Source organism: Nelumbo nucifera, chromosome 6, assembly GCF_055504915.1.
Source record: "Nelumbo nucifera cultivar China Antique chromosome 6, China Antique-T2T, whole genome shotgun sequence".
Taxonomy (NCBI): domain Eukaryota; kingdom Viridiplantae; phylum Streptophyta; class Magnoliopsida; order Proteales; family Nelumbonaceae; genus Nelumbo; species Nelumbo nucifera.
The window spans coordinates 10,204,774-10,348,952 of NC_142654.1; the positions used below are offsets into that span (position 1 = coordinate 10,204,774).

The 144,179-nt window shown below is 37.3% G+C and overlaps 6 protein-coding genes across 14 annotated transcripts in view; 3 read left to right on the top strand and 3 right to left on the bottom strand.

The window, feature by feature from the left end:
• The first annotated feature begins 8,189 nt into the window (after positions 1-8,189).
• On the top strand, positions 8,190-48,894 carry LOC104587454 (AP-2 complex subunit alpha-1-like). The gene is made up of 27 exons (XM_010245072.3): positions 8,190-8,634; positions 17,858-17,989; positions 29,716-29,841; positions 30,294-30,356; positions 30,434-30,531; positions 30,627-30,834; positions 36,953-37,024; positions 37,158-37,250; positions 38,536-38,637; positions 38,759-38,856; positions 39,982-40,063; positions 40,153-40,241; positions 41,076-41,181; positions 41,286-41,351; positions 44,152-44,258; positions 44,397-44,501; positions 44,632-44,752; positions 45,009-45,197; positions 45,295-45,543; positions 46,353-46,433; positions 46,561-46,725; positions 46,812-46,898; positions 47,007-47,132; positions 47,269-47,349; positions 47,434-47,505; positions 48,157-48,236; positions 48,326-48,894. Exons 1-27 carry the CDS (start codon positions 8,503-8,505, stop codon positions 48,465-48,467), a joined length of 3,072 nt encoding a protein of 1,023 aa, XP_010243374.1. The 5' UTR covers positions 8,190-8,502; the 3' UTR covers positions 48,468-48,894.
• A 584-nt stretch (positions 48,895-49,478) lies between these two features.
• On the bottom strand, positions 49,479-60,520 carry KDTA (KDO transferase A). 2 transcript variants are annotated; one of them, XM_010245081.3, is made up of 12 exons: positions 60,245-60,519; positions 60,023-60,116; positions 59,691-59,733; positions 58,924-59,046; positions 58,302-58,421; positions 58,150-58,228; positions 56,126-56,242; positions 53,756-53,853; positions 52,755-52,845; positions 51,433-51,552; positions 51,258-51,328; positions 49,479-50,200 (listed from the first exon to the last, which is right to left on the bottom strand). In XM_010245081.3, exons 1-12 carry the CDS (start codon positions 60,441-60,443, stop codon positions 50,015-50,017), a joined length of 1,341 nt encoding a protein of 446 aa, XP_010243383.1. In that variant the 5' UTR covers positions 60,444-60,519; the 3' UTR covers positions 49,479-50,014. The 2 variants fall into 2 exon arrangements, with proteins under 2 accessions (XP_010243383.1, XP_010243392.1); XM_010245090.3 differs by lacking the exon at positions 53,756-53,853 and having other exon boundaries at positions 56,115-56,242; positions 60,245-60,520.
• Positions 60,521-65,952: 5,432 nt separating this feature from the next.
• LOC104587471 (DDT domain-containing protein PTM) lies at positions 65,953-89,992 on the bottom strand. Of its 2 annotated transcripts, XM_010245109.3 has the most exons (10): positions 89,492-89,630; positions 88,318-89,339; positions 87,333-88,043; positions 85,875-87,105; positions 71,668-71,959; positions 71,454-71,578; positions 70,800-71,257; positions 70,652-70,680; positions 67,505-67,993; positions 65,953-67,404 (listed from the first exon to the last, which is right to left on the bottom strand). In XM_010245109.3, exons 2-10 carry the CDS (start codon positions 89,148-89,150, stop codon positions 66,461-66,463), a joined length of 5,112 nt encoding a protein of 1,703 aa, XP_010243411.1. In that variant the 5' UTR covers positions 89,151-89,339; positions 89,492-89,630; the 3' UTR covers positions 65,953-66,460. The 2 variants fall into 2 exon arrangements, with proteins under 2 accessions (XP_010243411.1, XP_088746650.1); XM_088890524.1 differs by having other exon boundaries at positions 88,318-89,992.
• A 5,605-nt stretch (positions 89,993-95,597) lies between these two features.
• LOC104587487 (type-1 restriction enzyme mjaxp r protein (DUF668)) lies at positions 95,598-101,694 on the bottom strand. Of its 4 annotated transcripts, none has more exons than XR_016077733.1 (4): positions 101,351-101,694; positions 101,211-101,262; positions 98,688-100,700; positions 95,598-95,949 (listed from the first exon to the last, which is right to left on the bottom strand). XR_016077733.1 is itself a non-coding variant. In XM_010245128.3 (3 exons), the coding sequence occupies exon 3, from the start codon at positions 100,623-100,625 to the stop codon at positions 98,934-98,936; it is 1,692 nt and encodes a 563-aa protein (XP_010243430.1). In that variant the 5' UTR covers positions 100,626-100,700; positions 101,211-101,265; positions 101,351-101,544; the 3' UTR covers positions 98,458-98,933. The 4 variants fall into 4 exon arrangements, 2 of the variants coding, with proteins under 2 accessions (XP_010243430.1, XP_010243438.1); XR_016077732.1 differs by having other exon boundaries at positions 101,211-101,265; positions 101,351-101,503; XM_010245128.3 differs by lacking the exon at positions 95,598-95,949 and having other exon boundaries at positions 98,458-100,700; positions 101,211-101,265; positions 101,351-101,544.
• Positions 101,695-107,209: 5,515 nt separating this feature from the next.
• Positions 107,210-134,968, top strand: RAD5 (DNA/RNA helicase protein). Of its 4 annotated transcripts, XM_010245146.3 has the most exons (20): positions 107,210-108,176; positions 108,262-108,395; positions 108,526-108,661; positions 108,776-108,829; positions 108,916-109,065; positions 109,145-109,296; positions 109,375-109,459; positions 109,558-109,830; positions 110,093-110,239; positions 110,509-110,664; positions 113,060-113,127; positions 116,364-116,486; positions 116,792-116,891; positions 116,978-117,090; positions 128,761-129,039; positions 129,186-129,386; positions 130,301-130,394; positions 130,495-130,566; positions 132,189-132,287; positions 134,327-134,968. In XM_010245146.3, the coding sequence occupies exons 1-20, from the start codon at positions 107,601-107,603 to the stop codon at positions 134,447-134,449; spliced, it is 3,135 nt and encodes a 1,044-aa protein (XP_010243448.1). In that variant the 5' UTR covers positions 107,210-107,600; the 3' UTR covers positions 134,450-134,968. The 4 variants fall into 4 exon arrangements, 3 of the variants coding, with proteins under 3 accessions (XP_010243448.1, XP_010243463.1, XP_019051594.1); XR_016077731.1 differs by lacking the exons at positions 132,189-132,287; positions 134,327-134,968 and adding an exon at positions 129,480-129,570 and having other exon boundaries at positions 130,495-130,526; XM_010245161.3 differs by lacking the exon at positions 109,558-109,830.
• A 2,502-nt stretch (positions 134,969-137,470) lies between these two features.
• The window catches only part of LOC104587525 (uncharacterized), an 8,859-nt gene continuing 2,150 nt past the window's right edge, over positions 137,471-144,179 (top strand). The window contains exons 1-2 of the mRNA XM_010245176.3: positions 137,471-137,785; positions 139,743-139,861. Coding sequence (XP_010243478.1) covers positions 137,611-137,785; positions 139,743-139,861 — 294 coding nt within the window. The 5' untranslated portion in view covers positions 137,471-137,610. The remainder of the gene's footprint in view (positions 137,786-139,742; positions 139,862-144,179) is intronic.

A 144,179-nucleotide genomic window follows, 5' to 3' on the forward strand; every position in this document is an offset into this window, starting at 1 on the left:
ATGGGATTGTTTTCTCTCTTTGTTTAGGTGCAAGTGGAATATGCCAACGGAGATAAAAATGTTGACCCATCTACCTTTGAGTTATCGAAGAAGAGGGGAAGAGTAATGTAGAGGCACACTAAAACACCAGTGGTGTGGACCTTGTGGGAAGAAAGAAATGCCAGAATTTTCCAAGAGAAAGAAAGGAGCAAACAACAAATTATGAGTTTAAACTTCAATGGGAGTAGTCAAGGCAGCCTAGGCTCAGCTGGAATAGGAGGAGTCGTCAGAGACAAGGAAGGAAATTTAAGAGCACTCTTTTCAGGACAAGTGGGGAACGGAGACTCCTTAAAGGCAGAATTGTGTGCGGCCCTACAAGGTGTACAGTTTGCAAGAGAGTTAGGATTGGAAAATTTGGTGATAGAAGGGGACTCCAAGGTGGTGATGAGTTGGCTAAAAACCCAAATTCAGTGATCTGGGCTTACAGAAATGAATTGAAGAAATTCAAATGGTTAACTCAGCAGATGGAGGTAACTATATAGTGGGTGGGAGGGAGGCAAATGCTTTTGTTGATTCTCTAGCTAAACAAGGGGTAACTAGGGAACAGTTATACTGGGCCCAATTGTAAATTTATGATGTTTCTGTATCAATGAGAGAATCAGGGAGGTGTTAAGATGGGCGGTGCAAGAACCCGAAAGTTAGTAAGCCTGTTGGTCATTTTACAATTACAGATAGAGGTGTAAATCGGACCGGCCCGGCGCGGCCCAACATGATGGCACATGGGCTGTGCCGGGCCTGGCACAATGGTCCGTGCGTCCGCGGTCTGCATGTCGGCACGGCCCAAGCCACGTCCCATATATACTATTTATATATAATATATTATATATTATATGAATTATAATAATATAATAATATATAGTATATAATATAATAATAAAATAAATAACTGTTTCCAATTTTATTATACTAACTTATTTAATTATTGTATATATAAGCAATTATATACATCAAATTTCATATAAAATTAAAATTTTAAGTTTTTTTTCATTTTTTTAAATAAATAGGCAATAATAGATTTTGGCCCGATCCATGGCCTGACTTGGGCAAAGGCTTGGCCCATGGGCCAACACGGCACGGGCTTGGGCTGTGGGCCAGGCCAGACCACTTTGCACCTCTAGGGAGGTTATGCAAGGGTGCTAGCCTTTCAAATAATCACTCCCAATTCCCAAACTTGGTCTAAGCATTAAAGCACAATTTTTTTTCTTTTTTTTGGTAAGAAACTAAAGCACAAAGATTGAGTGTGTTTGGGAGTGCTGAAACATAGCATGTTGGCCTTTTAATGTGAGCACTGTACTCACATGGAAAGATATGTTTAATGAAAACATAGAGAAACCAGTCGTCATTTAGGTGGTGCAAATAAGTGAACCCTTATAAATTACAATGTATAATTATTTAATTTCTTTTATGTTAGAAGTTTTTATCTTTATATTAAGTTTAAAGTTTCTTACAAGTTACTATAGTCTCCACGATAATAAGTGAAAAAAAGTACAATTGTTTAATTTTGGAATTGAAATACAATAATTAGGCTTGGAATCTTGGCCCAACCTAGCTTATATTTTTAGGCCCATATTGTGGATCGGGCTAGGTCCTGGCCTAGCCTAAGCCCGTTGTTATGAAGGCAAAGCCCGGCCCAGCCCGACTCATGATGGTTAATGAATCAACACATGAGTTCAACACCATTAACCAACATTATGGTAAATGATAAAATTACCAAATTGCCCATTTAAATTCATTTTTAAGCAATGTTGATAATGAATTTGTTGAGCTGGTCTTGGAGAATGATCGATTTTGATGCAAGGTTATTTTGGTAGAACTTGAAATTGCCATCGCAATATGGTTTCATAAAATATGTGAATGCCATCGCAGGTGACATCACATGTCACATGATGCACACAATTGGTAGAATGCTAACTATTGGATTTGAGTGTTGATTTTTTAAAATTGTGGGTATTTGGTCGCACTTTAAAGTTAAGACCCGGTCATTACCCTAAAAGTATAAGATACCTATATGTAATTTTCCTTCAAATTTATTATGTTCAAACATGTATCCATGTTTGTATGAAAATAATATTTATCTTTTAGTAAAGTTAGTTTGAATGTTGTATATATTTGCTGATGAATTTGGTAAGTTGAATGAAGGCCTGTAAACGGATCGAATCAGGCTAGATTCGAATTCGAAACCGATTATAGATATTGATATTCGATTTCGATTTGATATCCGACGGATATCAAATACATAAATTTGAATTAGATTTTGATTATTAAATCGAATATTCGATTCGATTCGAATCGAATTCGACCGATTGGCTTTTCGAATATATTCAAATCCGATTTTGCAACGGACAGATTTTGCAAGTTAGGGATTAGATTAATTCAGATCTGATTAGATTAGTTCCAGTTTTACAATCAATACCCCACCTACACCCGGTATTGCTTCATCTACTGGACTTGATGCACTACATTTGTAGCCTTCAACTGTTATTTATCACCTTACGAGGCATTTTGTGTTTACTTTCAGCTCTTTCCAAATTGATAAAGAAGTACCAACATGATGCATCATTCTAACCAACAGAAACAATTTCAAAGAAGCCATCATATGAATCGATTATTAATCTAGTGAACTTCTGATAGTTACCATTACCAATAAGAATAACATGAATATGAAAACTTTAAAAAGATTATACACTTGAGCTTAGTAACCACATATGGCATTAAGTTCCAAGGTGGTGAACAAGGATAGAATAAAGGGACAGAGTATGCTTACATAACCAGGAAAACCATAATACATAGAAGACAGGTTGCCAGCAATATCCGAATTCCAAACCAAAGGATAAAGTTTTTTTTCCAATCAAAAGTGAGACACTAAGATCTTCATTTTCAGATGGAATTATGAGGAAATTAAAGTTTTTAGACTTCATAAGGCTTCAATCGTTGACACCAACAACCATTAACCATAGTTCCCCTAAAGAAGAAGAAGAAGAAGAGATAGAAAAATAAAATAACACAGAAACATAAAAAACCCACGAGTATATGTGTGAACCTGCAAAGAAAGGAGGGAGAGCGATGGATGTAGTAGAACTTCAAAGGGTGCAGAAGGGTAGTTGTTGGCGCACATTACTTTTCTTCATGGTATGAACTTTGGAACAATGTTAAACACTAACAAAAACTTGTGATCTGAATATTTTAGCATAGGAAAAGAGCCGAAAAAATCTAAATCACTATCTCATTAGAAAAAGAGATGAAAATCTTAAAGATTTAGCATATGAACCAATTCGTAACTGTAAGACTGTAATCACCTTGAGAAAAGAGGCAGGGGACGGCAACAAGCGTGGATTCCCGGCGGTGGGCAGATGTAAGTGTGTGACGGCGTGGGTTCCCAGTGGTGCGAATGCGATGGGTTCCCAACGGTAGTTGTGGGTTGCAGCACAAAGCTGGTGATGTTGGACGGTTGAGGCTTGAGCAGCGGCGAACGGGCGATTGGGAGAAAGAGACAACGTTGATCTTGAGCTTTGAGCTTGAGCTATGGCCAGTGACCGGTGCTTGACCACTGTCACTAACACTACCATCGGTTCTGGTGGTTGCTTGGGCGACGAGTCACTGACTAAGAGAAGAGAGGTAGAGGTAAGAGCCTAAGAGGAAAGATGAGATGAGCAACGATGGCGTTCAAACTCCGACGAAAGGCTAGTGGTTGGTCGGATGATGAGGGGCGGTGACCGGTGATGGACCGATGGTGGTTTCTTGGGCGGCAACCGGCGACGACGAAGGGAGTGACAAAGGATTAGGGTTTTGAGAGATAAAACTGAAAGAGTTCGAATGTAATGTTCAATTGTGAGATTTTCAAACTAATGCTATTTTTCATTTTCTTTTTTTTTTTTTTACTTTTGTAATATATATATATATATATAATCGGTTCAAATATTTATCAGATCAGATCAATGTATATCCGAATTCAACCAAATATTTGATTCGAATCATCCGAATTCGATTCGATTAAAACGAATCTCATATTCGAATTCGGATTTTCAAATACCCTTAGTCCATTGTGTGGGTTCACTTGATTCACATCCGGAATTGGAATCGAATGATCTATTCTCATAATTTGTTTGGTTCAGACAAAAATTAGAATGGGAATTGAAATTAATTAAAATGAGATTTCATTCCCAATGAAGGGAGAGGGAATGGGCCATTTCCTTAAATGGACAAATGTCATTCCACTAGGAGCGAGAGGAATTAGATTCTAATTACACTCAGCCAAACAATTGGGCCCATTCCAAATCCATACCCTATTCTGCAAACCAATCAGGCCCTAATATATTTAACAAAAGCGCCCCCTTGTCAAGAAGATATACACTTTAACAGTAGATTGGCAATGTGGTCGTTGTGACTATTGATAGTGATGGTGTCTCATTCTAGGCAATAATGGGGAATAATGAATAACATTAGAGTGTTTGGTTACAAAATTATTGCCAACAACCACATTATTTTCATTCAGCCCCATAGCACAAAAAATGTATAGCGGCATGAAAAATAATCATGCCCCATCTTGCTCATTTCATTATTTGAGAAAACTCTACTTATAAAGCTCGTCATATATGTTTACTTTTGCGAAAGCACTTTTACAAAAGTACTTTTATAAAACTACTTTTACGAAAGTACTTTTATAAAACTACTTTTACGAAAGTACTTTTATAAAACTACTTTTACATGAAAGCACTTTTATGAAATCACTTTTACGAAAGCACTTTTATGAAAGTACTTTTACATGAAAGCACTTTTATGAAAGTACTTTTATAAAAGCACTTTTACGAAAGTACTTTTATGAAAGCACTTTTATGGAAGTACTTTTACGAAAGTACTTTTATAAAAATACTTTTATATAAGTACTTTTAACAGAAGAACTTTTATAAAAGCACTTTTACGAAAGTACTTTTATGAAAGCATTTTTATAAAATCACTTTTATGAAAGTACTTTATAAAAGCACTTTTATGGAAGTACTTTTACGAAAGCACTTTTACAAAAATATTTTTATAAAAGCACTTTTATGAAAGTACTTTTACAAAAACACTTTTATGGAAGTACTTTTATAAAAACACTTATGAAAGTACTTTTATAAAAACACTTTTACGAAGTACTTTTACAAAATAATTTTTATGAAAGTACTTTTATAAAACATCTATGCCAATTGGTAAACATTGACTATTTGATACCTAGGCTGGTGGTTTGTGAATAACGACGCTTTTTTTTTTTTAATAATGAAAATGAGTAACATATGTCACTTGTTAGTCTGAATTAAAAGAATTCATTTTTAGGAAAAAAAGTGTTTGGTTCATTGCAATATTTTCTCATTCTGCATATTTTTACCCATTATTTTCCATTTTAGAATTTCATCTTGGGTAAGAATGAGAAGGAATGAGAATTGAACCAAACATGGCCCAAGTAACCAAGACAGAGATGAGTCTCACTTCAAGTGGGAGGTCCATGTATAATCATACATTTGGAAGCAAAAATGGATTTTTTTCTTACAAAAAATATATTAAATTGGAAAAAAGGAATATGTTTTTTATATAAATTCGTGCTCTTTAAATTCACTCCAAATGGTACTAGAATAAACAAAACTATGAAATCTTAAATTCGCTCCAAGACAAGAAAGTTTCTTAAGGTGAATTGGGCATACCAACTTCACATGCACATCCCATAATGTATTGCAAACATCTCCCGTGAATAATAACATACAAGTACAGAAAAATGTTCCCGATATGTGGTTGAGACATGCTGTGAGACTGATGGAAGTAACATAGAAGAAAATTCGAATTTGTGAGGCTCCACGATGTGTGCACTAGATCAAGAATGTATGAAGGTTTATGATCAGAGTGAAGTACGCATACAAAACAAATTTGATTAACAATTAATACCACGTTAGAGTCCCCAACTGATAATGATCACTCCCTTATTTATTGGTGGACTAGGTTAGGAAATAGAAAGGGAAAGTAATAGGCATATAGTGAGAGATAAATTTGCCTTTATTTTGTGGGCTGTTTGGAGGAATCGAAACCTCAAGATGTTCAACAATGTAACGGTCCCCCCACCGATGCTTTTGAAAAAGGCACTTAACATGTTATTGGAACATTTTGAAGGGTCAAAGAACCCAGTAGTGGACTTTAATGAGAAGACTTGGAAGCCTATCATATGGAAATGTCCAAAATTTGGTTTCATTAAGATCAATTACGACGTATCTTGCAATAGTGAAGGAAAGTGTTCAGTTGCAAGCATAGCACTTGATCATTTGGCTCAGTTTGGAATGAGTACAAATACAAATACATAGAAAATAATACAAAATATAAAGTTTTGTAATTTACAAATTTATATTTAATGTACTCCTTCCAAATTGAGCCTTTAGGTCAAATTCTAGACACTAAAATTTATAAGATTGGCTTATGCACTATTAATTAAACAGAAACTTAGGCTGCTTGGAAAGCCCATACCATGGCTTTGAATATCAGGAATCATCCAAACATCATTGAAGGCGATTCGAAATTGGTCAATTTATGTCACAAGCACAAAATGTGGATGTGAGATTTGTTCAAGCAAGGGCTAGCGTTATGTGGTGTACCATCATTTAGAGAGGCAAATCAAGCAGCTGATCGATTTTCTCATAAGGCTCATTCTCCTTCTTCGACTGTCATAGCTTTAAATTCATTGTCTCTTCCTCATTCACTTCTCTCCTTTGTTGACTTTTGGAGACGCACCATTCCTGGTTTTGTACGGTGCCGTTCTGATTTATTAAAAAAAAAAAAAATAAATAAAGAGTGAAGTAGGCATTGGAGGGAAATAGACTGAATTGTACCAAACAGCAACCGCCATGCGAGGTTATGCAAGTGTTCTAGATAAGGGTGATCATTTCAGCCCGGCCCGGTGTAGGTTTTGTGTTCAGGCCCGTTCCAGGCCCAGGCCTATATTAGGCTCGCAAATTTTAGGGCCGGGCTTGGGCTTAATACTTCAAGCCTGACCTGTGCCTGATTCGACCTGCATATATATTTATATATATATATATATATTTAAACTTACACATTTTGTGTATAATGTATGTATATGTATACATGTTGTTTTACATTATATTATATATTTATATATAAATATTATAACATAACATATATAATTTATATTATATGTAATATTTTATATAATATAATGTATAAAATAAGTTTATATGCATGTTATGCCATTTAATATATAGATATAGATATGTAATATTTTAGACATTGGCTCGGAATCAGGCCCGGTCCAGCTCGGACCCGTATAGACCTGGACTAGGGTTTATGTTTTAGGCCCAAAATCTCAGGTCGGGTCAGGCCCGAGCCTAAACTATAGCCCTTATCATAAGTGCAAAGCCCGGCCCGACCCGACCCATGATCACCCCTAGTGCTAGCCTTTCAAATAATCACTTCCAATTCCTAAACTTGGTCTAAGCATTAAAGCACAAAGATTTTTTTTTTCTTTTTACGGTAAGAACTAAAGCACAAAGATTGAGTGTGCTTAGGAGTGCTGAAACATAGCAGCGTTGGCCTTTTGATGGGAGCACCGTGCCCACATGGAAAGAGATGTTTAATGAAAACCTAGAGAAACCAGTCGTCATTTAGGTGGTGTTTGTTTCCACTGTCAACAGTACCATGTATTGCCGTTTTCTAGAAAAATAATATACTATTACATTGCTGTTTTTCTAAAAAATGTAATAGGACCAAACACTACCCTAGTTATTTAAAGAACTGTATTTTACCGCCTCTTTAAATAACTTATCCGAAACAGATGAATCTTCCTGGACTTTTGGTAAAAGCAGTTGAACCAGCTGACTTCTCCCAAACATCCCTCAAAATTGGCGCTTTGTTTTTCCGCCTCTGAAATCATAAATTTTGGAGACTATCCAAACGTAACCCTAATTATTAAAAATTTTAAACGATTATGTAAAAAAAGGGGCATTCGCTGAATAATGAATACACATAGACAAAAACAACTGGCAACCGGTAAATAGTTAGTAAGTAGTCAAATTACCGTCGCCAGCCAGTAATTTTAAAGAAGAGAACTGAGAAAAGTACAACGGCAACAGAAAATTAATAAACAAACAAAATAGAAATTAGAAATAGACGAAGAAAAGTGGAGCGTTGGTGGAAATGATGTGTCTTGGTAAAAGTCGTCTTCTCAAGGGGCCGACGGCTTTTCCAAATTTCCGAGTCCAGCTCTCTTCCTCTCGCCAAGGGGTTCTTCGCACCAGTGATTAATCTTCTGACTCTTCTCTTCGGCTCTTCGCGTCGTCTCCCCGACTGTACACACTTGCAGGGCATCTCGTCGGCGGTTGGTGGCCACCCACTCGCAAGATCTCGTTTTTCTGCAGTCGGATCTGGCCGGGAAGTTGAGAGGATCGAAAGGAGAATCGAGGACTTGGGTTCCTTTACTGGATCTGGGAGGAGATGGCCTTGTCTGGAATGAGAGGTCTCTCCGTCTTCATTAGCGACGTGAGGAACTGCCAGAACAAAGAGCAGGAGCGACTCAGAGTTGATAAGGAACTTGGCAACATCAGGACTCGTTTCAAAAATGAAAAGGTTAGGGTTTCTGTCCCCTCTATCCGGTTCTCTCACTCTCTACGTGGTTCCATCATATCTCTGACTGTTGATCAATCACCTCTGTAAGAGGTAGTCGAAGATAAATTTAGTGCTCTGAGTCCTTGGTTTATGGGGTTTAAGCTACCGTTGATTGTATTAACTATTACGTTAGTTGAAGGCCTCGAGGCAACGGGCAATGTTTTTATTTATTTTTTGTTCCGTTTTGATTTTTTATAGTCTTCAATGAGATTGTCGGTCATCCAACAGAGTGATACCGGCCTTTTGCTTTTTAAATGTCTCTGGGAGTGCACCATAAGAAGCCATTTGGGGTAAGAATTTGTTGTTAAGAGGCATTTAAACATAATATTTACTTCGTAGTTAGTAGGCCTTTCCAATTCGTGAACAGGAAAAGTTGCAGTTTTGATGGTATTAGGTCCATTATTGGCTAATCTAACTGGCATTTGTTTTATTGATAGCATGAGGATAAAGTTTGAAAAACATGAATTTTGAGTAGAATTGGCGCGAGACTTTTTTTTTTTTCCTGGTAACAGTACAAGTTACTATAAGTAGAAAATGGGAACGGGCTAAGTTGGGAAGTCTATGAGCTGTTGCCAAGAGCATGGGTTCGAAGTATCGTCTTTTTGAACCAACTCCTTAACACGCAAGTGAACTATTGCATCGAAAAACAGCATTTATGTATTTATTTTTGGCCGGCCATGGGCTACCCCACTTGGCAGCACCAAAAGAGCCACAGAGGAGAAGTTGCCTTCAGCCTTGTGGAATGGATATCTGTTAATTGTCTCACGTAGTAATGATAAGATTTCCTCCATCATACTGCGGGATAAATTAAAAGTGGTGGACACAAAAACCTTGTAACTAAATTGATGGTCATGCGAAAACCCATCTTAAGAACTTAATATTTGGTTGCATAGCTTTCTATGTAAATACAGATATTCAAATCACCAAAGCCGTTATAAGTCTTGTATTTACCCTTCTTAGTTTTTTTTTTTTTTTTTTTTTTTTTAATTTTTAATTTTTGACAAGCACCAGCAATCAAAGAGTTTACTAAATATACTGAAATGGAGAAAAAGTACCAGAGATATTCCCCTACTTTTTGAGTTACTCTGAAAGGGGAAAATGGTATTATCATTGTCATACATAGAAATTCATACAGAGAAGACAAAAACCTCCACTGGGCAACACTGTCCCAATACATATCACGGTCATGGGTAAGGTTTAAAATGTGGATTTTGGTGAAAATGTCAAATAATTAAAAAATAAGAAACATGCCAGCAATATTGAAAATTTTGTGTTGAATTGTTGTAAAATTTTAGAACTATATAAATACTGCTACATTATTTTATCAATCAAATAATGTATAATTAATTTTATTTATATTATATGTATATGTAAGTATTATTTTATATTTTTAATTTGGTTTTTAATTTTTTATTTGTAAAAATGCCAAAAAAAGGAAAAGAAGGATCAAAGGGTAAATTGGGATTTGGTCTCTAAAAGTAGGGATGATGGAGGATTAGGAATAGGCAATATTCGGAAGAAAAATGAGGCTTTGTTGGGGAAATGGATGTGGAGGTTGTAAGGTGAGAGGGGAAAGCTGTGGACGAGAGTTATTTCCAGTATTTATGGTCAAACAGAGGATGGCTAGGATACAAGGTCTTTGGCAAGGTCAACGGGTGGCTCCCCTTGGAAATCCATTCATGCCATTCTACCTTCATTTCTACAGCACATCAGGTATGACCTTTGTTGTGGGAATCAGGTAAAATTTTGGGAGCACATTTGGGTAGGCGATTTACCTTTGAAAGACCAATTTCCCTCCCTTTTCTCACTTTCCCGATACAAGGGCAAGTTTGTGTCTAGCTCTGGTTCCTTCTCAGTCCAATTTTGGGTTTGATTGGGACTTGGGATTTAGGAGAGGCGTAAGGGCAGAAGCGGAAAATGTAATGAAGTTGATTCAAATCCTGAATGGGGTGGTGTTGGATCCCTTTGAGAGGGATAAGAGACTATGGACCCTAACTCCATCCGGGACATTCTCTTGTGCTTCCTTCTTTTATTCCCTTTTGCATTCTACCGGCAATTTTGCACAAATTTTCCTAGTTAAGGAAATTTGGGGTGAGCTGATTCCTCCAAGGGTTGGAGCTTTCTGTTGGGAAGTCTTCTTGGAAAAACGCAATACATGTGATGTACTCCAAAGGAAAAGGCCTTATTGGTGCTTATCTCCCAGTTTGTGCTGGTTTATTAATTTCTTGCCCTCTTGCTTCTGTTATTTGGAAATGGTTTCTTTCTCTTTTTGGTTGTAGGTGGACCCCTCCCCCCCGTCAAACATCCAAAGCTTGTTTATCTCCCTGTTCCATAGATGGCCAAAGAGAAAGGGAAGGGTTATGTGGAGATGTGTGAGGGTGACTACTTGCTGGACTCTATGGGAGGAAAGGAATTCCAGAATTTTTTTTTTAAAGGAAAGAAGTAAAGAAGGTATTATTGAGGCCATAACAGTTAGGGTGATGCATTGGATAAAATCTATAAAGCTATTTGATGATGCTTCTACGGATATGTTGTTGAACAACTGGATGGAAGTGGCTAGTTCTGCATTGATTCGTTTTTCTACTGCTCTTGTGTGGACACCACCTGGCAATGGATTTATAAAGTTAAATTTTGATGGGTGAAAAGAACAACAAATGCATTTGTAGATGCTTTGGCAAAGCAGGGGGTGGGAAAGGATCAATTGTATTGTGCTGTATTGCGAGATGTTGTTTTGCTCTCTTGTAGAGATTTAAGCCTTTTTAACTCTCTCTGGATTGCTATACCTGTTTCTTATAATTCTAATGAAAATCTGTTATTGATAAAAAAAAAGTTACCCTAAATCGATATAAAGATCACCCAAATCGGACAATCAAGCATAATGGCCTATGGAATTTTTCACATACATTGAGTGTGCAACCCATGGCCCAATGACTGGGTTGAATGGGTCAACAGTTTAACTGTTCGGGTTGGACAGGTTTTGACCAGGTTAACATTTTTTGACCAAAGTCCAGGTTTTAGGAGAACCGGACCCAGAATCATGGCAGGGTGACAGTTCGAATGGTTCAACTGTCTAGGTCAACGATGGGTTGAAAATACTGCTTTATAATGATAATTTGACATCATCATTCAAAGGACTATATCATTTAATGATTACATAATATTCAACATGACCTCGTACTGCTACTCGAATAAAGTTTAATGTTTAAAGAATTATTATATTGCCATGATATTGTTATATGATATACAAGGGCTGGAAATAATGACGTGTAGCTAGATTGGATATTATAGAGGATTTTCAAGTTGTAATTGGGTGGATTGGAGAACTATTTGTTGTTATCTAAGCAGTGCAACACACAAGAGACATGAATTTGAACAATGTGATCATTGAAGGGGACTCAAAAATAGTGATTAGATGGTTGAAGAGTAGTGATAGGATAAGGTGGATTTATGAAAATGAGATGAAAATGTTTAAATGGCTGGAAAGGAATATGCACATGTGTATACAATGGGTGGAAAGGCCAGAAAATAGTATGGCAGATGCTTTGGCTTAACAAGGAGTTACTAGGGGTTGATTGTATTGGGCTTCTTTGTAATATATAAATGATTCATGGGGGGAGGAATCCTCCCAATCGGGAGACCATAATTGTATATGTAATCTCAGTTTTCTTAATAAAATTCATTGTTACTGATCAAAATAAAAAAAAGTAGAGATTGGGTGGCACTACAGAGATTGGGATTAATTCTAGCAAGGGGCTTGTCGGAGGTGAATGAAAAGAATGTAGAGGGGTCGAGGAGGAGCTGAATGACAGAGTGCAGGAAAAAGAGGAAATGTTTTAGTTGGGAGATGAGGTAGTGGGGTCTTCTGTGCTGGAAGAGTGTGCAAAAGCCATGGGTTGTTTGGTGGGAGCATTCCCTTTTACTTATTTGGGACTTCCCATTGGTGCAAAAGCTTCTGAGCTTTCAACATGGCAGCTGGTGATAGATAGGATTGATCAAAAGCTAGCAGGGTGGAGGGGGAGGTATTTATCATTGGGAGGAAGGATCACACTTAAAAGTGTGATGTCCATTTTACCTGTGTATTACCTTTCCGTTATTAAGATTCCAGCTGCGGTGGCTGATGAGTTAGAGAGGATTCAGAGGGAGTTTAATTCCTCTGAATTCTGAAGTCAAGAAGTTTCCTTTGGTGAAATGGGATTGGGTGTGTAGGACCAAAAAGGAGGTTATTGGAGAAGGCGTTGCTGGGTAAGTGGAAGAATATAGTAATTTCACAGCGTTATGAATTAAACCAGGGTTCAGTGGTCCAGAAATCGGACCCCAAAGTTTAAAAGGCCTTTGTTGGATAGAGAGGTGGGGGGATTTATTCAGCTGCTGTCCAAATTACATGAAGCAGAAATTGATGTGAATAGGCCGGATGGAAGATGGTGGAAAGAGTGCAGAAATGGTAGATAATCTTTCTACAAGGCTCTATCAGAAATCAGGTGGTTGGTCCCGGATTGAAAGGAGATTGGCTATGTAGAGGCATTGAGATACAATACAGCTGGGTGAAAAGGACTGTTAATTCTTTTGCAGATGGGTTGGCCAAGCAAGGGGTGAATAGGAAGGCTATTTTTTGGGTTAATTTTTAATCTTCTTTCATTGTAATTTTCTGATGGGGAGATAAGACTCTTTATCTCCCCCTTTTTGTACCTAAAGCTTCATAATTCTTAATAACGTTTCTGTTATTGATTAAAAAAATAAAAAAACCCCAGTTCCCCCAAGGGTGGAGGCCTTTGTATAGCTGGTCTCGCTTGACAGTATTCTTGCACAAAATAATATCAAGAGTAGAGGATTCCCTTTTGCTAAAAGATGTGTTCTTTGCGAGGCAATGGAAGAAGATATTCTTGATCTTTGTGCTGGTTTATTCTAAATGGAAGCAAAAAAGCTAAAATTTTTGGAGCTGCATTCTGTTTGTGGTATGTTGGCAAGTTTCGTAAGAAATGAATAGAGGGATCTTTGAAGGAAAAACATGTAACAAAATGAAGATGTGCTCGAGGATTGGATACTTATCTTACCAAATTTCAGAGATGTTTCAAGAGATCCTCTTGAAGAAAAGTTTTGGGAAACAGCAGATAGTTTGGTTCTGATGTAAAAGCTTGAAATAGTTGTCTTTTGCTTTTTTTCTGTTTTAGGGTGATTTCTCATCATCTGTTGTACTCTCGATGTAATCCTTTTTTCTGCTTAATAAATTTTCTTTTTATTTACTACCAAAAAAATGTGGTACTGTGGTTTGAAGGAGGGGGGCTGACATAGAAGAGCATGCAGGCCTATAGAAGAAAGAGAAGATATAGACTAGACCACTAGAAGATAATGATGATGATGACAAAGAGGAGGATGATAGAAATGATCAAATAGAAGAAATTAAAATGGATGAAACCCACACAATAGAGAGATCTATTGATGTTGAGGAAGTAGTGAACATAGAGGTTGAGGTGAGTGGAACATTGGCTTTATACTTTTTCGGTGGGGAAGAGTTTGCAAGGAGGGCTTTTCAAGAGTTGGAACAAGGTTCAAAGTATCAATATGATACGCCCCGTATTGGGCATATCGTATCGTATCTTTTGGTCCCCGATACACCTGTTTACAGGTGTTTTCGGGAACCCATTTTTTAAAATAATATATGTCAAAATATTTGACACTGAAACTTGAAAGAAACTAAAAAAATAAAATGAGTATTGTTCCAAGTACCGATACACCTCTGCCGAAACACAGAGGTGTATCGATACTTTGAACCTTGAGTTGGAAAACAAAAACTTTGAGAATGGACAAGGAGTATTTTCTTCTGGAGAAGGCAATGACTAAGAGAACTCCTTTTACAGGGTTTGTTCAAGTTCTTCTGAGGAAAGAAAGAAGAGAGGTTGGAGAGTTATTTACAACTTTGATGGGATAACTTAAGAAGGGTCCCTGACCTTTTTCCAGCTGCAATTGGGGGAGTCATTTACAACTCTGATGGGAACATTGCTTTATTTTTGGGGCAAAATCGTAATCTGATGTATTTTGGGCTGCTGGGAACTTATTAGCCTTTTTGTGATTTCTTTGTAACTGTAACTGGAAAAGCACTTGGGGATGACATCCCTGTCATCACATTGTACTGCTACAGTTTAATTCTAATAAAATGATTTCTTCTGCTGATAAAAAAAATTGCTTTGGTTTTTAGTGGCCTCATTTCTGCTCAAGATGCCTCAGAGGCAGAGGTTCATGCTTTGTTGGTGGGCCTATGGTCAGCTAAATCATACCAGGTTGACTCTTTGTTAGTTGAGGGTGACTCTAGAATCGCTGTTGGATGGGGAAATAAGAGAAGTGCAGGTCCTGAGAGGCTTGCTCATTTCTTGCAAGAAATTTTTGACATCTTAGATCTGATCCATCGCAGCTTTAGATGGATTCCCAGAAATTTAAATGTTCTGGCAGATGCTTTAGCAAAGAATGGGGTGGGAAGGGATACATTATATAGTGCAAATTCTTAGTCCTACTCTTGAGTGGGCTTTTGGTTTTTATTTTATTTTATTTTTTGTTTGGAAGCCCTGTTTGTACATTTTCTCATGTAGATCCTCTCCTATGTATATATATTGATCAGAAACTCAAGAAAATTTTATTAAGATTAATGAACAAAAAGGTACAACAAGAAGTTGTTAGGCCAAAGATCCTGTACAGCAAAAAATCCCCCACACATTTAACATTGAGCCCAAAACAAATGCTGTCTGCGAGTTCCTTGCTTAGCCAAACCATTTGTCATTTGCAGACCTCCTAACCATCTTACTTGGATTTGCATATATCCTCCCCTATATTTTTGAATGACAGTTAACCTTTTATAAAAAAAAAGGAAAAGCGAGATAAATCTAAGGATAAAATCCAGGGGGAGGTTGAGACTGAGAACTGGCCTGTGCTAGTTCTTCCTTTATTTAGTGCAGATACATTCCATCGGAGGCGTCTTTCTTCATTTGGACTGCTTACCTGAATAAGATTCCTACAAGAGATAACTTGGTTTGTAGGGGTTTGTTGATTGACTCTAAGATGTGTCTTGTGCAACAGTGCCAATGAGTCTGTTGACCACCTGTTACTGCACTGTGACTTCACTCACAAAATCTGGGTAAGGATTCTCAGAATTTTTGCAGTCAGAAGTAGCTACCCAGAATCAATGGCTGCTTTCATCAACAGCTGGAGAGTTCAAGGCCTAAGCAAGAAAGAGAAAATTCTTTGGCATCTGATTCCAGGTGCTGTGTTATGGTTGATATGGCAAGAAAGAAACTCAAGGATATTTCAAAACAAAAGCTGTCAAGAAGATGAAGTGTGGCAGAGGATCGTGGGGAAGCTGTTTTCTTGGTCTTCGACTCAGTTTAAAGTTGACAGTTCTTATTATAGTTCTCTTTTGGACTTTGAAAATCTGTTTGTATCTCCCAATGGGATAGTGGTTTGAGTGTTGTTTTGTATCTCAATTGTACCGCCTCTGGTTATACCTTCATTTTAATGAATTGATACTTCTTCTCGAAAAAAATAAAGATGCCCAATGCAGTCAGACACTTTAAATGTGAAAAAAATCAAAGGCCCATCAAGGTTTCAAAAGTTTTTGCTTGATTGAAGGGGGGCTTATTTGGGATAGGTCCTCTAAAGAAGGTGAAGAAGACTGAGAAGGTTAAGAAGAGAAGAATAGTGATGGAATCTAATCAAACCAAGGAATACACACATTTAATGGATAAAGTTTTGAGTGACTTTTAGGTAGAGTCCATGATTTGTATTTAGAGACTCTTGTCTGCATGTGACGTCATAGGCTATTATTATCCTTGCTAACAATCCTGTGGTTGAGTTGGTCTTGTAGCTTCCTGTATAATGAGGAGGTGCAGGTTAAAACCTTGTGGATGGGCAGGCTCTCTGTATTATTGCCAGTGGGTTCTGTGTGCACCCTTTCTAATACCACTAACCTTGTAACTAGGTCTAGTTTATAGCATCTCACTTGTCTAGGGGCCAAATCAGCATTGGAACACAAAAAAGGCTATATTTCCTTATTTTTCTCTGAAAATGTCTTGGCAAGATGTTTCTGTTCTATTTTTCTCTGATTTGATTTACCATCTTGGGGGGATCTTGGAATACTAAGTCATAGGGCAAATCTATATACCTGATGTTACCAATGGCACGATCATGTGCTTCTCTCCTTTTTTAGGAGTTTGATTAATTAAATTTCAGTTGATAATCAATTTATCAGCTTGAACTGGCCCTTAGTCGTGTCATCACTAAAATAAAGTATATGTAGGATCTCATTACATGGGCTATCTATAGCAAAATAGGCTAAGATTGTATACATGTGTGGGAACCTATATTACCCAGATGCAGCTAATACATGATTGGATATGGAATTTGCACTAAAAATTGAAGTATCCGACATGATAGGGCACTGTTGTAGGCTTGTACAGATATCTGGGTATCATAGGTGGGAGCTAGAATCATTTTTTTAGCTGGTTAAATTTTCATCTATGTTCAAGCTCTGATTGTGATGGATATGGCACTAAACAGAATGGAATGGTGAAACAGTATTCATGTAGCTGAATCCATATAGTTGGGACAAGGCTTAGATGATGATGATGAATTGATTCTGATTGGTATTTGGTCTCTGAAATGTGTCGCTTGTCATAGATCTAGCAAATGATTAGTTGGTGTAATTTTCAGGTGCCATATTTTAATTGGTTAAACATTTGTCTATAATTCTGAGTGCCCTTTAGTTTATAACATATGCGGTATGCCTCTTGTGATAGACTTCGTAAATAATTTGTCGGTATCATTTTCGTGTTTCTAAATGAGGTGGTTACAATCAATTGTATCCTAAAACTTGAAATTTTGAATAATTTCCATGTAAATAGAACCTGCCATTAGTTCCTTGTTTGTATAAGAGTGGCAGAGTTTGCTTGAACTTCATCTGGAAAATCTAGATTTCATTATTTGCTTTTTTATCCAGGTTTACTTTTGTTAAATGTTAATTCCTGGCCCTGGGGGATAAAAGAAAATTAACAACTCCAACTTTTAATGGACATACAACTTTGAAATTCCTACTATCTGGCTTCCAGCATATTCATATTCTCCATTCTACAAATCTATGTGAGACTTCATTTGGATTCTGACGGGATTCCTAATGATTTGTGGCTTTGTATTCTTTTTACAGGGTTTATCACCGTATGAGAAGAAGAAATATGTTTGGAAGATGCTTTACATATACATGCTTGGATATGATGTAGACTTTGGTCACATGGAAGCTGTCTCTTTAATATCTGCACCAAAGTATCCTGAAAAGCAGGTATAAATTTGATCCCTCATTCATTGCATTTTAGCCATAATAATAGTCTTCGTTTCAAATTGTTCACATGATCATTTTGTTACTTAAAGATAATGAAAAAGTATTGATTAAGGAAATAAAAATAATAAGAGTAGCTTGAGTTTTTGTTGTGACTTTACCTAATTGTTTTTTGCTCTGAATGATAGTGCTGCATTTTAGGGGGTCCAAAAATATGATTTGGAAGGTGGAAACAAGGTTCAAAGTATCGATATACCTGATATGCATGAACCTGCTTATTGGGTATTTCAACTGACCATAATTTTGTTTTGTTTTTTTTTTTTGTAAGTTTTCCCCTTAAAATTGATCAAGGGGTCGGTCTTAGGCCTGCATAATAATAATTCTGTATTTTACTGGTTGATGAACCATTCTAGAGCTCTGAGGGAGAGCACTTGGCCTCTGGGTAGAGAAAGTTTCATGTTTGATCAGTGTCGGGAAAATAAGAAAGATAGGATTTGATTGATTGAGAGATTTGAATAAATTTAGGAAGGATTAGATTTGAATAATTTTAGGAAAGTCATATCCTAGGATTAAGGGAAAGATTTAGTCAATCCCTGATTGCGAGAGATTCTAGGGGTCTGCCTTTCCTATCTTTTCTTATTTAAGTTGTATGCTCAACATGTTTTTATTATCAATAAAGAAAATTCTCTTTTCTCTCTCCCTCTATATTTCGCCACATGGTATCAGAGCTTTAGGGTTCGATCATGAATTTTAAGGCCGCCATGGTTGGCTCTGGTTCAGCCTCTTCGGATGCTACCAGCGGTGTGACGTCTTCGGAGGGAGGTATTCAGTCAATGGCTATTTCTCTTTCTGAGAATTCTCTTCAAATTACCATTCACAAATTGAATGGAAAAAATTATCTTGAGTGATCTCAGTCCGTGCGGTTGGTGATCAACGACAAAGGGAAACTCGGCTATTTGAACGACGAAGTGAAACCGCCAGCCACTAATGATCCAAAGTACAAGCAATGGTGTTTTGAAAATTCGATGGTTACCGCCTGGTTGATCAACTCCATGGATCCGGTGGTTGGAAAACCATTCATGTTTCTGCCGACGGCTCGCGATGTGTGGGAAGCTGTTAGGGAAACCTATTCAGATTTGGACAATCATTCACAACTGTTCGAACTGAATACCCGAACGTGGAAGATGTAACAAGGTGAACGTGAAGTAACAACTTATTATAATGAGGCTGTTTGGAAGGAGTTGGATTTATTTGAAGAAGAATGGGAAAGTCCGAGTGACGGTGCTCGGTACAAAAAGAAGAAAGAAAGAGGCCGAGTATTTGTTTTCTTGGTTGGTTTGAATAAAGAACTCGATGAGGTTCGGGGACGTATCGTAGGGCGAAAGCCCTTGCTTTTTCAGAAGTGCGTAGAGAAGAAGCACGGCGGCAAGTGATGTTGAAGAGTGTTAGTGAAACAAAAATAGAGAATGAAGGGTCCGCTCTTGTGGCCCGAGGTGCAAACTTAGTAGGAGACAGACGAGGAGGAAAGCAGAGGCCTTGGTGTGATCATTGTAGTAAGCCATGGCATACTCGGGAAACCTGCTGGAAGCTGCACGAGAAACCGGCGGGTTGGAAGAAAAAATCAGGTAGTAACAAGAAGTTAGGGGGAGATGTCCACGCGTTTCAAGTAAGCAATTTGGATCCAGGGCAGCAAACATCCTTAGAGTCTCTTCTTTTCACAAAGGAACAAATAGAACACTTATATAAAATGTTTCAATCTCAATCGTTAGGAAATTCTAACCCATCTTGTTCTCTAGCTCAGTCAAGTAATTTTTTCACTGCATCCATTGTTTGTACCAAATCTAATGGCTCCTGGATATTAGATTCAGGTGCCACTGATCATATGACCGGCACTTCGCAATTCTTTTCTTCATATACACCCTGTGCAGGGAATCAAAAGGTTAAAATTGCAGATGGTTCCTTTGCTACTGTTGCTGGTAAAGGAACAATGCCTATTTCTCCTTCTCTAAACCTTAAAGATGTTCTGCATGTTCCTAACCTATCATACAATCTCTTGTCTGTCAGTAAACTAACCCTTGATCATAATTGTCGAGTTAATTTTTGGTCTTCTCATTGTGAATTTCAGGATTTAACCTCGGGGGAGATGATTGGGGGTGCTAAACAGGATGGTGGCTTCTACCTCTTTAATAAAGGATCAACCTTTGGAAGGCAAGACTGACAGACTTGTTTCAGTTCTATCTCTGTTTCTAGTGACAGTGAAATTTTGTTATGGCATTATCGATTAGGACATCCTAGCTTTCAATATTTAAAGCATCTATTTCCCAAGTTATTCATGAATAAAAATCATTCAGTTTTTCAGTGTGAATCTTGTGATTTAGCAAAACATCATCGTGCTGTTTTTCCGTCTCAACCATATAAAAAATCAAAACCATTTACCATGATTCATAGTGATGTTTGGGGTCTTTCTAGAGTGACAACTCTTTTTGGAAAACGTTGGTTCATTACTTCTATTGATGATCATACTAGGGTCACTTGGGTTTTCTTTTTAAAAGAGAAATCTGATGCTGAAACTGCGTTTCAAAATTTCTACAACATGGTTCAAACACAATTTCAGACTTAGATTAAAAATTTTCGAAGTGATAATGGAAAGGAGTTTTTTAACAATGTGTTAGGGAATTTTTTTGCTGAGAAAGGAATTATACACCAAAGTTCGTGTAATAATACACCTCAACAAAATGGGGTGGCTAAAAGGAAAAACAAACATCTCCTTGAAGTTGTTAGAGCTCTAAGTTTTAAAACAAAGGTTCCTAAGTATCTTTGGGGAGAAGCCGTTTTAACATCCACTTATTTGATTAACTAACTTCCTTCACGAATTTTGGATTTTAAAACACACATACAGGTTTTCACTGACTGTTTTCCAAATTCTCGGCTAGTGACAAACATTCCCTTAAAAATTTTTGGAAGTGTGGCCTTTGTTCATAACCATGACCCCAAACGTTCAAAACTTGATCCAAAAGCACATAAATGTATTTTTGTAGCCTATCCCACTAATCAGAGAGGTTACAAATGCTTTGATCTAGTTTTGAAAAAGATGTTTGTGTCTATGGATGTCAACTTCTTTGAGGGAACCTCATACTACAACAACTCTCATTTTCAGGGGAGAGCAACACTAGTAAAAATGGTTTTTAAGATAGTTCTGATTTAATGTTTGAATTTGTCCATAATGATGATCCTCACAACTGGTCACTGAAAGAAAGTGAAGCAGAAAATACAAATTAGTGGAAACAAATGAATTAAATATTGAAACAGTTGAGTCTACCAATGAACAACCTTTGGTAATGCCATCTCAAAATGAAAAAGCTGAAACAACAGAGATGCGTGCGAAACAGTATAAAGGCCTTGTATATTCAAGGGAATATCTAGCACAGAAAAGGAGAGGCACTATTCCGCAGTATCAACAAAAATCTGATCAGAGGTTGGATCATGGAATTCATGATAATTCTTCAAAGATTCCTGAAAATATTCCTCCAGGTAATTCTGATTCTTCTAGTCAGCTTGATCTTTCCATTGCTCTTAGGAAAGGTGTTAGGTTTTGTACAAAACATCCTCTGTCAAATTTTGTATCTTACAAAAATATTTCACCTTCATATTGCGCCTTTATTTCACAAGTGTCTAGTGTATCCATTCCTAACAGTATTCAGGAGGCTCTAAATGTTCCTGAGTGGAAAGAAGCTATTTTTGAGGAGATTAGAGCTTTGGAAAAGAATGCTACTTGGGAGAAGGTGGATCTGCCGGTTGGAAAGACAGTTGTTGGTTGTAAATGGGTGTTTACTCTGAAGTACAAATCAGATGGATCATTGGAGAGATACAAGGCTCGCCTAGTAGCTAAAGGCTTTACTCAGACATATGGAGTGGACTACTCTGAGACCTTTTCTCCAGTGGCGAAGCTAAATACAATTCGAGTACTCTTATCTGTTGCAACTAATCTTGACTGGCCACTGAATCAGCTAGATGTGAAGAATGCCTTTTTGAATGGAGACTTGGAGGAAGAAGTATATATGGAGCCTCCACCTGGTTTCACTGAGAAGTTTGGAACTAAGGTATGCAAGCTAAAAAAGTCTCTATATGGACTTAAACAGTCTCCCAGAGCCTGATTTGAAAGATTCACAAGGTTCGTTAAAAGTCGAGGATATAGTCAAGGACAATTTGATCATATTCTTTTCACAAAGAGATCCACCAAAGACAAGGTTTCAGTTCTGATTGTCTACGTTGATGACATAATCTTGATTGGAGATGATATTGAAGAGATGAGCAGACTGAAGCAGAGCTTAGCCAAGGAATTCGAAATTAAAAACTTAGGCCAGCTAAGGTACTTTCTTGGAATGAAAGTGGCAAGATCAAAGAAGGGAATTGTGGTTTCGCAACGAAAGTATATTCTAGATCTCTTGAAAGAAACTGGAATGAGTGGTTGCAAACCTTCAGACACTCCGATAGAAGTTAATGCTAAGCTTGGAGAAGTTAAAGATGGGGTTCCAGTAGATACGAGTAGATACCAAAGGCTGGTTGTAAGATTGATTTACTTGTCACATACACGTCCTGATATTGCCTTCGCTGTGAGCATGGTGAGTCAATTTATGCACTCCTCGTACGAAGAACATCTTGAAGCTGTGTATCAGATACTTAAGTATCTAAAAGGCACACCAGGAAAGGAAAATGACTCTTCTTCAAGAAAAATGAGAAGAGAGGGGTTGAGGTGTATATAGATGCGGATTGGGCAGGTTCGATTACTGATAAAAGGTTAACTTCGAGGTACTGCACATTTCTTTGGGGCAATTTAGTTACTTGGAGAAGCAAGAAGCAAAGTGTAGTTGCTAGAAGTAGTGCTGAGGCTGAATTCAGATCAATGGCTCAAGGAGTGTGTGAGGTTCTTTGGCTAAAGAGGGTTCTAGTGGATCTTAAGAGACCAATGAGTTTTTCTATGAAATTGTATTGTGATAACAAGGCAACTATCAACATGCTCATAATCCAATTCTACATGACAGGACTAAACATGTTGAGATTGACAAACACTTTATAAAGGATAAGCTTGAAGAAGGAATAATTTGCACTCTGTTTGTGCCAACCACGCAACAAGTTGCAGATGTCTTGACTAAGGGCTTGTTGAGGCAGCCATTTGAGCTTCAAGTTAGCAAGTTGGTAATGATAGATATCTTTGCACCAACTTGAGGGGGAGTGTCGGGAAAGTAAGAAAGATAGGATTTGATTGATTAAGAGATTTGAATAAATTTAGGGAGGATTAGATTTGAATAATTTTAGGAAAGTCATATCCTAGGATTAAGGGAAAGATTTAGTCAATCCCTAATTGCGAGAGATTCTAGGGGTCTGCCTTTCCTATATTTTCTTATTTAAGTTGTATGTATGCTCAACATGTTTTTATTATCAATGAAGAAAATTCTCTTTTCTCTCTCCCTCTATATTTCACATTTCGCCACAATCAGGTATTCGTTTCATATGATTTTGAGGATAAAGGGTAAATTTCTTCCATACTATTTGGGTGGAAGAAAGTTAATAACCCAAGAATTATATTATTAGAGAAGAGCATGATGTCCAGAGCCAATGGCCCTGTATTACCAGTGCCTGATCAAGCATTTGATAGAAGATACATAGTATTAAATCTTTGGGTAAATTACAGATAGGTATCCTGTACTTTGGGGGTAGTGATAGATAGGTACCCTGAACTTTCAATTGCAACACTTGAGTACTCTGAACTCTCCAAAATAGAACACTTGGGTCCATCCGTTAGTATTCTCTCAGTTAAATGTTATATAATGTCAAAAATACCCTTCTCGTGTATTTTTGAGATCATTCTATGGAGTATTCAGGGTACTCAAGTGTTGCAATTTTGAATCTGTTATTTGCTGTCTATGTGAGAATGTCATTGTGGGGAGATGTTCAGTTATCTGAGAATGATCTCGGAAATACACGAGAAGGGTATTTTTGGCATTATATAATGTTTAACTGACGGAATACTAACGGATGGACCCAAGTGTCTATTTTTGAGTGTTCAGGGTACTCAAGTGTTGCAATTGAAAGTTTAGGGTACCTATTTGTTGTTACCCCCAAAGTACAGGGTACCTATCTGTAATTTACCTAAATCTTTCATGTGAGGAAACATAAACCATCAGGAGAGCCATAACTGAAATACCAGTTTCTGTGCTTGATCATTCAATTGATTACTATTAGGTGATGATATCAACAAACAGCACTGCATCAAATACTTGATGGCCACTAGTAGTTTATTTTAGGGTAAATTACATATAGGTGCCCTGTACTTGGGGGTAGTGACAGATAGGTACCCTGAACTTTCAATTGCAACAATTGAGTACCTTGAACTCTCAAAAATAGACACTTGGGTCCATCTGTTAGTATTCTGTCAGTTAAACATTACACAATGTCAAAAATACCCTTCTTGTTTATTATTGAGATCATTATACAGAGTAAAATCATCACCAGAGAATGCCATCATCGGAAAATTTGAATATGTAATTTACTGTCCATGTGAGAACGTCATCATGGGGAGACATTTGGTTACCTGAGAATGATCTCAGATATCTACGGGAAGGGCATTTTTGGTATTATGTAATGTTTAACTGACGGAATACTAACGGATGGACCTAAGTGCCTATTTTTGAAAGTTCAGGATAGTCAAGTGTTGCAATTGAAAGTTCAGGGTACCTATCTGTCTCTACCCCAAAGTACAGGGTACCTATCTGTAATTTACTCTTTATTTTATTGGTTGAAGTAGGTAGGTTGTTCCTAGCCTTTTTTACTTGGATGTAGGCTGTGTGTGTGTGTGTGTGTAGAGCAAATAGTTGAGTGAGAATTTAGTTTCCATAGATAATGGTCCTATACAAAAGAAGGATCAGTTTTGTGCAAATGTCTTTTTGGATGGGTAATTTGGTATATGCTGGAGGATTCTTGTGTTGCATTTCTTTGGCAGATGACATAGTTTTGGTTGACAAGTTTGTATTATTTATTTATTTTTATTTCATTCTAAACACTAAATATTTCTGTACTAACATGTGACCAAAGAGACAAAAATGATGTACAAGATGGACACCAGCAAGGAGCCTATCTCATAACCTGTACATCTGTTGCTTTTAAACAGTAAATATTTCTTTTATTCTTTTTTCCTTGCTTAGGTTGCAATACTCTGTATGAATCGAGTACATCTATTGCTTTTAATATAATTTTTCTTTACTATGGTAAAAGCTTTGCACATAATCAGGTTTTACCCTTGAAATAGGGTCTCAGTATACTATATGCATTACCATCTTGGTTTTTCAGCTGAATTTTTTTTTTTGGATTGGATGCATGTTAAATTTGAAGACAGAAGTAAGGCGGGAATCTAATCTCCGTAGCATTTTTATTTTAAACTTTTCTCTTTTTTGCATCTTTTCTGTTTTTTATTAAAAAAATTTCTAGTTACATCTGATGGTGGGAAGGAACTTTTAATTGCCCCAACCCATTTCTTTCACTGCAGCTGATGATATTAGCTTAATAGAAGCACTAGGGAGATTGACCTTCTTGCTAAGAGTAATTTGGGTGGGTTAAAAGAACAGTAAAGGGATTGGCAGATACCCTAGCAAAACAGGGTGTTGATAGGCCTATTCTATTTTGGGCAAGACTATAGCTGGTTGTAGCAAAACAGAGAGATGACGATCCTTGTAATCTGGGACAAATTGTATATTGATATACTGTGGACAGCAGAGTAGCTAAGCACTTGTTGTCTGTTTTTAAATTAACAAATAAAATCTTTTTGCTGATAAAAAAACAGAGAGGCAGTATTTGTGGAGAAGATTTTTTTTTTTTTGAGAAAAGGTAATGTAATCTTTATTGATAGGAAATGCTAGTACAAAGGCCCTCCCAACTAAACACCTTAGATGGGGAAACAGCCCAAACATAGCAAAATTACAGATGCCATAGGCTCCTAGAATTTAGCCTAGCCCCCAACTGAGCAGCCTGAATTCCCTTCGAAGCTGAGACCCATGAAGTCAGCTTTCCAAAAGAAATAGATATCAGGTCTTCCGGATCCTTATAGATATTCTGAAATAGTCTTTTGTTCCATTCTGCCCAAATGGTACTGATGACCGCAGCCGGAATGGACATCCACACAGCTGAAGCAAGCTTTGACAATCCTTGTAATCCCCAGCTCCACAACATCTCCTTCACCAAAGCCGGCATTGACCAGGCAAGACCCACTGAACCAAGAAAATGATTCCAAATTCTAGCAGATATTGAGCAGTGCAGAAACAGATGACTGTTATCTTCCACTCCTTGACCGCATAGCACACAATTCTGATCATGAATATGAACTCCTCTCTTACAAAGGTGGGCTTTAGTTAAACACCTGTCTAGAACTGCAGCCCACACTAGAGCATTGATTTTTGAGGGAGAGGTTGGATTCCAGATTCTGGAAGCAGGCATGTCTTCTGAAGCACTCATTGTCAGGTGAGTGGCAAATGAGTTAACTGAGAAGAGGCCATCTGTACTCCAAGTCCAGGACCAGCTGTCTTCTTTGAGCAGATTTAGGGGTTGAAGGGAGAGCAGATCAAGTAGATCAGCCAGGGCAGGAATTTCCCAATCCTGAAAGTTCCTTCTGAAAGAAGGGCACCAGGCTACTGAGTTCCCCACCACCCCAAAACATTCAGCAATCATTGCATCTTGATGATCTGCTAACTAAAATAGATGTGGGAATAACTCTGAAAGAGGAGTGTTCCACACCAGGGATCTTTCCAGAAGGACAGCCTGTCACCCTTCCCAAGGTTGGGGCTTAAACCTCTGAAAATATGGTGTGGTAAGTCTTGGGTGGGAGTCAGAGGAGGTGAGGTCATCTTATGGGGTTTGTGTGTGAAGGGAATTATGAGTTTTCGTTTAGCATTCTTAAATTATGTGATTTTTCAGGTTGGGGATGGTGCAAGGATAAAATTTTGGGAGGATGTCTGTATAGAGATTGGGAGGCTATGTAATATTTGCCTAAGGTTGTATAGGTTGAGTGAGAAGAATACTTCAATTTCCCAAAGTTTTGAAGTTAATCAAGGTGCTGTCGTTTGGTGTCCTATTTTTAGAAGACCACCGTTAGATAGGGAGGTGGATGAATGCTTAAGGCAGTTGTCTAAGTTACAAGCTGTTGTCATGCAGGTTGACAGAACTGATTCAAGATGGTGGAAAGAGTGCAGGAATGGAATTTTTATGGTAAAATTCTTTTATAGTCTTGGCAAGAAACCAGGTGGGAAGAACCCAAACTGAAGGTGTGTGGGGAAATCTGGTTTGGGATTGAGTACTTTGCTTGGCTTGTTTCGCTGGACAGTATTCTTACCCAACCATGGTCATTTGAAAAGCAGAGGATTTCAATTGGTTAGCAGCAGAAGATACTTTTGTGGAAGTGCAGAGGAAGATGTGCTTCATTTTCTTGTTGGCTGTGGCTTCTCAACTTGCTAGAGCGTCTTCTGTACTGTTTGCTGCTCTTGCAATTAACCTGAATGAGTAGTTTGATATTTCAGTGAAAACCTTTATCTCTTTAACTAAGATTCTGAAGGGACACGTTTCTCCACTTGAAGACAAATAGCTCTTTTTTTTTTTTTTGAATAAATGAAGACAATTAGACAAATAACTCTTCACTACTTGAAAATCCCCTTAACAACATTCAAGCTGGTTTCAACTTTAATAAAAAGCTAGTTTTACTTCTTGAAACAGTGTGAGCTGTGAAGCTCTTGGAACACAACATGAGTTTACCTTCCTAAGGCAACAGGAGAAAAGGGGTAGATGCATGTGGAAGACAGTACGTGCTACTGTGGTTTGGTCTATTTGGGAAGAGAGAAATCAGAAGATCTTCAATTGAAAAAGCAAGTCCTTAGACGAGATGATTGAAGCCATCAGAATATAAGAGTGGACCAATTGGGTCAAAGCCTTGGAATTGTTCAAAGGTATTCCCACGGATGACTTCTTAAGAAATTGGACAGAAGTGACACTCTCAGAACCACATAGAGAAACTATAAGAGTGGAATGGGGCAAATAAACTGAAACTAAACTTCGATGGGAGTTCATTTGGCAACCCAGGAAGAGCAGGAGTAGGGGGAGTCTTTCAAGACCATCATGGAGTAGTGCTGGCCTTGTTCTGAGGACCAATTGGGTTTGCAGACTTGATTCAAGCTGAGTCAAAGGCTCTATCTATGGCAAGGACTGAAGCTTTCTGAACAGTGAGGGGCAAGAGAGCTGGAAATTGAAGGAGACTCACTTCTGATTATAACATGGGCAAAGCAAATTGAGTCAGTACCTTGGAAGCTAAGATTCACTTTTAGACAGATTGATCAACTTGCAAAGAGATTTAACTCTACTTTCAATTGGGTTAAAAGGGAAGCTAATGGGTTAGCAGATATGTTAGGCAACCAGGGAGCTAATAGACCATCCTTATTTTGAGCAGTATTGTAAACTACCTTGTTTTGGAAAGTATTGTATCTTAAATTCCGATTTAAATTAATAAATAAATTCCTTTGTTGATCAAAAAAAAGGCAAGAGGATCAAGTGAGATGAGAACAAGTCCATGATGTCCAATGGAGGATTCCAAGCAGCACCAAAGAGGGGGAAGTGGTTCCTTACCTCTCAAAGTGAAAATCAAGTGGATGAATAGGTATTTACATCTCCATTCTTCAAGCATGGGATGAAGACATGAGAGGAGAGTCACCAGCTTTGTTGTGTTATTTTTGGTGCTTGACATTTGTTCTTTTAACAGTATTAATCTCTTCTTATTTCTATTTTAAGGTACACAAATCTTGTATTCTTTATGCATCTTTAATAGAGGTTTCGTTGCTAGTGAAACCCTCTATGCAAGACTTGATTTTAGAAGTCTTGGGGGAGTTTGGTGACTTGGTTTGAAGTTCACTGCACGATTCAATAAAGGATCTGAGAAAATTTTAATTGGAGGAAGTCTCACTCCCATCTAGAAGACATCAATCCAAGATTGCCAACACTACTTGGGAAGGTTTCCAGGTCCTTTATTTTGTCTCTGAGCCTGTGTTTTAAACTTACTAGGTCTGCTTCTATCAGTACCTATTTTTTCCCTAAACAATTTTTTTGTCGTTTATTATTATTATTATTATTTATTTAACAATTTTGCAGGACTAACAAATTGACAGAATTTTTATGTAAAAGAAAGGAATGGGCATTGTTTCCAGAATGCTGGGATTATGGGGTCAGAAATCAACATTTTTTTTATGATGAGTCTATTGTTTGTGTGAATATTTCCCTTCATTTCAATAGTTATCTTTAATCTGGTTATTGAAAAGAAAAGTATTTTCATTTTAGGTCTGGGATTTAATGTTAGTGTTTACTGGGTAAGCACTTATGGGATTTTGAATTCATTCATCTCTTATTTTGGGCATCTGATTTTGTTTGGGCTTGGATGCTTGACAGTTGCTTCTTTTTTTGTAATTTATTTTAATATTTTATATATTAAAAGTACTTGAACTGAAATATGGTATCCCTTCTATAGTGAAAATTATACTAAATCTGTGATATGATATTCTTCTATATTGAAAATTATGATTTAACCACATGCAGTACTTGTGGAAGACGTGCATACCCATCTTGCTCTAATTTCTGTGTTGGGAAACAATGGCATGTGACTGCTATTACCATCTAACTAGTTTCTTTACTGCATCTGAATGCAGGTTGGATACATAGTTACATCGTGCTTGCTAAATGAGAACCATGACTTTCTAAGATTGGTGATAAATACTGTGCGCAATGATATTATTGGGCGTAATGAAACTTTCCAGTGTTTGGCCTTGACGATGGTATGCCATCCGGATAAATGCTTTAATTTTAAATTCCAATTTGTTATGCTATTTTAAACCAAATCCTATTCCTAATAGAGTTTTTGAATTTGTAATTAGATTCATAGATAGTTACCTAGAGTACAATGTTTTTTCATCTGCATATGAGTTTTCAGTAAAATTTATATTCACTATTCAATACTTTCCTATTGCATTCATGCTTAAGCAGCCTAAGTTGCATTTCCTGTATTTTAGACACTTCTGTAAGCTGGTAGGCTACTTCAAAAATAGTTGAGTATATTTAGTTTGGTGGTCTGGTTCATGATAAGAAGTGGAAGGTTGGTCTGGAACATGGTTCCACCAGTGGTATTTTGCTGCATATGGCAAGAGATAAATGTTAGGACTTGGAATCTGGTTGCTGGTTATTGCTGAAGTACATTTTCAAAGCCTTTGTTATCCTTTACTATTTACAGGTTGGCAATATTGGTGGGAGAGAGTTCGCAGAGTCATTGGCACCTGATGTCCAAAAATTACTTGTAAGAGAAAAAAAAAGCTTTTTCTTTCTTAGCATTAAGCAGAACATAGATGACATGAATTGCATTTTCTGCATCAGATTTCCAGTAGCTGTAGACCACTTGTGAGAAAGAAGGCTGCTTTATGTCTATTACGCTTGTATAGGAAAAATCCTGATGTTGTCAATGTGGATGGCTGGTAAATTTAGATTACACTTTCTATTTTATTCATTTCCTAGACTCAGTTCTAGGTGTTTTTCTGGTTAACCTTGGTTTTTCCCTATACTTTTTCAGGTCTGATCGCATGTCACAACTTCTAGATGAACGTGATTTGGGTGTTCTGACATCTGTTATGAGCCTCCTTGTTGCATTAGTATCAACTAACCATGATGCATATTGGAGTTGTCTTCCAAAATGTGTAAGGATTTTGGAGAGGCTTGCTAGGAACCAAGATGTTCCACAAGATTACACCTACTATGGCATCCCATCTCCCTGGCTACAGGTTTGTGCTTTTTTTGTTTCCCATTTTCTTTCTCTCTCATGAGCTACTGGCAACTCTCAGGGAGAAAGGAGACGAGTGTGCAACACTGATGAAAGCACTAGGTTCCTTTCTTTTCCAAGGTGTTCATTGCCACATTACTCTGCAAAAACATGGTAGATTGAAGATGTAATGTCAATGACAAGTTCTGATCTTACTATACCGAGCTTGAAAATTTCAAATGTCCATTCCTCTTTACAAATCTCGTCTTTGTGCTCCTGCATGTGTGCTCATCAAATGTTCTGAATCTTTGGGAGAAGCATAAAGACAAATAGGTTTTGTTTTTGGCTTATAGCAAGAGGATTTTTTGTTTTTGCTTTTATTTTTTAAATTGTCTCAGCGCCACATATAGGATTTACATCATTATCCACAAGAACTAGAAAATATGATATCAATTCAGTTCTGACAAAAATGAGAGAAATTGAAGCTACCGAACTTCACCAAAATGAATTACTTAAGGTAGTTCAAGTGTTCAACTGCTTCATTTTTCTGAATACAGTCAATTAGGGACATATCTTGTATCCAAAGATATGTCTTTTCCCTCCTGCCTGTTGACTTGTAGAGATGGCAAAGGGAGCCAAGTTCCAGACAGTGTGTTGTGTCCCTTCTTGTTGAACCCCTTAGCAGTCCCTTGAGGTAACTTATTTTAGCTTGCTATATATATATATAGATCAATAATAGAACATTTTATTAATGATAATATTAAGCAGGGTACAACAGTAAGTTTTGGGGAGAGGTAAACTCTCTTAACCCTCCCCAAGAAATAAAAAGCAGGTTACAACACTGCCCAGAACATTTATTCCCTTCCCACTCCTTGCTTAGCAAGAGCATCCACGAATGAGTTGGCACTTCTATTTACCCATTGAATCTCAACCTCTACTCCCTCAACAATAATCTTATGTAGATTCAATTCTTTCACCTTAACCTTCCAATGATGCTGCCATGATTTCAGCTCTAAGAGAATCCCCCCTTCCTCATCTTTGAATGTTCCTCCAATTCCTAAAGGTCTTGGATTACCATTATTGCTCCCATCAAAGTTTAGTTTAATAAATCTAGGAGCCTGTGTAGACCAGATGGGGCTGGAATTCACTTGGACTGGAGCTGAATTAGCTACTTCCTTCCAGTTTCCCATCAATACATGTGTAGATATATCTTGAAACAGCTCTGAAGATTTTACCCACTGCACCACTCTGATGGTTACAACTTCAATTATTGCCTCTTTATTTCTTTCCTTTTCAGTAAAAATCCATGAGTTCCTTTCTTCCCAGATTGTCCAACAAATGGTAACCCATACACATCTCCACATTACTCTGCCCCTTTTCTTTGACCACCTAGCAATGGAAGAAGCAAACCAACCTTGTATATTTGGCGATGGAGTCCACTTGCAACCAAACAAAGAACAGAACCAATCCCAAATAACAGAAGCAAAAGTGCAGGAGATTAATAAGTGATAACCATTGGCCTTGCAAAGTATGCACCAACTAAGGGATAAGCACCAAGTAGGTCTTTTCCTTTGAAGCAAAACACAGTTATTGCACATTAGGCTTCCCAACAAAAAGCTCCAACCCTAGGAGGAATTGGTTTACCTCATATCTCAAGAGAAGGAAAAGTTTGGCCATTACTAGCAGAGGATTGGACCAATGTTTTGAAGAAAGAGGCACAAGAGAACTCACTAGCCAAACTCAAAGTCCAAATCCTTCTATCTTCATTTGAAGGATCCAAAGCCACCTCACCCAGTATCTGAAGCATAGCCAAGACATTCTCAGCTTTAGAGTCCCTAAGACCCCTCTTGAGGCCCAAATCCCTATCAAATCCGTACCCTAATTCTGAAGGGGCCAAGAAAGTATTCACAGGCTCTTTTTTGAGTCATGAGAGAGAGTACAAGGAAGGGAATTGATCTTTCAAAAGCACATCCCCCACCTATATATGTTCCCAGAATTTCACACCTAAACTAGAGCAAAGGTCATACCTGATAAAAGGCATGGAGGAAGGAAGAAAGGCATGAATGGATTTCCATGGAGAAGCTATTTGTGGTTCTTGCCAATACTCCCACGTCCCAACCTAGTTGCTTGCTCACGAATGCTCAAAATTACCTTGGCCCACAACTTGTCCTTATCCTCTGCTAGTCTCCACAACCATTTCTTGAATAATGCCTGATTTCTCTTTTGAATGTTTCCAAAGCCTAATCCATCATTAGTCATGTGTTTAGTGACCATCTCCCAATTAACTCTATGATCTCTTTTCTTTCCCTTGGTTCCCATAAGAAATCTCTCATCAATTTCTCCAATATTCTACCCACTTTCTCTGGGATCCTAAAAATAGATAAAAAGTATACAAACAGGTTTGTCAATATAAATTTTATCAATGTGATCCTCCCAGACATGTACAGATAATTTTTCTTCCAAGAAGCTAACATGTTAGTAAACCTCTAGGTCCCAAAAATTCTTATTTCTTGGATTATCCCCTAAAGGCATCCCCAAATAATTCAAAGCCCATAGAGAAACCATGCATCCCAAAACTTCAGCCCTCTCTGTCATCTCCCTCTCATCCATATTTATCCCCATAACACAACTTTTATCAAAATTCACTTTCAAGTTAGACATCTCAAATAACTATACCGCCAACTTCAAATTCCTGACCCACCTAATATCCCCCCCCCCCCTCATAGAACAAAATAGTGTCATAGACAAACTGTGAGTAAGAGATACCCTATCCCTACAAACCCTCCAACCCCCTCACTAGACTTCTGGAATCTGCCCTCTCTATTAGTTTGCCCAACACTTTAGCAATTAGAGTGAAGAGGAAAGGGGGGGGTCCCCTTGCCTAATCCCCCTAACTACCAAGAAGTGGTTTACCGCTGTTCCATTTTATAGAATTGAGTAATGGCAAGTTTCAATACACCTGTATCCATTTACACCATCCCTCCCCAAAACCAAGTCTCCATCACTTGTATTAGGAAAGACCAATTCACCATATCTTATGCCTTTTCCAATTCAACTTATATACTCACCCCCTTGTTTCTAGTTCTCTTTAAATCCTCCACTCTCGTTTCCGACCAGGATCTGATCAACTATTTTTCTATTCATCACAAAGGCATCTTGATTATGAGACACTCGGTGCGACAATCATCAACTATTTGTTTATTCATCACAACTCTAATTCTTCGAGAGAGCACATTGGCAATGATTTTTACACTATTCACCAAACTAATATGCCTGAACTCCTTTGGATGACTTGCACCAGATTTCTTAGGGATCAATGCAACAAAAGTAGAATTCAGCCCTGGATTGGTCATCCCTCTCTCAAAAAGCTCATTAAAAACCTTTTGATGTCCAACTTAAGAAAGTCCCAACAATCTTGATAGAAGGCCATTGTAAATCCATATGGACCCAATGCCTTTTAGATCTATCCATGAAGAAGATAGTTTCCTTTATTTTCTCCATTACCAAAACTCCTTTCAAACCATACTTTCAATTCCTCAGTCAATTTGGGCCAATCTAAACCCTCTAACCACAATCTACTCTCTAATGTCTTCTGTATTTGGATTTAAAGTGTTCCACAAATGCCCTTGCAATCTCCAAATGCTGTGTGAGAGTCACACCGTCAATCTCCAATTTATGAATGAAACTCCATTTGGCTTAGGTTTTGTTGTACCAACCATAGCTAACTGGTCAATCCCAGGCTGTCTCAGCATTACATTCCTCCTACTCTCCTCTCCAAAGACAAAGGCATAGGCCTAAGAGAGTGTCACACCCTCCATAGAAAAAATATGCTGCCTAACAATGTCAAATTTAGGGTTCAGCCCTGTCAAGAACTCAAAAACCCTATTCCTCTCTACCAGTCTGTGGTAAGTTGCTGCATCATTTACACTTTCCCATACCACAGTTTCTAAGTGATCTATTTCCTGCCATAGGGTTTCCAACATGGAGAAATACACAGCAAGAGGTTTTTCTCCCTGTTTCATACTTATCACCTGATTTCTTAACTGATAGGCTCTGGCTTCATTTTGCTTATGAGAGTAGGTTTTAGTCACTCCATCCCAAATCTCCTTAGCAGTATTAGCCCATAGGAATTTTTTTGCAATATGAGGTAACATAGAATTACACAGCCAAGACATTACCATGTAATTCTCCTGAACCCATCGGGAAGAGTCTATATCAGGTTTCTCCTCCTCCCTTATGAGATACCCTAATTTTCCACGAGCACCAATAGCCATCTTAGCTGATTGTGCCCACTCCAAATAATTTGTACCATCAAGTTTTACTGCAGTAATGATCCCAGACCCAAAAATATCACTACTACCTCCAACACCTAGTCCCACAGTACCAGTAGATTTCATTTCGGTATTCCAACTCTCCATCTTACTTCAAACAGTTCAACAGTAAGAAAAAAATAGATTGGAGACCTTCAAAAAATAATTTAATATCACACACACAGAAACCAACCCTTTCGAAAGAAGAAAACCCTAACTGGAGGGAAATCTCTCTCTCCTTTCCACGCCTCCCAACAGAGAGAAAAGTGAATCGATCACTCTGGGAGGCCCATAAAATTCCAAAAACCAAACCACCCTCTTCAAAAAATCAAAAGAAAACTAACAATACCTGGGCGCCCAAGATCAGATAAAAAACAAAGAGTCCAACTTTTCTGGGACTCTTCCTCGTATTCTAGTTCTTCTTGATTTTGATGCCGAACAGTAGATCACCTTTCTGATGAGTAGATCCCACCAAAAACTCCAAGAACTGGGCAATTTATAGCAGATTGATCAGCCCTTTACTACTTCATGCAGTCGGCTGATCTAGGGCTGCATGAGAATGCTTCAAGAAACCCTAGTCGGTGCTCTGATACCAAGTAGAAATCTGCTGAATTAAAAAAATATAAAAGAAAAGTAGTTTCTTGAAGAGAGAAGGAAGAGAGAAGGGGGGGAAGAAGAGAAGATGGAAAGAAAAGAGAGCAATAATCTGGCCGCCCCCTTCACTTATTATTTATACTAAAATAATAGAATAGTACAAAGACAACTATGCCCTTATAGGGCAGCAAAACATAAAACAGCATAAATAACACTCAAAAACATAATAAAATTTGGACTCACATAACTATTGTGGTCCCCATCTCCTATCTAACAACTAACATAAAACATCTACTCAGAAAAACATCATAAAACTAATTAATTTTCAACACATCCAAATCCTCAATTTGACTAATAATCTCATGTTTCCTCTCTTCAATCCTTCCAAATTGTTGAATGTTCTAGTCTTTGACTTGGCTTTTAATTCCTTTAATTTCCAATGGAATTTCATACCCTCCCAATTTACCCTTGGATTACTATCATTCCACCAATTCTTCACCTTATCAACAAATCCAGGGTGAGACAACCACATATTCTGAAATCTAAAAGGGGCTGGACCTCTATTACTCAACTCTTCTTTATCCATAGTAATAGGCCAATGATTAGACCCTAGGCAAAGCCCTGGAGATTACATCTCCCCAATGTTCCTCTCATTTGGTAGTGAACAAAAATCTATCAAGTTTAGAACATATAGGACTTGCCTGAAGGTTAGACCAGGTATAGTTATTATTGCAAGAGAAACACTTCTTTTAACTCAAAATTATTGATAAAGTCATTGAATTTACTCATGTTTGTGTTGACGCTTTGTCTCACCTTATAGTCTCTTCTATGAATCTGATTACATTAAAGTCTCCACCTATACACCATGATCCATCCCGAAGTCCACTAGTGTTCCCCAATTCCTCCCACATCTCCCGTCTTTTTAATGAAATTCTTACTTTACCTCTTCTGAAAAAAAAAATGCATCTATCCTCTGTCTAGACTTAATGGGAACAGTAAGGTTTCTAATATAAAGGAAGAGTGAACCTTAGTGGTGAATTCACAATGGAATAATTGGTGTGACACTTGATTCTTTCCTCTTGAACTTGTTAACTGAGTGTTCCTAGTTAGCGATTGCCCTTATATTTACACATTGGTTAGTCGATCCATCCAAACAGATCATTTGGAGGTGATATCCTTGTGTACTTGTTTACTTCTTGATGTTCTAAATAAGTTGTAAAAAATTGGCTGTTGCAGGTTAAGACAATGAGGGCTCTTCAGTATTTTCCAACCATTGAAGATCCAAATACTAGAAGATCATTGTTTGAGGTATCTCTTTTCTCATATGATAATGATGAAATGCGCTACTGACTGGAAGAACATTTTGAACTTATTTATTTTGCTGATAAAAAAACTTATTCTTTTTGAAGATTCTGATTAGCTACTTCATTGGTGACTGCAGGTTTTACAACGTATTCTAATGGGAACTGATGTTGTGAAAAATGTCAACAAGAACAATGCATCACATGCTGTTCTTTTTGAGGCCCTTGCACTGGTTAGTTTGGCGCTTGGATTCCTTCTGCGTTGTGTATGGAAGTTGCAGCCAGAATTGTAGTAAATTGATTTTTAAGGATCAAGGGGGAACACAAATCTAAAAGAAATGAAAGAATATTTAAATTGATGGCCACCATCCAGAAGGATTATTTCAGAAATGCAGGTTTTCAATCAAACATGTCTCTGGAGATGCTGAAAATTGGTGACTGGATTTCCAAGTCCAAATGACCTCTGTTGTAAAAAGTAAATGGGGCTTCCTTACAATATATTTGGTCTTTTAAGGAACATTCTTCTTTTGGAAGTGGAGTTGGCAAGAAAGTGAATATATATTTTTTGAGAATAATCAAAGTGGAACTTCATTAAAATAAAATAAAAGAATATAATGCCAGGTAGGGTGATGAGATAACGCCCCAATCCACCAAAAATTACAAAATAGAACAGATACAAAACTTTCAGATAAAACCCTCTGTATATAACATGAAGCCATTTCAAGAGTATCCTAAAGCTAAAACCCAAGGATGATCTGGGCATACTGGAAAATTTTGTTGAAGTCATAATTCAGCCCATGATCATGTTTCCAATATTAGCACATATTGTCTCAATACTCCTTTTTCCCTTGAACAGTCTTCTATTTATTTCTCTATTCCCAAACAAGTATATTAAAAAATATATATGTACTTATTATAGCCTATAAATACAGAGAATACATGTTGTTAAGTGAAAGCTTTGTTTTGTGGTTTCGGGGGTTTTAGCTACATTGATGAATGATGTGGCAGATCCAGATTGTACATCCTATGACAACCCTCTGAATGTTATAAGTGTATAGTGTCCTTGTCTACATCAGCTTATATCCCACATTTCCCCCACTCTTTTCCTTGAGTAGTAGCCCTTAAATTATCTCAAAATTTTGAATAGAAAAGTTGAGTCATTTTGCCATGTAGCAGAGAGGTTTGTTCTAGCTTTAACTAGTCACATTAAATGTCATGTCGGAACATGTGACCCCATTTTGTGATGCCATCTCGGCTCCTATGTGTCAAAATTGTGTAGAAGCAAGAATCACCGCAACAGATACACATACACAAACATCTATGGACACTATATTTTCATCTTCCTACTGGACTGGATTTGAAAAGGCTTTTGAGGTTGATGGTACACCGATTAGATAATTATCTTGTATCCCACCTGTTTTCTTGTAATACAATACACTAAAATGCCTGGGATTTAAATATTGATCTTTGTAGTTTCCCTTATTCTTATGGTTGTGTGTTCTGAATGTCCTATAATAGGTCATGCATCTTGATGCTGAAAAGGAGATGATGTCTCAATGTGTTGCATTGCTTGGGAAATTTATTGCTGTTCGTGAACCAAATATTCGATATCTTGGTCTTGTAAGTGTTCTTTTGACTGCCAGATAAGTGGAAACTGGGAACTGCATGGCAAGCATACATTGTTGAATTATGTATTTCAGATACAGTTCTTGTTGTTTAATGCCCTGTTGCTCTTGTGCAGGAGAACATGACTAGGATGTTGATGGTAACAGATGTGCAGGACATTATCAAGAGACATCAAGCTCAGATCATCACCTCATTGAAGGATCCTGATATCAGGTTAAGCTCAGTTGCCTTGTGTTCTAATTTGTCACTCATAAATTTCAAATAATTTTATCCCTCCCTTAATTGCATTCTGGCTTCTCTTCATGCTTATAGTGTACTTCATCTATGATATCCCATGAGATATTAGACGCTTGGGTGCTGTGATTTTCTGTTCCTATTGGGATGTGCTCTTGGCACTTGTTTTTGATAAAGCGGTTATGTCCCTAACTAAGTAGTGAAAAGCACTTTTATGTTGAAGAGTACTTAATTATTGTTTTTCACTGGGAATGCTCCATTAATTAAAAAAATATCACACACTCAAATCCACCCTTCTGTTTCTATGTTTCTGTTTATTTTATATTTCTGCAACAGAATTTCCCATTGAGGGAGCCTTGTGCACTGGGCTGCCCTTTTTAATTTCCCATTGAGGCCTTTAGAATGGGGGAGAGGGCGTGTACCAGGAATTCTTTAATCTTTTGCACCTTTTAAGTTATCAATTAAATATTTACTCTATGCATGCAGCAAATGAGAAACAAGCAAAGCAAAGGAATATTTGCTAAGATAAGCTTATGCAGGAAGGCATATGGTAAATGTGATGCCTGAATGTGATTTCACCTAATCACAAAATGTTCATCTTGTGATATGTACCAAGGGTTTAATTGAGGCACATCTAATTTTTGATAAAGGGGGACATATCCCTAATTGCTAGTCTAACTTAGATGTTGTAAAAGACAAGAGCCCCCATGTATTTAATTTTATCCTTACAAGATGCCTTGTGTCTTTTCACTGGGGATGTTCTCCGTTTATCAAAATGTGATGTGCCCAAATGAGCACCCTATGTTCCACAGATGTAACAGGGGTAGAAATGAAAAGAAACACATTAATCTGGGAAATAAGCAACTATTTCCCTGGTTGGCTTTACTAATTAAAATGTCATTAGGTATACTGGTCTATCAATGGTTTGTCAAATATCTATTGGTAGCTGCTCATGATGGTTAATATTGCAAATTGTGATTTGGCCCTTGTTCGTGAGCTGTATAATTACATCATCTTCTATGGACTGCATGGTTTATGTTTCCAACTATATAACAATTCATATGAAAATATCCTTAATGGAGTCACTACCACTTCTTTTTGCAGCATTCGGAGACGTGCTCTTGATTTGCTATATGGTATGTGTGATGTTACAAATGCAAAGGACATAGTTGAAGAGTTGTTACAGGTAACTAGGAAATAAAAAAAAAAGAAAAAGAAAAAGAACACTCTGAGTAGTGAAATGGACATGCTACTGATATCTTTACATTTTTTCAGTATCTGAGCACAGCAGATTTCGCAATGCGTGAGGAATTGGCATTGAAAGCTGCTATTCTTGCTGAGAAATTTGCCCCTGATCTATCATGGTGAGCATAAATTCTCTTGGCGAGTGATGATTTATTTTGTTCTGGGGAATCAGAAAGTAGACATGATTCTCAATCATGTATGCTGCTTGTATCTTTATGCACTCTTCTATTGCTTTGTGTCTAAATAATTGTTGGAATCAATAATCATGCCATCATTTCCCTTTAGATTCATTTATACATTGAGAAGACACAATAAATAAATACTCTTATATGCTCATATGCCATTCCTATGTCCATTCTTAAGGTCAAGCTCCAGAATTCCTTTGGGTTCATCTATGGATTTTTTATGCTCTTTTGTGTTCCCTTCTTCCATCTTTCTCTTCATACATTGGCCATGATTACTGGATAATTCATGAATCCTAAGATGCCAATGATGAGTCTTTTGATATCTTCTGATCTGATAATGTTACTTAGATCAATCTGAGCTTCAAAATGTTGTTCACTAGCTTAGGGTTGTTTACTGGAGTAATTGGAAAGAGATGAACAGAATTGGATCTTTGTTTGAGATACCTTGCTTGCATATTTCTGTTGATGCTAGTTACATGGACCTGGGTTTGGCCTTTAAGGATTTTTCTTAGTGAAACAGATGGAGCATTGCATGTGGTTGGCTTTTTGTTTTGAGTATTGAAGGTGGGTCTACTGTAAGGGGCTTTTTGTTGGGTTGATTGCTTGTTTTGTGTATGTATCTTTGCTTCATGGCATCTTGTTTTAGTTAGCTGTGATGCATTCACATATTGATCTTCCTGTTATTAATCATGTTCATAATTTCATAGGTATAGACCTGAATCTACCCTGAATTGCTGATGAATACTTCATCCTTCTTTTGTTGCATAGGTATGTGGATGTGATTCTTCAGCTGATTGACAAGGCAGGAGATTTTGTAAGTGATGACATATGGTATCGTGTTGTTCAGTTCGTTACAAACAATGAGGATCTTCAGGTGTTTCTGATCTCCTATCATATGCTGCATTTGATCTTTTTGAAATCTGTTTTGAAAAATATCATACATTAACACGCTTGCTGACCCTTATTGTGTTATTTCAGCCTTATGCAGCTGCAAAGGCAAGAGATTATCTTGACAAGCCTGCTGTACACGAGACAATGGTTAAGGTGTGATTTTGCCTATAATTTCCATCAAACTTTTCCTTTGTTGAAAAGTATGTGTGCTATAATTGTCTTGGCACTGGTGTTCATATTGGATAGTGTGGATTCTAGGACTTGTGATATAGAACCAAAATCAAGCTGACTGTACTGCAACTGACAGAGAGATCCCAAACCTAGACTGTCTTGGATAGGTCACTTGCATGGTGGACATGAAGTTGTCAGTTTGTTGCAGGCTGCAGAGAAACTACTTTTATCTGCAACATCCTTCCCCCTCTCAGAACTCACATATACATAAAAGTAAATCCGAGCTGCTATTGTAATTAATGTTGATTTATTCTGGTAGGAAGTACAAAAGGAGAAGGCTCAAATTTAATAGCTTAAGGTTTCAAACCTTCCGAATACTGATTTGGAGATGGAGCCTACGGATTTGGTTATGGATGAGTGGGAAGCTGCAATAGTTAAGGTTGATGGTCCCATCCAGAAATAGAAATAGAAAGGGATAGGGAAAAGAAAGAAGGGGCTTGTATAAGGAAGTGGGGTCCAAGCATTTGAGGGGTCTGTCAAAAGCACAAGAGGTAGGAGTACTGGTAAGTGATAACTGAGGCAAAAGACAGGGTTTCTAATGCCTCTTGGAGTTATTGGGTTTAATCAGGAGTGTTGGGGCTGATTAGCTGTAAGCTCTTATGTTTTCTGGTTCTTGGGTGCATGTTTTATTTTTGGGGTTTGTTCTAAAGTTGTATATCCATTTGTTCGTTTTTGCTGGGGCTGCAATGCCTCTTGCAGTATTCTAACAAATAAGAAAATAATAAAAGGAAACTACTGTTTTAACTCACAAACTGATTAACTGAATAATTTCGTTTAATAATGTTTGTTCTATTATTATGATCTCAAAAGTTAAGAATATAAAAGAATATAGTAGCGTCATGTACAAAATAGCTAAGTGATTAAGTGAGGCGTTGCGTTGACAACTATGTTATGTATAACCGAAAAATTTTATCAAGGGAAATAAGAATGAAAATGTCACCTTTAATGTTAAACTTGAAGTAATATTGGGTTTAAAGGACTGCAAATGGGTTGGCTGATATATTAGCAAACAGGGGGTCTATAGGCAGCAGTTGTTTTGGGCATTATTGTAACTCTTTTGATTTTCCACTGTAATTACTTGTTTCACATTTTAATACAATTAATAAGGTTTTCTTGCTGATAAAAAAATAAAAAAACAATGGGTTTTCTCTCCACCAAAGAAGCAAGGTAAGATTCTCTTAGGGTGCATGAGCCTGCTACTTTATGGAGCATCTGGGAAGAAAGAAATGCCCATCTGTTCAGCAATAAGGGGAGGTTTGTTGAGGAATTCATTGACGATATCTCTATCAAATTTGCTCATTGGGTGAAGGTATTGGATATATTCTAGCCTTTTACAACAGAAAATATCATTAGGAATTGGAAACAGGTGGCTGACTTGTCTTCCTCTAGATCAGTCCATAGCTAGATGGGCTCTTCTAGAACAGGCTATATTATAAAGCTAAATTTTGTATGGCTGTAACCTAGGAATTCCAAGTATGGTGGGCATTTTGGGACCTATAGCTATATGGATTGGAGACTCAATTAAGGCAGAAACTTGAACAATCATCCATGGTACAGGAAGGAGAAAATCCATGAACTTCCGACATCTGTTTATTGAAGGAGATTCAAGGGTTAATTGGATATGGCTAAGTGGAACCTACATGATCTCATTGAAATACAAATATGCTATTTTGAGAAATCAAAAAGATGATGGGGGAATTGAGAGTACCAATGAGTGGATAAAACAAGGGGACATGTGGGACAGTATATTTTTAGGGCCAAGTAATGTAAATGTTTCTGTCCTAGTAATTGTTTTTGTTTTCTTGGGTAGTGTTAGCCGAGGCTAACCACATTTTTTTGAGGTCTAAGACAACCTTTGTACTTTTGACAGTTACCCATAAAAAAAGCAAGGAGAAGCTCGGTTCAGAAATGGGAAATAAGGTTTTGGAGTGGATCTTGCTATTATCTGAATTTGTGGGTTTACTAAAGAAGTTTTTATGCGGGTTTTGGATAGTTATAGAACAAGACGGATGCTGAATTGTAATTTTGTCTTTTCTTTTGGACGATCTGTCATCAGTCATCACCATAGTATATTGTAATTTTTTTTTGAATCTTTAATGATTTTTTATCTATTATCAAAAAATACTTTTTTGAGCAGTAGTATCCCAGGAGTATGGGGTTTGGGCAGACAATGAAGGAAATTCAGTCTTTAGCTAAGGATGTAGGTGCTACCTTCAACATGGTTAGGGGATCAGAAAATGGATTGGCTGATTATATGGCTAAACATGGAGTGCACAAAGATCAATTGTTTTGGGCTGAATTGTAATTTCTGTTATTGAGCTTATGGGTGCCTGAATTGACCTATCCAGTAGATCTGTGGTCTTTTTTATCATTAATCAATGAAATCAGTAGTTGCTTATAAAAAAAAATTTTTTTTTTTTTGGATAAGGAGGAAAGAGGATTTCAATTTCTTAATTCCTGGCAATGTTTTCTCTTTTATTTGTATGTTCTATGTCCCTGAGTAGCAGCATCCGGGCATATTATTTATTATAGATCCATCCCAAAACTTTGTTTGTCCAATCAAAGCATGATATATAGATGTTAAAAAAAGTTAAGAGCAGTAACAACATATACTCATCTGAAACAAAGGAGTGCTTGGGCAATTTTCTGTATGTAATTTATTATTTCTTTCAAAATTAATAAAATTCAACTGTTGCTGATCAAATTGCAAAGTGTGTGGCAGGTCAGTGCATACATCCTTGGGGAGTACAGCCATCTTTTGGCAAGACGGCCTGGTTGTAGCCCTAAAGAAATCTTTAGCATCATACATGAGAAGCTACCTACTGTATCGTAAGATTTCTTCACCTTTGAATCGCTGGCAGTAGCTTACTGATATCAGTTGTTTGTTTATTACTTTGTTTATTTATTTTTACTTTGATGGAAATATTATTCTTTTAATTCCAATACCTAAAATGGCATGCTTTCCAGGACTTCTACTGTTGCCATTCTTCTTTCGACATATGCTAAGATTTTGATGCACACTCAACCACCTGACCCAGAATTACAGGACCAAATCTGGGCAATATTCAACAAGTGAGATTTACACATTAATATGTTTATGCATGCATATATTATCTTTTTCCTTGACTTTTTAGGGTGGTATTTCTATTACATTGTTAGTAACTACTTGTGGAGTTCTTAATTTATTTTTGCATTCTTTCAGATACGAGAGTTGCATTGATGCTGAGATACAACAGCGAGCTGTTGAATATTTTTCATTAAGTAGGAAGGGTGCAGCTTTAATGGATATATTGGCTGAAATGCCCAAGTTCCCTGAGCGTCAGGTATGTATGTGTGGATTCATTAAAATCTCATTTGAAAATAATTCACTTCATCATAGGAATGTTGGATCACCTCATCAAATAAAGCTTTTCCTCTTGTTTAATCTTCAAAGAGGTTCACTCCTTCAAGGAGAAAAACAGAGGAAGAAGAAGACTCTAGTTTTATCATGTGAAAGTATTCAAAAGCTTGGGTTTCTTTTCTGAAGAAAAATTTTCTAGGTCCTTGATTGTAACCATTACTAACTTCTATCAAAATTAGTCTTCCTTGCTTAAAAAAGCTGAAGATACCGAACTTGATACTGCGGAGCAAAGTGCAATCAAGTTGCGTGCCCAGCAGCAGCAGCAGGCTTCGAATGCTTTGGTTGTTACTGACCAACGTCCTGCCAATGGATCTTTACCTGTTGGTCAACTTAGTCTTGTCAAGATGCCTAGTATGAGCATTAATGTGGTATTAAGCCCGTTTCCCCTTCTTTGTATTGCATATATTGTAGTTCGTTAGTTTACACTCACTTAGTTTATGATATGGAAATTGATTAAACATGTAGGATGCTGATGTAGCGGGCCAAGGGTTGACCAACACAAATGGAACCTTAAGCATTGCAGATCCCCAACCTGCCACACCTTCAGCAGATCTCCTTGGCGATCTTTTGGGTCCACTGGCCATTGAAGGTCCTCCCAGTGCTGTAGCCCCTTCTGAACAAAATCTTATGTCAGGATCAGGATTAGAGGGTGTTTCAAATGCAATGGATGCCTTAGCTCTTGCTCCTGTTGAAGAGCAGTCAAATTCAGTTCAGGTGCTTCTTTTTGTAATCATATTTCATGTCTATTTTTTTACTCGTATTCATGTCTATAGTGTAATTCTGTTTTTCTTCTCTTTTTTTCAGACTGCAACATAGGTAGCTATAACTATTAGGTTATATTTATCATTTTATTGATGAACTAAAACCAGGGATTGGAATATTTTGCACACATTCTCAATTTTCACTGCCTTTTGTGAGTGAATTGGGTGAATTTCATATACTTACCACAAAAATTATAGGTATCTTTGAAACTTTTCAGGGGCTGCCTAGCTGCAAATCATGGATGGAAATAATGTACTTTTTTCTTTTTTGGTAATTTACAGAAATATTACGCTTGAATCTGATGTTGATAATATGTGTATAAAAAAGAGGACAGAATAATTTTTGAAGACGGTGGATTATGGATGTTTCCGAGGATTTGTGCACATGTAGGTTCTTTCCTAGGGAATGGTGCATGCTGTTCAATGAACAGGATGTTAATTCTATAACTTTTGTGAAGAGTATGTAAAGGATGTTATCTTCTTATACTTGCAAATTTAGCTTTTTCACATCTAATATTCCATTTTGACAATAACAACTGGGAATGAGAGTAATACCACAGAATAACATAGGTCTGATTATAAGTTGCATGTCTCTCTGACATATAAATACTGATAGCCCAACATATTAGTATTGCTAGTATTTCTGGTTTTCCTTATTTAAAAGGCTAGGCTTGGCTGTCATGCTTTGGGAGAAAATGAGATGCACTTTCCTTTTTATAAAATTATGTGTTCGAGGAACTAATTCTGTTAACATGTTTGCAGCCCATAGGAAATATTGCTGAAAGGTTTCATGCTTTATGCCTGAAGGATAGTGGTGTACTATATGAAGACCCTTATATTCAGGTTTTACTTCTTCAAGGGCCTTTACATCCGTGGCAAAAATTTTCAAGCTTCTTAAGTTGATTTTATTTTACTCTCTTTCTGGGCTTTCTTACACATTCAGTGATGTGTTTGCAATTCACTTGCTTAGATTGGAATAAAAGCTGAGTGGCGGGCCCACCATGGACGTCTCGTGCTTTTCTTGGGGAATAAAAATACATCCCCTCTTGTTTCAGCTCAAGCTCTAATATTGCCACCTTCCCATTTGAAGATGGAGCTCTCATTAGTACCTGAAACTATTCCTCCAAGGGCACAGGTTGAGACTTCTATGCATTTTGTGCAAATGTTTATTCTTTGGTTTTATGATAATCTCTAGACTACTTTATTTCTGGTTGTTTATAGGTGCAATGCCCACTAGAAGTTGTGAATCTTCGCCCCAGTAGAGATGTAGCTGTTCTCGATTTCTCTTATAAGTTTGGAACTACAATGGTGTGATTCTAGATCTGCATCCCTTTTTTATCAACTTCATGATCTTTAATGGGATGTTTTCTCTATGATTCCTTGTATCATTGTTTTTTTTCTCTCTCATTTCTATAGGTCAATGTCAAGCTTCGCCTTCCTGCTGTCTTGAATAAATTTCTTCAGCCTATATCTGTGACTGCAGAAGAGTTCTTTTCCCAATGGAGATCACTTTCTGGACCCCCTTTGAAGCTTCAAGAAGTGGTAACATATCACTCGTTATATTCTTGCTGTCAGACATGTTTTTATTTAATTTTTGATAGATAACAAACTAGTTTTTATACTGAAGAGAATATCTATTTTTATTTTGATTGCCTTTTATTGTTCATGACATGAACAGGTTAGAGGAGTAAGACCATTATTTCTTCCCGAAATGGCCAACTTGTTCAAGAGCTTTCAGTTGATGGTTGCGCCAGGACTTGTAAGTTACTATTATTGCTGTGCCTTCATCTTCTCCCTATCAATCGTCCCTTTTGGGTGTTTTTATATCTCTCTTTTTTTTCAGGATCCAAATCCAAACAATCTGGTTGCAAGCACAATGTTCTACTCCGAGAGCACTCGTGCCATGCTTTGCTTGGTAAGGGATAATAAGTTTGTCATCGAGATGATCTCCCTGCTATCTCATAATATACTTATGACAGAAACATCATGCCAGTTGGCTCCGAAAACCTTGCACCACTCATAAATCTCACTTTTAAGTTTACCTGATCCGACTTCTCATCTAACCAGACTGTTCAGTTAGTTCTGGTGAACAACGAGGCTGATGATTAACAAACTCTCATTGCTTGGCCAGGTTAATCTGTCAAATTAATAACCTAAAAGACTGTGTCTCCGTTGTAGATTGATATAAACTTCAGTGGTGTTTGGAACCATGGTGCCCACTCTCATTTTGAATCCACATAAGTGCCGCATAGAAAATTTGACTTTTAACATATGAAAAACATATTTGGTGGGCAGATTTAACTTCAGATTGCTGCACCACTTCTTAGATTGGTTATGTTGATGGGAGTGTTGGGGGAACCACCATAGAGATGCTTCATTATTTGGGAGGCATATTCCCTCTTTGATTGTCTTATGCGTATTTGAAACCATAATAAACTACTCTGCAATGTTTGTGGAAAAACATCTCACTTTCTTGATTCCCTAAGTAATTATTTAAATTCAAATGTTAAGATGTAAAACACCACAGTACCAAAAAACCCACTTTGTTTGTCTTTGTGCATCTCAGATTAGGATTGAAACAGATCCATCGGACAGAACCCAACTTCGAATGACAGTTGCCTCAGGAGATCCAGTACTAACTTTTGAGTAAGTCTTTGACTTTTTTCAAGTTTATTCGTTTTAAGCTGTTATATGCCTGCCTAGCTTAAGGAGCTTCTATGACCATATCTGGACAGGTTGAAGGAGTTCATCAAGGAACTATTAGTTAGCATTCCCAAACCATCCATTGCACCTGCCCCAGCGCCGCCCCAGGTGCAGCCAGTCAGTCCAGCTGCGGGTTCTCTGGATCCTGGTGCCATGCTTGCTGGTTTGCTTTGAAAATTGGAACATATGGGATTGTGCAGATTCGCAAATTTGCTTACTTCGGTTGTACCTGATTTACAAAACCTACCCATCGGTGCCTCGAATTTTGAGGTAGGGTTAGGGGCATGGTACAATGCAAGGGCTGGCGGGAATCAGAGCTCATTGTGATTAGCTTAGTATCTGAGTGTATTTTTTTTTCCGAGTTCGGTCGGGAATTCTAGATTCTTTCAGGGCATTTTCTTGGTGCCTATTGGTGAGATGATGATATGTTGGGTGATATTTTTTTTTCCTCTTTTTCTTTTGTATGTTTCGCTGGTTTCTGTAATCTGATAATAGAAATGTATAAGCCAATGCATGAAGTCATTGTAAAAGTTTTCATTTGTGATCTATGCATATTTATATATTGAATAAGAACAGGAAAAAGTAAGAAAATGTTTTGATATTGGAGCTTCTCATATTGGAAGTTGGAACATGCACGAAAGTTTTGATAATCCATATGTTTATTTAATAATTCAATCAATAATAATAAAAGCGACAATGGAAAAGCATAGATAAGAGGAAATGTTGCCATGAGCGGTGAGCCCTTGATTGTACTCTTGGTTGCTAATTTCATTGTAGTCATGGAAGCATGGCAGTCCAAATACTCGGAGTGGTTTTGTTTTCGTTAGGGGGTTTTTACCCAAGTACATGATTTTATTTTAAAAGGAGCAACTGTCGTATCAACAAAGCATGTGTTTGGTTTTGTTGGTGTTTTGAAAAATTTCACCATGTCATTGCCAAATCAGTATTCCTATCATGTTCATTTGTTTGTATTGATATTCACAAAAACTGGTCTTAATTTACATGTGCATCTTCATTTTAACGTTTCCCTCAATGGTTGAGTGTTTATTCATTATTTTGCTGATGTGGTGTCTAGTTGTAATGAACAGTTTATCAAGCAATCAAGTACAAACGTTTATTTTATAAACAGAAGCTATACCAAACACATACAAAATCAGTATGGCAGTTTTGGTTTTGTGATTCATGTTTTGTTTGCCAAACTTTGAAAACTGAGAAACTTTATATGACAATCAAGAAGTACAGGTTACTTGTCAGTTATCACTGTGAGGCCCACTTTAAATCTTGCGTGCTGATGTAATGCCTGGACTAACTTCAAATTACAAAACGAAGGTACTTTACCTTGCAGATTGCCACCTTGTACTTTTGGGGTAATGACAGACCCCTGAAAACCCAACTATTTGGGGTTGGGATGAGGTAGCATACACCAAATGAATAAGAAAATATGTCCTATCAAATCCCTGAAATGACCCAGTTGTCTGAATCTTATAGGTAATCAAGATGCAACTATTGGCAAGATTTTACCCCTTTGGGTCTTTCAATCATGGAAGCTGGTTCGTAACTGAACCAGAGGGGTTCACCTGGTGAACAAGGGGGATGACTATGCCGGGTGAAGGGTGAGTGTAATTTAAAGGCATTACTCGTGCCGAAATGCTGTCAATTTTCTAGGACTCTGATGCGTGGGGTTTCCCGACTTGGCATTGCATTCGCTTTGGTGCACGCGTTCATCTAATTTCAGGGCAAAATGTCTTTTCAAGAACATAGGAATTTATTAGATTCCAAATATTTGTAAGAACCCTACTTGATAGAGAAAGAAATGCTTGTTTTGCAGCCATGCGATGTGCTCCCAAGACTTCAGCATCATCAAATAGTTCACTGAGGGCTTCAATGAGCTCTCCTTCTCCAGAAACCTGCAAGAGATATGGCATTAAAAGCTCCAGAAACAGGATTGAACTAGTCCTAGTTAAGGTAAATCTTAAATATGTGAAATAAAAGTTCAGAAGAAGGTTATAGTTAATAGGGAGAGTGGGATACAAGGACTTATTTGAGTGAATGTTTAGTAACCAAATACCCTATTAAGTTATTGCACTGAACCTGCTTTCTATGTTCTAAGCCAATGTTGATCTGAATCAGCTGATAAATTTCTATTAATTATCCCACAATATCAAATTCAACCAACTGAACTTCTAAAACTTTCCAAACATTACCACAACATCTGGTACTAGAGTTCCATGTCAAAGGCTCCTAAGAAAACATACTGCTGTATAAATATCACTAAAAGTCAACTTGAAATACATTTTTTTTTCTTGTAGGCCTTAATACTGTGTGGGACCAACCTGTACTGACAGTTGGACAAGTCACTTGAAATGATGTTCTAGAGTGGTGCACAATGCATTTCTAAGGCATATAATAAATTGAATCTGTATGCTTAATATTGCTTTAATATTCACTTTAACATTTTTGCAGAGGTGAGCTATGGTCCTCTACCAACAAGGGGAATAATAGACCAAATCTTGAACCAAGAGCTCAAGCAAGAAATCTTGAGAAACCTCCACTTCTTTCAGACCCAAAATAAAATAATAATAATAATAATAATAATAATAAAGGAAGACCCTATAATTGTCTAGCAATTTAACTAAGACCAATTATAATTTAAAGCCTCAGGCTCCAGGACATGGTATATATCCTACCAAAAAAAAGAGATGAAACCAAAGTGTCCAATACCAGGCTCACCATAGTTTAGAGATTAAGCATAAATTACAGGTACTAGAGGGTTTGATAGGAAAATCCATAATTACTGTTTTGTACAAGAACAAGAACCATGTGACCTTGAGAAGGTCAAGAAGGCTCAAGCACATGGCATTATAGTGTGGTGCAAACATTATGCCAGAGTGGATGAAAAAAACACCAAGAAACAGCAACAAAATAAAGCTCACCGAAAGGAATATAAAAAGAGTTTCACCTCACCTTCAAAACTGATAAAGGATTAGATTGTTGCATTTTCACTACCATGTGAGAGAAATGTCCAACATAATGACCTGAAAATTAGCCCCATGCAGCAAATGACAATCATAAATTACAAATTTAAAGAAGAAAAAGGTAGACCACATGAAGTGAGCAAGCAGATATAGCAAATAATTACCAGTCAAAACAGCACAACCAGCTGCAGCAGCCTCTGAAATATTATGTCCAGCTAAACCAGGCAGGAAAGAACCTCCTATAACAGCTATTGGAGTCAACTTATACAAACTCCTTAGTTCACCTATAAGAGGGTTGAGAGATAGTCAATGATGACAGATATATTTCCACAAAAGCAGGAATAGTGTGCATGCTAATTCCATCTTCAAAGGTGGGTCTATTTCATTTCCTTCATTAACTCTAATATATGAGGAGATAAGTTCCGTAAACAAGTCCATGCTTTCTATAATCTTTCTCTTGCCATGCTCGAATAAATAAAGCTACGTCATCCGGAAATACCCACTTTCTTTCACCATCATTGAAGTACCACCATTTATGATTGAAAAGAGTATCAGAAATCCATCATAAAGAGAGAGCTTTGAGTGATCCTTACCCATGATAATAGGTGATTCACCAGCAAGGACTTATCCAAACTATAGCCCAAATAAAGAATAAGATCATTAAGGGTATATATAAGGTCAGATCCATTCCCACAAGGTTGGGGCATTATCCCCATCAATAGGACTAAAACAAAAAATTGACTGAAAAGAAATACCTCTAAGATCCGGCTCCTGTACAATTGTCAACTGGTATTTTTGATTTACAACTTTGTAAACAAGTCTACCATAATATATTCCTCATAATATTTTTTATTGTTAAGTTTTAAAATAAATGTTTTAAAAAACCTATTATCTAACATTAAAATAAATAAAAATAACACATAAAGCGTATTCAAATTAAATTTAAAAATAAAATCAAACATATAAAACATTTTCAAGCATGTAAAACCCACAATCTTTTTTTTTCTTCAATTGCATTACTTCAAATAGCTAATGTGATGTAAAACATCTTGCATTCCTGATTCTACGAGCCGCCTTTGTACCAAGCCCCTTGAGGCAAACCCAAAGAAATCCATGTTAGGGTCTTAAATTCTTAATCCTTACGCAAAAAAAAATGATTTATAATTTTAATTGCCTTTTAAGAAGATATTTTATTAGGATTAAGGAATGAACAACATTGGCAAATAGGGGGTTCTCACCTAGGCACACCAAGTGCTCCCTTTTGAAAGTGTTGCACCTAGGGCCTAAACGAAATGCATACCTTAAAATGCACCTCGCCTGAGCGCCTAGGCATGCCTTTTAAATCACTGGCTACTATATATGTCATTGATGTATGTTGCATGAATTTGGATGCATAGGAAAGAAGTGTCACTAATAATCCTCAAATCTAAAGATGCCAGTAGTTCAAAGCCAGAAACTACAATGTGCACTTCAAGAAAATATGGACCTAATGTATCAACCACATAGATATTTGTCCTTTGACATATCCTTTCATCACGAGACCTCAAGGAAACATTTAATCCTTCTTTCTGCACTTCCTGCACAAATAGGAAAATATTAAATTTCAAAAGCTAATAAGATATAAAGCTACCCATGAAATGTGGTCAGCAAGGAACCAGACATGCCATGCAGTTTATGTATGACGAATGATTCTAATAGTATTAGGCAAGCGTACTGATTTTGCACAAGTATTAATGAAGTTGGATGCAAGATGTGATGCCATGTCTCCATGGGTAGATCATACACCAACTAACAAAATCTATAATATTAAATATAAGGTAAATAGGAAAAAGGTTTTCTAATTGGGTCATGTAGGGACTAGGGAGATTCTCTTCGCAATTTACCCCAATTCTTCCACTGACCACATGTTTAATCCTCCATTCCGCATCAACCTATACCCCAACTTGAATTGGTGTTTTCCCTCCATTTACAAGAAAATTTCAACCCAAAATCCCTCACTATAGCCTACATGTCCAAAATAGGCATTTTTGAGTGGTCAAATTTTGTAATAAATAATAAAACTTTGAATGGTTAATATTAGTTGGGAAAAACACCAATACAAGGTAGGATATAGGGTGGACATGAACAGAAAAAATGAACATGTGACAATCCATACTCCAAAGGACCCTGTACCTTGTGGATGGTTTTGATTAGCCACATCATCCCTCTATGTGGCAGAAAGAGGATAAGTCATGTAGGGAACTTCCCTTCTTGACCAGATTAAGAGTCCTTTTTCCATATACTTTCCCCCACTGAAAGAAGCTTGACAAATTCACATGGCACGTGTCCATGCCCTTAGCAGGTAGGTTGGCATTGACATGATAGGAGAAATCAGATAATCATTTTATACACATCAAAATGATAGAAATACAAGAGACAAATTAAATACTGGAAGCAGAAAAATATAATCATACTGGAAGATCACAATGAAAAGGATAAGAACCATACAATGGCAATTTGTTGTCCTTGTTGTGGATGTCTAGGTACAATAATTGTTAACATGTTAGGGTACATCTGCATTAGTACTTTATGAACCCCTAGCATGACTGCAATTGAAATATATTGGAACCTCATTAACAGAAGAAAGCAGTTGCCATAGAAAAAGAGAGAAAAAGAAAAAAAAAATGATGTATCATATGACAGTGCAACAGATTTTAACCATCTAACTAATAGTAAACGAATGCCAAAATCCAACAAAAGCCTCAAGACACGGTGATAACAAAGCTTTCTACCGAAAGTTTAGATTGAAGGCTCTCATATTGTACTTGTTGAATAAGCTGGTCTTACTTTAGTTTAGTGCTGCAAGGGCACATATGTAATTTTACATTGTTTTATTATTTGAATGGTCACCCTAATATAAATATAAAAAAGGCTGGCGCCGCCAGCTGATGTTTTTCTCTCCAAAACCTTTTTTCTCTTTTCACTCTTCTCTCTTCTCCCTCCTCTTCTCTCACTATTCTGAGATCCTGCTGCGTGTTTACCAAGAAAACAGTACTAATAACCACTGTGAACACCCCTGTACAATGAGATTCTGTGCATCATAACAAAGGGTATTACGAAGGCCCAAAAAAAAGTCTATAGACAAAAAAAAGAATGACAAAACTCTGCTGTAAATATTGCTAGTGGAGAGACAGTCCCCAGTCATGCCAAAAATTGAACTAATTACAGATTCCACTGAGTTCTTGTTGTCAAAAAGCCGAGAATTTCTTTCCTTCCATATTATGGCCAAAGGGATTACTGCCCAAGCTGATCTGCCTTTCTTACTCATGTTCTGGACATGTCATCCTCTTAAAAGATCTGCCACAGAATTAGGATGACACCCTTTCCAATGAACTGCATTCTGAAAGTGAGCCCACAATCTGCTCATGAATTTGCAGTGAATGAACAAATGGCTAGAGGATTCCATGTGCTCGTCACACAGGCTACATGCAAAGTTGTCCAGACCCATGCCTTTCCTCCTCAAATAATCTTTAGTCTGATAGTTATCCAGCACCACCAACAAGCAGAGAACTTAATTTTAGAAGGAACCACATTATCCCAAACCTCTTTAAAATGAAAAGCCCTCAGCTCTGCTTCAGCATGATTTTTTTTTTTTTATTGATAACAGAACTTCACTAAAATAGAGGAAAGTTATACAACAGAGGAGAGGTAATCTTTCTTACCTCTCCTCACCAGAATTATAAGCATAGTACAGATTACAATTGTGCCCAAAACATTTAATTTCTTCCCACCCCTTGCTTTGCTAGTACATCAGCAAAAGCATTAGCAGTCCTTTTAACCCAGCTTAATTCCACTTCCATATTTTGTGTCATCCACTTGAATTTATTCCTCTTGCTATTGAATATCCAGAAGCCATTTCCTGCCTTTTTCAACCAATACATTACTAGTTTTGAGTCATCTTCTATAATCAGCTTCTCACATTCATATCTTTTGCCTTTTGCACACCTTCTATAACAGCCAGAATCTCAGCTCTTAGTGAGCCTCCCACACCAATTGGACCTGATAATAACCCGATAACCTTTCCATCCTTATTCCTAAATGCCCCACCAATACCAGGATCTGGGTTACTTACACTACTCCCATCGAAATTTAACTTGATAAAAGCATTATCTGGTAGTCTAAAGAGGTTGTACATCAGTCTTATGACAATCTGAACTAGCCACTTCCTTCAGTTATTCAAATATCACCTGAAGAGAAGTCAGCAAACAGCTCCAAAGCCTTCACCCAGTGAACCACTCTAATCAGAATGGTTTCAATAATTCCCTCTTTGCTTCTTTCCTTGTTTGAGAAAATTCTGGAATTTCTTTTTTCCCAGATGGTCCAGCTCACCACAGCTCTTATACATCTCCAAAACACTCTTCCCCTATTCTTAGGCCACCTAAAGAAAGAAGAGGTAAACAGGCTTTGAACATTAGGTGGGGGAGTCCACCTACACCCAAACAAAGACAAAAAACACTCTTAAACAGATTTAACATAGGGGCAGGAGACTAATAAGTGGAAACAAATTTCTCCATTAGCCGCACATAAAACACACCAGTGTTCAAATAAACCTCCTCATTAAGGAAATTCTCCTCATTCATACAATACTAAACCAAGAAATAATTAAGAGAAAGCTTAATATTCATTATTCCTTAAATGCAGATGATGCAGAAAAGCAACTGGCATCAGAAGTTTAAGGTGGTTCAATGCAAGGTATTAAGAAAAAGATGCAACTTATAAACAAACCAAATAGGAATAACAATACTCGAAAGCAGAGGCAATGCCATATCTATAAAGAACAACTTAACATTAACAAGCTGTAAAGTACCAAGTGGCAACCTTCTTCTTCACCCTTATGTATAGAGGCAGCCATCCAAACTGGCCTATTAACAAGCTGTAGTTGTAAATCTTCCACACTTCTAATCTCTTTCTTGGAGAAACATACATCTCCAACAGCTGCATAGAAGAGAATATTAACATAATATTTGAAGATCTCCATTAAAAATAAATCACTATAAAGCCATTTATCTTCTTTGAAAACTGTTCAAATATTGTATATTAAGAAGATAAACACAAAGAAGATACAGCTCTAGATAGCAGACAACATGTGTGTTTGAAGACACTACTTGTTTCTTGACCCTTCTTCCATGATTAGAACTGGAAGGCAACTCCTGTACCACATGCATTTTTTTATCAGTAAAAAAGAGATTTCATTAATATCAAGTTCAAGTATTACAAATTAGGTGGGGTTTTTTGCACCCTAGAGGCAACTTTTTCGTTTATAATTTTTCCCAAAACATTTGGTGCCTAGATGTCACTTGTTTAGCCAAGACATCCACCATCCCATTTGCTGATCTTCCCACCCATTTAAAGACAACATTCAGCTCCCTTGTTATGATCTCTATTTCCCAAAAAGCATGTCTATAGATCCATGGGATTTGGGAACTACTCCTGTACCCCATGCTTGAAAATTCAAATATTCTTGTCATGCACTGCCAAAGCCCAAACCCAGATAAAGGAAGGCTTGTGTCAGGCTGGCAGCCGGGGGAAATAATTTGCCAAACACTAACTTGTGAACATAAGTCCTGAATTGTTGTATCAAGTTCATGCTAGGGCATTCCTTGCAAGTGATGCACCACATTGACAGCAGGATGTGGTAAGAAATCAATTGAAAAAGTGGAGTGGAGAAGCAGGATTGTGCAACCAAACTTGTATAGTTTGGGATAAGAATGCAAAAAGGACAAATTTGTTCTCATCTCCACATTAAGCACCAATATTTCCTTTGTCCCTTCTTTTCATGATAAGCAGGGGAGTTTTTTGAAGCTAGAAAATGATAAGCAGGGAAATTACCATCTGCTTTTTTTGGATCAGTAAAACTACCATCTGCTTGAGGGTGGACCTTGGCGCAATTAGAGGTGTAAATCGGGCTGTGCCGCCCACGGCCCGGCACGATTTTATGGGCCATTGGCTGTGCCGGGCTTGGGGTTTCAGGTCAGCAAGCCTGGCCGGCACGGCCTACACTGTCGTGTCGTGTCACCCATGGCCCATGGGCTGGCACGGCCCATATTATATATATATATATATATATATATATATATATATATATTATATAATATTGTATAGTATATAATATATTAATAAAATAAACAATTTTTTCCAATTTTATTATACTAATTTATTAAATTATTGTATATATAAGCAATTGTATACATCAAAATTCATATAAAATTAATTTTTTAAGTTTTTTTTAAATAAATAACTTTGATCTGGTCCACAGCCCGGCCTGGCCCAAGGCTCAGCCCACAGACCAGACCAGCCAGTGGCCCGGCACGAGCCCGCACGGACTCGGGCCGTGGGCCGTGCCGGGCCGACCCCCCAAAATATCCCAAGGGAGGGAGGCACAGGCTGGCACAGCCCATTTTACACCTCTAGGCGCAATGGTTGGGTTACTCCATCGTGACCTAGAGGACCAAGGTTCAAATCTTGGAAACAGCCTCTCTGTATGTTAAGGGGTAAGGCTGCGTACATCTGTCCCTCCCTAGACCCACATTTACGGGAGCCTTTGTGCACAAGGCTGTAGAGTATAACTACCATCTGCTTCTTGTTACAAAGTTGTTGATTTGAGCTACCTCTAACTCAAGAAATGAAGTGCAACTGTCTTGTTCTAAAGTTTCATTTTGAAAAGCCAAAATGCCCTCACCATGAGTGAATTAATGAAAGTCTAAGGGCACTTTGTTCCATGAAGCAAAACCTTCAATACAAGATGAAGCTGGTTGCAAGCCATTTCTGAACTTTAAAGCAACATGTAAGCACCTTCATGATAACATTCACTAATAATTATTCATCCAAATAAACCACTGTACCATATTTCAAATCACCAGCAAAGTCGATACAAAATGGTGGGGCCTGCAGCAGCTGAAAATGGATAGCCTCTAATGTGCTCTGCAACATAGAAAAAGATCAGCAAAAGCCGATGCATGATATACAACTATGGCAGGAGAGTGAAGGTCCATACTAATGGGGCAATCAATGAAAATTTTGAAAGCATCAATGAAATCAAGGGCAGTGCCACTGGTCCTGACCAGCACTTGAAGGATTTAGAAGACATCCGTGCATTTAACAATGCCAATGTGATCTGAAGAGAATTTGAAAGAATGAAAGTCACATGGAGCCAGAAATAAGAAATACTAAAGAGCACACAGTAAGGGCAATAAAAGATATATACATATATACAAAGAACAACAGTCAGAAAGTAGAAGCCAAATGGCTGCATGATAGGTAATATACTAATGCTAAGAAGTTCAATACAGGCAACAAAAAATTATAAAATGACTTGAAGCATTCAACTACCATTAACTTAGAGGAAATATCTTCTAACTGGAAACACACCACATATAGCAAACTGAAATGCATGATCCCTATAAAAGTAAGTAGGTCGTTGTGAAAAAAATCACTTATCCTTTTGGAAGCAGACTATATATAGTTACCTTGTTCTCAAATACATGCTTCCTATAAAGAAGTAAAGTGATCATTGTGAAAGAATTAGCTACTCCTTTTGGAAGCAGACTATTTTGACCTTATTCTCAACTGCATGCTCCATATAATGGAAACTGGTCACTGTGAAAAGAATCACTTACTCCTTTTCTTGAAGCTCCCAATATAAGATTTGGCCAGAGTTCACTTTCAATGAGAAATATTGCATTTGGGTTCCAATAACCAAGGAAAGCATCCATAGCAGCAGGAGTATCAATAGGGGCAAACTGCAGAACCCAAACACACTATATTAGGAAAACTGGCAAAATAACATTACTAAGTCACTATAACATGAAAGGTCAAGTCTTATCAAGGATAAGAAGCTAACCCCTTCGGTCCAAATAATTCTTTTTTCTAGGACTCAATATTTTAGCAGAGCAGGGGATGATAATCCAAACAAGAAGGTTTATTCATCAACCAAAAGCCAACAAGATTGGATTAAGTTAATATGAAGTTATAATACTGTATGATCAGTAAATCTAAGCAAACATTACACTGGTGGAAAGTGATGGTGTTATGTGACTTCAATCAACAGGTGATCCCCATGGTACTGAAAAGAAATTCTGAATTGTACAAGGAACTGTAAGGTGGGATATTAAGAGCCCAAAAGATTACATGAATGTCACTACAATAAGGAATGACATAAAATACAATTAAAAGTACTGACTCTAATTGTCTTTCTTTATTGTGTAAATTTAAAAAACAAGAAAAAAGTACATCTATATCTTTTATTTATCAAAGAAAACGTTAAAAAAAAAGGTTATCCTAGTTTTTCAATGCTCGACCATGATTTGAAAGTTCAAACACAGGCAGTTCTGTCGTGAAAGCCCTTCACACAATGGCCATTACCACCAATTCATTAAAAAGGTACCTGATATATGACACCAACCGGAAGCTCGTCCTTTATTACTTTACTGCAAACACGAAGAATGCACCACTACTATCAAATAAAGAGTATCCAATTCATATGAGAATAAATGAATCTACTCGACATGGGTATCATCAACCATGAAAATAAAAGACAGCAAGCAAGCAAGAAGGAAATATTATCAAATAAAGAGTATCCAATTCATACAATGGAACTTAAACTTATTCCATCTGTAAATTAGGACTAAGAGACGAGTTTCCTCGTTTTGCAATGCCATTCAGATCTTCATTTGTTCCTACGTGACGGGAAAAAAAAGGAGCCTGATTTCATCTTACAATGCTGAGGTTGTGGTGGTCGTCATCAAAATGGTGAGATCGGGTCGTTGCTGAATACAATGCTTGATAACTGGGATAGCAGCCATTCCTTCACCTGATTATGAGATGGGTACCAGAATACAAGCCATAATTAACCGAAACAACTTACTTCTTAACCACCCACAACAGGAGCTCTTCCAGGAAGACAAATCAAAAAGAACAAGAAGAACCGATAGAACAAACCTAACGAAACGGCGTGGAACCAGAGGAGAGGGCCTGGAGGGCGAGGGAGCGAAGGACGACCGAAGCGCTCCCGCCATCTCAGAGGGTGTTCAAGCCCTCGAAGTCTTCGCCATTGAAGGTGAAGATATAGCAAAGGAGAGAGGCCGTAGCTCACTGCTCTGTACACCATGTATACCAACTTCCCCTTGTCTCCCGCCATTTCTTCCCCTCACCTCCTGGCGGCCGTATCTCGCCTGATCATATACTAGCCGAGTAGGATGGGCCGAGTTAGGATGAGTGGACGAGTTCCCGAAATTGGAACACGGACAACACTTGATTACTGATTAGTGATTCCGATTTCCAAATACTTGGGTTAAGGGCCTTAAGGCTGAGTAAGTTTTTCCAACGTTATTAACCCGTCATTTATCTGGCCGGTCGGGCCAATTGGCCCATCGGCGAAGATTTTGATTCCATTCTATGGATTAGGTCTACCCACAGTATGGTTTTTTCCCAATTAATAATTGGATTGGGACCGGGTTTTGTTGTTAACTCGAACCAATTATATAATTAATAATATATAAAGGCCACCTGGTTTTTTTATAATTTTTATCCAAAAAGATAAATTTGATATAAAATATATAAGATAATTTTGGTTAAATCACTTTTTATCATCATATAAACATATTATTATTTTATAACCATTTTTATTAAGGTTATCCAAAATGTTCGGGTGATGGTTGAGCCGGCCAAGGATGTCACGTGGCTATCTTTGTAGTTGTTCCCCTATTAGGCCACGTCAACACCATGCGTAACGGAAGAGCATGACTAAGAAGGAGTGTTCCACACGAACAAGGAAGTCCGAGGAAAAGGAAACCTCCCAAATACCTCAGCGGGATGCCTTCATCTTGACAACCCCCGGGAGCCCTATCCATCTAGGACACAGACACCCAACTATAAATAAGTATCCCCCACTCGAGGTAAGGGACTTTTGAAACTACACTCTTTGAATACATCTTTGCACTATCTCTTCGGTCCAAACCAACGCTATTTCAACCTGTTCGGCCCAGTCACATCCTTCTTGATCCTACTAACTTGAGCGTCGGAATACCTACTTGGGGAGCAACTCCTCAGGCCTCTATCCTTTCTCTTGGTTGTAGATCTCGGTACGTAGTTTCACCCTTCCACCTCGGCCTCGTCTGGTTGACAAGACTATCTAATTGTATCCTCGGTTTGGAACACCTCAGATCAAATAGCATCAGATTGGCGTCGTATGTGGGAAACGAACAAAAAATCATTTCCCAAACCCCTCTTCATGCACTAAAAGCAACAATACCTAAGAACACATTCGATTGCCAGCCCGACCTCGCATGCACGATGCCCCAAGGTTATCAAAAATAAAGTTTTATATTGTTATTATTATAGGTAATTAACTCTACTAATATGAACTACTAGGTCAAAGGAGAATTGTGTCAATTGGCAGATTGTAGTAAAACTTGTCAAACTGTCATGACATAGATTCTAGTGTTAATTCCAATTTGTATAAGGCTTGGGTGATAATGATGATGATTATATAGGTAATTATATAATAATAGGGATGGTTTCATATCTATCATAAATAATCAGTTTGGGACTTAATACACCCTGTTCTCAATCAGACACGAACCATTGACGGCTCTAGCGTCGAATCCATTCACCCCTAAACCAATTTTCTATATAAAATATTGACTTGACCAGCTGTTAATCATCCATCTGGTTGAACCATGAAACAATTCCAATAAATCAATAGGTCATAGGTTGCACATTAAACCTCTTTCTTTTCAATCATAAGATATCCTCTATTTTTAATGTCAACTACCTTCATCCCATCCATGATCATGGTTTGACAAAAGTTTTTAGTATTGATTATGGGCATTTTGGTCGTTCCCAACTAGCTAGTGACTCAGATGTTTGGCTAAATAATTCATACCTAGAAGGTAGTTTAGATGCCTAGCTGAATGATTTCTACCTGGAATGTGGCTTGGACACCTAGCTAAATGGTGACGAGCTGAAGAGGTGGCTCTGATGCCTAGCTGAACGGTGACGAGCTGGAGATGTGGCTCTAATGCCTAGCTGAATGGTGACAAGATGGAGAGGTGGCTCGGATGTCTAATTGAGTGGTGACGAGCTGGAAATGTGGCTTGGACGCCTAGCTAAATAGTGACGAGTTGGAGAGGTGGCTCTGATGCCTAACTGAATGGTGACGAGCTGGAGAGGTGGTTCTGATGCCTAACTGAGTGGTGACGAGCTGGAGAAGTGGCTCTGATGTCTAGCTGAATGGTGACGAGCTGGAGAGGTGGTTGTGATGTGAATCAGAGATTTTAAGATAGTTAAATGTGAGAGACCTAAAGAGCTACAAGAACTAAAAATTGCGCATCTACCTGAGTCTCAGGGGCTGATGCCCTTATATAGTTGGGCTACCATGGGTCTCGCGAAATGCTCCCGGAAACCTCGGCCCACGACGTAGGGGTCCGTTCCACTTTGGAAGGAGGATAACTTGCCAGTTAATAAGGCTTACCGTTTCCCTCCAATTCGAGCAAGATGAGGATAAGGCCTACGGTTACGCGGCGTGATCCCGAAAGGTTCGGAGACAACTGGCAAGCTTCTAGAGAGGTAGGTCGCCAGGTTGGCGATAGAGGCAGATCGCCAGGTCAGCGGCAGAGTTAAGTCACCAGGTCGGCAACAGAAGTAGATCGCCAAGTCGACGGCAGAGGCAGGTCGCCAGGTTGATAGTAGAAGTAGGTCGGCGGCAGAGGCAGATCGCCAGGTAGAACCCCATTTTGGCTTAAGGCAAATTGTTGCCTAGGTGATGTTGGGATGTATTCCAGCTGTTTTGATATGCCATGTGTCATGATGTCAGTGGAAGGCCAAATTTGCCCTCATCAAGTACCAACTACCAACCTACTTGATCCAACCCTTCTCCTTTGTTCAAGCTTAGAATTGTTAGTGTAAAACAAAAGTCATTTGTTTTATTTGCAATTTTTTTATGTGCTTTTTTCTTTTTATTTTTATCCATTTCCGTCATTGATAACAGTAATTCTCATTTGTTAACTTATCATTATAACCATGACCAATTTTGTAGTCCTTTATTATGACACGAGTTGAGAATCATTTTGAAATTACCTCTACCTAAAACATGATGCCTTGATCAAAGACCAAACACATCTAATGTCCTCCATCCAAGTTTTGTTGTGGGGAGAGGGTTTTTCTTAAAGCTCGATATTCAGGTGGTTTAGGTGGTCATTTGACCAATTTTAGACAGTAATGCAAATGATTCTCAACGAAAGGTCAATTAAGTAAATCGGTTACGAATTATATAGAGGGTGTTTTTGTAAATGACCCAAATAAAAATTAGTAAATATTTGTCTAACAATAACCAATAAAAATATTAATTAAAATAGAATAAAATTTAATTAAATATGAAAAAAATAATTTAAATTCCACTTAGAAATACTACCAAGTTAAAATGATTAAAAAATAACTAAGTTTTATCTACCAATAATTAAAGAATAAGGAATCAATAAAAATAGCAATTCATAAATTAAAATTGAAATCCATTTAAAAATAACTAACATTTATAAAATTTTAAATTTATTTAATAAAATAAAACTATAGCACATTTATATTGGATTCGAAAATAATAAAGATGTTATAAGATCCTTTCTACTTCAATTTTATTTAACAAGACCCTTCCATTGCGCAGGCCAAGCCAAGTCAAATAAAAACAACCCATTTACAATCCATATAAAAACTATTATATTATTCTTCTAAATAATAATTTTATTATAAAAATAATTTATTTTTATTATTTAAAAATAATAATTATTAAATATAACTTTATAAATAATAAAAGTAAATAACAAAAAAAATCATATGCATTTGAAATACATCATTTCTTTCCAAGAGCAATGTAATCTGACTTGCATTAATTTCAAATTTAAAATACATTATTACATTAATTTATGATTTTTCCATTATTTATTTTTAGGGCAAATGATATAGGGTTTACATTTCCTTTTAATCCCTTCTGTCATCATATTGGATATAGGGTTTCCCTGTGCATCACACGGGCCCTCCAATCAGTATAGATAGATATCATTCAGGAATCTAACACCCAGTAGAATGTGGAGGCCCAAGGTTGGAAATCACTCAATTTGGTCATCTCATTAACCTTTATGATGCAGTAAAATTCTTACAAGGCGAAAAATAGGTTGGAGGAAGAATTAGAGAATAGGGAAGTGCCAAAAGAGCCCTTGGTTAAAGTAAAAAGTGAAAATGGTTTTCGATAACCATTTCAAGTAGATTCGGTAAAATGTTTTGGGTAGGACTGCAAACGGTATCCCATTATCCGATTCCAAATTTAAATTCAATCCTATTAAGCAAGACCCAAATTCACTCCATTCATAGTTGGATCAAATATGGATAGACCCCTATCAGATATGATATAATCCGATTCAATATATATATATATATATATATATATATATATATATATTATATCTATCATTGAAGTTGTTCTTAATGCTGAATTTTCACTAAATTGTCATATGCTCAAGTTTTATACAAGTAATTTTCAATCCATTTTGTTGATAAAAGATATTATTAGTCATTTTTAGCTCATCTTATTAATAATATATAATATTTTAGTTATTTTTAATCTAATTTATTTACACTATTTAATATCCGATTATAATCCAAATTCGATTTGAATCCACCAAATATTAGATAGATATGATCCCATTCAAATTCAAATGTTAACAAATCAAATTCGGATATGCCTATGTCCGATACTCCGATTCGATCCGATCCGTTTGCAGCGGTAGTTTTGGTAGGGGAAGGAAGAAAAGGGTTTTTCTAGAAAGAGAAAGTGAATGGTAAGAACCAAAACTGGGTCCTATATGACAAGCTCTCCCCTTGTATTTCATTTTCATTTTCCATTCTTTTATCTCATTTTCTTCGTACCAACAGTGTAAAGGCATTGATACAGGCACGTGGCTCGAATGACTCCATCCCCTCCGGAAGAGAATGTGATGATTGTGCAAAGAGAGATCAACCAATGAATTTATAAATTCAGTACAATTAAATTAAGCCTAAAGATCCTTACTCTGGGAAAAGAAGGTAAGGGCTACCATATCCTACACGGTTACACCACACCCAGGTATTGCCGTACTAGCTTGTAGACCTGCGATAGGACATTTGAGGAGAAACTGTCCGAAGTGGCTTCAGTTGCACACAAGCGTTTTTAAAATAACTAACACTCTTCTAGGATTAACTGTTTTTGCAACAACTGATTCATTTATCAAGGCCAAGTGATGCCATAAAACAGATCCCTACGGCCCTACCCCCCCCCCCCCCCCCCAAAAAAAAAACCCTTCAGATCACCAACTCCCACTAGCCTAACAAAACTGTAAAAGAATTGATTTACATAATTCATATGGGATAAGCACCAAAAAACCTGCTTATCCTTTGACACTGAAATCAAGATCATGGTAAATCCAATATCAATTCAATTCCCCATGTATATGATTAAATGCCACCAATTAGCAAATGCAGGATAAGAGTCGCTGCTAGTTCTTGTAGATCAAACTTTTAGACCGGTTAGTAAATTCCCACGTCCCCATTAACAGGAAACAAAAACAAAAACAATAGATAGGCCCCAAAAAATAGGTTATTTTCAAGCAGTAAGAATCACCTTGGCATGCACCTGAGTACTTAAAGCACTGATTTATTCAGAAAAATGAAGGGACCTCTGAAGAGGGGAAACTGCTTGGTGCAGTAGTAAAATATCTAGCTGACAAGCATGAGACGCAGATTTGAGTCTGAAAATGGCCACTTCATGCAAAAAAAAAAAAAAAAGTTGAAGGCTAGGCCCAAATCCAGTCCACCCCTCCCAAAACCCCAGATAACCAGGACCAACATTTGGTAATGGCCCTAAAGGACCTCTGGAACCAATAGTTATCCATGAGGTACTCTTCTGAAACTTGTCCCGAGTGTTGCTCCAAAATTTTGCTTAACTTTCCAAACCAAGCAAAGGACAACTTATCTTTCAATTTTGTTCATCCCCACCGTTGCTGCCAGAGTACTAACTCAAAGCCTTGGTTTGTCATTGCTTAAGGGTCAGTTATGGCCTGTTTCTATACCTCAAGCCGCAAAAGGACAGAGTAGTCAAACCCCAAATTGCAAAACAGACAGGCATCTCAACTATCGCCAATCCCGGCAGTTACCACACTTCCATCTATCTCCCCAAGAAGGCTCCACCCACGGTGAACAATGGCTATGTATCCACATCCCACAAACCTCACAAGAAAGGTCTGTAGCTGGCTCTGTGTAAGAACATATATCACAAGGTATCTTGTTAACAGTGGGTTCCAAAGCTGTGGCTAAATCATGATTACCCTCTATGGTATCAGTTCTATATTGTTCAGGTGGATTGTAGGATGTCAATGCACCACTACCAGAAGAATTTCCCAAACCCCCCGAAATGTCCATTGGCGCATCAAATAGATCCAATTGGTCATCATCTGATGCCAGCAACTCAGTAAAAGAGAAGTATGTCTGAGGTTCAAATTCCATGTCCTCATAGTTCAAGCTTCCATAGTTGATCATCTCATTTGTTAAGCCATCAGCAGAGAACTCCCATTCAACGTTTTCCACTCGAGGAGATGATGCTTTCTCAGTAGCATTTAAATGGTTGCTTGGTTCAAGAAAAGTGGACACCACATACGATGGAACCGGGCTTGGATTAAGAACATCTGCATCCTTCTCATGTTTTTGTCTTCTGACTGGGAGTTTCTGTGGTCCAGCACTACTCCATTCAGGGCCAACTTCTAATGAAGGTTCTGCGGTCGGCTCAACCATTTCAACAGAGAAACCAAGTAGATCATTCTCCTCTATGATTACCTCTTCCATCTTTGTGTCTGGTCTATTAAATTCACATTCTCCAATTTGCCCACAGCTGCTTCCAGAGACAGGGCCCATTCCTGTACTTGATTGCTTTGAAGCTCTCATACGTGGTGGCTTCCTGCATTCTTGAACCATATAGGGGCATATGGGTGCACGATTCCTACGGCACTTGCAGCACCGAAACCCCACAACATCAAATATTTTGGACTCCTCCAGCTGGAGGGCATCAGCATGATACCAATCTGCAAAGAAAAACAAATCCAGTGTGTCAACACAAAAAAAAAAAAAAAATGAAAAGAAAGAAATTCCAGGGTGAAAAATCTTGTAGAGGCAGAGGCTTACTTCTGCAAGTTTCACAGCAGATATACATCAGATCAGGATTATATGGCGTGCGGCAGAGACGACAAATGGGTGCCCTTGGTGGGTCCATGTGTGAATTCCCTTTACACAAAATGTTGCTTAACCTGAAGTTGGTACCAGTGTCCTCGGCATTCTTCTTCCTCCATATAAGACCATAGGTAGGATTAGTCACACGTCGAACTTTGGTTGCTGACTTAGACTTAGGAGTAGGTGCCTTCATCTCTTGATGGGTGTCCATATTTCCAGTGAACAGAAATGGCTGAAGATAACCATTTTGCTTTGTGCCTTCTGTGATTGTAAACTCCTGCTTTTCTTGTGCTTGCAGTGACACTTGAGTGATCAGGGACTTCTTACTAACCTCATTCAAAGTGACAATTTTGGCACGGTAACACTTGTTGCATGTGATCAAAAATTCCACCTCATCTTTTGCATGAACTGTCGAAGATATGACACAATCCTTGTGACAATAACCTGACCAGAAATGCAGCAGCAAGAGAGTTCATAGAGCTGGACTGACATTTAAACCAATATGATGGTATGGCCATCCAAAAGAATATAACAGTGATTTAAAAGGCATGCCTAGGCGAACAGGCGAGGCGCATTTCGGGGTAGGTGCCTCGCCTGGTGCACCTTGTGCCTCAGCTCAGGCATGCACCTTTTGAAACTTTGACGCTGTTTTGCTTTTTTTGTGTCTAGTGGCTGGGCCAGGGGCTCCACCCCCGGACCCCTGTGCCACGTCCCTCAAGGCAAGCCCAAACAAATCCACATCAGGTCTTAAATTTTTAGTTCTCACACAACCAGAGATTCGAGAACCCCCTATTTGGTACTGTTGTTCTTTTTTTTTTTGATAAATAACAGACTTTTATTAAAAGATAATAATAGAAAATGTACAAAAGGAGGGGTAAAAATTCTTAACCCTCCCAAGAAAGCAATTCAGATTACAATGTTGCCCAAAAGAAATTAACTCTTCCCACCCCTTGTTTGGCCAATGAATCTGCCAAGGAGTTGGCGCACCTCTTTATCCATTGAAACTTGACTTCCATATTTTGGGTGGGATGTCTAACTTTCTTTTTTTTCATTCAGAAACTTCCACAGACTAGAAGTATCCTTCATTAACCAATTTATAGCCAACTTAGAGTCACCTTCCACTATCAATTTTCTGATATTTAACTCTTGAGCTCTTTTTAACCCTTCCAAGACAGCCAATATTTCAGCTCTAAGAGAGTCCCCCCATCCAATAGAACCAGAATACAATGCAATAATTTGACCTTCATCATCCCTGAAGCTCCCCTATACCCGACAGACCTGGATCTCCTAAATAATTTTCAAAACTTTGCAAAGTTTTAACCCAATGGATCACCCTTATAGAAATCAGTTCAATGATTACACCCTTATTTCTTTCTTTCCCATGAAAGGTCAGTTGATTCCTTTCCTCCCAGACTGTCCAACATACAGCTGCTCTTACACACCACAGAATTTTCCCTCTCTTCTTCAGACCCCCTAACAATAGTAGAATGAAATAGGCTTTGTACATTTGGGGGAGGGGTCCACCTGCCACCAAAAAGAAAGAAAAACCAACACCAGATTTCTGAAACAAATGGGCAAGAAACCAATAAGTGATAGCAAGTCTCACCATTCTTCTTACAAAGGATGCACCAGTGTGGGGATAAACACCAATTAGGCCTTTTTCTTTGAAGTAAATCGCAAGTGTCACACTTTTCAAGGAAAACTTCCCAACAAAAAAACACTAATTCTAAGAGAAATTGGTCTACCCCAGACTTCCAAAACTAGAAAAGGGATTCCAAAATTAATTCTGTTGTTCATTCATTCATCCTAATAAAATGTCTTCTTAAAAAGCAATAAAAACTATAAAATCATTATTTTTGTGTGAGAACTAAGAATTTAAGACCTAACATGGACTTGTTTGGGCTTGCCTCGAGGGGCGTGGTACAAAGGCAGCTCGTAGAATTAGGAATGTAATATGTTTTACATCACATTAGCTACTTGAAGTAATGCAGTTGAGAAAAAAAGAGATTGTGGGTTTTATATGCTTGAAAATGTTTTATATATTTGATTTTATTTTTAAATTCTCATTTGAATATGCTTTACATGTTATATTTATGTTTTTTCATATTAGATAATAGGTTTTTTAAAACATTTATTTTAAAATTAAAGTATATTTTTATTAATATCATGTTTAATATTTTTCTATTTTTTGCATTTTTTATTTTTTAGCCTTTTTTTTTATTTTTGCGCCTTGCCTTGCGCCTTGTGCCTCATGCACAAATTGACCCCTACGCCTTGCGCTTTTAAAACACTGGAATATAATAAGAAAATTATTTTCAGTAGTCCAAATGTTAACATACACTAGTTGCTATAAAAGAATTAAGTACTTGGAGATATATGCTATGTCATGTACTACTGGGGAAAAAAAAGCAGAAGGTTTTATTCACAGCTTGTTCATTGTGCAGATCCCACTTGTATATGACAGGCATCAGACAGGTAGGAGTTTCAACCAAGGTTCAAAGTATCAATACGCCCCTGTGTATCGGCAGGGGCGTATAGGTACTTAAAATACACACTCAATGGTTTTTTTTAGTTTTTTTTTAAATATGATTTTTAGAGATGTTTTTAATGGCTTTTTACTGAAATAAACTAAGGTCCCGAAACACCTGTAAATAGGTGTATCGAGACCAAAAGATACGATACGATACACCGATACACCCGATACGAGGCGTATCGTATCAATACTTTGAACCTTGGTTTCAACCTTATTCAGACTCCATGCACCAAGATCTACTCTTATTAACTGGGAAAAACCAATCTACTGAATTTCTTGTTTGTCCACATGTCTGCCAGAGCAACAAGCAACTCTTCTTTTTAAGGTAAAGTACATCAGTATTAAAACCATAAAGAAGTGCCTGGTCCTCTATACAATGCGATGCTGTACATGTACAACCCTTTAGGACCTCAAAAAAAAGCCCACCCTGATGCAGTAGGGCTGCAATAAACTGACACAAGTTGGAAGGAGAGAAGTATAGAGAGAGGAGAAATGGTAGAGAAAGAGAAAAGGTTTCCCTAATCTATTATTATATGGAAGAAATGAGTGTAACTGAGAGATTTTAATACCTTTACATGAACTACACTTGACAGCATTCCTGTAAACCAAGAAAAATGCTATCAGATGAATTGGCAGTAAATTACATGGTAAAAGGCTACAAAATGAAAGCAGTACAAAACCAATACTGAAAAGGATGATAAGTAAACAAATAAATACCCGAGTAAGACATCTTGTTGACATGAAGCACAAGAACACTTCTCTAGTTTCTCTGCCTTACACACAAGATATGTGAATATATCCCTCCGAGAAGTTCTTAATTGTCTTATTTGTAACTTGGACAATAAATGTGAGCCCTCCTTAACTGATGGCAAAGGAACCTTTTCCATCTTCTCTTCATATTCTTTAATTAGATATAGCGGGACCTGAGCTTCAGAAAACCAAAACTTGTCCTCTCCATCCTGGACATGCTCTACTTCTAGAATATTTTTCAAAACACGGGAAGGGAGGTGCTTCTGGTTACCAAAAGCTAGTCCATATCTTATCTTATTTTCCTGAATTTTCTTATCACAAATGACTGCATTTCTGTAAGCAGAAGTTTCAGTCTCTGGTCCCTTTCCATCTTGAAAGTTCTTGTCCAGATCACTCCATCTTAAATGAAGATCAAGGTATCTGACCTGATGCAAATAACAAAATTGAACACAAATTAGATTGCCCTGAGCAGTATAAGCCACATATGCAGGCATAAATGCTAGAAAAAAAAATAATATCAGAGAGAAACCGATCAAATAGTATTCATAGCTAGAGGCAGAATAGGGAAAGAGAACAGATGGACTTAGAACCAGGAACGTGAATGAAACTTGAATGACAAACCTGAAGTGCAAGCTGTGATGCATTCTTACTCATTTCTACTGCAGTTCTCCAAGCAAACTGCCTGCTTCTTCTAGGAATCTCAGAACCTTCAGCATAATAAATACCAGAAATCTTCCGAGAACCACCTGATGTTACACAAATGTAAATAAAATTTACAAGAGAACCAGGAGAAGCAATGTCAAATGTCTAAAGTATGTTTAAAGTTAATCTTTACCCTGCCTAGCTGCCCTTTTAACTACAGAACATGGTAAAATTCCTTTCTGAAATACAAGCTTTGAGAGTTTTCCTCCTCGCCACCAGTTTACATCCCTCAGATTGTCCTGGGAAGGATCAGTAATGATCTCAGATGCTGTAGATTGCTTCCTCTTCCGCCTCCCTGGTCCACGTTTCTGAGTTGATCCACCAAGATGACTTGCACTTTGGGCAACAGAAGACTCAACTGACCTATCATCCACAAGTTTGGCCCACTCTGCAGAAAAGGCAATTGGGCGAATGTTTTCCTCAAGCTGCAAAACAGAAAAATCAATGGAGCTTGGTATGTATACCAGTACATGCCAGGAGCATGGCGTGTATATTAACATGGATACATATGCATACATCTGATGTTTACTGTTACTTGATATTACAAACTTTTCACAATCAATGTTTTTAAAACTGGACCAGACCAACTGGTTGAACAGGTACGAACAGGGCATTGACCAAAAACTGGTTCAACAGAAAACAGTTGGTTCAGGAAACATTGTGAAGTTGAATTGCCCAATTAAACCAGGAAAACCAAAACGAGCCCCTTTCCAGATTGATGCCTGGTCTGGGTTTCAAAACACTTTTTGCAAAGATTTTTTTTTATTAGTAACATAAACTTTTATTAAAAAATACAAGTGGAAGTATAATGGTCAACTAACTTGTACCTTTTTTGGCTACAGACTAACCTTAAACCATTGTGCAATCTTAACCATTCCTTTAACTTCTAATGCAAGTAGTAAAGTGAGTAATGGCTCAAAAAAAAAAAAAAAAAAAATAACTTCTATAAACTTGAAACAACAATCTTAGTATTCACAAATATAAATACATAAAAATAGGAAAATTTTAGATTTATTTCATTGGCCTTCACATCAAAATGAAAAATGGAATCCAGCCAATGAGGTTATTGTACTAACCTCTGACGATGTGGAGTAGTTTGGTATTGTATGGGGTGATTTTAAAGTGGGGTCAGAATTTAGGGTCCATTTGGTTTCCCGGAATAGGTGCCTGGAATTGTTGGTATTCTGATTCTATCCATTTGTTTAGTCAGAAAGGGATTCCAATTCCCATTCTTGGCAGAACGGGATTCTCCCATATGGGGAATGACCATTCCAGGCCCCCCGGGGATGGGATTCCCATTCTAGAGTTTCTCAAAAAGTAAAGAACTCCTAACAAAAAAACCTTTATATTAATAAAATATTATTAAAATAATAATAACTAGTAAGATGATGATAATAATAATATAGTAATAAAATATTAATAAGGTCATAAAATAATAATAATATATTAATAATTAAATGATAAAATGATAATAATACAATAATAATGAAAACTTAATAAGATATTTGTAAAAAATAATAAAATAATAAATCATTAGTAACATATATAAATAAAATACTAGTAAAATAGTAATATAATAATAGTATTGTAATAAAATATTAATAATTTAATAATGAACTACAAATATATCATTAAATATAATAATAATAATGTACTAATATAATATTAACATAACTAAAGTAATAAAATAAGAATATATTAATAATTAAATAACTAAACAAAAAAAATAAAATAGTAATAAATGTTAATAAATATAAAAAATGTAATATAAAATAACATTGTTAAAAGTAAGAATAAATAATAAAATATTAATAAATTGATACATAAAAATTTTGATTTATTCCAATTTCGGTTCCACATGAACCAAATAGCAACATCTGGAATCTGGCCTCGACTCCCATTTGAACCAAACAAGCATCAGGAATAGGTGATTCCAATTTTGATTCTAGGGGTTTTCGATTCTGATCCTGACCTTAAACCAAACACACCCTTAAGGTGTTTTGTGTTTTGGTGGTTTGGTACTTTGGTATGGTTTCAAGTTTGTTGGAAGTTTTTGTTGGTACAAGTTTTTTCTGGTTTGGGGAGTTTGTCTTTGGGAGATTGAATTGTAAGCTTGGAGTTGGATTGTTTTGGGCAAGGTTTTAAATTTCGCAACGTATCGACCAATACGGGCCGATACATATCGTTTCGAAAGAGTTCCGATACACGAAACATGTATAATTACATGGTTTTATATTTTTTCATCTGTATGGGACCGATAAGGATAAGGATTTGTATCGGACCGTTTCGAGTATGTATTGGCCGATACAACTCGAAACGGGCCGATACGCATTATGTATCAGCCGAATTTAATTTCCCTCTTCTTTTAAGATTTAAATTATCTCTTCTCTCTCTCATTAATATCAATTTTAATTAAGTCTTAAAATTTGAGACGTCACTAAATGCTAATATAATTTAATTAAATGCTCATTTAAGTTACCTTTGATTACAGCATTTAATATGTCATTAAATGTTATTTAAGTGAAATAACTTGTTAAAAATCACAAACCAAAGGTAACAAGTTTCGAACCCAAGTCATTTGCTTATAACAATAATTAGTTAACCGTTATGCCAACCTTAATTACTTATTAGAATGACATATTTTTTTATACTTAAAGTAATCTTTCTTGCCTTCGTGGATGTTTCCCAACAAATGCTATAAATTTGATTATTAATATTTATATAATAATTAGATGAATACGAGTTATATTTATTTATTAAAAATTAAGGTATATATTAACTTGTATACATAATAAATATTATCTAAATCTATATATAATAAATATTACTACATATACACACACATTTTAGTTCTATTATTTTTCAATGGTTACTAATTATATCCCGATACTTTATATAAATCATTAAAGAATGGTTTTTATGTTTAAATAAATTAATTATACTCACATAAAACTCATTTTTATTATTGTTCATATTTTTAAGGATTGTTTTTTGGATTTCTAGTGTATCCATGCATATCTTGATTTTTCGTCTGTATCTATACATTTCCAAAGCGTATCTCGATACGTTTCTTAAAAGTACCTTTCCGATACACCTTGCGTTTCCGATACTTTGAACCTTGGTTTTGGGGGGTTGTTTGTTTCTTCTCTCAAGTGACTCTCGATCACCTTTCTTTTTTCTTTTAATAAATTTTATTTATTACCAAAAAAATGTGGGAGTCGCTCATTTGAAATTTGTAAATGACAGAAAAATATTGAGGGTGAAACCAACCAATAGAAACTTGGGTTTGTTGATTAAATAGATTTCAAATTTAAAGGTGAACATAGAGTCAAATCAATATGGAGGAAAGGAAGGTAGCTTCTTTTGTAGAAATTTTGGGATGTGCTACAATCTCTAGGCAAGGTTCAAAATTTCAAAACGTATCAGGCCGTATCAGCCAATACGTATCGTTCCGACAAGAGCCCGATACGCGGAACATGTAGAAATCAACTATTTCGTTTCTTTTTGTATGTATTGCACCAATACAGGCCCGTATCAGGCTGTTTCGGCTCTATATCAGTCGATACGGGCCCAAAACAGCCCGATACACTTGATTTCTTTAGTGCCCTTCATTCATTAATCTCTTTAATTGCTTCTATATCACAGATTACACTGTGGATGACATGTTGAGGAAGTGGGGTGAAATTGCAAATTGCACGCAGACCAAGTCATTAATGAATGTGGCTTGGACTCCCCCACCTAGTGGATTCTTGAAATTAAATTTTGATGGATGCAGTAGGGGAAATCCGGGGAAATCGGGGATTGGAGGTGTTTTTAGGGACGAAAATGGGATCATCTCTACCATGTTCTCAGGCCCAATTGGAGTGGGTGACTCCCTTAGAGCTAAGATCTTTGCAGTTATGGAAGGAGTCCGGAAGGCTGAGGAGTTGAACATCAAGAAACTCATAATTGAAGAGGATTCAGAGGTGGTGATAGGGTGGCTGACTAAAGATCAAAATGGTTTATGGAAGTACAACAATGAGAGGAGGAAATTCATGTGGTTGGTGCAGGAGATGGAAGTTAAAACATATTGGGTTAAAAGATCGGCTAATTCCCTAGCTGACAGTTTAGCTAAACAAGGGGCAGAAAGGGATTCACTGTTTTGGGCTAAGCTGTAACTTTAGTGTGTTCTTTTCTTCTTTTCTCTTGTTCTTCTTTTTTTCCTTTTATGAGGCTCTTTGTGGCTCTTGGAAGATAAGTGTGTTTGTCTTCCTCCTGTAAATTTTCTACTGATGATTTAATGAAAGTGTTATTGATCCAAAAAAAAATTGCTTCTATATTTATTTCTAACTTTTCTTTCATTAATTAGTCAATTACTCCTACTTTAAATTTAAATTTGAATTTCAGCGCTTAATTCGAATTCTCTTATTAATTCCACTAATTAATGATACTCTCTCACTAATTCCGCTAATTAATGAGCTTGTCTCATTAATTTCGTTTTGTTAGTATAAAAACTATAAACTTTAAACAATGGCAAAATTCGAACCTTAGTCATTAGGTTTTAACAACCGTAAGTCACCACTTGGACATGCCCATTTGCTTGTTATGGTCGTATACATTATTATTCTTAAGTAAATTTTCTATTTTCTTAATGGATATTTATTAATAAATGTTAGAATTAATTATTAAAATTTATATACTAATAAATATTAATATAAATTGATGTACACACATAACATTTATATTGGTTATTTGAAAATTGATGTATACACATTCATATTTTAGTTTTTTTGTTTTCTCACATTTTATTTATTCCATCATCTTTCAACAATTATTAATTGTAATTATTTACAATTAAGTTATTGTAAATATGGATTTTTACATTTAAATAACTTATTTACAATCATTTAAAACTTGTAATTGTTGCTAGTAATATATTTTTTAGGATATATTTGAATTTCCTAACATATTTATACGTATCTTAATTTTCCGTCCACATCTATGCATATCCAAAGCGTAAAGCGTATCCCAATATGTCCCTTAAAATTGTCTTTCCGATACTTTGAACCTTGGCTCTAGGTCAATAAAGTATTTAGGTGACAAACCCATGATCAATAATTTTTGGAACCATGCTGTAGAAAAGATACTGAAGAAGCAAACTATATGGAAAATGAATTACATATCAATCGATGGTAGAATGATTCTCACTAATGTCGTGTTTGGTTTGAAAGAAAAGGTAGGGAAATTTATACAACATTGTATAGGTTTCCCTACCCTTTCTTTCAAACCAACACAGCCTAAGCCTAGCCTAGCTAATCTTCCGATGTACTACTTATCAATTTTTAATATGCCATAGGCTATAGTAAAGAAAGTTAAGAAGATTATGAGAGGTTTCTTGTGGGAATCAAAGGAAAGGAAGAGGGGTCATTTAGTTAGATGGGAAATGGTTTGCAAGAGGAGTGAGGGTTGGGATTAGGCAATGTAGAGAGGGAAATCTGGCTCTATTAGGGAAATGGTTATGAAGATTTCTTGGGGGAAAAGATAAACTGTGCCAAATGGGCTCTTCGGTAATGGATAGGATGCTAAAATCTCCAACATGGCTACTCTTGCTTTACCATGGAAGGCTATTCACGATACCCCTCCTACTTTCAACAATTTTGTAAAGTATGATGTTTCTTCTAGAAATAAGATTAATTTTTTGAAGGACCTTTGGATTGGCGATTCATCTCTAAAGATTTGTTTGTTACCATGTAAGGTTTCTTTAGAGATGAAAATCCAAAGGACCTTAGGGATTTAGGAGAAACCTTAGAGAGTTGAAAATTCAGCCGGTGACCAATTTGCTAAACACCCTAGAAGGGATTTTCCTTGATACTAGGAAAAAGGATTTGCATATTAGGACACCTCATTCCTATGGGGGCTCCTATTGTGCTTCCTTCTTCAAGGCTTTGTCCTTGGTTAATCCTAATTTGCAATCTTTTCCTGTGAAAGTGTGGTGTAAACCTATTCCTCCCAAAATAGGATTGTTCTATTGGGAAGATTTTCATGAGTCTTGTGATCTCCTACAAAGGAGGAGGCATTATTGGAATTTGTCCCCTAACTAGTCTACATTGTGTAGATCAAATTGTGAGTCTTGTTACCACTTACTAATCTCCTATCCTTTCGCTATATGCGTTTGGGAGTGATTCTTTTCTCTTTTTGGATGTAGGTCAAACTTTTCTTCATGTGTGCCCAACTTATCCGCTCCCACAATTTTTAGGTGGCCAAAGAAGAGGGCATGAATACTGCAGAAGTTTATAAGGGCTGAAGTGGTTTCAACAATATGAGAGGAAAGAAATGCTAGGGTATTGGTAGATACCTAGGTATGGGAGGTCCTAGGTTGTCCTACTACCAAACTACTAGTTGGCCTTTCAGCCTTTAAGATATCTGCATATGCCCCTAGGAGACAATCCAAAGGAAAGTAGATTTTGGAATCCAATAGTAGAGAATTGTTCTTAGACATTGGCAGCTTGGAAGAGGAACTACATTTCTTTTGGGGCTAGAATTACCTTAATAAAATCCACCTTAGCAAACTTGCCAATTTATTACTTGTCGGTTTTTAAAATGCCATTGAGGGATATCCAAAAAAATTAGAAAAACTAATGAGAGACTTCTTGTGGGAGTCGAGAGAAGGTAGGAAGGATCACTTGACTAAATGCGAGTTGGTGTGCAAAAGCAAAGAGCAGGGAGCTTAGGGATTGGTCATTTAGGGAAGAAGAGTTTATCCCTAATAAGTAAATGGCTATCGAGTTGGCCTTTGGAGAGGGGGGAGACTTTGGCAAGAGGTTATTGGTAGTGTTCATGGAAGTGTAGGCAATGGTTAGGACAATGAGGTATCTCTCTTCAAGGGCTACTTTGGCTTCCCCATGAAAGCCAATTTGTGGAGTGTATCCTCAATTTCTAAGCCTTATCAAGTATGATGTTTGCTCTAAAGACAAAATTCTCTTTTGGGAGGACCTTTGGATAGGCAACTAGTAGAAATCACTAATTGCAGATTTAGTTGAATTCCTTGTGAAGGGAAAGAAGAGGAAGATGAAGATTTCAGCAGTAGAAAAGAAAAGAGGAGGAGAAAAGAATAGGAAATCAACCAGGATTCTTAGATTAACCCTAGCCGCCAACCCCTCATTATAATTTATACTTAACTTAAAGGATGCGATATTACAATGATGCCCTTAGTAGGGTGGCTACTAATGTAGTTGAACAATCACAACTTAAAAACATAAACTAATAGGCCTAAAGCCCAACAACTTCCTAACTAAATAACTTAAAATAAGAATAAAAACAACTAGGCCCAACTCAACACTCCCCCTCAAGTTGGGAGTAAATGTCACACATTCCCAACTTGCGTAGATCATGCTCTAGCTTGTTCTTTGCCACACCTTTTGTGAGAACATCAACGAGTGCAGATCAGAAGCAATGTCTGGAAGACAAACTTCTCCAGAAGTCACTCTTTCTCTGATAAAATGTCTATCCACTTCAATGTGCTTAGTTCGGTTATGTTGGACTGGGTTATGGGCAATGTTAATTGCTACATGGTTATCACAGTACAACATCATAGGTTCTTCTGCTTGTACACCAATTTCTTCTAATTGGGAACGGATCCAGAGAAGTTCTGAAACTCCATGTGCCATGGCCCTGTATTCAGCTTCAGCACTTGAACTTGCCACCACTGTTTGTTTCTTACTCTTCCATGAGACAAGGTTACCCCCAACAAGGGTGCACACTCCTAAAGTTGATCTCCTGTCATCAAGGCATCCTACCCAATCTGCATCTGTATAAGCCTCTAGTTTCAACTGTCCATGATCAGTAAGCAATGTCTCTGCCTGGGTGTCCCTTCAGATAAGCAAGAATCCTGTCAACTACCTCCCAATGCTAGACTCGTGGAGCATGCATGTATTGACTTACCACACTTACTGCATAGGAAATGTCTGGTCTTGTCATACACAAGTATAGCATCCGACCCACAAGTCTCTGATATCTCCCAATGTCCTTTACTGGCTCACCTATTGATGCATTGATTCTATGGTTCTGATCAATAGGGGTATTGATTGCCTTCTTTCGAAGCTTCCATGTCTCTTGAAGAAGATCCAAGACATACTTTCTTTAAGAGATAAAAATTCCATGTTTTGATCTTGTAACTTCAATGCCTAAGAAATATCCTAGTTCTCCAAGATTCTTAATTTCAAATTCTTTATGTAGATTCCTTTTCAGACAATCAATCTCACTTAGGTCATTCCCCGTGACAACAATATCATCCACAAACAATTAGGGCTGACACCAAAGATCTCCTTCACTTCACAAACAAGGTATGATCGGATTGAGTCTGAGTGTAGCCAAAAGCAATCAAGGCCTTTCTGAATCTGTCAAACCATACTCTGGAAGATTGTTTTAAGCCATAAAGTGACTTCTTAAACCTGCATACCTTTCCCTTTTTAGCATCACTGTAGAAGCCAGCAGGAAGATCCATATACACTTCCTCTTGCAGATCCTCATTTAGAAAAGCATTCTTCACATCAAGTTGAAACAATGACCAAGAGTACGAGGCAGCAAGAGAAAGAAGTATCCGAATAGAGGTCATCTTTGCACCTGGTGCAAAGGTCTTTAAGTAATCAATGCCATAGGTCTATGTGTACCCTTTTGCAATAAGTCTTGCCTTGTACCTTCCTATACTTCCATCTGCCTTATATTTTACTGTGTAAACCCATCTGCATCCAACTGTCTCCTTGCCCTCTGGTAAATCCACAATGTCCCATGTTTGATTCTTTATCAAAGCTTCCATCTCTTCTTGCATAGTTGTCTTCTACTCGGGTTTGGAGATAGCCTCACTAACACCCTTGGGTATAGACATAGAATCAAGAGGGGAAAGAAAATCACAGCAGGAAGGAGAAAGTCCATTGTAGGATAAGTACTATGAAATACAATGAGCAGTACACTTTCTCTTCCCTTTTCTGAGAGCAATAGGAAGATTGAGGTTATCTGTAACAGGGTTAGTATAATCAATGGGAACTGAAACAATAGCAGGACCAAGAGGAATACCTGAATCCATGTCAGCTGAATTTGGAGTCTCCAAGGAACCAACAGGAAGTGAGGTGAGTTATGTTGTAATGGAATCAACCTCCTTGTGAAGTCTCTGTCGTAAGTAATGCTGAGAAGCAAGACGCGAAGGAGATTGTAAGGTAGGTGACACAAGAGGGTCAAGCACAAGAGTAGACACAGGTACTGGAACTGGGAGAGGAATAGACTGCTGAATCACTTCCCCAAAACACTCCCCCTGAGAAGGATTCTTTGATAAGTATGTGGATTCAAAAAAGGTGACATCCATGGTAACACACCGGCTCCTAGAGACTGGATCATAGCAACAGTACTCTTTCTGATTTTCTGCATATCCAAGGAAGACACACTTCTTTGCCTTGGGGTCAAGCTTCGAGCGGTGAAAACCAAGGATATGTGCAAAGCAGACACACCCAAACACCCTGAGAGGAATATGAAACATCCCCCCCTTAGAAAAAATGAGACTGAATGGGGTGTTGAATCCAAATATACGAGAGGGCACCCTATTAATCAAATATACTGTTGTGAGAACTGCATCACCCCAAAACCAAACTGGAACTGTAGATGTAATCATCATGCTTCTTGCAATCTCAACAATGTGTCTTTTCTTCCTTTCTACAACACCATTCTGTTGTGGATTGTAGGGACAACTGCTCTGATGGACAACACCATATTCTAACAGAAGGCAAGGTATTTTTCAAAATATTCTCTGGCATTGTCTGATCTGAACAACTTTATTCTTGTTCCAAACTGTGTTAGTACCATCTGATTAAATTGCCTCACCAAGGATGGTACTTCATCGCGGGATCTCATCAGATAAATCCAAGAGTATCGTGAGAAATCATCCACAAATAAAAGAAAATATCAATAGCCTCCCATAGAAGGAACATGGTAAGGTCCCCACACATCAGAATGAATAACATCAAAAGAAGAAGAACACATTTTATTACTATGTTTAAATGAATGTCTACAATGCTTTCCAAGTTGACAACCTTCACACTTCAGACTTGACAAACTAACAGTCTCAAAAAGTTTTGGAAACAAGACTCAAAGAAGAAAAAGGTAAATGGCCAAAACGATTATGCCAAAGCATAATTTGACCCACAAACCCTGACTCACTATCCCTGCTGACAATGATGACTTTGATGAGGAGGAAGCACATCCAAGAGGTAGATCCCATTCACTGCACGACCACTCCCAATCGTCCTCTTTGAATCCAGATCCTGCAAAATACAATGACCAGAAGAAAAAATGACTGAGAAGTTCAGGTTCTTAATCAAACTACTAACAGATAACAAATTAGTGCTCAATCTAGGAACATGAAGGACAGAGGGAAGAGAAATAGAATCACTAATCTTGACAGATCCCTTCCCAGCAATGGGAACATGGGATCCATTAGCTGTGGAGACCCTATCTCTGCCAGAACAGAGCTGGTAAGAGGAAAAAATAGTAGAGCTATGGGTCATGTGCGCTGAGGCTCCAGAATCTATAATCCAATGAGGTCCCTCCTTACATGAAGTAGAAACATTATTTGCATTGACATGTGAACTACCTGTTTGAGCAAAGGAAGTAGAGTGGACTCCACCAGTACCACTTGTACCTTGTTGTCCGCTTGCTGCTAAACTGGAACTGACTGTATCTCGTTGGTTCAGAATTTGCCCATACCTCTCAAGTTCGGCCCTTACTGCAGTAGTTGCAACAGACTCCAGAGCAGTTGTAATAGGAGGGGTCGGAATGTCACCAATAACTGCCATGTGAGCATTTCTCTTCTTATTTTTCAGTCTAATCGGCACAAGATGTGGGTGAAGTTTCCAGCAAGTATCTCTTGTGTGTTTAGGTTTCTTACAATAGTCACAGATCAAATCTCTTTTATCTTCCTTCTTGATTTCACTGCCACCCCGATCTCCACTTTGTTTAGGTTTCACAATATTCACCATGGCAAACTGATCAAAAACAGGATTTTTCATCATCACATCTCTCCTGCTCTCCTCCCCTGACACAAAGGCATATGCCTGGGAGAGGGTAACACTGTCCCTGGACGTTGTCTTGCAATATCATACTCGAGATTAAGGCCAGCAAAAAATTCAAACACCTTATACTTCTCTAGATGTTTCTGATAGGTAGTTGCGTCCTTGGTAGTTTCCCAAGCAAATGTCTCTAAATGGTCAATCTCCTGCCACAGGGTTTTAAGGGCTGAAAAATAGGCTACAACAGGTCTATCTCCCTGCCTTGTAGAAATAATCTGATTTCTCAACTGATAAGCCCTAGCAACATTCTCCCTCTGTGAATAGGTTTCTACAACCCCATCCCATATTTCCTTAGTTGTATTTGCCCATAAAAATTTTTACTTATATGGGGCAACATGGAATTACACAACCAAGTCATCACCATATAAATCTCCTGTACCCACTAGGAGTTGCTAGTTCCGGGTTTCATTTCTTCACCAGTGATATACCCTAATTTCCCACGAGCACCAATGGCCATCTTTGCAGATTGTGACCATTCTAAGTAATTTGCACCATCCAACCTAACCGTAATAATGATCCCAGTCCCAAAAAGGTCTCTAACACCTCCTCTCACTGGTCTCATTTCACTCCTGGGCTTATTTTCAATTCCGTGACCCTCCATGCTTCTCAAAATGTGTAAAGAAAATAACTGAAATATGCAAGAAGATCAAATGAAACACTTCTGGAACCAACAACACCTTTCTGGTGTCCTAAACTGTCTTTCCACAAAAGATTCCTTTTCTGTGAGACGGAAGAAGAGAGAGAAGAGGCAACCGCTCTCTCTAGAAGCCCTCCAAATTAGGCAAGACTTGAACCGCCCCTTACAGAAAACTCCAAGGAACCCTAAAATATTAGGGCGCCACTTCCTAGGTCAAAATTGAAGAGTTCAACAGAAACAGGACTCTTCCCCTTTCTCTAGTTTTTCCTGATTTTGTTGAGAAACCCTAGACCAGCTACAAGGCAAACAGATCCACCAAAAAATCCAAAAATTAGACTTACCTAAGATCTTCGATCAGCCTCTTAAATCACCATACAGTCGGCCAATCTAGGGCTGCATGAGAAAACAACTCAAGGAACCTTCAGTCTGCTCTGATACCAAATAGAAATCACTGATTGCAGATTTAGTTGAATTCCTTGTGAAGGGAAAGAAGAGGAAGATGAAGATTTCAATAGTAAAGAAGAAAAGAGGAGGAGAAAAGAGTAGGAAATCAACCAGAATTCTTAAATTAACCCTAGCCGCCAACCCCTCATTATAATTTATACTTAACTTAAAGGATGAGATATTACAAGGATGCCCTTAGTAGGGCGGCTATTAATGTAGCTGAACAGTCACAACTTAAAAACATAAACTAATGGGCCTAAGGCCCAACAACTTCCTAACTAAATAACTTAAAATAAGAATAAAAACAACTAGGCTCAACTCAACCTTTAAACCTCTCTCTATTTCCCTGTCCACCGATTTGTGTCCTCCTCATTGATTGGGGTTAGTTGGAACTTGGGTCTAACAAGAGATTTGAGAGACCATAAGCTTGGGAGTGCAACGACAAATCCTTGATTGTCTTTCTGAATTTTTCTAAACTAGACAGTCGGGTTTGGATCCCACACACTAAGGGAGTTTTTTCTTGTGCCTCTTTTTTTCTCTTCCTTGTGCTCTTCCCCTACCTATCAGCCTTTTCCTGTGAAAGAAATTTGGTCCAAACCCATTGTTACCACCTCGGTGTATCCTTTGCAATTTGCAAAGCAAATGGAGAAAGTTGTTACCACCTTCTAATCTTCTACCCCTTTGTTGTAGGTATCTGGAAAAAGATTTTTGGTCTTTTTGGTACTAGGTGGAGTGTGCCCCTTCAAGTGGATAGTCTCTTTGACCCTATGACCTTCAGCTGGCCGAAGAAAAGAGGTAGAGTTATATGGAGATGTGTTTGGGATGCGTTGATTTGGACAGTTTGGGAGGAGAGGAACAACAGAATTTTCAATGGTACAGAAAGGAATGAGGTGGCAATGTGGGAATGTATTGTAAATAGGGCCATTCGTTGGGAAGCAATATCAAGAAGTTCTGTTATGAAGGATAAACCGGTTGTAGCCTGGACTCCTCTGGAAGAAGGTTTTATTAAACTAAATTTTTATGGCAGTTGTAATGGAAACCCAGGGTCGGCTAGCATCAGAGTATTTAGAAATTCCGATGGACACATTCTTGCTGTATTTTTAGGCCCTGCTGGAGAAGGAGATTTGGTGTATGCTGAATTCAAAGCAGTTTTTCAAGGAGTACAAATTGCCAAAGACTTCAATTATGACAGATTGGTAATTGAAGGTGACTCCAAATTGGTACTAGGGTGACTGAGGGAACTAGAAACATTGGTTTAGAAATATAGGGATTTTATTAAAAGATTTAAATGGCCAATTAGAGGTAAGATAACCATTGTTGAATGAGAAAAGTGATCTGTGATCAGCAAATGGGTTTGGCTGTTTTTTTTATAAGTTTTTTTTTTCAAAACAGGGGGTGTATAAGTCTGAATTGTTAGTGGCTCAATTGTAATTCAGTTCATGTAAAGGGGGCTGTATCTCGCGCCTCTGTTTAAATGCTGTTATTGTAACACCTTTATTATTTTTAACAACTTTATCATTGATCAAAAAAAAAAGAAAGAAATTCTAGGGTATTTGAAGAGGATAGAAGTAAAGAAGCGATAATTGATAGCATCACTGTCAAAGTGGCACATTTGGTGAAAACAATAGAGATACTTGAGCCATTCTTGGTTTATGGTATCATTAGAAATTGAGCTGCAATGGCAACTTCCTCTTCACGAAAAGAAAATGTGATGAAAATGTGGAAAACACCGGAGAGGGGTTTCTTGAAGCTGAGTTTTGATGGAAACAGTATGGGGAATCCAGGACCCTCTAGGATAGAGGGAGTTGTTAGAAATGGGGAAGTTAATGTGGTTGCTACTTTTTCAGGTCCAATTGGAGTGGGGTACTCCTTAAGAACAAAACTTATGGTGGAAGTCTATGGGGTGTAAAAAGCAATTGAAATAAAGGTGGAAAAATTAATCATTGAGGGAGACTCAAAGGTGGTGATAAGATGGTTGCTGAAGGAGGAAAAGGTATTATGGGTCTATAGAAATGTGATGAAACAGTTCAAGTGGCTGTCAAGAAAAATCCATTAGCCCCTCAATTCTATAATAGAGCAGGTACCTCTCTTCATAATTAAAAAAAAAATTGTAAATAATGTTGACACAACAGACACAAAATTGTAACCAGGAAAAGAAATGCTTACTTTCAGCAAGAGAAGCTTTACTGAAGTGCAACTTGAAGCTTGTTCAACCTGTTTGCGCCACTGTTTTCTATAATTTGTAGCCAGAAAAGGCCCAAGTAGAAGGCCACGTAAACTCTCCTCCATGTATAAGATATATGTTGCAATACCATGAATGTTTCCATCTGCATTCTTTAGGGAACGAAGACCACTTAGAATCCTTCCAGGTCCTTTGAGAGCATTTGAGGCAGCTAAATTCAATAAGCATCCTTTCTTGCATGTAGTGAGAGCCTTGCATGAAAGACACCAACCACATCTTCCCCTTTGGACCTCAGTAAGTTTCTTTTCAGAATTTGGCCAGCAAAAACTGAAGACTGCTGACGAGAATGCTTTAACTTGCAGAGAGACATTTGAAGAAACAAAATTCCTGGGAACAACTGAAGCTTGTAAACCAGAAACATGTTTTTCTTCAGATGAAAGGACAGCCAGATTTGCAGCTGCAGTTGCTGCAACATCACCAAGGATATACAGATTCATGTAAGCCTGAGGTTTAAATGCAGAGCCCATGTAAGGGCAATCATTGGTCATTTTTCCTTTCCTTGTCCCACTATCACTATGTTTTTCTTCTTTGATTTCAGAGGACACATTCACAAAACCATTACTTGTTGTCAGAGTCAGATCATCTTCATCTTTTTTAGGACCCTTCTTACTTCCTGAGTTATAGTTAGCAAATTCTAGCATAGCTGACCTACTAGCTGAGCTTTGGTGTGTCAATTCAGAAGAGTCAGCTTGATGGCAGATTGACCCAGCAGACTGTTCATGGGGTTTTGTATTTGTGACTTCACAAACCTGTTCACTTGTAGCACCATCACCTCTCCCATGACTCTGAAGTCCCGCATGGTTAACCCCACCCAAGGAAGTAAACCCAGCTTCTCGGAAATCATTCTCCCATCCTGATAGTGCTTTGCTCTCCATGTTACTTTCAGTTGTACTACTTGGATTATCCTTATGAGAAAGGGTGTCAGACAAAGTAGAAAACATGGGATCTTCTTTTTTGCCTATAGTTTGCATACTTCCTTCAGGAAGAAAATCTTTTTTGTCTTCTGGGATTTCCCAATATTTTAATACGTTTTTACAGATTGCTGAGTACATGGTAGCATGCTCTGCAGATGAACAAAGTACCCGCAGGACATTTGGAATATCATTCTTATTGTAGTACCTGGAAGTTGGTCCTGCATGGATTGAGGCCTTGAGCCTGCAAATGTTGATTCCAAGTGTTCATAAATAAGCAAGCCAAAATTTAATAGAGCAGCTAAAGATACGAGAAAATTTAGCAAATGAGCTAGGGCTTCACAATCAGATATAACACCATCTTCAAAGAAAGAAGAGAGAAGTGCTAACAGCTATTTTTCATTCCAGTTATGTCAAACTGTCAACTAGATAAAGGATCAACAAAAAATAGCAAATAATTAAGATACTTACACAAGTAAGTGATTACAAGTGCCCAAAAAGACCTGTTCATATGGATCAATACCAAAAAACTCTGCTCCCCTTAGCCCCATTCCTACTCTGAGATCTGGTCCTTCCTTGTGTATCATACATTCTGGGCAAAACCATGACCCTTCAGGTAAATTGATTTTATTCAGACCAATGCATCTTGAATGGTAAGCTGAAGGGCAACCATCACAGCAAATCAATGTCCCATCCATGCCACAAAGGCGACATTCATCACTATTCCCATCCTGATCAATATCAATGACATTTGCATCCACTCCAGGAACATTAATCCCCAAATGGTTTGAATGAGATGGTGACTTTGAATCATGAGGCTTATCAGATATTATCTCCATAGCTTCTGAGTCTTTGCAAGCTGAAGTCTTGGCATATCTAGGATGGACCCTTCTTGGCCCATTTTCAGGAGTAATGCTCGGAATCTCACCCAACTCTGCCCCCACTTCCAAGCTTTCCCTCATATCAATTTCTGTTCTTAGTTCTGCAGATTCTAAGACATCATCACACACAATCTGCAAGATCATCAGCTTCTTAGTCACAGACAAGGTGTAGTATTCCCTGTTTAAGACATCAGCATAAAATCCTTTCCATTCTGGCCCATTTGTATACCCCATTACCAGAAGATACTCAATCAAGTAAACTGGCCAGGTCATTGTGTCAAGCAAGCTCCAATTGATGCGCCTATAGATATTGCAGGTACATCAGTTCTAAGCATTGATCTATGAATAAAAATATCATAAAGGAATATAGAAAAAAATACCCTCTTCTTTTTTTTGGCAACGCAAGTAACGCTTTTCTCAAAAAAAAAAAAAAGAACATAGAGAATGATAGAAAATGAAAACACACACTGTAGCATACAATCATATGGTTGCTCCAGAGTTGTAAAAGCAAACCAAATATGATGGTTCAAATTATACAATCTATCTGGCTGGATGATAGAGAGAAAGAGAGATACCTCAAGCATTTTGATGCACACTCTGCACCATCAGAAGAAAGCATCTCAAGATGTCGCCTCAATGCACGCAAAAGGGCAACATGAATGGCATCCAGCAAAGTGTTGGGGACGACACAATTAAGCGAACCAACAAAATCATCTAGTCCGAATGGACTTAAAAATAGCTGTATACTAAATGAACGCAAGAAATTGTACACAGAAAACAGGTGAGAAGCAATCTCCTCTGGAACACCTAAATTACCCGAGGAAGGAGGCAATAATGGTGGTGGAATAAAAGGGCTCTCCGCCTCTAAGAAAGATTCCCGTACTGGAACATATTCACACGAATCACTGAAAGAGTCAGCATCTTCATGAAGCTGAATCCCTCCTGATTCAAGACTTTTCCTGGAACCCGATTCGAGTTCAGAATTCAACTTACTGGCAGTAGGTGCTTCATAGCTATCAAATCCGTTTGCAGATGTCACTGCCTTCTGCTCAGTTATCCTGCTTGGCGTCCTTGAATCACCCGAAGAAATCAAGTTGTCCAATTTCATCTTCCTGGTATTAAGATCGTCATCAAAATCACCCACTGCAACAAGGAACTCGCGAATTTCCCCGCAGTCCAGGTCCTCAAAATCCCCATCCTCGTAATCAACTCTGTACAATCCACTACTATAAGAAACAACCTTCCCTAGGAAAACCCCGTTCCCTTCAAAGAACTTCTTCACATATCTTCCTACCAGGGCCTTAGCCCTTGTCTCAACCCTCCCTCTACTATCAAGACAATCATATTGGTTTCCCTTTTTTCTCCTCTTCCTCGCCCGATCCTCCGTTGTTGGCTCCTCTGACTCCATTTTCAGCTACTCGAAAAGCCTTAAACTGAAATCCGCTTCCTTGAAATAACCAGTGCTCAAGACAACCCTTCTTCCGGAGCAATCCTCTTTATGTTCCTGCCTCCCTCAAAATACATATAAAAAGATAAAACCCTAGAATAAATCTCTTAACTTAGGGTTTTCGCAGATCCTCCTGAGCAAAACCACACCCTAATAGTATCAAGGAAATCAAATACCATCAAATTTCCCGAAAAGGGAACAAGGCCTGCTAACCTAGTGCCGCTTCTTCAGCACGAAACATAAATCCACGGAAACGATAAAGTAGAATAATCAAAAGGGTTCGTCGAGTTTCGTGCTATTACCTTGTTAGGGTTCGGATATCGCCATTAACGACGTGCCTGAAAATTCTCGGATGCAAAGAGAGAAAGAGATTTGGGAATGACGAGTTTTTTGGGGGGGTGAGGGTGTTTGTGTCGTTACTCATTGCTGCCCTAATTGGAGGGGAAGACCAACGGCCTCCTACATACTCTTCCACCGGGTGAAACTCCCTTTACCGCCAAAAGTTACACCACGCGGTTCATGTGAACTCACATCAACCCGCTTGAGTTCACTCATCGGAATCATTCCTCTTTAAAACCAAAATATAATTATTTCTTAAGAACCGAAAACCAGCGTTCTTTTTTCTCTGTGTGCCTACAAAGAAAGCAAAATTTATATTAATGGTATAATAAGGTTTAAATCAATTTTGATAAACATTTGTCAATCCTTAGAGAAAATGTAGAATCCGAGTTGGCTCGGCACAAGTGAGTCAACCCGGAAAGGGGCAAGTAAAGTTCAGCGAAGTAACCCCATACGAAGGACGCGCTATTGGTGGCTTACGGGACTGGTATTAACTTTGTTGGTACGAGCAAGTGGCGGGAAAATCCTCTGATTCGTTTGGCATCACCCGGGTTCATTTCAAAGTATACAGAAAGGAATGAACAAGGGGCCCAACTGCATTTGTTTAAGTTTAACGGTCATCTTACCTAAGCCGCTCCTTTCATTGGAACATGGCACGAGTAAGTTTGTAATATGTTAGAAATTGACCATACCAATTAATAATTGGAATTCTCCTATTTTTTAAAAACCCAAAAAAAAATAGAACTTTCTTATTTTTTTAAAGAAACAAAATATGTATATCTGGCTTGAAATTACTTTTTGCATTTTACACTCCTAATGCCCTCAACAGTAAATAATAAAATAAATGATGTATTCTTTTTCTCCTTCCTTTTGATTGAGAGTGTTTGGTGAAGAATAGGGAGTTGGCCTTACTCACTTTGGGTGGAACAAGGTGGCTAATTTATGATGGTTGATAATTAGGGTTGAAAAAAAATCCAATTATATCATCATTTAACAACTTGGTAATTGGTAAGGTCTCGTGTTGGTTGTAGCAGAGGCTTGGTCAAACAATGTTGTGAAGGTTTTTGTAGTTATGGTTTTGGGGAATGGGCTACTCTCATTATGTAGTCCCATTGAGTAAAAACAAGTTCGGATTGTTCTACCTTGTATATGAAAGTTTTGTCATTGGTTGTCCAAGTATTCTAATCGGATAACAAATTGGTTGAATATGATGGAAATGAAGATGATAGATTGGCGGACACATTTGGATTAGGGTGTCAACGCACTAGTTTTAGTTGGACTCCTTTCAAATTCAAATCAATTTGGATAGATTGGACAGACTGTAAATGCATTGAATTGGACCAATATATACTTAATAGTCCAAGGTGTTTATTGGATTGGATTGGGTTGGGTTGGATTGAACCAATATTCGGTCCATTAATTAATAGTATGTGAGAATATAAGTGTCACTTGAATATGTATGAGTTGGAACAAATCTAAAACAAAAATATCTTTAACTTATTGGACGGTTTAGACATTGAATTGGACTAGTTGAAGATGGTCTAAAGAGTTCAACAGAATTGGATTTACCAGGTCATTTGTAATAGACTCGTATTGGAATTTATCATATTTAACCAATATTCGGCCCATTGAGAACCTTATTTTCAGATGATTTGGGGATGAAGATGACGGAATGGGTGTGAAGGATGATTTGCAACAGCATAGTAATGTCAAGTGGGAAAAAAAGGTGCCTTTTAGGCTCAAATTGGAAAAAAGTGCAAATACAAATATATATATTATAAATACATTCAAAAAATACAAGGAAAAATAAGGTTGGGGATATTTGGGAGGTGAAAGTTGATGATGGCAGTGATTGGTTGGCAATGTACACAAGTTGCATGCAAGTGAGATCTCAGTGGATGGGGTTGTAGTAAATGTTTCAAATTTTGAAATGATACACCCAGCCAAGGGGTATCGTACCGTACATTTTAAAATTCAACATGAGATACGGTGGAAAAATTGGTCACACTGCCCTTTTTTCACCATGTTAGAGCAGTATAAAGCATGAATTTAGGGTGTATTATCAATCAATATGCTATGGAAAAAAAATATACAAATAAGTTTTTTCAATATTTCATAATATCTTGTGATTTCTAAAATGTATTTTTTATTTAGATACATGCATTATCTATCATATCCATAAAGTAATTGATTTTTGTTCTTCAATAAATTTTCATTTGTTTCTTTTTTTTATTTAAAAAAAAATAATAATAATTAATTTTATTTTATGATCTAAGCACAATGACCAAATATATTATAAATCTATAGATGATCTATCATATCTATTATGATTCGGCCTGCCCTCGAGTCTTGTTAGTCTGATAACAGTCGATAAGAGAATAATGAAAAAGAAAGAGAGAGAGATATAAAGGAGAAGAAAATAAGAGAATAAAGGGAGAAAAAGTTATAGTTCGAATGAGATAAAATATTACCTCTCACATTCAGCCATATGTGTTTTATATTACTAACATAATGGAAAAGACACATGAACCCCAACTTAAGTGTGGGACACTAATTATAACATAATCTTACACATAAGCATAAAGGCAGAAATACTCTTATATACTCGACACTAACACTCCCCCTTAAGCTGGGGAGTATATATCATATAATCACATCTTGTTACATATGTAGTTCACTTTTCCCCGACCCAACCCTTTAGTAAATAAGTTTGCCCACTAGTTCCCTATGTTAACATATGCAGTGTCTATCACTCCACTCAACACTTTATCTCTCACAAAGTGACAATCAATTTCTATGTGCTTGGTTATTTAATGAAATACCGAATTAGAATAAATATGAACTGCAGCTTATTGTTACAGTAGAGCTTCATTGGAGTGTTAACATTGTACCCCATCTCCTGTAAAGATTCCTTAGCCACACTATTCACAATTAGTATGTGCCATAGCTCTATATTATGTATTCGCACTGTTTCTCACCACAATTGTCTGTTTCTTATTTTTCCATGTCATCAGATTACCCCCAAGAAAAGTGCAATAGCTTATGGTATATCTCCTATCAGAGATAAAAATGGCCCAATCGGCATCAGTATATCCTTATATTTCAAGCTTTCTACCACTTTTGTATATCAAACCATAACTAGGAGCCCCCTTTAAATACTTTACAATTCTTAGAACCGCATCATAATGAGGAATCAGAGGTTTCTGCATGAACTGACTTACCACATTAATCGCAAATGAAATGTCTAGTTGAGTAATGGTTAGGTATTGAACCTACCAAACCATGCTTGAGGTGACTGTTTAAGCCCATAAATGGCCTTCTTTAGTCCGCATACCTTACCATCCTCCCCCTTAGCAACAAAACCCTAGTGGTTGTTCCATATAAACCTCATTGAGTAAATCACCATGCAAGAAGGCATTATTGATATCAAGCTGATTGAGGGGCCAATCATACATAGCAGCAAGATATAACACAACACGAACCGAACCAATCTTAGCAATCGGGGAAAATGTCACTGTGTAGTCAATACCATAGGTTTTGGAGTACTCTTTTGCAACCAATTTAGCTTTCAGCCGCTCTACACTACCATAAAGTATTTAACAGTATAAACCCGCTTACAACTGACGGCTTGTTTCCTAGGAGGAAGATTGGTAAGGTCCCAAGTATGATTATGAGTTAGAGCTAAGAGTTCTTATTCCATTGCACGGTGTCATCCTGTAGAGGCAAAGGCTTATTTGACATTCTTAGAGACAACAATAGAGGATAACAAAGAGATAAACTGGCGATGGGAAACAAAAATGTGAGTGAATGAAACATAATTAGAAATAAGATGAAGGGTACAAGTGCGTTTACCTTTCCACAAGGCAATGGGAAGATCAATATCAGATATTGGGGATGGGGCTAGTGTGGGGACAACTTCCGGATCAATCGACGTTGACGGGGGTGGATCTAACTTGTCCCTCCCGTGGGCGATGTGTATACACTTGACAGATAAGTGGCCGTTCAACAAGTAGTGGCACCGGAGGCAAGGACTTGGTCACAGTTGGAACAAGATGAACAAAATCCACAACTAGAAGAGGAAGAGGAAAATGATGAGGTGATGAGGAGGAAGAAACATCACCAGACCCCAAGAAAAACGAAGTAAACTCAAAGAAGATAACATCAACACACACAAAGGAACATCGAGAATTAAAATGATAACACTTATACCCTTTTTGAGTCTGGGAATAACCAAGGAATATGCACTTAACAGATAGTGCATCTAACTTGCCCCTCCCGTGGCCCAGATTATAGACGAAGCAAACACACCAAAAAACCCAAGGAGAATGAGGAAACAAAGACAAGGTAGTAAACAAAGTAATGAATGAAGAATGACCATCAATGATAGACGTGGGCATCCAATTAATCAAGAAGTAAGAAATAAGCACCGCATCACTCCAAAAGGGTTTGGGAACATTAGGGGAGGGCTTATTAGAAACCACAACAACCAACCACGAACAACACAACTAGAGGCATAGAAACCTAGAAGGGAAGAGGGTGACCACTCCTTTTCAACCATTTCCCTTATCTCCAACTGATGGCAAGGAAACCAAAAGAAAACCCTAAATTGGGTGCCCAGAAAACATAAATCTAGGCAGATCTAAGTTGCTTAGTTTAGCTCAATTATCATATTATGATTCGGCCTTCCCTTGAGTCCTGTTAGTCTGATAACAATCGAGAAGAGAGAAGAAGGAAGAAGAAAGAAAGAGAGAGAGAAAGGAGAAGAAAAGAAGAGAAGAGAGGGGGAGAAAGTTATGGTTTGAACGAGAGAAAATATTACTTCTCCCATTCGGCCATATGTGTTTTATATTACTAACATAATGGAAAAGACACATGTGCCCCTACTTAAATGAGGGAGACTAGTTCTAACATAATCTTACACACCAACAACCTCAATATAAGCATAAAGACAAAAATACCCCTATATACTCGACATTAACAATATCCATAGAGAAATTGAAGATTTCTTCTTCAATAATTTGTTTGAATATATTATAGGATGTTTATTTAGTTTTCATTTTTTATAACTTTTGAAAATAAAAAATAAGTAGTAACTATTTAAATAAGAAAAATTATTAATTATATATTCACTTAAAGTTGTGCCAATGCATGCTTTATGGTTGGATATGATAGTTGGGTTTATTCCATCCCTAAAAACTAAAGAATTATAATTTATAAATTTAGTTAAACATAGGGTTTTTAATGAAATTATAATTGACTGCAATGCATTTCTTAAAAAACATTAAAATATATTAATTTAATGTATGTATATCTCATTAAGACCTTATTGTTAGTGTTATTGATGTTTTTTATGATTTATTAAAATATTTATAGTATTTCCATGCATATCTTAATTTTTCTCCAGACACATAAATATTCAAGGCATATCATAATACAACTCTTAAAATTGTATTTTCTAATATACTTGGCGTTTCCAATATTTGGAACCATGGTTGTAGTCAAATTTTATAATTCGGATGTTGGTAAATAGCATCTTTTGAGTAGAATGGTGCAATCGATGTGGACCATCATGCAAATGGGGAAACTCGGGTTGATTGTGTAGCTAATATGGACCTTCAAACCAAACACTTTAACATTTAAGACTATAACATACCACCATGCTTTTTCGTAACCAACATCTTAGCGGCTTCATTCTAGAGTCTAGTCAGCTCTCACTTTAGCAATGGGTAACCCACTCCAGGACACTTCACACTATGGCGATATGTATCCCTTTATATATACTTGCATAATCCATGGGAATCTCTTCATTTTACATGTAAAATGGTACAAATAAGAAGGCTCATCGTGTATGACAGAAACTATAAACTTTGGAGGTGTTTGGTACAGTGGCATTGCATCGTGATTGCATTTTGGGACTTGGGTTGATCAATACAAATTTGTGTGAGAGATTTTTTTACTCAAATGTTTTGACTTAATTGTTTGCTATTTCTATCCAAAAGTAAACTTCGATGTTTTTAATGAATGCATTTTTCTAGTTGAAATGGCATTCATATATGACATGGCAATGCATTTTTCTCACAAAATTGTATTGATAAACCCAAAACTAAGGTTCAAAATATCGATACAATCGATATGCTGGTAGGGACGTATTGGCCTGTATCGAAGCTCATTTCTCTCTCTCTCTTTTTTTTTTTTAGTTTTTTTAAAACCTGATTCAGAAGGATCGGTTTAAGGCTTGTATACCCCTAAACCGGGTTAAACCCCAAAACACTGTACCAGAAAGCCCCTGATATAATACTTACTGGCCGATACAGCCCAATATCAAAATTTCGAACCTTTCCCAAAACACAACTGCAAGGCAACACCATCTTTTTGGATACAGCTCAAGATTTTCAAATATTCTCCATCATCCATGCCATCTCTGCGAAGCAAGAAGCACAAATAAAGAGAAACACTCTCAGATAAGTGTTGAACGAAGAAGTGAAACACCAGTTTTATAAAAACATAAAAGAAAAACATAATATACAAGAATATACAAACGTAGTTAAAAAAATGCCCATCAACACAATTGATTAGCATATCATATTGCGGGCTTGCACATTAATCCCTACATAAACTAAGCTGTTTCTGACATCACAGTTATACATCACGATAATAGTAACTTATGTGTCAACATCAAATTTAAGGTTTGATTCATCAAAACGTAGCAATAAGCCAGGTGATGCGCGTTTGGATTCAGACAAGGCACACCCCACAAGAATAGCCTCAACTAACAACTACGAGACTAAGCTTGCTTGCGGCATGGCCCGTTAAATTGCTTTTTGGTATTACATATCAGGGGGTGTGAAGGGTGGGATGGAGCAGGGTGAATATGAGGTCCAAACACCTCACCATGCCTGCAGTTGCAAAGGTTGGACCCCATGTTTCCAATATTCGTAGGGACAGCATAAGGCCCTTAATTTGCATTATTTGCCTAATATTTAGCAAAGTTACATCCTTTCCCCGGAATGAGAACACTTATAAGAGGAGGTCTCATGGTAATGTTGTTTGCTGATGATAAAGATAGCTGAATGGAAAGCTAGACCAGCAGACATATTTTAGAATCAATTTAAGAAAAGTGGAACTAAAAATACATATATTGCAATTTTAATAGAAGCAACGATAGTGCAATTAAGATTGATGATGGAAATTACCCTAAACTAACTACTTCAAGTACCTTGGATCAACCATTCACAATGAGGGAGAATAACATGTTATGAAAAGAATTAGTAAGGTAGTTGAAATGGAGAGGTGAAATTTGATTCACATACCAATAAAAACTAAGCCCCCATTTGGTTCGTGGGAATAGGGGTCTGGAATCAGATTTGGAATAGGCTAGTCTGATTCCAATTATTTGGTTGGGCAGAATCGAAAACCCATTCCCAGTCCTGGTGGAATGGCATTCCTCCATTTGAGGGAATGACCATTCCATCCTCCTCCCTTGGGAACGAAATCCCATTTTCCAATTATCATTCTCATTCCTGTCTGAACCAAACAGACTATGGGAATAGACCATTCCAATTCCGATTCCGGTTCTGACTGTGAACCAAACAGACCCTGAAAGGAAAATTCTACACAATTATAAGACCAACATTGCTATGTGGAATAGATGTTTTTTTTTTTTGATAATTACTATGTGGAATAGATGTTTGGCAATCAAGAAACATGCTTGAAAAAATATGTAGTTAAGATCAATATGTTGAGATGGAAGTGGCAAGACCAGAAAGGACTAAATAAAAAATGAATTCATTAGAGAGGGCTGAGAAGTAGCCAACATATTGTGATTATATGTTGAACCACAAGTCTGTTGTTCAACATCATTTTTTTTTTCAGTCTTCAAACTGTTTTGTTTCATTTTTTAGGTTTCCTAATTGAGGGTAATAACTAGAAAGTGATCATTTCTAATAGTTTCCATTCTCTAGTTAAATTGTAAAGAAAACACACAATTTTAACTTGATGAAGTCCATGATCATGTAAGCGCCTTATGTAAAAACAATAAACATTGAAATTATCAAAAAAAAAAAAGAAAACAATAAACATTGAATAACAGGTGCTGTGAGACTGCATGTTAAGGTATATGTCCTGTTCAGATGTTGCTAATCCATTTCCCAAAAAAAAGGCTCATTCGAACCCTAATCTATGCCTTCCAATGTGCATAGACTTGCTTATTATATCTTCCATCTCTTCCACTTTAATATATTTTCATTACAAACCTCTGGTCTCTACCTTATTCTGATATGTATTTTAGGTCTTGCGAGATTTGGTGGCAAATTAAGGGATTTGAAATACTTCAAATGTAAAATGAAAACTGGCACTGATTTTATACACAAAATGATTAAAAAATATATTGAACTTTGAATACAAAATAAAATACCTCCAGGCTCCAACAAAATGGAAATTCCTATTAACAAAACTGCAAAAGAACAAAAAAAATGTTTGCATACAATATAAAAATATAAAATACATATCTAACTTTAACAAATTCATAAATACAATATCTTGATGGAAACACAAAGATGCACATTTATCCCAGGACTGGAAGATTCATTGATTAATTGTTTGACAGTGTGCAGCATACCTATTAATCCATGAATATATTATGGATGAAAGGACAGGGATCATTTTTTAAAGTAGATTAGAGTACTAAAATTTAATTAGAAGTGTGTGTATACTGTAAGTATGCTGTATACTAAACTCAAAAATTGTTTCAAGTTAAATTTTTGTATCATACCAAAACATTAGTTTCCAGTTTTTTTTTTTTTTTTTCACATGACAACCAGGACAGCGTTATCAGTACATGGAAACAAACTTACACAACAAACTGAAACCTCTGCTCTATTATGCAGCACAGATTCATTAACAACACATCCATGTAAAACTGCAAAACTGATTGAAGCTTTCCAAATAATCTATAAAGTCGTCTATATATGATAAATTTACAGATATGTCGACTGTTACTATTGGTATACAACTTTCAGGAGAACGTGAAGAGCTTAATGGTACAAACATCAATTTGTGCTTCACTTTGCAGTGGCTGTAAGCGCCAATTCTAACAACCAAAGAAAAAACAAAAGATAGTACTTTTCTTGATGGGAAAAAGTTGGGATGCTGAAACTATACCTTAACTGCTGGACGAATGACTTCTTGATGCTAAGGCATCCAGAAGAATCAAGAATTTTGCTCCGTACTCATCCCAGCAAAAAATCAGTACTTGCCAAACAGCATCCAAAGACAGAGTACCTCTTCACAGACCAAATGTTGCTAAGATTTCTATCCAAACAGAATTTGTGAAATAACTAACTTGTCATCTTATGAGGCACCCAGAAATATGTTGGAAACCAACCGAAGGCTAGGGCTGAAATATTGTTATCCCTTCAGATCTAAATAATCATCAAAGGTTCGGCTGCTAGCACACTCCAGTAAAGCTTTTGCATTAAGTTCCCTTCCATATCTCCAAATGTAATTCAGACCTACAAGAAGCTCTGTAATCGCGGCTTCTGTCTTTGCCTGGTTTGCAAAGTAGAGTGTCTGTACCAAAAGAACATTTGCCCTGGAAACTAAGTGCTGCTGCTCGAAATTTCGTTCAGATTGCCATCTTATCATGTTATGAGCAAGTGGAGCCAACCATTCTAAAATCCTTGCCAATGCGTCCTTCCACTCTTCTGCAAGAACACCATCACAAAAAGAAGCCAAGCTCTTAGCATATGACTTTAGCCTTGACCTTAAGGCTGCTCTTATACATGTTGGTAACATATTGTAAAGATCATCTCTGGCATCAGGACCAATCAAATGAGGAGAAGCCACAAGCTTCTCAATTACAATAACAATATTGGCATAATGGAGTGCTAATGCAGAGGCACCAAGAGTTGATGGAGGAGCATTTAATGAGCTATGCTTAGAACTGAAGAGGGTCAGATAACAGTGAAGTGTATTTCCATGACTAGGCAGTTCTCCATCAGTAGCATTCGTTCTGGTAAGAAGTCCTGAATGAACACCATTTGACCTTAGGTAGCCACTATTTACAGGTCTGCAGCTTTGCACCACAGGAGAAACATTTCCAGCCATCATGCATCCCTTAAATGGTCCCACAGGAGCCAACCTCCTTGTTTTCTGGTGTGTGATCTTGTGATTAAGGTTAGATGAATGATCAACAGCTTGCTGTTGCCGGTTGTTTGACTTATTTATGCCATAAATAGGCCCTGATTTAGTAATTAGCTTATGTAGAGGACCTGAAGCAAATCTGGCTTTATTAATCTCTGATGGGTGAACTGATGATTGCAACAAGGCAGCAATGGAGTGGCTGCGAGAAAGACTATCAGTATTTCCAAGTTTGGGGCGATTAATTCCATCCACTGCTACTGTCTGATTAATATCAAAGACACATTTGATCCTCCCATATATCGTGAAAAGTGACCTTGCAAGAAGGCGAACAGTGTAATCATAGGTCCTGTTCCAGAGAGAAATCTCTCTAAGAGTCTTCACTTCCTGCCGCTGCCACCCAACCTTCTGTTGAAACTCAAGCAAGTTCAACTTATTAGGCTCCTCACTGGCCTGCATTCTCCTCAGGGTCTGTTCCAGTTCAGCAAGAACTTCCAGCTCCTGATATAAATTTGAGCCAAGTGCAATGAACTTCTCCATTTTCTTAACCTTCCTCTCCATCTTCTTCAACGTGAATTCCCAGCCATAAATATCAGCATCATTCTTGACCAGGTCATCAAAGACATTCTCAAAGCGCTGCAAGACAGGGTCAGTACACTTCTTTCCAAGCCTGGCAACAGATCTAGCTAGGAATCCCAAATTATGAACTATTTCTACACAGACCAACTCAACAAGATATTCGTCATCATCCGACACCAGCTTCCTAACCCCAACCGAATTCATAATCTCGTCCCTCAGCCCAACAATATGCTTATCGCTTAAACACTGCCATAGATGAACCACCTTTGACATCAAGCTTGCAACTTCAAATGTCAATACCCCAATTACAGCCTTTTGAGGTTCTGATGCAGTCTTCCTCGACGTCCTCCACAAACTACTAAACCACGATTCGGTAACCATCTCGCTCCAAAACGACAATAATAAATGCAAAACAAATAATTTCTAACCAACTTTCCGTTGTAGATCTCACGGATTCTGCATCAAAACCCATAGATAACAACAATCAAACAATTGAAGCAACAACTACACAGCCAAATCAACATCGCTCTTTGAGACACGAGCCACTGGAATTACTTATTAGATAACTAAATTCCACTCACAAAACCAATAATCGGTGATAAAAAGACCGAAGGGCATGGAAATTCGACTTTCGGGAGAAGAGATGTGTAGCGAAAAAAATCCCTTTTCTTAAAAAAAAAAGAACAAAAAAAAAGAAAAATGGGAGTTTGAAAACACAATGTTGGAGCTGCAAAAGAAAATGACAGAAACCTAACTCTTATTCTCCACCTAAATCCCGTGATTTGTATAACCATCAGACATTGAACACATAAAACACGTAGATCAATACATAAACCCTAGCCCGAAATTTCCTGCAGAATCTCGTACAAATACCAGCTTGGAAGCAACAATAGCACAAAAAATCAAACCTATTTTCTTCAGAAATTAAAAGAAAAAAAGGAATTGAATCAAAAATTGGAAACTCACCGATGCTCTGAAGAAGAAGGAACAGCAAATCTCTACTCAACAATACCAAATCCTCCTTCACCAAACGAATCTCACCTTAGAATTCAGGAAAGCAAGAAAAAAAACAAAAAATAAAAAATGAAAAACAAAATGAGATTTACTTGAAAACATTTGGAAACCCAGCAGACGAAAAAGGCTACAGCAGTGGTCGGTTATTCTTCTATGAAGTCCAAGGAAGCAGCTCGGAAGCTGCGGCAGTGACTCAGCCATCTCTCTCTCTCTCTCTCTCGTGTGAACTACATTAAACCAAAGCCGAAATCGTAAACGAGTGAAAAGCGCATAAATAAGGAAAGGTGACGGCGTGACGCGTTGTGGTCGATAAATGTAGGCGGAAATACAGCGGAAAGCGTTTAACAGTTTTACACTTCGCACCACCGGCGTCAGATAGCCGCGCCAAGGCTAGCGTTGGACGGACGATACGGACAGACGGAGGACGACGGCAGGCGATGTAGGTGTGAGAGAGAGAGACAAATATACGGTTTGTGCCTCCGGATGTTACGGTGTAAAACACAAAGAGTTTCACTAATTAATGCTGCGCTTGGTTCGAGGAAATTGTGATTTAACAATCCATCAATGTGGGTCCCTCGTGATAAGCTGCCTTGATCTGCCACGTGTCATGCAGATTAATGAATCAAATGGTTGATATGAAATCTATTGCAGCTAAACAAATAATAGTTTAGATCAAATGGTTGAGATGCTGAAACGTTACTGTGGAAGTGGGTCCCCGAGCACTATAAATAAGACATAAGTTGAAGCCTGCTGTGATGCGGTTATTTATGGCTTGTCTATTTGGTTATTTTATTACTGTTCTTTTTGTTTGTTACCGGGTCGGGTTATTAATTAATGAAGCGAGTATGTAGCTCTCAATACACCCGTGAACCCAATAAAGGAATGTCAACCATTGGGGAATTATTTCTCGTGGGGGGGTAAGGGTTGGGGGAATTGTTTGGTTACAGGAATATGCACGGGATCCAATTTCTATCTTAGGTGGCTCGGGTTAAGGTTTAAGTGATAAATCCGCATTAATCCAATTTATTGGGTTATGGTCAAGTTACTTGTTTCGTTAGACTTTTTTTTTTAATGTTTTATCTATTTTATGTATTTTTTGTTCAATTTATAATTTAAATCTTAAAATTAAATATTATTAGATTAAAAAATGAGTATTTTAGTTAATAATGAAATTTCACAATATTTTTGTAGTGTTTTCTCTTTTGGGTCTATCTTTTTTTTTTCTTGTGTTCATTTATAAAATAAAAGTCAATTTTAAATAGTGGTAATTGAGTAAGATAAAAAGTAGCAGTTCAATTTATTACAACAAAATAGATGCTTGGTTGGCATATTAGTTGGGTAGTCCCAGAAAGACATGGATTTAAATCCCGTTGTTACCATTATTGAAAAGTTGGTGTGTGTTGTGTTGAGTATAAAAAAATTACAATTTAAACCTTATAACTAAATAATGACTAAATTCAAAATTGAATATTTTATTCAAAAGAAAATTTCATAATCTTATTTATATTTTTAATAGTAGTGTAAATATAAAATATAGATGTGTTCAGTTTTTCTCTACAATTTTTTTTTGTGTCTAAAAATAATTCTAATATATTACATTTACTTTTTATTCCACATGATATTGTACATGTGCCTAAATAAGGATGGCAATTTTTCCCATCCCGATGAGGATCTGACTTCCCGAATTCGATGGGTCCAGGGATGGGGATTGAGGTCTCCACCCCACCCCAGCCCCAGTTATATATAGTAATTATTATTTATATTAAATACAGGATATTATTTGTATATATCAAGATATATTTAAAACATTATTTATATTTATCCCCGGCGGGGATTGGGGACAGGGATGGGGATGGAGAATATGATCCTCGCACCGAACCAGTCCCATTGCCATTTTTTTCAAAATTTATGTATTTTTTATTTTTTATTTTTTTTATATTTTATTAATTATATATGGCATTAAAGGTTAACACATTTAACCCAAAAATCGAACTATTTATTATTAATTTTTTGTTAGTTTTTTATTTTCATTATTAATAACAAATAATTGTTTTTATTACACTTTTTTTTTAATTTGCTTAATAAAGATATCACACATGTGTTTTTTTTGTTTGCATTTTTGTAACTTTCTACTTTTTAAATTTTATTACCTAACTACGATTTCATAAGTTGATCAATTTGGTTAAAATGGTTGAATTGTTTAGCCACCACTTTGATAAAAAATGATTTTATTTTTTAGTGAGCTTTAAAATACATGGATTTATATTATTAAAAATATTGGCATAGATCTAATTAATATCATTTATTAGTGAAAATAACTTAAAAATATAGGATTCAATAAGAGAATATGAGATTTGTATATCTTTAAGTATAAGACTTAATAATAGGGGATTAAATGAGGTGAAAATTAATTAATGAAGTTGCATTTTCAACTCTTACAATTAGAAATTTATTAAATACACAAATATAGGCATTTTAGTAATTATTAAAGTTAGCATTAAAAGTATAATAAAATGACTTTTATACTATTTCTTAAACAAATAAGTAGAGGATAATTTTAATCTAAAAAAATGTGATATTATATTCACACATATAAATTATTATTATTATTATAAACAATGGCTAAAATAAAGTGAAAGAAAACATAAAATACATGACAAAAGTGGGATTTTAAACGTTTGAGACGACTGTCATCTGTCGAGCAAAGTGAAGTGGAATCTTGCCTTTATGTATAAGTGATGGATTAGCTAAGGCTATTGCTAAAATAAGCAAGTATGCTCCCTTTTTTTTAATTTGTGGTTGGGTTCGATATTTGTTTAATTTGCACATGGCCTGCCCACATGCAGTTGGAAAAGGTCAAGATCCAAATCATATGATGGGATCACAATAATATTCAACCCATAAACAGGGCACAACTCATGGGCTCCATGTCAAGAGCATCCATTTTTTATGGGCCCTATATGGGTATTTATTTGATTAATATAAAATGTATAATTTTTATTATATGTGATATCTATCATCATTATCACCATCATCATCGTTGTTATTGTTATTATTATTATTATTATTATTATTATTGAAGTTATATCCACTGATTTCCAAATTTAGCACAAATCTTATTTGTAGTGTTTCAATATTTTATTAATTATGAACAAAAAATGGTAGTAAATAGTAATGTTACGTTTCTTAATATTTTTCTCCATGTTGTTACGAATTAAATTAAGACTGTGTAAATTTATGTTGTATAAAACCCAAATGGACAATTGCTAGATTAAATAACTGTAAAAATAAATATTAAATAAAACTTATTTTTTACAAGTACACACGCAATAACTTAAATTCTATGTTTGGTAGTGGTGTTTTTTATAGGAAATATCAGTTTAATATTTTGGGTGTTGTGTCTGTTTTTGCCTATGTGGCGACTAGTGGTGCTTACGCGGAATAAAATGCAATAAACAATTATTGCATTGTACTGTGATGCTCAAACTATTTTTCTCAAGTCTTCGATGCAATGACACAATAAACAACAAAACACCACACAAACATGACTAGTTGTGCACAACACATGAGTACTTGGGCATGTTCTTCTTATCTGAATAAAGATTTGAGGCTCTGTTTGGTTTGTGGTGGGCATTGAAGTCCCTAGAGTTGGAATTGAAATGACCTATAATGGTCCAAATCAAATTAATGTTGTTTGGTTCATCTATAAAGTGAAATGGAATCAATTGTTTTTCAAATTGAAATCTTTGTATTCTTTCATGCGGATAATTAGAGCTTTGTTTCCAACTTTCTTCATGTTGTATATAGCCTAGATAGATACGTTTGTCATTCAAACAAGTTGACAAAAGCAACTCTCTAATTTGTTATGTATCAATTGATGTACAATAAGGTTTCAAAATCCTTGTGATGTATAATTCTCGCATAAATGAAATATTATTTTAAAACAATTACTTTAAATTCGTTTAATTGGGATTAGTTGTGGTGATATATATTTTATAGTTGAAGTTGATATATCCTAACGGTCAAGGATCAAAGCAATAACTTTGACTTATATATATATACACCATTCAGTTCAGTTAATTGCCGATTTTCTATATTGGTTAGTCAAACCGAACCAATATATTCAATTAACTGGGTTTTTTATTCATTTTTTTAGATCTATTACTCACCCCTATTGCCTTATAACCTCCACCAACAATCATGATAATCAGTATAGGTTAAATTTAGATAGCACTGACCAAGCCGGTGGTCCAACAAGTTGATTCGGATACCAACAACTTTGCCCATGGTCATTCCCTCCAATGGAAGAATGCCGTTTTGGTAAGAATAGGAATCAGGTTGCAACTTTGTCCAACCAAATAGTCGGAATTAACATGTGTCAATTCCAGGCCCTTATCCACGTGAACCAAATAACCCTTATACGTTTTTCTTTTTCTTTCTAACCCAACTATGATGGGAAAAATAACAATATGTGAAGGGAAGTGATTGGGATATGATGATTATTGTTATAGTGTCTGTTTGGCATCAATGTCGTTGCTCCCGAAAATGGTGATACATCAGTGCCACGTTGAAAAAAACGGTGCTTCAGAAAACACCAATGTACTTGGAACCGTTTTTTCATTAAAAAAATGGTGTTCCAAGCCACGCATTGAAAATTGATAATGCATGTTTTGGAGAAAATGCCAAATTTAACGTTTTATCAAATTAGAACTCGTTACCGCCAACGAGGACATAATGCAATAATAATGTGAACTTCCTATAATGAGTACTAATACCAAAAACAAATATGAAATACCGGTACCAAACAGAGGTATTGCTTTTGCTCCCAGAAAACGTCATACCTAATAACAATGGTAGTGGGAAAAAATATCCCATCGATACTCTTAAACCATTGAAATGTTATGAATGAATAATGCATGGATAAAATAACTAATACCCTAATAATGCTAATATTAGCTGGACCATATGCTTTGCAAATCCAAAGATTCTCGTAGTTGGTGGATGGTTGTATTGTGTCATCTATCTATTTGACATAAATAGGGTGGGTTGCGGAGGAAAATTCTCAGGTTGAACCATATAGGAGCCGTTGTTAATATATAATCCACTTATGCTACAAATTGAGATAAAACCGCAAAATCATGGCCATTAGTGTATCAACCATGGTGCCATATTGAATTAGATGAAGCAGCATCAAGGTAGCGCCACAACAATGTCATCATTCACAGTTGGGTTAAAACAATGTGGTAGCCCCACGAATGACAACTTAGATATTCCTAAGGCTCAGTTTGAAATAGTACAAGTATAAATATGTAGAGTGCAAAACTTTGCATTTTATATTATTATATATATATATATTTGTACTGTATATATTTATACTCATTTCAAACGTGTTTGGTTGCAATGTAATTTTAGTTGCATCAGTATAAATGCATGAGTGCAAATTAAAAAAAAAAAACAAAATTTTGTTTAATTTTGTCATAGATTTTACTTTATTTTGCTTCATGTTTTAATTCATTGCATTTGTATTGCAATCAAACAAAATAAACTAACATTTGAAACAAAAAAGGTTAGAATTTACACTCAAATCATTTGCATTGTCATAATTTTGCACTTAGTACAAATTTATTTGCATTACAACCAAACACAATCCAACATGCCGGAGATGAGATCTGCTCCTCACAAATGAGCGCCTCACATGCATTAATTAATATGGGAGATATTCCCAATGCACGGTAGGATGTGCATGTGAGGCGCCCAGTGTGACGAGCAGATTCGGTCTCGCTAAAACGCAAAACCTTGGGCTGGGAACCTGGGCCAAGGAAATAAGGCCTGGGCCCTTGCCCTACGCCTTATTATTATTTTCAGATGGCGGGAAAATGGGTTTCTTGCCAGATAAGCGTCATACGCGCCTTTTTTCTCTTTTTTCTTGTGAGGAAGATTTGGCGCCATTTGCGGTCACAGACACTTCTCTCGACTTCGACCAGCAGACGTCGTCACTGAAGAGAGAATCTCATTTACCTTCAACTCTCCAATCTATAAGCCCCTATCGGTCTTGTTTCTTGTTTCTCCCATATATATCCAGGTTCAGACTTCAGAGGTTTAGTCACTATTCCGTCTCCACTTCGAACCAGTGCTAACACGCACTAACTATGCGCTTTACTGCGTAAGAGCTCATTCTCCTGCACCTTACCCTCAGATCTGGGTCTCGATGTTTTCAAGCTATTAATTAGATTCGCCGTTGCGGGATGCTGGACCCTTATCATCACTGCATTTCTTTCTTCCAACGCTCAGATTCATTGAACGTTATAAATTAGGGTTAGGTTTTATTGGTTATTGGTTTAGATGGGGAATAAGGTCACCGACGAACTGGTATCGACCGTGCGATCGGTTATAGGCAAAGAATTTTCGGACATGGATATAATTCGTGCCCTTCACATGGGTAACAACGACGTCACTGCCGCCATTAACATCATCTTTGACACGCCTAGTTTTGGCACCAGAGACAGACCAGATGCTCAGAGAAGTCCTGAAGTTTCTCGTCAGAATTCAAATCCAGAAAGTAGAATAGTCTCAGCGAGCCCCGAGAAAAGTGGTTCTGAGAATCAGGCTTGTTCAATGGGTTCTGTTGTAAGCGAGACCCCTGATTCTGTCCTTCGCGCCAATGGTGCGCTCGAATCTGCGGAACCTGTGAGACAATCTTCCGGCTCGGCCAATAGTGACTGGTGGTTCGTTGGGAGCTGCGAACTAGCTGGGCTTTCGACATGTAAAGGAAGGAAGATAAAGTCTGGTGATGAAGTCACATTTTCGTTCCCGTCAAAGAATTCCAGTTCCCCTTCAACAACCAAGTTTCCCGGCAGAGGACGAGCCGCAGCGGCTTGTTCGGAAATAGTCAGGTTCTCTACAAAAGATTCTGGAGAGGTCTGTGGAAGTTTATTTACTAAATTTTAAACAGTGAGCCTACTGCTCCATTTTCTTTAAACATCACTTGTGTATCATGTTGTAGATTGGTCGCATTCCAAATGAGTGGGCTCGTTGTCTAATTCCACTTGTGAAGGAGAAAAAAATTAAGATTGAGGGGCATTGTAAATCTGCTCCAGATGTGATTGGGATTATGGACACCATTATATTGTCAATCAGGTATGCTTAAAACGGAACCTGCAAATTGATTGTAAGTGGAAGGCAGTCTGTTACTGCGTTTTGTTAATTTGGTCATTTTCCTATACGAGGATCGTCCATGGTTTGATGGTTCTACACCCGTACCATTCAGCGTGTATATAAATAGTTCCATGTTTCGAAAGCGCCACCAGACTTCACTCAAGGTTGCCCGCAATCTCAGTGAGGAATCAGTTGTTCACCCTCTCCCTACTCTGTTCAGGTTGCTTGGATTGACCCCATTTAAGAAGGTGAGGTGTTAACATTTTGGGTTAGGAAGGTCCCCTTCCTTATTTTTTTTTCTTGTTTTTGACAGTTGACTGATATTTTGTTTCTAAGTCTTGTCATTTTATGTTCATGATTAGGCAGAATTCACTCCTGAAGATCTTTACATGAGGAAACGACCTTCGGATTTGAAGGTAGATTGAAATAAGTTTCTTTGTTCATCCATTGATCATTGTGTTGCACAGTGTACTGTGGCCAGTAATTGATTGTATATGAACAGGACAGTTCTGGAGTTCATGCTTCATCCCTTAATGTTGATAGATCTAAGAAGCTGCCTCTTCAAGGAAGCTCAGCTGAAAATAATCAAGAGTGCATTTCAGATTCTGATTTGGATAATATCATCAGTGGTGGAGACAGCTCTGAACTAGAGGTATTCTAGTTTCCAGGTGCCCTCAGTATGACCCACAGATTGTTGAGACTATGAATGCCATCTCCAATTTGTGTTGCAGGAAAGAGAACCCCCTCCTACCTTGCAGTGTGAATTACGACCTTACCAAAAACAGGCTCTTCATTGGATGATTCAGCTGGAGAAGGGAGGATGTTTGGAGGAGGCGGCAACAACCCTCCACCCGTGTTGGGATGCATATCGCCTCACAGACAGGTATCATGGAATAACTAGAGTATTGGATATTTCAAGCACTCAGTGGCTGAAGTTTGATTAGGGTGTTCGTGTTTCCAGGCGGGAGTTTGTTGTCTATCTGAATGCATTTTCTGGTGATGCTACAACTGAATTTCCTAGCACCCTCCATATGGCAAGAGGAGGAGTATGTATCAGGCTTTGCATTCTCCAATTAGTGTTTTGAATTGCCATCTGTTTTTAGCAATAACTTTGCAGCATCCTGACTTCTGCATGCATTTGAAGATCCTGGCAGATGCAATGGGGCTTGGGAAAACCATTATGACAATAGCTCTTCTGCTTGCTGATTTGGATAGGCGTGGTTCATTGTCTAGTCGGTTAACAAGTCATGCTTCTGATGGAAATCTTGAAGTTCATGGCATCTTGGATGAATCTCCAGATCCTCCAAGGAAGATAACCAAACTTTCTGGTTTTGATAAGCTGATGAGAAATAGGACCTCACTTATTGGTGGTGGCAATCTTATTGTTTGCCCCATGACTCTGCTAGGCCAGTGGAAGGTGAATTTGTGATTTTATTTTATTTGTATCAGATGTTTTATCTTTCCCACACACATAGTACTGGTTACTATGAAGGTTTGACCATTCATCTTTCCTAAAGGGCTGGCAAAGATTGAAATTCTTAAGCAACCTGGACCATTGTCTTTTTTTTTTTTTTCCGCTTTTGTTTTAGATGTTCATGTATTTTATTTACATCAGATGTTTTCTCTTTCCTAAGTCTGTAGTACTAAGGGTCTGAGCATTTAAGTTTCCTCTATGACAGGCAGAGATTGAAACTCATGCACAACCTGGATTATTGGCACTTTATGTTCATTATGGGCAAAGTAGACCAAAAGATGCAAAACTTCTAGCTAAGAATGATGTTGTCCTCACTACATATGGCGTGCTAGCATCGGAATTCTCAAGTGAGGTACCTCAAGATGCTTAATCCTTTTCTTATATTAATGGTGAATGTTCTAGGTCATTGTGAGTGGTAAGAAATGATTTAAGAACTTACAACTTAACAGAAAAAATGACTTGATAGAGCATAATGGCAGGATGGGAATTGTGTAACTGACTTCAAATAGTTGAGATTAAGGCTGAGTTAAGATTATAGATCATTGTGAAGTTTTTTCTTACCAAGGTTATGGATCTTGCTTTCCATTCATAGGTTGTTTTTTTTCCCGTTTTTTACTGCAGAATGCAAAAAGCAATGACGGGCTTTTTTCGGTCCGGTGGTTCAGAGTTATTCTTGATGAGGCACATACCATTAAATCTTTGAGAAGCCAAATATCCATGGCTGCAGCTGCACTAACTGCCGATCGTCGGTGGTGTCTTACCGGTACACCTATTCAGGTGAACTTTTATTTGGAAATATTATGCTGCACAATGTGATGGTTTTGCCTTTCTTAAATTACACATACTGTGAATGGTTTCCTTTTTAGTTTGAGTTTGTCACAGTTTTTTTCTGCTCTATTGACCAAATAGCGGAATACAGAAAACAAGTTGTCACTTCACAGCATGCTATTTGCTTCTTTGTGCTGTATCTTTGAAAAAAATTGACCAATCATGAAGGAGAAGTCCAAACAAATTTAAGATGCTTGTGTGCACATATTTTTACTTGGTATTGGGAAAATATATATTGTCTGTATGATTTGATAGGGAGAATCTTTTAATTTGGACTTGTTTCTTCATAATTGCTATTTAAAGTATGCTCAATTCAACCCTGATCAACCAAGTATAAAAAGTTCATCTCAACCTGATGGTATTCTCATGTATCTTTAATTTTGATGAAATACCAACATTCATATTTTATCTTTTATTTTGTTTTTATTCGTATTGCCAACTGTGGCTGTTTTTCAATCTAATAATCAAAATTTTATTGATAATTGAGTTAAAGAATAATTTGCCAAATATGTTCCAAGCACCATTATGTTTGGCCTGACCTCTGCTAGCCTCCCTTTTGATTTTAGCTTTTCTGCTTACGTACTGCATATTCCCACCTTCCCCCATGATGATGCGCGATCTGGTGCACCCTGTTCGAGAGCAGCTTGGATGACGAGCTGATTAGGTTGCTCGGTCGAACCGCAGGAAAAGGATGAGAGATCAGAGTGCCTTTGACTACCTTACCTGGTGTGGGCACTCTGATTCTTAAGTCAGCGAAGAGTGTTTTTGAGAAGTGAAAGTGAGAGAGCTAGAAAATTGTGAGAGCTAAATCGTGTGCACCTTCTGTGACAGAGGTGACGCCTTTATATAGGCACAAGAAGTCGAGAGCATAGTTTTCAAGGCACCAAGGCAAGGCTAGGCGACAGGGGGGCGCCTTGTCGTGAAGGAGGTCGCCTGTCACATCATGCAGGTCGCCAATTGGGCTATCACATCATGTATGTCGCCTCTTATGCCAACCTGACACTTTCCGGGGGGTTCGCAGGTTGGCCTGCCGAGGTGAGGTCGAGATGGGTGCGATGTGCTTGAAGTTCTCCCGAAGTCGATGCTTACTTGGTGCTGAGGTGTCATATGACGGTTCTGTGGTGCCACGTGTCGTGATGTCACTAGAGGACCAAATCACCCCTCGTCACCCCCACCAATTTTTGGCTATTCCTTGTCTTGCCAAAGCATTAGCTCTACTGCTTTCTTTTTCGATGTTTGGGTAAAGTCCTTCAATAAAAATTGAAATTCTTTCCTTTTATGTATGTACCTAGACAAATATGTAATTTTGACAGTGGAAAGTTGTGTGTGACTCACAATGACTTGTCTAAAATTAAATTGTGTTGTCTTTTCATCCAAGCACATATTCATGTGTTTTTTGATGAACGCCTGAAATTTATTGTGGAAAAAAAGAATAATTATAATTACAAATTGCCTGAATTTTTTTTAGGTAAGCTACCTGGTCTCTCTTTTATCATTTCGTTTTACATTTTAAAACGCCCCCAAAATGTTTCTTCCCTATGTACCCTGTTCTTAGCTAAAACAGCTGCTAGGCTATGGGCTGTCCTTGGCAATCAACTCTTTCTAATGACCATTCCCTTGCTAGACTTCTTAACTCCCTTATTATCTATGTTGCCATGGAGTTCACTACTTCCATTTAGCCAGCCCATTACTATTTTGGGGTTACCCCCCATAACCAGAGAACTCTTGGGCTTCTGTCTCTAAAGAGTTTTCCAATCAATCTGTGGTTCATCTTTTCTCCCCCTATCTCTCTCGTCAGTTTGTAGAGCTTGTGATTGTATGTTAATCTAGGTGCCACTTGGTTGTGGGGTGGGCCTAATCCTGTTGCACTATGTTCCTGTTTACCATTTCATAAATTACCTTATCTTTTTCTCTTTTTCAAAAAGGTAAAAAGGATGCTTTCCCAACTTTGAGTCCATATAATACAACATGTAATTATGTTCTTATGGCATTCCTCTGGCCTATTGGTCATGAGGATATGGCCATAATGGCTCCATTACCATCTCTAAACATCTCCCATATACCTGAAGGCCCTGGGTTCCCCAGGCTGCACCATCAAAGTTCAACTTGACATGGCTGTTGGTGGTTGCCATTGGATTGAGATGCCTCTATGTGTGGTGGAGGAGGAGGCTATCTATTGCAACCTCTAATAATATCATCCATAGCGAAATGCTTGAAGGGGCTGCCTTTCATTGGTAATTTATAATATTTCTTGTAACTTCTTTGATTCATAGTTCTACTTAGCTCCATGTGGTTTTCCATCTACTTTAGTGTTTTTATTCTATGATGTTTACTTTTATGGCAGAACAACTTGGAGGACATTTATAGTCTTCTTCGATTTTTGAAGGTGGAACCTTGGGGCAACTGGGCCTGGTAAATCTTGTGACCTGGTCTAATAATCTTTGTTTTCTTATGCTGTTAAGTTCTCTATGCAAAGATGCTTGATATGTCATACTGCCTCTGGCTTTAGGATACAACCTCCTTTCTGTGAGAATTAAGGGTACAACCTTGCTGCTATTTAAATCTGGCCAAGTTGCATATAGTCGTTTCACCAAATTCCATTATTATAGTATGGCTTGTATTTAGACCTTTCTCATGTATTTGATAAAGTCATGTTTAAAACACTTTGATGGCCTTCAATGCCTTGGGGATTGGGAGTGGCAGTTGATTTGATTAGAGCTTGATTCGATTGTAAGTTTGCAACCGTAATGGTGGATGGGTGGTTTTTGCTTTGGTTGTTTGGGTTTGCGGTGTTTCTCTTTTTCTTGGTTTGAAAGAAGTTTTGTTTTAAGGGGAGGTTGGGCTTGATTAGGATGCTTTTTTTTGTCTCTTTCTTGTTTAAGAGTTTTTCATGTATTTAGGGTTTTTATTTGATTGGTGTCTTGGGTGTTGATGGTAGGGTTTGAGTTTTAGTAGCTGGTGATTTGTTTTGTTGGGTGTAGGGTTTCTTATTCTCTTGGGTGATTCTTGTCACCTTCCTTTTACTCTTCTTTTTATTTAAATATATTTTTTTATTTTACTACAAACAAATAAAGTGGGATGGTTTTGGGTCTATCATATATTCATATGGAATTGATTAGTAATATGTTCGGGACTTGTATAGCTTGTCTTGAATTAGATCTATCCATTGACAACTCTAATATAATCAAAGTAAGATGATCATGCTATAAAGATAGGCAAGAGACTAAAAATATAGAAAACTTAGAAAAATATAAAACCATAAGAAAGGAAGTTAAAAAGAAAGTGAGTGAAGTTAAATTTATGGCATACGATGAAATATATCATAAATTAGGCACTAAAGGGGGAGAGTATGGAATTTGTAAACTAGCAAAAGGAGGGAAAGAAATGGTAGAGATTTAAATAGAGTTAGATGCATTAAATAGGAAGATCAAAGAGTTGATAAAAGATCACAAAATTAAGGAAAAATGAAAAACTATTTTGAAAGATTATTAATTAAGGAGCATGTTGAGGGTCTAGTGGAGGGATTGTTAACTTTAATAGAGATAAAAGGAGCATATACCTTCACAAAATTAGAACTACTAAAGTGAAGGGTTAGGAGACGCTAAACAAGATGAAGAAGGGAAAGGCATTAGGACTTGACGATATCCCAATAGAAGTATGGAAAGGTATGGGAGAGGTAGACCTATTATGGCTAAATAAACTATCTAACATGATAATGAAAACAAAGAAAATGTCAGATGAATGGAGAAAGAGCATTGTGTGCCTGTATTAAACAAGGGCTATATTGTGATAATTATTGTGGAATTAAACTCATGAGCCACATTATGAAACTTTGGTGGAGAATAATTAAGCGGAAGTTATGACATGAAACAAATATTTCAGAAAACTAATTTGGGTTTATGCCAAGAAGATCAAACATGGAAGCCGTCTTTCTATTGGGATGATTCATATGGCTTTCGTTGAACTAGAGAAAGCATATGATTAAGTCCCTAGAGATGTAATATAGTGGATTTTGGAAAAGAAAAGAGTCTCAAATATGTATGAATCTAATTAAGGATATGTATGAGGAGGTCCCATTGTGCTTGGTCCATATTTATTACAGTTGCAATGGGTCTTCACCAAGGTTCAGCACTTGGTCCTTATTTATTGAGTATTGACTAAAATATTCAAGTGGAGGTCCCATTGTGCTTGATGTTTGCTGATGATATAGTATTATTTGATGAAACTACCAAAGGATTAAATGTAAAATTAGGTTTATGGACAACTCTATTAGAAACAAGAGGCTTTAAATTAAGTAGTACTAAAACAGAATATATGCAACACAAATTTAATTATAAAAGGAGTGCAAATCAGGGTACACTTAGGACATGAGATGAAGAGACAACTCAATGTGACCTCTTTTGATACCTTGGTTCAGTGATTCATAACAAAGAAGAATTTGAGGGGGATGTTGCCCAAAAGGGAGGGTTACATCTGGAGTCTTATTTGATAGCTGAATAACGTTTTGGCTAAAAGGACAAAGCAATTGTAAGGCTAGCTATGTTGTGTGGAGCAGAGTGTTGGACAGTTAAGAAATAGCATGCCTGAAGAAATGAACACGACAGAAATGCGAATGCTTAGATGGATGATTGGTAAAACTAGAAAGGACAGGGTTAGAAATAAAGTGATGCAAAGGAACCTAGGAGTAGCTCCAATAGGTGATAAAATGAGAGAAAGTAAATTGAGACAATTTTCACGTGCATAGAAGACCATTTACAGCACCTGTTCGAAAAAGTGATATGTTACAAGTTGAAGGGGATAGAAGAGCTAGCCAACCAAAAAGGACCTGGGTGGAAGTAATAAGAAATGATTTAAGCCCTCATAATTAAACGATGGATATGGCACTGGACAAAATGGAGTGGAAAAACAAGATTTATGTAGCTGGCCTCATGTAATTGGGACAAATCTTAGATGATGATGATTTTACTATAGATACTAATCATGGGAATTATTATAAATAAGTCTAAAAGTTGCCATGAATAGTAATTCTGTGGTAGTAAATTTCTAGAAAACTTAAAAACCTTATTCTTAAGATGCAAGCAACTAGAAAATAAATTAAAAAGCTCAAATAATACCAATGTCCTATCACCCCAAAATTCTGAAAATTGGTGGAATTGGAAAGCTGATGTTTTTTCCCCATGAATTCTTTTACTATAGAAAGAACAAGTAAGTTTGTGCTTAAGTAAGCTAATGGCTATTTAAACTTGACATGCAAAAGAAATTTAATTGTCTTCTTTTAAGTTTTTCATTATGGAAGCTTGTCACCAAAATATGGTGAACAAGGTTATTTAACAGCAGAATATTTCTAAAATGTTGGAAACTTGTGTGAAAGGTTGTAGTTGTTGAGTACCCGAAAGTTGCCAATGACTTGAAAATATTTGATGCTATATTTGGAAATAAGAAAGGAAAAACAGACGCCTCCAGATTATTTTGTCATTATAAACTTTCATATAAAGAAAGGAATTGAAAGCAGAGACAGTTTTAGATCAAAGTACACTTACATGCTACCTATGGAAATGAAAATATTTAGTAGTGTTGATATTGAAAATGATAGTTTGATTGATGTTTTAACTGAGTTGGTGATTTGATAATTTTCTTAACAATGCTAGGTGGAATAAACTTGTCCAAAAGCCTTTTGAAGAAGGTGATGAGCGGGGATTGAAGTTGGTTCAGTCTATCTTAAGATCGATGATGTTGAGAAGAACAAAGTTTAGCACAGACAGAGAGGGCAGGTTTGTGAACTAGCTGTGATGCATGAGTTGGGGATGCATTTGTTTCCAGCATCTTGTCAACATGTTGGATGGATACCGATGTTTTTCTCTTTAGCTTCTCTAAAATGTATATAAAGGTGTCTTGTATGTATATGGTTGGATGCATGAATATAAGTAGTATATATATGGCTGTGCCCACATTTCTAGATCTTGTGGGTTGCCTTGTGATACCCTTCACCCAATGTTGAGGTATGACATATGTTAGTATCATTGCAAACTATTGAGAATCTCATTTTTATTTTTCTTATTTTTTTTGCTCGGTATAGGCCAATTTTAGTTCTCCCTCCAGCCGATATTCAGGTGATTTATTGTGAACTCACAGAAGCTGAGAAGGATTTCTATGAGGCCCTCTTTAAAAGATCCAAGGTACTTCTTGTCTTATGATCTTTGCATTTCTCTTGATGTTGAATATTTTCCTTAGCTATGCAACATGTTACTGTGCTTTCTATCAGGTCAAGTTTGACCAATTTGTTGAGCAAGGAAGGGTTCTTCATAATTATGCTTCCATTTTGGAGTTGCTTTTACGTCTTCGCCAATGTTGTGACCATCCCTTTCTTGTGATGAGGTTTGTTTCAGAGTGCAGTATAGTTTCTGGTTCTGCTATCTTTTTTATTTTAATTTATTTTATTTGAAACAAGTGTATCTGTAGTAGGTGTAAATCAAATAGAGGGTGGGCTGGTGAAAGCAGCCTTGAAGAGGAAGTACATGTTTATAAATCATTGTAAATACTAGACTTCTCTTCATTAATAAAGTGATTGTTATCAATCAAATATCCATCTGCCATTTACACCAAAGCACTGCACATAGATCTATACACCTTATAGTTAGTATGACATAATCATATGAACGAAATATCCTTTTACAAAAACCATTAAAAGGATTGTCCTTTGAAATCTTTACGAGCAGCTAGCCATGAACACAACTTGCCTTTGGTTCTCCCTACCACCACCATTGCTAGTGTGCTAAATAAACTTATTTTCAAGCTCATGTGCATTTATTTCAGATCTCTCTCTTTCTCTCTCTCTCTCTCTCTCTCTCTCTCACACACACACACACACACACACACACCCCAGAATATGACCACAGGCATCAGACCTTATACAAGATTTCCTCTCTTGCTTAGACCTCCAAGATGCTGTCCTTGAAGAAATGTTCATTAGACTGGAAAGAAACCACTCTGCCAAAAGTATCCAGGGCTATAGGTTTGCACCAAAAGGACAATGCAGAAATAGATGATTTGCCATCTCCACACCAGTCAAGAGAGGCCACTGAGATAGATGATCTGCCATATTGATTTATTGTGAACTAGTACTGCATTTCTGCTTACAAGCTTTATTTGCTGATTTTTCTAGTGTCTTGAAGGGGCCAGGGGATGTGCCACTTAGGTCCTTACCATTTCTTTTTCTTTTGACAATTTTTCTGTGAATTCTTAATTGGCAATCTTTTTTGTAAATTCTTAATTTAACTATTGGATAGGAGAAATTCATATTGTGAAATCCCTATTCGATTCTATGTTAAAGTAGAGAAGAAGAAGAAGAGAAGAAGAAGAGAAGAAGGGTTTGGCCAAATTAGGAAAAATCAGTCCACCTCTAGCCGACCCACTTGTATTTATCTCCAATAACATAGTTACAAGAAAAGACCATATTGTCCCTCATAAGTGATGGGACACATAACTTAAACTTAAATAAAAGACCTTTCACTCTCAAATAGATAAACCCAAATGACCAAAATACCCCTGATTTGTGTATTCTAATACTCCCCCTCAAGCTGGAGAGTATATGTCATATAGTCCCAGCTTGTCACAAATATAATCTACTCTGCCCCGAGACAATCCCTTTGTAAAGAGATCTGCCCACTGATTTCTTGAGCTCACATGAGATGTGGTTATCACTCCACTTTTCACTTTCTCTCTCACAAAGTGACAATCGACCTCAATATGTTTGGTTCTCTCATGGAAGACTGGGTTGGAAGAGATGTGAACAACAACTTGGTTATCACAGTATAGTCTCATGGGTTTGTCAACCGAGAATTCTTCAACCATACTAGTTCACATGTGGTATGAGCCATAGCCCTGTACTCAGCTTCTGCACTACTCTTTGCCACCACTGTTTGTTTCTTGCTCTTCCAAGTTACAAGATTGCCACCAAGGAAGGTACAATACCCTGTGGTTGATCTCCTGTCTGATATAGAACCAACCCAATCAGTATCTGTATACCCTACTATTTCAAGAGTTCCTCCACTTTGGTATAGCAAACCACGACCTGGAGCACCCTTCAGGTACCTAACAATCCTTAGAACTACTTCCCAATGAGGAATCCGAGGATGTTGCATAAACTGACTCACCATACTCACAGCAAATGATATATCTGGTCGGGTAATAGTTAGATAATTCAACTTTCCCACCAACCTTCTGTATCATCCAGGATCATCAAACTCTTCACCTGCATCAACACTCAACTTGACATTAAGTTCCATAGGAGTCTCTGCTGGTTTAGCACCTAACAGTCCTGTTTCTTCAAGTAGGTCAAGAACATATTTTATTTGACATAAGTTAATTCCATGCCTTGACCTTACAACTTATATTCCCAGGAAGTATTTCAGCTTACCCAAATCTTTCGTATTGAAGTGGTCCAGTAGGAATTTCTTCGGCCTGTCAATCCTGTTACTGTCACTCCCAGTTATGACAATATCATCCACATACACCACTAGCAAGATTTTCCCATCTTTTAGATGTGAATCAGTCCTCTAATATCAAGAGTAAACTTAGGGATTAGCAGAAGAAAACAGGTCTGAATAGCTGTACAAAAGAAGAAGATGGCGAAAAGAAGAGGTAAGAGGAGTCTAATATTCTCCATTCTCCTCTAACCCTATTTTATTAAGATCTAAAAATTTGATGATGACAAGAATGCCCTTAAGTGGGCGGCCAGCTTGGCAGTTACATAAAGAAAATAAAACAAAAAAATAAATAATAGGCCCATTAAGAATAAAATAAAAGATATTACAAGAGAGGATGTTAGGGTCCATTCGGCCCAGTCTCTTTACACTCCCCCTCAAGCTGAGCATAGATGTCAATCATGCCCAGCTTGCTTATATAATGTGTTAATTTCCCTCTTGGAACTCCTTTGGTCAAGATATCAGCCAGTTGCTCTTCTGAAGAGACTCTTTCCCTTATGAAATGCCTATCAACCTCAATGTGCTTAGTTCTGTCATGTTGAACAAGATTATGTGCAATGTTGATAGCAGCTTGGTTGTCACAATAGAGCATCATTGGTTTTTCATAGTCCACCCCCAATTCCTCTAGAAGAGATCGTAGCCATAGTAATTCTGACACACCATGAGCCATTGCCCTGTATTCTGCTTCAGCTGAGGATCTATTAACTACTGATTGTTTCTTACTCCTCCAAGACACAATATTCCTAACAACCAGAGCACAATAACCAGAGGTGGATCTTCTATCATCAATACATCTTGCCCAATCTGCATCAGTAAAGGCTTCCAGCTTCATGTGACCATGCTTAGCAAATAGAATACTTTTCCCTGGAGTACCTTTCAAGTAGTACATAAATTGACATCTCTGGGAGAATGCATAAATTGACTAATAACACTTACTGCATAGGAAATATCTGGCCGAGTCATGCAAATGTATAACAACTTTCCAAGCAGTCTCTGAAACACTCCCTTATCAGACAAAGATTCACCATTTGTAGCAGAAAGTTTATGATTAGGATCAATGGGAGTGGAGATGGGTTTAGCTCCAAGTTTACCAGTTTCAGCAAGAAGATCAAGGACATATTTGCGCTGAGATATGAACATACCATCCTTAGATCGAGCAACTTCAATGCCCAAGAAATACCGAAGATCTCCCAAATCCTTGATTTCAAATTCAGAGTTGAGAAATTCTTTTAGTTTGCTGGCTTCTTCAATGTCATTACTCGTGACTACAATATCATCAACATAAACAATCAAGAAGGTCACCAGAGAGTCATTTCTCTTCAAGAACAGTGTATGATCAGATTGTGTTGGAATGTAGCCAAAGGAGACAAGAGCAGCCCGAAATCTCTCAAACCAAGCCCGAGGAGATTGTTTGAGACCATAAATAGATTTGTGTAGTTTACACACCTTGCCTTTCATTTCTTTCCCATACACTCTTGGAGGTAGGGACATATAGACCTCTGCATGCATGTCTTCATTCAAGAAGGCATTTTTAACATCAAACTGGTGTAGGGGCCAGTCAAAAGTAGTTGCTAGAGAAAGTAAAACCCTGACTGAGGTCATCTTAGCTACAAGAGCAAATGTTTCAAGATAGTCAATGCCATACATTTGAGTGTCGCCCTTAGCAAACAATCGGGCCTTAAACCTCTCAACAGAGCCATCAAAGTGATATTTAATGGTAAACACCCATTTACAACCCACTGGTTCCTTCCCTTTTGGCAAGTCCACAATATCCTAGGTATGGTTCTTATGCAATGCATCAAGTTCAGCCATCATAGCATCCCTCCATTCAGCTTGAGATAATGCTTACGGTACAGACCTGGGTATCACATGGGAAGAAACAGAGGCAAGAAAGTAGTAGGAAGGGGAGAGAAGGTTGTAAGATAAGTGTTTGGAAATACAATGGGCTGTACAGTTTCGCTTGCCAAGGACCCGGGAGGGCATACGATTGATCAGAAAGGTAGCAGTAAGAACAACATCCCCCCAAAATTTTATAGGAAGATGGGATGCAAATAAAAGGGATCTGGCAACCTCAACCACATGTTTGTTCTTTCTTTTCGCCACCCCGTTTTGTTGTGGAGTGTAGGAACAAGAACTTTGATGAATAACCCCAAAAGTTTCAAGATAGGTGGAGAGGGTTTTCTCAAAATACTCCTTAGCATTGTCAGAACGGAATATTTTGATACGAGTATTAAACTGGGTGATGATGAGTTCATGAAATTTTTTCACAATAGTTGGTACTTCATCCCTGGATTTCATGAGATAAACCAAGTGTAACGCGAATAATCATCAATAAAAAGGATAAAGTACCTGTAGCCTCCCATGGTTGGCATGTGATTTGGGCCCCACACATCAGAGTGAACAATATGGAAAGGAGAAAGTGATCTTTTATTGCTAATTGAATAGGAATGTCTACAATGCTTTGCCAGCTCATATGATTCACAATGAAGACTCGATAAAGACACCCCTTTAAACATATCTGGGAACAGATGACTCAAAGCAGAAAAAGACAAGTGACCAAACCGAAAATGACATAATAAAATTTTGTTAACAGACTTTAACACGACTGACTCTAAGGCAACTCCACGAGGTGGTCCCAAAGCATGATTCGGTGTGTCCAACATGTATATTCCGTTCGCCTCATGGCCACCCTCAATCATCCTCTGAGACTGCAGGTCTTGAAAAACACAATGCGTGGGAAAGAAGGTTATGCTGCGATTCATGGATTTTGTTAAGCTACTAACAGATAAGAGGTTTGTGTTAAGCTTAGGGACATGAAGGACAAAAGATAAGAACAGTGTGTTAGAGGTCTTTATATCACCTTTACCAGAGATGGGGGCAAGGGTCCCATCGGCAAGGGATATTTTCTCTTTCCCAGAGAGAAGGTGATATGAACAAAAAAGGTTAGACAGGCTGGTCATATGGTCTGATGCACTAGAATCAATAATCCAAGGGATTTTATGATTACTTGAAACTGAAGCATGATTTGCAGAAGCACAAATACCCGAGTGAGCGAAAGCCGATGAAGATGATGTACTATTGGAAGGGTGAGCTGAAGAAACTGTAGCTTCCAAGTGATTCAGGATTCTCCCATACTTTTCAAAGTTCAGCTTCATTGCAACCAATTGTTCAATGGTTGATTTCCCTTCACTCTCCTTACTTCCCCCTTCAAGTACTGTACCAGCATTAGCAGTCTTGGGTTTTCCCACCTGACTGCCCTTCTTAGAGTTATTGTTGTTCTTAAACCTATCAGGGAGAAGTCTAGGATGAAGATTCCAGCAGGTGTCCTTTGTATGTCGTGGTTTCTTGCAATATTCACACACTTGCTCTCTTTTCTCAGTAGGGCCCTTTGGTTTCATTCCTGCATGTGCAAAATGTTCTGTACGTGGACTCTGCAACTGAACCCGCCACCTACTCTCCTCACTACTTATCATAGCATATGCCTGTAAAAGAGTAATCTCATCTCTGGCCAAAATATTATGTTTAATAATATCAAACTCAGGGTTGAGTCCAGTGAGAAACTCAAACACCCTATTTCTCTCCACTAGCTTTCTATACATTCCAGCATCCTTTTTACTCTCCCATACCACTGTCTCCATAACATCATTTTCCTGCCATAGGGATTTTAGTATAGAGTAGTAGATTGCTACACTCTTCTCTCCCTGTCTCGGGTTCTTCACATCACTTTTCAATTTATACGCTCTGGCTACATTCAGTTTCTGTGAATAGGTCTCAGTAACACTGTCCCATATCTCCTTAGCCGAAGACATCCAGAGATAGTGCTGGCTTATATGGGGTTGCATAGAGTTGACTAACCATCCTATGACAGTATAGTTCTCTTGCATCCATTTTTCAAATTCAGGGTCTGTCTCCTCGGGTTTCACCTTACTGCCTGTGAGATACCCGAGTTTTCCTCCACTACAAACATAGATTTTTATAGACTGTGCCCAAGCAAGATAGTTTGTCCCATCTAGCTTAATTGTGGTTATACCAGTCAAAACGGAATCTACTGAGGTAGGTCCAGAAACTTGCACCTGCTTGAACTCACTTCTGTATGTCTCCATTAATCAAACGGAAATCAAAGAACCAGAAATTTTGACTATGTAAACTTACTTGAAGTCAAATCAGAACTCGGGTGCTTGAAAAACTAGGGTTTTGCTCTGCCTAGTTGATGGGAGGAAGAGAGAAGATGCAGCCTTACCAACCAGACTAACCCAAACTCTTCCAAACCTGAACCACCCTCCTTTAGTAGTCACCGGACACCTTCCAAGCATAGAGCGCCACACTCGAGCTTCACCTTTCCTGGTAACCTCGAAAATCTCTAGTCGGCTAGGGTTTTGGGCAGTAGCGGATCATCACTTCTTGGCAAAATCCAGCCAGATCTAAACTCACCAAACCCTCTACCAACCAGGCAAGTGATTCTTTATACTATAGAGAACCTATCTCTCCATATGCTCCCTTGATTTTAGAGTGTACAAGAATGAAGGGTAAAAAAAGGAAGAGGAACTAAACCCGCTCTGATACCAAGATGTGAATCAGTCCTCTAATATCAAGAGTAAACTTAGGGATTAGCAGAAGAAAACAGGTTTGAATAGCTGTACAAAAGAAGATGGCGAAAATAAGAGGTAAGAGAAGGAGTCTAATATTCTCCATTCTCCTCTAACCCTATTTTATTAAGATCTAAAAATTTGATGATGACAAGAATGCCCTTAAGTGGGCGGCCAGCTTGGCAGTTACATAAAGAAAATAAAGCAAAAAAATAAATAACAGGCCCATTAAGAATAAAATAAAAGATATTACAAGAGAGTATGTTAGGGCCCATTCGGCCCAGTCTCTTTGCACTTTTGAGTCATGGCTGAACACAGAATGGTCTACCTGACACTATTTCATCCCAAATTCTTTCACTACTTCATTGAACTTCCCAAATCATGCGCGTGGAGATTGTTTCAGTCCATAAATTGCCTTTTTGAGTCTACAAACCTTACCAACCTCCCCTTGAGCAACAAACCCTGGCGGTTGCTCCATATACACTTCCTCAATGAGATCACCATGTAGGAAAGCGTTTTTGATGTCCAGTTGCACAAGAGGCCAATCATACATAGTAGCTAGTAAAATCAACACCCGAACTGAACCAATTTTAGCCACAGGAGAAAATGTCTCCATATAGTCCACACCATACAGCTGAGAATAGCCCTTGGCCACTAACCTGGCCTTCAATCGCTCCACACTACCATCTGGAAGATACTTCACTGTGTAGACCCACTTACACTCAATAGCATGCTTGCCAGGAGGAAGAGCAGTAAGTTCCCACGTGTGATTGTGTTGTAGAGCAGAGAGTTCCTCTTCCATGGCTTGCCGCCACCCTGGGGAGGTAAGGGCTTCCTGGACAATCTTGGGAATGGAAACAAATGATAACAATGATATAAATTTGCAATGAGAAGCAGAAAGGTGAGCAACCGAAACATAGTGTGAAATAGGATGAGAAGTACAAGTGTACTTACCTTTCCGCAATAGGAAGATCAAGTTCTGAGGAAGAAGCAATGACAGGATCTGTCGACGAGGGCTGAATTGGAGGAGGGGCCGGTGCTCTTTTGTGAGTATACACATGTTTGATTGGTGGCCTCTCAATAGTAACCAACATGGGAGGTGAATCTACAACTGGAATGGGAACCACGGGAAGGGGATCCGCAACAGGGACAAGAAGAGAAACTACGGAGGAAGGAGAAGAAACCACAGTATCCGAGAAAAAAGGAACTGATTCAAAGAAGGTGACATCGGAACACACAAATGACTTATGGAAGTTAGGGTTATAGCACTTATACCCTTTCTGAGTCATTGAGTAGCCAAGGAAGATACACTTAGTAGCTCGTGCATCTAACTTGTCTAAACCAGGCCCCAAGTTTTGAACAAAATAAACACATCCAAAGACTCTTGGGGTGAGAGGAAACGGAGACAAGGTGGGAAACAACACCGAGAAGGGGGATTGACTTCCAAGGATGGACATGGGCATCCGATTGACGAGGAAACAAGATGTGAGGACAACATCACTCCAAAAATGCTTTGGGACATTCATATTAAGCATCAAAGACCGAACAATTTCAAGGAGATGTCGATTTTTCCGTTCAGCTACACCGTTCTGTTGTGGGGTGTAGGCACAAGAAGTTTGATGAATTATCCCATGGTGCTCTAAGTATTGTTGAAATGGTATTGAGGTGTACTCTTTGGCATTATTGGAGCGAAGAATTTTAATATGAACACCAAATTGGGTACGTATTTCATCATAAAATTTTTGAAAAATAGAGAAAACTTCATTGCGATCTTTTATAAGATAAATCCATGTCATCCTTGAAAAGTCATCAACAAAAATTACAAAATACTCATAGCCATTGTATGACATCACTTTGATCGAACCCCAGACATCAGAATGAACTAAAGAAAAAGGACTCGAGACACGACTATCAACTCTTGGACTAAAAGAGACTCTATGATGTTTCCCAAGCTGACATGACTCACAATCCAAAGATGAAATATGACTCAAGGAAGGAACCATCAACTTCAGAGCCTTGAGAGAAAGATGACCAAGTCTGCAGTGCCATTAAAGAGGAGTAAGAGAAGACTGAAAAGCTACTGGAGGACCACCACCATCAAGGTAATACAATCCACCTGCCTCATGCTCTCCATCAATCTTCATCCCCATCTTGAGATCCTGAAACACACAAGAAGAGGGATAAAAGGTTATAGAACAATTAAGTGACTTGGTTAATCTACTAACAGACATAAGGTTAAAGGGGAACTTGGAAACATATAAAACAGATGATAAAGACAAGGAGGAGAGATCAACATCACCAACCCCACAGATGGGAGATGTAGAACCATTAGCAAGAGTAGCTGTTTGAGATGCGGAGGACCGAGAAAGAGAAGAAAATACATTAGGAGTCCCAGACATATGGTCTGAGGCTCCGGAGTCAATGATCCAGGGTGAAGGTTTGGAAGCCAAGCAAGCCATACCTGAATGGGCAAGGGTAGCTGTGTTCTGCTGAGATGTCTAAAGGAACTACTCATATACTGCACAGGGTACATTCACCATCTCCTTCCCAGAAGCACCAGTAGATGTGGAGGGAATCGGGTCTGTTTGCTGACTTTCAGTAATTGTACCACTACCCTTAGTTACAACATGGTTAGCCCAAGTGTTGGGTGGACCATGTAAACCATAGCAGAAATTAACCGTGTGCCCCTCTAATCCACAGTGTGTACACTTCCTAAGGGCATCACTTCTTCCTTTACCACGACCTCCTCCTGAGTCCCGACCTCCACTCCGGCCACCAGCACGGTTAAACATGGGACCACCACGGTTACCTGGAAGGCCACGACCACGACCACCACCTCTATTTCCACGGCCTCCCCTTCTAGTCACCACAAAACCAGATCTATTTGAGAGAGAAGAATGCTCTATAGACTCAATAGATGTCCTCCTAAGACGGGCAAAAACTTCTTCAAGTGAGGGAAGAGTATACCCCCTCAATATTTGTGCACGGACAAGCTCATATTCAGCCTTCAAACCCACCAGAAACCTTGTCACATCAAGTTGCTCACGCTGTTGTTGCTGAATCTGAACATCCTGTGTCAGAGGATGATACACATTGAGCTCATTTCAGATATTCCTCAGACTTGCATAGTATTCCTCCAAACTTTGACTGCCTTGCTTCAAATTAAAGTACTCTTGGTACAACTGATACACTCTAGTTGTATTGTCTTGTCCAGAGTACAATTTCTTAGCATGATCCCAGATTTCTTTAGCTGTATCTAGGAACATAAAGTTCACACTAATTTTTTGTTCCATGCTATTCCACAACCATGTCATTATTTGTGCATCTTCCTGTTCCCAGTCACTAAACCCCGGAGAATCAGAGGAGGGTTTCTCCTCTCTCACATGTTTTACTTTTTTCTTGGCCTTTAAAAACACCTCCACAGATTTTTCCCATGGCACATAATTCTCACCATTCAACTTAATAGATGTCATTTGAACATTTAGGTAATCTGGAGGAATCATAACGCCTGTTTTATTGTCATTCCCATCTCCAATCGATGCCATCTTAACTAATTCACCTTCAAATATTCAACACAACTTCACGCACTTCCACAAAACTTATCTCACTCTCAGCACCACCAACTTCTTCAAATACACATTGCACATCAAATACAAAAACTGAAATCACTCAGTCATTAAATCAAACACCTGCACTGCACATTGCAGAACCATTCACACACCAAATACAAGGGTTGAAGTCACTCAGCCATTAAACCAAACACAGAAATCAGTATAAACACCACCACACGACACAAGGTTTCACTTTCAACTATTCAGAATCACCCACACACCATTCAACACAGTACAACCACCACCACACCACTGTTGTCGTGAACTTCAGCAGTCAAAAAACTCTACTTTCAGCACACATATGAGGTAAAAACAGAGAAGAACAAGGCTGATATGCATACTAATCACTTCAAACCTCCACAAAAAAATATTTTGAACCAAAACACAACATTTACAGTCCACTATTTGGGCAAAAAACAGAACTGCTCATACCTGTCCACAAACAGCCCTCTTCGTATCACAGAATAGAGGGCATCTAGTACACAACCTCAACGACCACCACCACAGTAACTGGAGGCATACTCACCTCCAAAACCACAAAACGACCACTCCTTTTTGGCCTCTTGTCGAGCTTCTACTCAGGCTAGAAGAAAATCGAAGAAAGCTGAAATAGTTGGCGGCGAACCTAGGAAGAAGACAAACAATGAGGAAAGAAAAAAAAAGGGAAAAGAGAACTAGGTTTTATTGCTCCGATACCATGTGAAATCCCTATTCGATTCTAGGTTAAAGTAGAGAAGAAGAAGAGAAGAAGAAGGGTTCGACCAGATTAGGAAAAATCAGTCCACCTCTAGCCGACTCACTTGTATTTATCTCCAATAACATAGTTACAAGAAAAGACCATATTGTCCCTCATAAGTGATGGGACACATAACTTAAACTTAAATAAAATAGACCTTTCACTCTCAAATAGATAAACCCAAATGACCAAAATACCCCTGATTTGTGTATTCTAACACATATCATGCATTATCATCTGTAAATTTAGCATTTGGGGAAAATTGCAGAATATGCAGTTCAGTGTCCTTTCCTGATGCATGAGGTAGGTAGTTTGTGAAAGAGATGATATAGAGAAATAGCAAAAGAATAATTATGAATTAAGTACCATCTGTGAAGGGACAATCAGGAAAAAATTGCATGGCATATAGTTTAGATTTTGCTACTTATGGTACCCCTCTAGGAGATCTTTGGAGAATCAGTGTACCTTCTGTATTTTTCAATTTTTTTTTTCCAGATAGTTGGTGGCTGTTCAGAGCATGAGATGAGTGCTGATGGTTGTCAAATCTCGTTTTTAGATGTCTTATTATTAAATGGTCTTTATATTTTTCTGCAATAATTGTTTCTGATTGATGGTTGTAATGTGTCCAGTCGTGGTGATACACAAGAGTTCTCAGACCTGAATAAGCTTGCAAAACGTTTTCTTAAAGGTGATAAGCATGCCACAGAAGGGGAATCCAATGATGTACCTTCTAGGGCCTATATTCAGGAGGTTGTGGAAGAACTACGTAGAGGAGAAAAGGGAGAGTGCCCAATTTGTCTTGAATCTTTTGAGGATGCAGTATTGACTCCTTGTGCTCACCGCCTATGCCGAGAATGTCTCTTGGCCAGTTGGCGGAACCATGCTTCTGGTCTTTGTCCTGTTTGTAGGTATCTTCAAGACCCTTTATTTGGCTTGTGGCAGTATTTTTACATCTAAATATAGATTGAAAAGTTTTTAATCTTTGGTTCCTTATACAGTATGGGCTGACTTGTTTGTATGCCCTCAATTATTATGTTTTGAATTCTTTTTACAGGAAAACTATCAATAGGCAAGATCTTATTACTGCCCCAACTGATAATCGATTTCAGATTGATATTGAAAAGAACTGGGTGGAATCATCCAAAGTTGCAGTTCTTTTGCAGGAATTAGAACATCTTCGCTCTTCTGGCTCCAAAAGCATTGTTTTTAGTCAGTGGACTGCCTTTCTGGATCTTCTCCAGATTCCTCTTTCTAGGTAATGTTTCTTTTGCTGCATAAGGATTACTAGAGGGACTTTTGATGGTTTTGTTGCTTCATTCTATTCCTTTACTTTACATTTATTTTGAAGGGAATCCAAGGTTGGATTGACCATAATGTTCTGCCAAAACCGCTGCTTGGAATGTGGCATTCATGCAGGGCTGGATCCAATATTTGATAAGGTCCCCATCTAGGACTTCTATACTAGACTTTAACTGAATCTCTTGATCCTGGAAACTCTGTAACTACCCTATCTATTTCTAACTATTTCATATATAAAAAAAATACCTGGATGCCTTGTCTCATTTTTGAACCATCCAAGTGAATGCATTAGAATGGCTGGTTAGGATTGTCAAACAGGAAAATTTTTGGCTAGATCTCCTATCCTTTCAGGATGTTTAAAGTGTAGGTCCTCATGTGTGGCTCACCCCCATTATCTATGCCATGCCATGATTTGAATATTAACTTGGTTATATGCTAAAAGTTGACTGTCAAGCAAAGGCTCTACCATTTTAGACTAACCTTGAAATCTCTAAAAAAATCTGTCTTACCTTCTTGTTAAACCTCAAACTGTGAAATGGTTTGGGGGACCTGGTTTCCCTAAATGAACCTTTTGTCCTGGTGTTTCTCTTTTTTGTCATCAGACTATTCGATCTGACTGTCAGACTATTGCGCTGTGACTGTTTATTTGCTCCTTGTACTTGTTGCTTCAGTTAACATTGGTTCCATGTTTGTCACCTTCCTTTTAGTCCAAGGTTTCCTGCTTGAATTTCTGAGCATCCCTAAGTAATGCTTTAATTGGTTCACACATCATACCTTTTGCTTCCAAACATGGGCTAGTTTTATGGAATTCTGTCTTGACAATCTCATATTTTATGGGCCTTAGTATTTTCATTTCTAATTTTTGTCCAGGTGTAACTTTCCATTTGCTCGTCTGGATGGAACTCTAAATCAGCAGCAGAGAGAGAAAGTAATAAAGCAGTTTTCAGAGGAAAGTGATATCTTGGTTTGTCCTAGAAACTCTTCATTTATTCTCTTTTTTCCATTATGTAATATATTCTTAATGAGATTTGTTCAACCTTTGGTCCTGGTTGTTGTTATGACAGGTGTTGTTAATGTCATTGAAGGCTGGTGGAGTTGGAATAAACTTAACAGCAGCAAGCAATGCCTTTGTTTTGGTATGTGCAGAAGCTTTCGAGCTTCTTACTTTCAATGTTTTATGTTGTTTGAATTTCTTGATTGCATGGAAATTTCAAGACATGCATTTAAGTTCTTTGTTAACATGGAACATGGAACCTGTGTCTATTTTCCTATATTATTGGATTGTAAAAATAGTGACGACAATGAATATTAATGGAACAACCACCAGAGATGTAGCATATTGGATGAAGATAAGGCGGTAAAGGCCTTTTTCTCTGGACAGATTGGGTGATTGTTGCTTCTCATTCTTGTCTTCCTCAAGCCCTAATCTCCTAAGTTCAAGTTAAAGAGTTGGATTATGTATGCCCTTAGTTTGCAATATAAGACGACTTAGGCATGACCTGACTAAATGTATCAAGGTTGGTGTCAATAGATCAGCTTAAGTAGATTTTTTTTTTTTTGATGAATAAGCTTACATAGATGATTGCCTTTATAACTATGCTACTTGGTACAAATTGGCTGGTTTGACTGCAGCTTACCTGATATAGAACAAAAAATAAGAAAAGTCCTACAAGGGTATGTATGATGGATAAAGAGAGAATTCGGATATAATATATGGGAAAGAAGGGCAGAAGTTTTATGGGTGGTTTGGGAAGACAGAATGTTAGGTTCTTTAATAATAAGACATGATCAAAGGATGACATTATGGAAAGGTTGCAAAGGCAGCCATGGTTTGGGTTGTCTGGGAAGAACAAAGTGGAAGAATTTTGAGTGGGAAGAGTGGATCATTGGACAGCATAAAGAAAAAGTTTGAACATTGGGTAAAAACCTTGGAAAGATTTCGGAATTTCTCTATAAATGAGATAATAAGAACCTGGATTGAGGTGGCACAATCTTCTAGAGTAAAAGACAGGATAAAGATGGATTGGAAACCTCCAGAAGGCAACAGAGTAAAACTGAACTTTGATGGAAGCTCTTTTGGAAATCTGGGTATGGCAGGAATGGGAGGTGTATTCAGGGATCTGAAAGCAGGATATTAGCTTTGTATTCAGGACCTGTTGGAATGGGAAAAATTCTTTGAAAGCTGAAAAATTCTCAATTGTAATTTTACTTCGTTTTTTAAGGCAGCAACTCACGCCTTTTGGGAGAATTCTGTTTTGTATTCACTTGTCAGTTCACCTTTATTAATCTTAATAAAATACCTCATTATTCATAAAAAAAAGTGAAGGAGAGCAAATGGGATGGCTGATTCCCTTGCTAAGCATGGAGCTTCAAGGCAGCAACTGTTTTGGAATTCTATGTAATACTGTTCCAGCTCTTGGGTTGATAGTCTTGTTAATTGAATGTTTTAACTCCATTTTTCATCAATTTTAATAAAATAATTTTTCTGCTGATAAAAAAAAATCAGCTGAGTAGTAGATGTTGTTGGCATTTGCATTAGAACCACCGGGAATTTTCTTCTTTGTTTTATTTTTTCTTCAATCTCTATTTTGTCCTATGCACCGAAGACTTAAAGTGTTGGACGCTGTTCTATAAATTTGATCCTCCTGTCTATGGTTTGAATTCTCCATCTGGACTTCTATTTCCATTCCTTAATGGTTTCTGGTATTTGACCTTGATAGTGACTACTTAATCATGCTATTGTTGGTGTCTTTTTTAGGATCCATGGTGGAATCCGGCTGTTGAAGAACAAGCTGTCATGCGTATTCATCGAATTGGTCAAACCAAAAAAGTTACAATCAAGCGTTTTATCATGAAGGTACACTTTCTTTCTCAAGATTTACTGACAAGTACTGTAATTAGAAGTTTGGGTAGTGGTGTCTTAGGCTTTAGGAAATGAAGTTAGGACAAACTCGGCTTAACAGAAAGCACTCGATTCTTACACAAAAGAATCAACTGGCCATCCATTTAATTTGCTCCGGTTTGGGATTTTGTAAAATTCTATTCCTCATAACCTAAAAATTATTACAGACATGCACCTCCCTTGTGCACAATAAATGATAAATATTTGGAGAATCTTGAAGACTTGAACTAAGAAAATGATCAGTGCGAGTAAAATTCTTAAAATGTAGTTCTCTCCTCACTTTATATAACTAATGCCTTCAAATAATCAAAAGCCACGTCAACCACCTCAAGAACTCCTTCATTTGTTTATCACTTGATTGAATTGGTAGATCAGTCATTGCTTGAGCACTCATATTTGTGATGGTTACTTGCTATATTAGTCGTTGGTTTCCTGACCAGGCCACCCTAACCATTTATCTAACATTTTTTCTCTCAATGTGCTTTAGTGCAAGTCTCCATTAGACATCTCCTCAGAAACAAGCACCTTTTGGTCCACAAAATTATATATTTTGGCATCACCAATTCCATTCATTTGGAGCATATTGCCATCTTCACCACTGTGACAGGAATGGGGAATAACACAATGATAATAGGAAGGCTTGTTGCTATATTCTCACAAAGTTTATTTTCTTTCCTTTTGAAAGGCAGATCTTTTTGAGCAGCGAGTCTACTTCCAAGATACTCCACCACAAGGTCCCAACTTCCAAATGACTTTGGTTCACTAGTGCCTTGTGGAAGGTCTGTTGTGACAAGGGAAGTTGCTCAAATTTATGTGAAGCCATTGGAAGTCAATGGGAAGTGTGCAACACAAAATATTAGCCGGCCCAGACATTTGAAAATTGAATGTTCATTTCAAAAGTATGACCTGCTAATTATTAGATTAGGGAATACCATGTAGTGAAGAGAGTCTTTGAAAGTGTAAACTACAAATAAAAGATGGCTAATCCAGTGAATCCTACTTCATCTTCCATGGTGGCTCCTGAAGAGATCAGCTGGGTACCCACTAACACACCTCAAAATTTTCCGTCATCTTGACTAGGACTTTAGCTTGCCAAGCTTGTATTTCAAAAAGTACTGATTTACATGAGGGGCCATTGCTTGGTACAATGTTAAAACCTTGGGCTGACAAGGGTGAGAACACTGGTTTGAGTCTGATAGTGGCCACTTTGCAGAAAAAGGCAGAGCTTAGATCTGTATCTAGTCTACCCCTCCCAACATGCAGGATAGCTGGGATCAGCTTTGAGTATGGTCTCGTACCCAATTTACATGTGTGATCATCTCGCCAAATAAATGCATTTGTTAGCAACCAAGAATTTGTTCAAAATTGGAAATCCAACTACAAAGTGACTCGTTTTTTGATCGGTTAGATATACTTTACCTTGACATGTCATGATTAATCAAACCCAAAGTCCAAACATCACACAACTATAGCAAAATTGAAAACATCACACTTCAGTTATTGTTGATAACACACTTATGAGTACATTATCTGTCTTTGGAGCTTCTTCCGATCAGGCTGGTAGAGCCAAATTTGTACAATTTCGTACAACTCACTATGGCAAAGTCATTTGTGGTATAGTCCTCAGAGGCTCATAAAGGGTATGTACCATTACCTGGAATGTGAAAAGAAAAAATCTTGCGAGAAAATCATGGCACTTGATTGGACTGCATAAGGTGTTTTAGAATTCTTCAGCTCCTTTTAGTAGCAGAGGTGAGGTCACTGTACTTTTGGCAGTTGTGGAAGTGTCATATATGCCTATTCTTACAAATTAGATGCTTAAAGATGGTAGTGGTCTTGTGTCATCCCTCCCACTTTAAAGCCTGTACTGTTTATCTTTTTGACAATTGGAACATGCCCATAATTTTAAACTTGATGCCTTCAAGGTTTAGAATGGAGGCAGTGCTGGGGTAGTTAATTGATTTACTTAAAGCTAATTTGTTTTCTAATTGTAGGGAACAGTAGAGGAAAGAATGGAGGCAGTGCAGGCACGAAAGCAACGGATGATCGCTGGGGCCTTAACCGATCAAGAAGTTCGTACTGCAAGGATAGAGGAACTGAAGATGCTCTTTACATAGACTAGCTGAGACAGTTGTTTGCTGGGTATGACTTGAAATGGGAGGCAAATAACAAGAAATCACTTACTTGTAAGCAAACTGATGGAAAGCCAATTCTGAAGTAGAAAACCATCTCTTGGGTCCAAGTGTCCAACAAACTCAAGATGCAAGGCAGAAAGACACCACATGACACTGTGACAGGAAGTTGAATTGAGTGGCATGAGGTCTTCTTTCTAAGCCAACAAAGTATTCAGTACTATATATCGTTCAAGGAGGATAGAGAATGTATATTGTTCTTCACATTTACCTAGTAGACTGGCATTAGTTTTGTGGCTTTTGCCTGCATCATTGTATGCTTGCTTCCCGTAACCAGGGAATGTTCAATGCCGAGTGTAACTCAGAGTAAATTATGTACATTTATTTTCCCCAAAAAGAGGGCTATTTCCAAACCCTGTAGCCAAATGATAAGAGTATGTGCTAAAGCATTTTTTATGTATAGATGATTTCTTTTGATGACCAAAAAAAGTTTATTTCTTTTTAGAGTCCTTGCTAAGCAGTGTTGCAAACTATTGGGAAATATTAAAGACAATAATTTACTAGTTTATTATTAAATGTTAAGACCCTTATGTTCGTGTTTTTCATTTTAATTGTAATCAAGAGTAAAGAAGCAGCAGGATTCACCATGGCAGCTAATAATTGAAGGCACAATCACAAATTGAATGACCTCTATTGTACTGTCTCACGAGTCTTGAGATAAACCTTCAATTTGACATGAGCAATAAATGCTCCCTTTACCCTTCGAATTCAAATTAATAGATGTAGGTCAATGGTTAGACGTTTCTTAGTAATTTAGGGTTGCTTTTTAATGTTCATGGCTCAATTCCTACTTTCCTAGTATTCATCTTAGCTTAATTTATACCATGAATCGCTTCTTGTCAAGGGGTGATTTTTGGAACCTATAAGCTTTTTTTGGGTTTGAGAACCCATAAACATTTTTTTTTTTGGTAATCAAGAAAACATAAACATTTTATGTTTTTTTGCAGCAAAAAAAAAGGAAAACATTTTATCTTTTTTCTTTTGACCAAGAACAAGGCTTAGAGTCCAAAAGTCAGACGATTATATTTCAACCTCCTAACTCCTAAGGTCCAATGCTAGGGGGAAAAGATTTATGTTCAGTTTACGTTCATTAATCAGATATGGTACTTTACCACAATTTTAGGATCAATTATTTTGCTTGATTGGCTTTAATATGTTTGACTCCTGAGGTGCCATCTTTTCTTTCTATTATGAACCATTTTGGTTTGAGATGATCTATTCTTTGAGACACGCAAATGATCTTCTTTTAACTTTAACTGCTTGGATCTTAGGATACCTTGAAGTTTGGACATCGCTTGATTCTTTCTTTGGTTGCCAACTTTGAATTGAAGAAATGATGGAAGCTCGGAGCTGTATAACTTTTTTAACTTCTTTCGCCTGCAACCTCTTTGACTCATAGCACTTGTATGTTGAACAGAATTTGTAATATACATAATTACTAACATAGTTAAGCACATCTAAAACACATAAGGTTCAAAGTATCGTTACATATCGGTCAAATACGTATCGTTCCGGAACCCTTTCGATACACTCCTACAGTGGGTGTATCGGGGGTCTGACCAGTTCAAGGGATGAATGGGTCCTAGACCGGTTCCTCTGAACCAGTTTTGAAAAAAAAAGTAAAAAAATAAGTATTGAAATGCCCGATACACCCCTACCGGCATATCAGACATCGATATTTTGAACCTTAAAACACATTTGGCTTTCAGTCAACATGGACTACTGAAAAATTGTTTCGACAATTATGTTTGGACAACCCTGTTTTAAGTATATAAAATAGCTGTAGCCTATTGAAAAAGTAAATATTAAATTTTTTGCATACTAATTTATAGATAGAAGGCAAAAAGTAGATTTAATTTCGTTCCTCTTATAACTTTCAAAAAATTTCTTAGCTCAGACTAACCATATAAATTTCAAAATTTCAAAATTCATATAGTTTTGAGGTACCTGCCGAGGTTTGGATCAGATGGTCTTAAATTTATAGACCCAAATTAGCCTCAACTGTTGCTCAAAATTTTATTGGTCAAGGGCCTGCGAGCTTGGGGTGATCATTTTTAGCCTAATCCGGGCTTGGGCTCGGCTCGTGCATATCTATCTATATGTTATTTATACATGTTTTATACATATGTATACATATAATTTTGTTATATCTTATATTATATATAAATATTATTATATAATATTATAATAAAATAAATTTTATTTATCGAAAAATCTATAATACCAGAAAGACGTGATATCGGAAGAGTTTTGATAAATCGAAATCCATCCATGAATTTTAATAAATTCTATCTGATTGATTAACACATTTATTATATAAATAGCGGTTGGTTACAATTTTTTTTTGGATATAGTCCAACTCTTTATACACATAGAAAAACCAATGGTACCTGTTCGGTTAATCGAATTATGGGCAGTTTTTGCAAACTGAACAGGTACCATTGGTTTTTCCATTTCCCTAAACCGAAACCAAACCGGTACTATTGGTTAACCAGTCTGTCAGTTTCGATTTTTGATCGGTTCAGTTTTTCGATTTTTTATATTTATAATATATTATATAAATATATATATATATATATATATAATATGATATTATAAATAATAAATGATATATAATATATTATAAATAATAAATGATATATAATATATTATAAAATTATATAATATATAATATATTTATAAATAATATATATATATATATATAACATATAAAAAATATATGACATATATTAAAAATATATATAAAATATACATATAAATATATATACTGGTCGGTTCAGTTAACCCTTAATTTTTTTATCGATTTACCGAAAACCGAATCGATTTTTTCAAAATTTCAAAAATATCAAATCGAAACCGAATCGATCGATTCGGTTAACCGCATTTTCCGGTTCGCTTTTCTCGATTCGATTCGATTTTTCGGTTTTTCATAGACACCCTAGCGATTCTTCAGCTGCTCAAGCTGGAGTCATTTGGGAGCTGTATCCGTAATCCGCCCGTCTGTCTCTCGGTCGGCATCCTAGATAGATAGAACAAAAGGTTGCGAAGGAGTCGTCGCGCGTCCGTTCTACTCCCATCACGCCCCAATGTCAGCCGGATCCGATCAAAAACTTGCGACAGATACACCCATCACAACTGAGCGATCTCTGACTTCCATCCAGGGAAAAGATGCAATGAATCCAAAGGTGGAGACCTCCACTTCTGGTTCTGGGGCGCGCTTATCCTGCACCACATGCTTCGACTCTCTTTGGTTTTGCTACTGTACGCATCAATGTTTTCATCCTTCATTTAGACTCACTCTTGATTCAGTCCGATTACTTTAGTTCATCGTTGCAGCAAGTCAGCATGGTGGTTTCTGTTGATTGGTTTCATGTTTTGTTTGTCACTGCTGTGTGGTACTTATGTTATTCTGGTTGTGACATCTGAGTTTCTGTTCAATTCCTTGTGCCTTTTTTTTTTGATATCTGGGGATGTTGTTATTTTGGTTTAATCTTCCCAATTGATATATTTTAGTTGTTGGTGTCAAGGGTATGATTCTTGGGTAGATTTTTAATGGGGTGATGATTCATAAACATTTCTATATGTCCTGAAAAAATCGAAGACCTTGGTTCTAAGGAATGGATACGGAATATGGCATATTTTGGGTACGGTGTGTTTGAAGGTGTGGTTGAGCTGAAGTTAATTCGTTTCTTTTGCAAGATGTATAAGTTCATAAATTAGGTCTTTGGATTGGATCCAATGAATGAATCTGTAACTATTGAACATTATGGTTGTCTGGAGTACTAGAATTGCTGGTTGGGTGTTTCCCCTTGCCTTTTGTTGGTTTGTGGGGGGGAGTAGATTGTTTGAGAAGGTAACAATACGAGGAGTAAAACCCACTCCTTTATATGGCCCCTTACAATGCTTGTGTTGAACTTTTGATTGGATGTCAGCATTCCAAAGTTCTGATTTTTTGGAGTTCTTGAAAACTTGCTTTTAGTCATCGAAGGTGCCATTCTTAAGGTCTAATGTACCTCAAACAAACCATTTCCCCCCTCCTTTTTCTGTCTTTTTTTGGCATGTTTTTTTGGTGCCTTGCCACTCCAATTCTTTGCTTATGACCAAGGTATGCAACTTGCACATTTATTATTTTTCTTATTGTTAACACGCTTATACACTGGTTGAGTTGCATTCATTATTTCTCTTCACAAAATGATTAATATGAAGTGAATCAATACTTCATTATACAAATTTACAATGGATGAGAAAATTTGAGGGGGGGGTGAATTTGAATCAGGGATGTCCGAGTCTGCTTGTGACCAGTTCATACATTTAAGTTAGTACATACTTTTTTGTTGTTGATAAAAAGAAGAAAAAAAATCTAACAGTTATCACTATAAGAATTGACATCATCTATCTTGAGAGAGTGTTAAAAAATGCATCAGACCAAATAAACAAAGTATATGGGGCTAAAAGATAGTAAGATACTTCTTTGTTCATCAAAATAGCTTGTGTCTCATTACAATATTGGTCCATTATTTTTAAGTTGATACTGCTGGATGATCAGGCCATTTTTGGTTGACCTTTTGATGGCTAGAATGGTTTAATTGGAGGTTTGGATTTGAAATAGAGTAATCTGTATGATCTGAACCTATTCTAGCATTTGTTTCAATTATGATTAAAAAATGAATATCCGACTAAGATAGCCTTGGGGGAGCTGAAACAGATGGTGGATATACTTGCAAAATTGAGGATTGGGAGTTTTTAATTTTCAGACATGGTGTTAGAGGTTGACTTGTTTCCACTTCCATCTGGTTGTGTTATAACAGATAAAATGGAGACAACAGCAGTTTATGAGACTGCATAAATGCTAGAATAACGTTACATCAATTTATATCAACATTTCATAGAAAAGTTAGTTGTAAAGAGATGTTAAAGGATCAATTTCCGATATAATATAGTAAGTTTAGAATTGATTCAGATATAATATAGCAAGATTTGTGTTTTTAATGTACTTCTGAGTTATTTTTTTTTTCTTATTGAGTGTCTATACAAATTGTATTTTATAATATAATTTTCCTGGTGGTAACTTTTTGATGATTGTCCTCTTCCCTCCTCTCTCTGTGTCATATATCATTGTTGTACAAACTTCTAGATTCTTAATTAGTTATCGTTGGTTTTGTGGTCTTTATGCATCATCATTGGGTTGTAAAACTGATGATTGTTCATGTTGTGGCAGCTCCAGTTCACCAGATGCAGCAATACTATAGGCTGGGAGTACTTGATAACTGTTCTGAGAAGTGGAATGCTCTTTTTGATTGTTTCAATCTGAAAACAAAACGATCATCTGAAATGCAAGTAAGTGATCCAAGCTGACAACACTTGTCTAACCAAGCATTGTGTGGTGATATATTTCTTATCACCACTGTATAAAACTACAGGCATTAGAATCAATGTTGTCTTCATAGTTCTTACTTTTTCTTTGTTTACTTATCAGTGGAGATTGTTGCTCAACAGTTTCCCCATCTATTTGGATATTCCCTATATTGCCCTTTTCAGTAAAACAATCTGCATGCTGATTTGATTTTTTGCAACCTCCTTACTTGTTTTGGTGGGTAAGTGAGCTTCTGAATGGTTGGTTTCTAACCAATTTTTTCTCCACTTTTACCTTGGCTAGGAGATGTTAAGAAGTGGGAGTACAGGGTGGATAAAAGGTGGTGGAAATTAAGCTATTTAAGAAATTCTAGGAGCAGTGCCAATAAGATTGCTGCAGCTGTGACTTTTACTGGTATATTTGGTAGTTTCAGATACCCTAACCACTATCATTAGACTGACTACTCATGAGGGATAGATATGATAACATTGGCATTTTTTAAAGGTCACAAGGTTCACTAATCCTCCACTTAAGGGAAGATTATTTATTTATTTTTGATAATCTTCCCTCTTTGTTAGGGAAGATTATTTATTGTTTATCTTACCTTAATTCTAAGTTCTCTTTAAATAAATTTACCCCCTGATTTAGGAATCTTTCTACCTTTCCTCTCCAAAATGTGGTCAGCATTATAGTTTTCAAGGCATCTAGGTGATTCTGGGTGACACTGGGGCGCCTAGTTGCCTAGGTGATAAAAATTTTATAATATAAAAAACTAGCTTTTGGAGTTCCCTAGTTTTATATACCATTCAACATGTATATTAATTGAAAAATAGAAATTATCTTTATTAAGAACATTAAATTTCCTTTAAAAATGTGGCAAATCATCACATCTAAAAGATAAAAATATTTTACATATATTAATTTCATTATTGTGAAAAATAATACTACTATAATAAGTATTTAATAGAGCAATTTCATATCAATTAGCAGCTAAAGAAGGTTATTAACTTTATATGATAAATATTCAAGATGGAAAGTAAAATAGAAAAAAAACAAGGATGGAGTTTCTGTTTGATTTAATTAGAGAGAGAGAGCACTTGCCATTTCTGTTGCCTAGGTAGGTACCTAGTTGCTAAAAGTCAAGGTGTTTGGGTGAGGGCGACGCCTTGACAACTATGTCAGCAGCAAGAATCCTGTATTTACTTTTCTCTTCCTGAAGTTGTATAGTTGCTTGAGTGAACTATCAAGTGTTTCCTCACTACTTGAGCTGAGGTTCATCCAAGGTTCAAAATATCGATACGTGATACGTATCGTATCAGGAGCTTCCTGATACACCCCTACAGAGGGTGTATCAGGGTTTTTAAGGGGGTGGACGGACCTTAAACTGGCTCCTCTGAACCAGATTTGAAAAAAAAACTAAAAAAAAACTATCGATACTGCCCAATACACCTCCACCGGCATATTGGGTGTATCGATATTTTGAACCTTGTTCATCATGACCTTCCCTTCAATCCTCAGTATTTTTTTTCTTTTTTTATTTTATTTTCTTTTCTTCTGTATGTGTGCGTGCATGTCCACCTGTGTGCATGCAAGGCTGCTTGAGTGAACTATCAAGTGTTTCCTCACTACTTGAGCTGAGGTTCATCCAAGGTTCAAAATATCAATACGTATCAGGCTGTATCGGCCGATACGTATCGTATCAGGAGCTTCCTGATACACCCCTACAGAGGGTGTATCGGGGTTTTTACCGGTTCAGGGGGATGGACGGACCTTAAACTGGCTCCTCTGAATCAGATTTGAAAAAAAAAAAACTAAAAAAAAAGCTATCGATACTGCCCAATACACCTCCACTGGCATATTGGGCGTATCGATATTTTGAACCTTGGGTTCATCATGACCTTCTCTTCAATCCTCATATTTTTTTTCTTTTTTATTTTATTTTCTTTTTTCTTTTAGTGGTATGTGCTGATTGCACATTCCTGAAGAAAATCACTTTTTCTGTCCAACTCTAATTCTACAAATGACCGTGTCTTGAAGCTCCTCCTTATGGATAGCTGAACCAAGGTGCCAAATATGTTTCCAAATAGGATTGCACACTCCTGAAGAAAATCACTTTTTCTGCCCAACTCTGATTCTACAAATGACAGTCTTGAAGCTCTCCCTTATGGATAGCTGAACCAAGGTGCCAAATATGATTGCCCTTGGGAGTCTCTAAAGCATTGCTCATAAAGTGATCACTTATAAGTTATAACTCATAATTAATTTCATGCTACCTATAAAAAATTACAAAAAAAAACCGTAATTCTGTGCTGCTACTGCTACATCTACTTAAATACACCACATATATTCCATTATTAGTTCCACTTATTCTGAAACTTCTTAAGTGTTTCCAGTGTTTTAGAAGCACAAGGGCCATTGTGCGCCCGAGGTGCGAGCCTTTTGAAGCAAGGTGCAAAAATGCTAAAAAAATTAAAAAAAAATGCAAAATGTTAAACACAATATTAATTAAAAATGTAAACTTAAATTTTAAAATAAATATTAAAAAAACATATTATCTCAAATTAAAACACATAAACATGACATGTAAAGCATATTCAAAATGAAAATTTAAAAATAAAAATCAAGCAAAACATATAAAACATATTCAAGCATGTAAACTCTTAATCTCTTTATTTTTTTTGATCAATTTAATCTCTTTATCTTTTCCCAATAGCATTCCTTCAAATAGCTAATGTGATGTTAAACATTATGCATTATTGATTCTACAAGCCGCCTTTGTACAAAGTCAAACCCCGTATTTGCTAATTTGTTCATTCATTAATTCTAATAAAAGATATTTTTAAAAGACACTTAGAGTTATAAAACATTTTTTATAGGGATTAAGAATATAAGAACCTGATATGGACTTGTTTGGGCTTGCCTTGAGGGGTTTGGTAGGGATCCAGGGGTGAAGCCCCCGGCCCAGCAGCTAAGTATAAAAAAACAGAAAAAACACACATTTTCAAAAGGCGCATGCCTGGGCTGAAACTCAAGACACTCCAGGCGCATGCCTTTTAAATGAGTGTTTCTCCATGTTCTTAGTTTTGCATTCAATCCCCCTTTTTCCAATAGGTTAAGATTTTGTCATCCCTTACAAACACAAAAGATAAACCTCTTCTTTTATATGACTAATTAATTCATCCATCAGAAATGAAAAAATATATAGACTTATTGCTAATCCTTAATGCAGGTTTCTTGCAAGTAACTTGTCAAACATGTCTGTATATTATTTTTCTTATTGGGAAGCATTTTTTTATCAATATTGGGAAGCAAATTACTTTTGGTACTTTAGCCAATAAGGGTGGATTTCACAGTCAGGTCGTTTACTTCAGCCAATGAAGTGTTAGTACCTGGAGGGTTTACTATCTATCATGCTGTCAGCTTGTACTTGTGTTTGATGTGGCCAAATACACATGTTAAGTTACATGGTTTGGAATGCCAATAGGCAAAGCCCCCATTTTATAAGGCACCAACTATTTATATTTGAAAAATGAATTATCCAACAGAGCTACAGTAACCTTATCAATCTTCTTTTGGAAGGATTTGCATTTGCAAAATTAAGTATCCAACTGTGCTATGATGACCTTGACCATCTTCTTGTGGATCCTATCCCCATTTACTGAACCACACAATTTAGAATACCATGGGCACAAACCCCTTTTAAGGTAATGGTGATTTGTATTTAAAAATTATATATCCAACACAACGACTGTAGACCTTCTTGTTCTATTGGTTTCTAACTCTGTAGACACCTTATTTGTGTTTCTATAGGTCATGAGATCATTAACTTGTTTGCTAATTGGGTCTTGTATCTATTAGTTTAGTGTTAATTGGTCCATATTGTTTTCCTTAATTCCTACTTGTCCTTCCTTCCCTGCTGTATTTGGCATATTTCTGGGAGAGAAGTAGGGTAGATTTTGATAGTTGATGTTTCTATTTGATTTATTCAAGATGATTGCAATTTCCATCACTCTGATGTGCTGACCCAGTGTTGCTAACTTGTTGACACATGAGCTGGCAGAAACTTTACTGTTTTATGTTTGAAGGATTCAAGCAATATTTATACAATGTTGACCTGCAGATCATGTAATATGATGGTTATTGAGGTTGTCTGTCAGGCGTCTTATATTTGTAATGAATTCTTTTTAGAAGCCAGATTAGTATACAAATGTTTGAAATATCTTATTCAGAAATCTAAGGTTATGTTTTTATGAATATCTAAGAGAAAATAAAAGGTGTTGTCTAAGTTTCATATGTGGTTTT

Excerpts from the sequence above, each read along its gene's own strand:
- KDTA (XM_010245081.3), bottom strand. The coding sequence starts at position 60,443 with ATGGCGGGAGACAAGGGGAAGTTGGTATACATGGTGTACAGAGCAGTG. Across the intron at positions 59,734-60,022 it reads ACCACCACAACCTCAGCATT|TAAAGTAATAAAGGACGAGC; the intron begins GTAAGATGAAAT and ends TCGTGTTTGCAG. Across the intron at positions 51,553-52,754 it reads CTATGTGGTTGATACATTAG|GTGAACTAAGGAGTTTGTAT; the intron begins GTCCATATTTTC and ends ACCCTCTTATAG.
- LOC104587471 (XM_088890524.1), bottom strand. The coding sequence starts at position 89,150 with ATGGAGTCAGAGGAGCCAACAACGGAGGATCGGGCGAGGAAGAGGAGA. Across the intron at positions 88,044-88,317 it reads TGTGCATCAAAATGCTTGAG|GCGCATCAATTGGAGCTTGC; the intron begins GTATCTCTCTTT and ends CAATATCTATAG. Across the intron at positions 70,681-70,799 it reads CAACAAGATGTCTTACTCGG|GAATGCTGTCAAGTGTAGTT; the intron begins GTATTTATTTGT and ends CTTGGTTTACAG.
- RAD5 (XM_010245146.3), top strand. The coding sequence starts at position 107,601 with ATGGGGAATAAGGTCACCGACGAACTGGTATCGACCGTGCGATCGGTT. Across the intron at positions 108,177-108,261 it reads CTACAAAAGATTCTGGAGAG|ATTGGTCGCATTCCAAATGA; the intron begins GTCTGTGGAAGT and ends ATCATGTTGTAG. Across the intron at positions 109,460-109,557 it reads TCCATATGGCAAGAGGAGGA|ATCCTGGCAGATGCAATGGG; the intron begins GTATGTATCAGG and ends ATGCATTTGAAG.
- LOC104587454 (XM_010245072.3), top strand. The coding sequence starts at position 8,503 with ATGGCCTTGTCTGGAATGAGAGGTCTCTCCGTCTTCATTAGCGACGTG. Across the intron at positions 41,352-44,151 it reads TACACGAGACAATGGTTAAG|GTCAGTGCATACATCCTTGG; the intron begins GTGTGATTTTGC and ends AGTGTGTGGCAG. Across the intron at positions 45,544-46,352 it reads AGCAGTCAAATTCAGTTCAG|CCCATAGGAAATATTGCTGA; the intron begins GTGCTTCTTTTT and ends ACATGTTTGCAG.
- LOC104587487 (XM_010245128.3), bottom strand. The coding sequence starts at position 100,625 with ATGGTTACCGAATCGTGGTTTAGTAGTTTGTGGAGGACGTCGAGGAAG.